The sequence below is a fragment of the Pleurodeles waltl genome, chromosome 3_1 (genome assembly GCF_031143425.1).
Source record: "Pleurodeles waltl isolate 20211129_DDA chromosome 3_1, aPleWal1.hap1.20221129, whole genome shotgun sequence".
Classification (NCBI taxonomy): domain Eukaryota; kingdom Metazoa; phylum Chordata; class Amphibia; order Caudata; family Salamandridae; genus Pleurodeles; species Pleurodeles waltl.
The window spans coordinates 545,053,097-545,197,275 of record NC_090440.1 but is presented as its reverse complement, the minus strand read 5'-3'; the positions used below and the strand labels follow the sequence as shown (position 1 = coordinate 545,197,275).

The following is a 144,179-nucleotide window of genomic DNA, read 5'->3' as shown; positions in this document are numbered from 1 at the left end:
GCCCTCTCAGGCGCGAGGGACCCCCGGGTCCATGCCCCTCACCGCACGTTTCAGTAGGGCTGCCTCCCACCCATCGATGAGTCTGGCACGTAGTCTCCGCTGCCTCTATTGTACTGTATTTCATATCCGGTGTGGTCACCACTCGCCGCTCAGCCCCTTTGCAGTCAGGTTCCATAGGTCTCTGTCCCTGAGGTTCCACCTCCCACACCGTATCCACGTGGCCTGGCCTCTCCACAGTCCGCCCCTGTGGCGTTCACCAGGCCAGGAGAGTGTGCTCAAAGCCCTTACTGCAAGCTCTGTGGGGCATGGGCTGCACCCTCAGACATTCGGAACCCCCTGATTGCAGCAGATGAGGCCAAAGGAGGAGGAGGAGGGGGGTGGGGTGTGTGTGTGTTAGGGGGTAGGTTCCGGAGTGGGGGAAGGTGTCCCGGGGCGACGATCTGTTGGAGCTCCGAGCAGAGATGTCTAATTAGTTGCCCATCTTGGCTCCACCCCTTTCTATAGCTTATGATTGTTTTTGACCATTAGGGGAGTTATGTTGAGATCCCAAGCTAGCTGTGGGGTTAGCGTTATGTTAAGCCCTAGATACTTTAAGCTACCAATGTGTACCTGGAGGTTGGGGTGACATCTCATCACTTCAGCTGCTTCACCCACTGGTACCAGGACTGCATAGAGCTTTACTATGTTTATAATGTGGACTCCATTCATTAGGGGGTCTGAGGGGTAACTGAGCAGGTGGAGATACAAGTCATCAGCGTACAATTAACTAAGATGTTCCCGTTGCTCAGTCAAATGAAAACCCTCCCAATGATCCATTCGCCGTAGACTCAATCGCTAGGGCAAAGAGGGCTCAGGCGAGGAAGCACCCCTGTATTGTGCTCTGCTCGATTCCAAAGGGGATAAACACTCCACCATTAACTTTAACTTGAGCCCAAGGTGACAACTTTAGCATCCTGATGTTTATCAGAAATGTGGGGCTAAATTACATTTTTTGAAGAACTCGGTAAAGAACACCTAAATCCAAAAGTGTGTGTGATCCGACTTTCATGTCTTCTCGCTAGTACCAATTGCAATTTCCTGAGGCAGTGTGAGACAGCATGAAATTGTTTGGGTTTCTGTTTATTAGGGAAGTTATCACCTTCACCAACCGGTTCGTCAATATTTGAGCAAGGATTTTTGTTTCTGTATTAATAAGAGATATTGGCCTGCATGACTAACAGATCTCTGGAGGTTTTCCTAGTTTTGGGATGAAGAGTAGTGTGGCCTCACGTAAGTCTTTTGGCAGTAGGCAGTTTTGAGTTTCTTTAAGCAGTGATTGGATTTAAATAATAGTTATTGCTAGGAATTCCACCTGAGCTATTGCAACCTATTGTTTTCCCAAACTGCATTCCTATGACCACTACTACAATTTCTTCTAAGGTTATGGGTGAGTATAGATCGTTGTGGTCTGAGATGTGTAGGGATCTAATTGGGAGATACTCAAACAGAGGACTGCTCATTTCAGCCTCAGGCATGGGCGTTTTGCATACAAGGACTTGTAATAAATCACAAAGGTATCAGATATACTTTTAGCATCATAAGTCAATTAACCCGCTTTCTCTTCAAAGCTAGGTATTATGTTGTTCTCCATCTCACTGGTGCTCAACTAGTATCTGAGTTTGCCCGATTTGTCCCCTGGCTCATATGTTCTGCTTTGTTGTGCCATCCATAAAAGCCTGCCATTAGTGGAGACATTGTTCTAGATTGCAGCATTTGGCGTAGAAGTTTCAATACCTTCACATCTAGGGTTGCTATACTGCCTTGTTCTTTTTTGTTAAACCAGATATGGAGCATGAGCCCCCGTCCCTAGTCACCTCTTAGGAAATGTAATTTAGCCAAGATAGGGAGTCAAAGTGTTATGAAATGGAAGGTAAAAGCTTATTCCTCTCTATGCCAAATATATGCTACCCATCACCCATGATCAGGGTGTTTGCCCAGTCTGCAAATCTGACAGACCAAAATGAGTTTGAAGACCTGAGCTGCAACATGTCATGATGTTTATTCACGACTGCATTTAAGTCTCAGCCTAATATGTGTTTGCTAGTAGGCAAATTAGTTAAAATGTCTGTGATGGTTTGTAATGTACTATGAAAAAGGGTTGGAAGGACATTAACAATCATTAGAGACCACTTTTGTCCACGTAGGGATTATGTTACCAAAACTATCTTCCTCGGTATTCTAATTTGATATGCTCTGTTATTATGGGAAAAGATGTAGGTCCTAGGCCCATACTTATACTTTTTTAGCGCCGCATTTGCGCCTCTTTTTGACGCAAAAACGGTGCAAACTTGCAAAATACAATTGGATTTTGCAAGATTGCGCCGTTTTTGCGTCAAAAAGCGGCGCAAATGCGGCGCTAAAAAAGTATAAATATGGGCCCTAGTGTCACTATTTATTTGGAACCTGGGCATAAACCAGCATGGCAGCCTGAGTTTTAGCTGCATTTTCCTAGGAATCTGCAGTTAGTGCGATAGGTTGTTTCTTTCAGGAATAGCCCCTCTTTCAATGTTGTTGTTTAGCTCACTGAATACCCAGAATAATAGGAGTCATTGCCTCAGTGTATTCAGCCATGCAGTGTTGTTCTCTATATGTTCTTTATGTTGTGTTTCCCGTCGCACCCATTAATATAACAAATTCTGAACATAAACGTCAGTTTCGGCCCACCATCACCCTTACTCTCTATACTTCCAACCCAGAAGAATTTGTTGCCAATATTTGAACCAGCTAAAGAGAGAACACAATGGGCCTGATTCATAAAGTAACTTACACTTTTGAGTAAGTTTACTACTTTTCACTTACTATTCACATACTCAGAGTGTACATTACTGCAAAAAACAGCAGGAAGTCTAGCATTAAACATGGCCAACCACTGGCACTGCAAAACCCTCCCATAGAAAATAATGGAGGTAGGAACTTAAACTAAAACCCCATAGGAAATAATATTAAATGTAATTATTTAAAATGGTTATACATATATATTAATATAAATTAATGTTACAAATAATTTATGTAAACGGTCCATATTTATTATTTAATTATAAAATATGTTAATAACCTTTTTTTTTTTTTTAAATGAAGTAACAACTTATTAAAATAATTAAATTAATTTGCATTAATTTTATTCATCCTTTCTAATAATTATCAATGCACATTAAAGTTTTTTTCTTTAGGTGGGAAACTGTTTTTTAATATAAATATCAGAAAAATAGTTTCAAAATAATGTAATAGTGCTATAGCATTTTTATATTTCTTCTAAATTTAAAGAAAATATATAAAATGACTTCACATAAAAATGTAACATCAAAATGTGTTTATATTTTTCAAGTGATTTTATTCTTCCCTATACTTTACCATACAGAGATTTCAGTCCCGACTGTAGAATCTCTCTTTCCATCCATCCATCCATCTTTTCTCTCTCCTCCCTCTAATCGCTTTCGCTTTATCTTCATCCTTCCTTTCTTTTACTTTCTGTTGATGCCTGCCATGCTTGCTGCAATTACCCTGGGGGAGCTGGAGAAGGAAGGACTTTCATTGTTAGTGTATCTATAGGGTCTAGTCTGGGAAGACCATAATTTAATTTGTATTTTTGGAGAAATGTACCCTCCACTCTTGCTGCTTATAAGATTAAGTCTTGGTCCATATAGTTGAGAATACTGATTATGAAGGGTCTGGGTGGGCAGGTTCAACATTGACATAATTCCTCTGCAGGAGCCCAAAATCTCGGCCGTATTCAGGGATCTCTTTAAGCCTTTCTGGATATGGTCTCAGGCCATGTCTGATATATAGATACCGAAAATTTGGAGTGTAATAGTTCAAACTCCTCCTTTATTTTGTCAAAGGTTTTTTTTTTAACGGTAGATGGGGTGGAAAAGATGCGGAAACATCTTCTCATACACAATGCCTTTGTATCGGTGACAACAGCCAAGTTCCCAGAACCCTTCTTGTGACCAGAAGCAATTTATCGGGTGTTTTTAATGTAGTATACGATATGTTAGGGGTAACAGCGCCATCTAGGGCACAGAGTTCAGCTTTGTATGTCGATAGGCACACTGCTCTACAGTACGAGATGAGATCTGCCAAAGTCACTGCTACTTACCTTTCTTCTTCCTATGAGACAAACCTAAGGTCATCTTCCTTTGTAGACATATTTCAGCCTATAAACCATTTACGCACCAGATAATGGAAAGTTTGTTAGCGTGCATCCAGAGATAACCCAGCAATCCAAGCACATTTATCATCTGCACAAATGACAAGTTATCCTGCTATCGAGGTCTTGTGCCATGTATTAGTTTAATCATGCCAAATGCGTAAACCATAATCATGTCACAATCATGTTGAAAATACATATCAAAGCCTTTCCCAACTCGTCAAGGCTTCAGACCATTTGAATGGTCTAGTCTGGAAAGAACGAGAGCAGTGGACGCCTCAAAGTACTGAGGAACACTAAGTAATGTGTCCTTTTCTACGTTTGGTGATGTATGTGGTATTGTATGTGTGCTTTTAGGAGGTACCATGAAAGGAGTCGGGCTTCTTATTTCATTTCTATAACCAGGCTTTGCGATGCATGGAATTTTTAGTGTGTTTTAAGGAGGTATGTGTGATCCGAGTTTGAGGAAGAACGTCATGGTGAAATGGATGGAATGGTTGTTGGTCAACTGGCAGAGGGGGAAGAGTATAGCAGTGCTGGTGGTAGAAGTTGCTACCATTAGGGACATGGACTTGGGACTGTGTGCTGCATGGGACAGACCGGTTTGTCCGAGTAACACCTTCGAAGCACCCCATTGAGCCGAAGGCGCGCCTAAGGCAAGCCCGTCTGCGCCCGTCCGCGCCTGGACCGCACCCAGCACCAGAACCCCTGGAACCCGCACCCCCCGCAACGCCAGACTGCAGTACGACGCAAGCACCCTCCACGCACTCAACACCAGACGAGACCACCCCTGCTACCGGGCCACCCCGAAACGCACCCAGGGGCCTTTCACCTGCCGGAACTGCAGATTCACCAGCATCCAACCCTCCACACCACCAGCCAGAGAACCCGACCACCTCCGCTGCATCCTCCTCAACACCCGCTCCGCTCGCAAGCACGCCATTGAACTTTGGGACCTCCTAGACTCCACTGCCCCTGACGTTGCCTTCCTGACGGAGACCTGGCTGAACGCCACCTCAGCACCAGACATTGCCATAGCCATCCCACAGGGCTACAAGATCTCCCGCAGAGACCGCACCAACGGAGTGGGAGGAGGAATCGCCATCATCCACAAATACTCCATCAAAATCTCAACGAACACCGATGACACCCTCACCACCGCCGAGCACATGCACTTCCGGATCCACACCGACCCCAACACCACCCTCAGAGGAACTCCCATCTACAGACCTCCCGGACCCCACCCACAGTTCAGTGACACCATCGCTGACCTCATCAGCACCCACGCCCTCGCTTCCACGGACTACATCCTCCTCGGGGACCTGAACTTCCACCTCGAGAACAACAACGACGCCAACTCCACCGCCCTGATCGACAACCTCGCCAACCTCGGACTCAAACAGCTAGTAACGACACCCACTCACGCCGCTGGCGACATCCGGACCCTGATGGACAAAGGAGAAACAGCTGCCCTCATCCTCCTGGACCTATCAGCAGCCTTTGACACGGTCTGCCACCGCACCCTATCAGCACGCCTCCATGACGCCGGTATCCAAGAGAAGGCCCTGGCCTGGACCACATCCTTCCTCTCCGGCAGAACCCAGAGCGTCCGCCTCCCACCCTTCTGCTCCAAAACCACTGAGATCATCTGCGGCGTCCCACAGGGATCCTCCCTCAGCCCGACACTGTTCAATATCTACATGGCCCCCCTCGCCCACGTCGCACGACAACACAACCTCAACATCATCTCCTACGCCGACGACACCCAGCTGATCATATCCCTCACCGAAGATCCCGACACCGCCAAAGCTAACCTCCACCGAGGAATGAAGGCCATAGCCGACTGGATGAAGGACAGCAGACTGAAGCTGAACTCAGACAAGACGGAGGTCCTCATTCTCGGACCCACCCCATCAGCCTGGGACGACTCTTGGTGGCCCACGTCACTAGGCACAGCCCCGGAACCCACGGACCACGCACGCAACCTGGGGGTCATCCTCGACTCCACTCTCTCCATGACCAGGCAAGTCAACGCCGTCTCCGCGTCCTGCTTCAACACCCTCCGTGTGCTCCGCGGGATCTTCAAATGGATCCCCCTTGACACGAGAAAAACCGTTACCCAGGCCCTCATCACCAACAGACTCGACTACGGGAACACCCTCTACTCAGGAACTACAAACAAGCTCCTGAGACAACTCCAACGCATCCAGAACGCCTCGGCCCGACTCATCCTCGATGTCCCCCGCCGCAGCCACATCACACTCCACCTGAGAGGCCTGCACTGGCTCCCCATCAACAAAAGGATCACCTTCAAGCTCCTGATCCACGCACACAAAGCACTGCACAACACCGGACCCACCTACCTCAACAACCGACTCAGCTTCCACACCCCCACCCGAAGCCTCCGCTCAGCCAACCTCGCCCTCGCCACAGTCCCCCGCATCAGAAAAACCACCGGCGGCGGCAGATCCTTCTCCTACCTCGCCGCCAAGACCTGGAACACTCTCCCCACCATCCTACGACAGACCCAGGACCTGCTGGCCTTCAGAAGACTCCTCAAGACCTGGCTCTTCGACCAGTAGCACCCCCCCTCCCCAGCGCCTTGAGACCCTTGCGGGTATGTAGCGCGCTTTACAAATGCAGTGATTGATTGATTGATTGATCTTTCTCGCTCCAAAACTGTGCTATTAAAGAAAAAGGTGGAAGCAAGCCCTCATAAACAGGAGCGTGGGTGAGCTTTCTGCCATGCCCACAGCAGGTCTGCTTACCACCTCTTCAGCGGGCCAACAAAAAAAAAAAAAACAGAAACCTAATTGACATCGATGTGCATGGCGGTGTAAGGATAACCAAGATATATTCCAGCTTCATTGAGAAAGTATTCTGTTTTTTAGCTTACACTGTTTTAACATTCACAACTTACACAATGCTGTCTTGAGCAATAGCCTACTCTTAAGAAACACTTCTAGGCAAACCTTGGTTGAAGACAGTGCTTAATTTGTAAATAAAAAGGTTCCGGTGCCCAAAGCCCTCCTCTTAAACACGCCGCTGCTACTGCTGCAATTAAATGTGCGAACACGGAATACTGAGGCGGCGTAATCCTAAAGCATCTCGGGCCTTTTTTAATCAATTTATAGCTACTTCCTGCCCCTTCAGATCACTCTGGCAGCTTTCTGCTTTCTCCCTTTTTTGTTTTTTTTCTATTCCTCCGTCTTTCCCATATGTGTCCTTTGCTCACAGAAAATGCTTGAGGCATAAAAATAAGCGCGGGCCCTCAAACAGAAGTGCCGGTGCTCTGCACCGGAAACAACGAGCACAAATTAAGCACTGTTTGAAGAGAATTATACCCCGTCTCCGTTTTTCTCAACATCTGAGAGTGCATTTTAGAACATGTTGATAACAATCAACATATCTTGATATGCCGAAAAAATGACAGATCAGCTTCCCATGGTGGGTTCTAGCCACCCCATGCTGATGCTCATGATTTGCATGCCATCACCGATGCCAGTCCTCTCTTCTTCATAGAGGCTTTGATGTACACCGTCCTCGTTTTCTTCCCCAGGTTATCTGGAAGAAGATTGGTATCATACAGCTGGACAATCATCAGCGTGGGCCGGATATTTTCACCATCTCTTGAGAGTCTGAGGCAGGTCTGGGAAGATAGAGGCCCAATGTCTGTCTTCAAAAGGAATTCTTAAAGACATTCTGAAACAAGAAATGTCTGGTTTGGATTAGGAAGATCTGTGCATTAAGAGATCAAGCAAATATGAATGAGCTCCGAAGTAGATCTCGGTATCTAGTCTGTGGATCAAATTTTATTGCATTCATTTATTGAGATCCACTTTGTATAACTACCACAGTCTGATCTCAATGAGGTCTGGGATCCAACTTCTGGAGGCAAAAGGACAGGCAGGTTTTTTTGGTTAGGTTGAATAATCATTGTTACTTATTTTATGCACTTATGTAGCAATTGGAAACCCAAAGAGAATACTAAAAGGTGTTAAGGGGGGAGGTTCCAGACAATCAAGGAGAGTATTTTTATGTTTGAAAGGTGAAGACATGCACTTAACTGGCACAAGTTTCAAATTTATATCCGACTTTCTTATTTGCCTACTGCTACTTCGTAGTATACAGTATAATAATTAATTTAGCCTTGAACTGCTTGCAATTCCCACATTTTAATTTTTAGTTCGTTTTCATGTATATCCTGATCATTTTTATTAACTAACAATGAACTGGAACCTGATCCTGTGGTTTGAGGCGCAATGGGGATTGCTCTCATGCCCGGTTCAAGTGACTTAAGGGGTTACTAGAGTACTTTGTATGGAGTTTCTGACGACCTCTTAATATGCTTTGTGCCATTTGAATCGTTCTGAATGCAGAGCGACCCATAATCCTGCTGTGAATCCCACTGTCTTTGGGGAAATGTGAGTGAGCAGGTGTCGTGGTTCTGAACCGAGGCTAAGTAAGTTCAATACAGGGAGCCTCAAGTTTCACAATCTGAAAAGCACTGTAAGCCGCAACAGTTATGTGCATCTCTTGGCAGGAATATGGTATGGCAGTCTAGAAACTAGACATTCTTTCATGAGCGTAGAAGATGTCAAGGATGCATGTTGGTGTCATAACCAGACAGTATCTCATGCTCGTGGACAAAATAGCCCATGTTAGTCTCTTTATCTTATCCCGCTTTCTAAACATTGTAGGGAGTTAGCTCAGAAATATATATATATATATTCACTGAAAAAACAAAGGTTGAAGTGATATAGTTAAGTGAGTATGTCAGTGACATTAAAGTGTTGAACTACAACAAACTACAGACATTCACCAGTTACAGTTAGCAGAGCTAACCCCTATGCGCCCCCCCCAACCAGGCACTGCTTATGATCTCACATATTACATCAAAGATGACATCTTCTATGACATCATTTATGACATCACTGGTAACATCTGGGCTTCTTTTTCTACACATTACTCTATAAACTAATATGGCATTAGAGGTCTGAAAGTAAGTATACAATAGCTTGGTTAAAATGAAGCGTCATTAATGCCATCACAGACAAAACACCCTTAGGTATAGCAAGCATGTGTTAAGTGCAACATCAAAAACATACCACCCACTGCACCGGCAGACTAGTTCACACTAATAATCAACCAAAGACATATGGGAAACCCTCGTTGCACACAGTGTTCAATCCCTATACAACTTTTCAGAGAAAGCAAAGTTCCTCAACATACTCAATCTTTTTCAAAATTATTGCCTTACTACAGATAGGTTTTATCTGTATCAAACTCCTCACAGTCGCCAAATGAAGAAGAGTCACTCTTTTTGGCATGGTTACCCTCACGTTTTGCCTGTTATCAGTGGCTTAGACTGTTTTCACTGGGACCCTGCTAACCAGGACCCCTGTGACTGTGCTCTCTCCTCTAAATTTGGTTGTCTTGGTACTCTTTACACCACACAATTAGCATACTGGTGTACCCCTGTAAGTCTCTAGTATATGTTACTTAGGTACCCAGGAGACTGATTACCCCAGAGGTCCCCCATGGGCTACAGCATGTATTATGCCACCCATACAAACTGTGCCCGTAGGCTTCCCATTTGCAGCCTGCGTGAAAAGGTGCATGCACCTTTTCACTGCTGGTCACTACACCAGGTCACTAAGTCACCCATATAGAAGGCCCTTCCAGCTCTAAGGGTAGGGTGCAGGTCCCGGTGTGTGTGGGCACGCAGGCAGGATCAGAGGTGCCCCCTACAAACTCCAGTTCCCATTCCCTGGACTTCGTAAGTGTGGGGAAGCCATTTTACCTATGTAATGGCCATAGGTCACTACCTATGGTCCAGCTACATAATGGTAACTCCGAACCCAGGCGTGTTTGGTATCAAACATGTCTGAGTCATACCCCAATACTGATACCATTTTGGCAGTATTGGTGGCATGATTCCATGCACTCTGGGGGCTCCTTAGAGGACACCCCCCCCCCCCAAGTATTGCTCCTATCAGACTTTCAGGGTCTGCGAGCAGCCCAGGCTGCTGCAGCTCTTCAGACAGGATTCTGCCCTCCTGCTGCTTGACCAGCTCAAGCAGGGGAAGGCAGAACAAAGGATTTCCTGTGGGAAAGAGGTGCAACCTCCTAGCCTCCCCACACCACTGGTTTGCTTTGAAGGGCACATTTGGTGTCCTCCTTGCATATTCTGGTTTGCACCAGTCCAGGGACCCCCTGTCCCTGCTCTGGCATGAAACTACACAAAGGAAAGGGGAGTGACAACTCCCCTGTCCACCACCACCCAAGGGGTGGTGCCCAAGTATCCTCCAGGTGGCCACTTGATTCTGCCATCTTGGAAATAAGATGTGCAGAGGCCCCTAGGCGCATCTAGTTGGTCAGGACCGGTAACTGACGTCAGTGACCCAGTCTGCTATGTGGTCACCCTGCAGAGTGACCCAGCCCACTTTTAGGGCTACTAGGGACTCCCTTGTGGGAGGGTCCCCAGATTCAGCATGCAAGACTACACCAGGACTCCTCTGCATTGACCTCTTCTGCTCCTGGCCCCCAGAACCACTGCTAGACTTTACAGGAGCCAAACAAGCCTGCAACACCTGAGATGACCTTACCTTACAACATTGTTTCTCTAGCTCCTTCCAGCAACTGCAACATTTCCACAGCTCAACATCCTCTCAGGTTGGCAAGACTTCAGTTGCACCAAAGAAGCAAGAAGGAATCTTCCTTGGAGTGAAGAAGTCACTCCCCTGCATCCACAGGCACCTAAGGCAACAACATCCGGCTGTTGGGATTTGCTCGCTGCTGGAACTGCGCATGTCCTCCAACACAGGTGGTGGTGATTCTGAGTGGTCCTTTTGGTCCCCTCTGCCTTCTGTCCCCCTGCAGGCCAGAATCACTGTGCCCTGCAACTCTTGCAGCAACTTACGATTGCTTCTTCTCTCTCTCATGACTGCCAAGGGTCAGCCCGGACTCCCCTCAAAAGGTCGAGTCCCCTGGACCTTGCTGGTCCTCTTCATCTCTGCAAATCTTCTTCTGCCTGGATTTGCATGTACTAATGCTTGTTGGTGGTCTACTGGCCCGTCTGCAATCAAAGTGGGATAGCTTTTGCATGACTTCAGGGACTCCTCTGCAGCTCCTGGGCTCCACAGTTGACAATCTTCCACTGTCTACCTAGATCTTTGAACACGTAAGGGCGGTGAGTGGCTCCTACCCCACCTGCACACTCCTGGTTGGACTGGACTCCGTCTCCTTCTTTTGTAGGTCCTCTTCATCCAAAATCCACTTTTGGGTTACACTGGACTAGTCCTGTTCTTACAAACGTCCTTTTCCAAGTCCGCTTGTTAACCTATGGGGAGACCAGGTAACTTACCTCTGCTCTCCTGGTTGCGGGGGTCAGCTAGCTACTCACCTCTTGGAGCGCCAAGTTCCCCTAACTCCTTACTAACTACTCCACATCCTGGGATGGGGGAACCTAACTTCGCATTCCACTATTGTGGTACATGGTTTGGCCTCCCTCTAGGGCCCTAGCTATTTTCTGCTATTTCTTACCAATGCTTGTTGTTTTTTTATGCTAATTCTGGATACTTACTTTGTACATATAGGGCCATATGTACGAAAGGTTTTTCCCATAGACACAGAAATACTTTCGTACATCTGGCCCATAGTGTATACTTACCTCCAGTTGGGGGTCTGCTTATAGTAATCTAGTTCAGTGTTACTGTAATAAAGTACCTTTATTTTTGCAACACTGTGTGGTTCCTTTCATGTGAGATAAGTTGCTGTGTGACTATTGTGGTATTGCAAGTGCTTTATACTCCTCCTAGATAAGACTTGGCTGCACACCACAGCTACCACTAGAGAACCCAGGCTTCTTCAACACTGCAACACTCACTAATAAGGGCTGACTGGACCTGGTATAAGGGGCCTACACCATAGGTCTCCACCACACACCAGGCCAGCCTCGTACATTGGTGGTGCAGCGGTGGGATATGACATTTGGAATTGCTTTACCACTCTCTCACTGGTATTTTTCCACAGGAAAGTGCACCACTAGTCTACAGGTTACACTACACTTGGAAGGATCACTAGGCTTCTAGTTTAGGAAAGATGGAGGTCTGGCATAATCCCTTCTCTTAACTTTTAGAAAGTATAGTTATTTAGTGTAGGTAGATGCACCCACACTACTCTAGGGAAAATGTCTTCAGTAGAAAACATAGCTCAGGCCCAAGACTTTCAGTGCCCAATTTATACTTTTTTAGCACCGCATTTGGGTAATTTGTTTTACACAAAAGTGGCGCAAAGTACAAAATATAATTGAATTTTGAAAGTTTGCGTCGTTTTTGTGTCAAAACATGACGCATATTCAGCACTAAAAAAGTATAAATCAGGCCCTCAGTATGAGGGCCTCACCTTTTAGGAATTGAGGGAGATGTGTGCTTCTAGGAAGCTGAAGACAGGGAGAAATCCCAACAAATCTCTACTCCTAGCATTGCTCCTCCAGGCTAATAGCCAGAGCCCTGCAGGCTATGAAGAGCAGGAGGTAGGGAATGACCATCCAGAATTAGATAGGGTAGACCTCCATTTCACTGGAGGGGGTCAGGAAGAAACTGGGAAACACACCAGTCATGTAGGGAGCACTCATGGCAGTTAGAAAGGGGGGGGGGGCACACCAGTAGGTCCACTTTTACTCCCAGGGGTTTGGTGCAAAGGGTCTCCAGGAGGAGCAGTATATCCTCCACATCTGTCCACACCCATGTCTCAGCAGGTCCGAGGGGGAGTCCCTAGATAGGGAATTCAGCAAACTGAGGCTAGAAGAGGCCAGACTGAGGCTGCAGCAGCAACAGTTGGCTCTAGATAGAGTCCTTTGCAGTGGAGAGGGAACAGCAGAATTTGGGGCAGCAACAGCTTTAGAGAAACTAGGGTCAGGGAGGACTCCTATGACTCCAGAAATCTCAGTAAAATTGTCCCACCTTACAAGGTTGGGGATGACATTCACAAGTGGTTCACTGCCTTGGGTAGGGCATGTAAGGTGCAGAGGGCCCCTCAAAGACAGTGGGCAGCCATCTTGTGGCTTTCCTTTTCTGACAAAGGCAGGGACAAACTCCTCATTGTCAGGGAGGAAGATGAAGACAATTATCAAGTACTTAAGAATGCACTCCTTGATAGATTTGGGTTGACCACAGAGGAATATAGGATCAAATTCAGGAGACTAGGAAGGGTCCTCCCAGGATTGGGTAGATTTTGTGGACAGCTCTATCAAGTACCTGGAAAGCTGGCTGCATGGCAGCAATGTGCCTGATTGTCAGGGCTTGAACAGTCTTCTGGTGAGAGAGCACATTCTTTATAATTGCTTCTCTGATAAGCTGCACCAGTACCTGGTGGACTCAGATCTGAACTCCCCTCAAGAATTAGGAAATATGGCAGACAAGTGGGTTCACACCAGGGTGGGCAGGAAAACTCCTACAGGGGGTGACCAAAAGAAGAAGAATTCTTCCAAGAATCAGGACAAAGGTGGGGATGAATCTAAAGACAAGAAAGAGTCTTCATCAGTCCCACAAATCTCTTCTGGGGGTGGTTCTAAATCCTCCTCCTCGTCCCACAAGAAACCTTGGTCCTGCAGCTGTAGACAGAAAGGCCACAGGGCAGGTGATAGCACCTGTGCTAAGAAGAGCACCAAGCCTGCTAAAACTACTACCACTTCTACCCCTAGCGCTCCCAACATTAGAATTGGTAGTAGTAGTCAGTCCAAGAGTGTAGCTGGGCTCACCCTTGGAACTGTAGTGGGATCTGGGTTAGTAAGAGAGACCACTGAGGCAGTTTTGGTCTCTGAGGGTGGCATTAACATTGCCACCCTAGCTGCTTGTCCCCTTAATATGGGTATGTACAGGCAGCATACTCTTATCAATGGTGTTGAGGCTGAGGCTTAAAGGGACACAGGTACCAGTGTCACAATGGGGACTGAAAGGCTAGTGTCTCCTAACAGCACCTCCTTGGTCACACATACTGAGCTACTGACACTCACAGCAACACTCAATGCCACCCTATGGCTTTTGTTGACATGGGATGGGGGTGGAGGGGTGGGGCGGGTGTTACTGGACAAAAGAAAGTTGTGGTATACACTGACATACCTGTAGAATGATTTGGAGACTTTAGCCTGGGCTGAAGTGGAGTTAGAAGCCCATGCAGGGTATCCCTGAGCACAGCTTTGCTTTAACAAGTGCACGGACCAAGAAACAGGGAGAGCAAGGAGCACTGGAGATTGGACAAATGACCCAGGGTGCTCCCAAAAAGAGAGACAGGCAGGGTAAACACTTACCTCCTGTTCAGACTTCTGATGAGGATCCCACTCCTGAGGGGGAGAATCCTACCCCTTGGGTGGAACCTACACCAGAGGAGCTTAGTGTCGGGACGGGGCCACTCACCTGAAAAGCAGGATGTCTGCAGGGGCGATGGTATGCCCCGACCTCCTGGAACACCTCTCGGCACTTCCTGGTGGACAAAGAAACCCCGGCAGGTGTCCCAAAAGGAAAGGGGGAGTGGAAGAGAAAGAGACAAAACACTGCCACGTGGTGCCAGTCCAGCCAGGCACCCTGTATCTTCGGGGCGCAGGTCGTTGTTGACAGAGTGATAGAGTTAGTGCACTCAACTTCCTTGAAACTGAATCTCTCTTTCTGATATGGGCACGGCAGCCGTAGAATAACACCGGGATGCTCCAGTGCTTTTCTTGGATAATAATAACTGTTGGCACAATTACTAACACCACATTACCAAAAACCCAAACTGAGTACCATAACCATAAGTATTGCGACACTAGTGCTGGCTTCACAGAGATTCACTGTTGCACACTACAATTAGAACTGTGGTTGCACTTATCATGCACAAGACAGACAAACAAGGGCATTAATTGTATCACATATAACTTTCCTGCATGCATGGGGTTAAACTAAAAGGAACAAAAACAGTCCAAGAAATACAAATGTCCACTCTGGGTTTAAACAGTTAGGGTGGCACAGTTTGGTTTGGTTTCAATGTGTGTGTGAAAAACCCTTTAAAAGCAAATTCCTCAAACCTGAAACACAGGCATGAATGACAATTTAATTCCAAGAGTTATGCTATTAGAGAAAGAAAAGTCACGTAAATGCTCTTTTAAAATTGCACTGTCACTTTTTGTAGTACTTGAGCCCAAGCAGATTTCCTGAAGCACATTTAGGCAAGTAACTACAATAATAATGTAGAATGTTCAGAAATGCATTTGTCTCTTCAAGATGAGCACTCTGCCAAAATACAAGGTCTGAAATACACCAGCTGTTCTAGGAAAGCGAGGTGCTCAAAGAACAAACTCCCTGGAGAATACTAGTCACTTAGCTGCAGTCTTTTCCGGAGTGCTGGAGGAATGCCTGGTGTCAGCTGGTACAGGAACGAAGAAAAGAATTGCCTCAAAAGTCCTGAATACGAGGATGACAGCAGGGGCAGGACTGCCAAATCAGATGCTGAGATCAGGAAGCAAAACAAAGCCAAGCAGGGAGGCATGCTTCACTCTGCTACTTATAGCCAATCACAAAAGCAGTTGAGTTTCCACATGTGGATGAGTTACCACACACAATTAGAAGCACATGTCTACAACACACCCAATTAGAAGCACCTGTCTACTCCTGCTCACATTAGCAAGCAAGCATTGGTAAAACAAGCATTGGTAAAAGCAATTGTGTAACACAGCACATTGTTTACTTAGAAACATGAAGGTTTAACCAAGAACAGAAATATGATTGAACCCTAATCCCTGGGGATGCTGACAGATAACGCAGGAGGCACCTTGGTGATTCCTGACACTTAGAGCTAATGCAGCTGAGCTCTTAGTTGCAGGAGGACCCACCAGGGAGGCACTTAGCCTAGAACCTAAGTCCTATCCTACCTAGGAAGTCTGAGGCAGCAAGCTGCAGCTCAGGAAGCAAGGGATGTCAGTGGGACCCCATAGTCTATTGAGACAATAACCTCCTTTATTCTGTAAGAGACCCCAAGCCTGATGCCACCAGGAGGTTGGTCGTTCCTCAAAACTTTAGGGAGTTTATCGACGTTGGCACATGATATTCCCCTTGCAGGCCATTTGGGGCTATGCAAGACTAGGGACAGACTTGTCCCTCACTTTCACTGGCCTCACATGTCTGATGATACAAAGGAGTTTTGTCGCTCCTGTTACCTGTCAAGCCAGTGGCAAGACAGGTGGCACTCCAAAGGCCCCCTAATTCTACTACCAGTGGTCGGAGTACCCTTTGAGAGGGTAGGGGTGGATATTGTTGCCTGCCTGGACCCTCCAACTGCATCTGGGAGCAGGTTTATTCTGATGGTGGTAGACCATACCACCAGGTACCCAGAGGCAATTCCCCTTAGGATCATTACAGCTCCTGCAGTGCCAAATGCCCTCCTAGGAATCTTTTCCAGAGTTGGTTTCCCTAAGGAGGTGGTATAAGACAGAGGTTCCAACTTCATGTCTGCATACCTCAAAACCATGTGGAAGGAGTGTGATGTAACATATAAATTCACCCCCTCTTATCATTCACAAACAAATTGGTTAGTTGAGAGATTCAACAAAACCCTCAAAGGCATGATCATGGTACTCTCAGAGAAACTCAGGAGGAGATGGGATGTTCCACTGCCTTACCTCCAGTTCGCCTACAGGGAAGTTCCACAGAAGGGAGTTGGCTATAGCCCCTTTGAGCTTTTGTTTGGACATCCTGCTAGGGGCCCACTTGTCATTGTGAGGGAGGGTTGGGAGCAACCTCTCAACCCCCTCAAACAGGATATAGCAGATTATGTACTATGCCTAAGATCCAGAATGGCTGAGTACATGGAGAGGGCATCTAAAAACCTTGAGGCCAGCCAAGAACGGCAAAAGCAGTGGCATGACCAAAAGGTCGTGCTGACTGTTTACCAGCCAGGACAAAAGGTCTTGGTCCTAGAGCCGGTGGCTCCCAGGGCATTCCAAGATAAGTGGAGTGGTACTCCCACTATTATGGAGAAGAAAGGTGAGGTCACCTATTTGGTTGACCTAGGCACTCCCAGAAGCCCCCACAGGGTGTTTCATGTGAATTGCCTGAAGCCTCACTACAACCGGGCTGACATGACTTTGCCCAAGGCAACTGATGAAGTTCAGGAAAAAGAAAGTGACCCTCTCCCTGATCTCTTCTCTCACAACCTAGTACATGGCTCAGTGGAGCGAATAGTTCTTGCTGTCTGCCTTCCTGACCAGCAAAAGGATGACTGTAAAAATCTCCTGGGTCAGTTCACTGAACTGTTTTCCTTGGTCAAACCACCTGGTGTGAACACACCATTGACACAGGTGACAGTCTGCCTGTAAAAAGTGAAATATATAGACAGCCTGACCATGTCAGAGAGTGCATCAAAGCAGAAGTGCAAAAGATGCTTGGCTTAGGAGTCATTGAGCCTCCAGACAGCCCTTGGGCTAGTCCTGTAGCATTGGTACCCAAGCCTCACTTTAAAAATTTTAAAAGAGAGATGAGGTTATGTGTTGACTACGGAGGCCTCAGTACAGTCACCAGGACAGATGCTAATCCAATCCCTAGGGCACATGAGCTGATAGATACTCTGGCTGCTGCCAAGTATCTCAGTACATTTGATTTAACTGCTGGATATTGGCATGTCAAATGATCAGATAATGCCAAACCTAAAACAGCATTCTCAAAACCGACAGGCATTATCACTTTACAGTGATACCCTTTGCTTCGAAAAATGCCCCTGCAACATTTCTAAAGTTGGTGAAGAAAATTCTCCAAGGCCTGGAAAGCTTTAGTGCAGCATATCCAGATGATATAGCTGTCTTTATCTCCACCTGGGAGGATTACCTGGTCCACCTTGGAAATGTACTTGAGGCCCTGAAAAAGGCAGGTCTCACTATCAAGGCAAAGGCATCAAAATGCCAGATAGGGCAAAGTGGTTTATTTGGGCCACCTAGTTGGTGTAGGCCAAATTCAGCCACTCCAGGGAAAAATCCAAACCATAATGTATTGGTTGGCCCTCCTATTCAAACCCAAGTCAGAGCCTTCTTAGGCCTGACTGGGTACTACAGGAGATTCATTAAAGGGTATGGCTCCATCGCAGCACCCTTAAATGACCTCACATCCAAAATGATGCCAAAGAAAGTCTTGTGGACAGCTTGCTGCCAGAAGCCTTTGATGACCTGAAACAGGCCATGTGCTCTGTACCAATTCTCAGGAGCCCTGACTACTTCGAAAACGTAATTGTCCAGACAGATGCTTCTGAAGTAGGGATAGGGGAAGTACTTTCATAACAAAGAGGGCCAGGATCAACTGTTGCTTTTATAAGTAGCAGGATGACCCCCCCCCAGAGAAAAGTGTTGATCAGCCATTGAGAGGGAAGCCTTTGCTGTGTCTGGTCCTTGAAGGAGGTGCGGCCATAACTGTTTGGCACTCACTTCCTTGTTCAAACAGACCACAAACCCATCCAATGGCCTAAGCAGATGAAAGGTGAAAACCCCAATTTGTTGAGGTGGTCCATCTCTCCACAGGGAACGGACTATACACTGGAACATAGACCTGGGAGTTACTGCAGATGGACTCTCCAGATAGGTCCACTTACATAATGAACACTCAACTGGGTAAGGTTAATCTTAATGTCTTTCACTTGGGGGGAGGGGGCTGTGTAGGAAAGTCACTCTTTTTGGCATGGTTACCCCCACTTTTTCTGTTATCAGTGTGCTTAGACTGTTATCACTGGGATCCTGCTAACCAGGACCCCAGTGACTGTGCTCTCTACTCTACATTTGGTTGCTTTGGTACTCTTTACACCCCATAATTGGCATACTGGTGTACCCCTTTAAGTCCCTAGTATATGATACTTAGGTACCCAGGGAATTGGTACACCAGGGGTCCCCCGTGGGCTGCAGCATGTATTATGCCAGCCATCGGAGCCCATGAAAACTGTGTTTGCAGGACTACCATTTGCAGCCTGACTGAAAAGGTGCATGCACCCTTTCACCGTTGGCCTCTACACCAGGTCACTGTAAGTCACCCCTATCGTGGGCCCTTCCAGCCCTAAGGGCAGGGTGCAGGTCCCTGTGTGTGTGGGCACCCCTACAGGAGCAGAGGTGCCCCTTCGCACTCCAGTTCCAATTCCCTGGACTTCGTAAGTGCGGGGAAGCCATTTTAGCTATGTACTGCCCATAGGTCACAACCTATGGTCCAGCTACATAATTCTAACTCCGAACCTAGGCACATTTGGTATCAAAAATGTCAGAATCAGACCCCAATACTGATGTTGAATGTGAACTAAATCTCAAGGTACTGAAACTTACCATCAGAGGCCCATCCCTGCAACCATTGTTGGGTGGCATAATTTAATTAGAGGTAAAATCCCCGTTTTATTCTTAGCGAGAGTAGGCCAATAATACTGATAATTCTATAGAGCAGGTACAGCTGTCTGGACTTTTGTGGTTAAAAAAAAAAAAAAAGAAAACAGAAACTTGGCTGTATATGCTGTTTGGAGTGCCTTAAAATGAAAGGATATGCTTGTGGCAGTAGGATAATTCTTGAATGCAGATAGAAAAACTAAATGAGGACAGCCTTGGCCAAAGAAGAAAAGACATATCAAATACGATGTAATTTACTCCATCTTCAGCTAAAAGCTGTGAATAAAGTACCATTACCATCACTATGTATAAATATTGGTCAACATCAACTTACTTTTTGTTGCATTGAGCAAAGGAAAGACCATGATAGTTTATCAAAGGCCACTAGGGAATCCATTTTATATGTCACAAAAAAGTTGATAGTTCTCGCTGACTATACTGTTTCTGAGGAAACCTGTTTGAGATGTTCATATTAGTTTTTGTATTAGTTTTTCCAGTCTCATCACTAGGATCTTGGAATAAATCTTGCAGTACGAATTTATTAAATGGATGGATCTGTAGTTTTTGGTTAGATGTGTGTCTTTACCTTCTTTTGAGGACTACAAAGTTGGCCTCAGATGCTCAGCCAAAGACTTCACCAGTGCTTACAAAGTAGTGAAATAGGGTTTCTAGAGAAATGTAATAGTTGAAACTGTATTTATAGAACAAAATGAGTAACTGTCCGTTCCTGGAGAACAGATTGAACTGTCTTATAGGTTTCTTAATTTTTGATTAATGAGTGTCTTTCTTAATCAGAAAGGGTGGGGAAATTACAATTTTCCAAGTTAGCTAAACATTTATTTTCTGCTACTGACGTATTTGGGGCAGAAGGTTTGGAGAAATGGTGGTGCTATGCTTGGTTCTGGATTTCCTCAGAAACTAGGATGGCTTCAACATGTGGTTTAGTCTATCTGAATTTTAGGTAGACTGAAAGGTCTTTGCCTTCCTTGCTGAGTCTGCAGTCTTTTAACTTGATGCACTTGGATCCAAGTAAGGGCTCTAATGCTGAGTCTTGTTCTTTTCACATTTTGTTTTTTCAGACATTTTTTAGATATGTTATACCCTTGATATGGTTGTCAATTTGTTTGATATCTTTGTCATAGGTAGCTTGTTTCACCACATCATTATTCCTATAACGACCCCCTCAATGTAACTTGAAGGTCTTCCTAGAGGGTCAGGTTGGATGAGCAATATGCTGCATTTTCCCTGAGATATGTAGCTAGTCATTAATTGTATTCAGAGCTGTCAGGTCTTCATCTGTTCGTCATTTATTCTCCAAATTTCTTGATTTGGATTAATATCAATAATCAGAGAAATAGAAGCATGGTCTAAAGCTACGTTCTTGAAGCAGGTGGATTAAACTTAAAGATAAATCATTATTGTGAGAACAGATCTGGAGTGCAATACATGCAGAATTCCTACTCTCAGTGTTGAAAACTATCTATGCATCTGAGATTTGGGGTGACGAACACAGACTGCTCCTCTGTGTGGTTTGGTGGTCTAAATTTACAGTGTGAATACCTGTGGGAGATGCCACTGATCGAAGACTGAAAGTCCCCCCCACCTATCCTTCCCAAATAAAATGGGGCTAATGCCCTATCTCAGTCCACAGAAGTAACAAGTTTAAAGTTTAATATTGGGAATGTTGTATTCCTTTAACAGTCAAACAAAAGACACAAGTACTCTGTGTTGTATTAACACAATAAACAGCATTAACTCAAGATTACAGTAGGGCATTAGTGATCTACTCAATCTAGTGCTTGGTTTAGAACGAACTTGAAGAGAACTGAGGTTATTATAAAATACTCAATAACTTGTGTTTACATTTAACTATAGTAGTGAGTACAAGAGCTGTAACAGCTTACATATGTTACTTTGACTGTGGAGTGCTAGGCATTTCTTGTGGCATATCACTGTGTCTTTGACATAGTTTTAAGTAATGCTGATCCTGAAACCATTCTTCATGTGTTACAATTTGGTCAGTATGCTGGTATCTTTCAAAGGTATGAACATCAGTTTTTGAGTTTTCGGATTTTTTTTTTTTTTTTAACAGGACCTTAATGGGGTGTTCAATCTTGGCATTTATTGCAAAGGTAATTCCTAGAGCTTTTGGTACACAGGTATTCAAAAACTCATTTAGTATGTGGAGCTTACTTTTTTGCCGTCAGGTAGCCCAGATATATAGAGTTTTCTTCTCCTTTTGCAGTCTTCAAGCTTTCTGATCTCCCTCTGGAGGATCAGAATAATTTTTTTAATTTGTCAGCTTAAAGTTGCAATGAAGAGCCCACAAGATGACTTATTCTGGATTTGGGTTTGAAAACAGATAGTTTGCTCTCTAAAGCCAATTCTGATGAAAGACATTATGGCTCGTATTTATACTTTTTTTGCGCCACATTTGCACCATTTATTTACACAAACGCGGTGCAACTTACAAAATACAATTATGTTTTGTAAGTTTGCGCCACTTTTGCGTCAAAAAATGGCACAACTGCGGTGCAAAAAAAGTATGAATATGGCATGCCAATCTGTCTTAGTGCTTTGCACCAGGCCATGTACTGCTGTTTTGATGATAAGGTCCAAGTGGAAACTGGAATCTTGTTTCTCTTTGACAGGGTAGTCTGGAATCTGGGTTTCAGCCTTATTGCGCTTCAGATCACTTTGTGAGTTTTTTCCCTCCTTCATTTCACAATTATACAACCTTATGATGAGATACAATGTTAGGGGAGTGCAATTATGGAATACAGTGCAGAACCACAACAGCGATGATGTTGGTAAATAAACACCCAAGAGCCAAACAACATGATGTGGCCTGTGGTTCTGGACCTTAGTTTCTCTTTGTTGTGGTTCACAGCCTCTACTTCACTGTTAGTTGTGTTCTTTTTAGAGCAGCCATTTAACTGGTTTGAACAGTAAAAGTATATGCTGCTGATTTCCATTGCTTGTTTATATACCTTCAAACTAGTTCACTGTGACATTTGGTATAGCAGGTTTCATCTACACTGCATAAGTGAGAAGTGGGTGGAAGTCAGTGCTAGTAAATGTGGTGATGAGTGGATCAATTGCTTGATTCCAAGCAGTCCGATGACGGTAACATTATTGGGAATGGATGCCAGTCACCATCATGAGCATGTATGCTAGGGCAGCACGTTGTTGGGTGAGCCATTTTCTTCAGTATTAAAAGGTGCTCCTTTGTTGCTCAATTTACACACAATATATTCAGATTGCATATGGTGCTGTTGGCAGAGATCCAGATAGTCACAACAAACATTTCATAAGAGATGACAGTATGGGGGGGGGAGACCCTAACCCTATACCCTCATCCTCCATTGGCTTAACTCATATACCCAAGACAGGCAACCCTTAATCTTATATCCTTAACAGTATTCCTTTTACTCTGTACCACTAAGCTTTAGACATATCTTCAGTCTCTAATGCCACAGCATTAAATCCTTTACCCCCAAATCATGTAGCCTTAGCTTTTTACCATAAACCATTAACTCCTATACCTCAAGACTAAATCCTATTCATCAGGTTCTTAACCCAATAACTTACACATACACCCTATCCTCCACATCCTTAACTCTATAACCTAAACCAAATATCCTAAACACTTGACCCTTCCACCATACCCCCCTTAATTTTCCATAAACATTTCCTCCTATACCCCAAAACATTTTTCCAACATCTAATGCTATACCCTTAACTTCCATATTTTTATCCCCATACCACAACTTAAATCTATACTCCAACCTAAGAACCCTCAATGTTAATTCTATATGCAAAAATGCTCAACCACATTCTCTTAATATCCATACGGCTAGCCCTTAATTTTGTACTCCTTATGATGTTCCTTTAATCCCAAAACCTTAATCTTATACTTTTAACTCCTAATCCTTTTCACACTGTCCTTACTTCAATATATTTTAGACTTCAATATATTTTGGGAACAAACACTTTGCAAAGCATTTCTTTTTCAAACTATGTATTTTTAGAACTAATAACGGAAGTCCTTTTTTTTTTTTTTAAAGAAATGTTACTTCTGAATCAATTCTGTTTTAGCATTTTAAGGCTTCATCTGTGCAGTTCAGCTAGACCTACATTTGGCTAATGTTAGTAAGCACAAAAACTAAAGCAAAAGGTAGAATTCACAACAAGCAAGACATATCTGCATCCCCTGTTCATACCCTCCCCAGCTCCCACACACCCACGATCCAGTACTGTAGGAGCCACAATGTCTTCCCAGGACATCACTTGCCACCACTTATTTCTAAGGAGACATTCCAGAAAATTCCACCATAAGCCTCAATGATGTTGACTACAAAATCTCGAGTAAGGCCCTCCCAAACTGGTTACTACTGCAGCTCCCAACTCTGATGCACCCTGACCAATGTGGGTTTATCCCCAACAGAGGCACTTCATTTAATATAGGTAAGCTCTGCCAGACCATGCGTGTGGTCGAGGGTTGTGAGGGGGTTCCCAGTGGTGGTATCCATGGACTTCAAGAAGGCCTTTGACACCCTTGGATGGCCGTATCGTACAGCTGTCCTGGAGGCCTTCATGATGGGCCCTGAGTTCCTGGGTTGGGTCCGACTGTTCTATACAACACGCCAAGGCAGGGTGCAGACGGGCACCAGCTATCCCATCAATTCCACTTAGGCAGGGGCACATATCAGGGCTGCTCATTCCCCGGTGATTTTTGCGCTAGCTATGGAGCCCTTGGCTGCTCTACTACGGGCAAAGGGCCCTAGGTGGGGTATAGTAATGGGCCCACATTGGCACGTAGTCTCACTCTACACAGATGACGTCAAAGCATACATGTGGCGTCCAGAAAGGAAGTTTCTGGCCCTCTTTGCTGCATTGGACGAGTTCGGTGACATGGCAGGCCTGCGGATGAACTGGGAGAATCTTGCTTTTATCTCATGCGGAAGCTGGAGCACACAGACACAGAACACATTCAGATGGACCGCCTGTCCTGGCAGCTTAACACATTTCGGTACCTTGGGGTGCCTATTTATCACACAGACCACGACTTTCTAGAAGGCAATCATGGCAGGGCTCTCGAGCCGGTGAGGTGGTCCCTGGGCTTCTGGACATGCATGTCCCTGTGTTGCACATCCATCGCGAAGATGCTGATACTCCCACAGCTCATTCTTCACAGCAGTGCCTGTGCTCCACACAAGGACTTATTTTAGAGACCTGTAAAGCTTGATTTCTGTCCTTATATGGGGAAGAGCATGTAAGTGAGTATCTATCTGTACACTGCAGTGGTCACTGCTGGAAGGTGGCCTGGGAGTGCCTGAACTAGAGGAGTGTTATTTTGCAGCAGCACAGCTGCAGTGCCCAATATATTGGTTGAGGGGTGGTGTGATGGGCAAGGTGCAGCAATAGCTGAAGAGTTGGGAAACATGAGATTGCTAGACAGATGGTGTCCCATGGTGGCCCGTCCAGAGGCCTGAACCAGCTGGCAAGGCCAATATTTGTTGGAAGAGATATATTCAGCTGTAGCATGTGATGCCACCATATGCTCCACAGCTCCTGATTTGGTGTATGCCAAGTCTGTGGACCCTGCTGGGGGACCCACGATCTAGGACAATGGCGAGAGGTGGAATTATTGATCTTAGGGGGACCTAAATAATGATAACACTCTGTGCTCCTTCCAGGACTTGCAGAATGTCAATAGTCTAAATTCTGGAATATTTTTAATGTACAATCCCCTAGTACTGAAACTCAGACGTATTTGGAGGGCAGGCCAGAAAGCCTGCAATGTGTGCTGACCCACAGATTGTCCCACAGAGCAGTCATGGTGCTCTATACAGCATTGCAGACCATGTACGTCACTCTCTCAATGTTGGGTAGACCCAGGTGGAAAGAAAGGCTAGGCACTGTCCTGTCTGATAAACAATGGGGGATGGCGTTCGAACAGGTCAAACGAGTGTCCTGTAACACGCAACTTAAATTTACCTAATTCAATTACTTAATACCTTACACCCCACCAACTACACAAGATGTTCCTGGGAGTGGCCACAATATATCCGTGACGTGGCCACCAGAATGTGACCTTCCTTCATATGGTGTGGGAGTGCCACCCATGGGCACAGAGCAGGGTGCAGGTCATGGAGCACATATTAGAGATATAGGAAATGCCTGTTCCTCCAGATCCTCTGTTTTATTTGCTAGGCATCACTAAACACTCAAAACGCACTAAATCTCCACTAACACTAGCTGATCTAGTAATGGCCCTTTTTAAGCAGCTGATAGCTACGTTATGGAAGGCGGGGCGCAACTGCCATTGATTGATTGATTTCTGGCTCCGGGTCGTGCTCCAATGGGTGACTGCTGAGACAGATGCCATGACGCGATATCCCAGAAGACTGTTCTAAAGTATTACTTGCAGTGGTAGCAGGCTTCATAGTACAGATGCATGCTTTAAAGGGGAAAATATTTAGCATCCCATTTATTAAACACGCATTGACAAAGCCAGTAGGTCTCACTTACGCAAGAGCTATTGGCTTTGCCAATGTGTTTTAGCGATGGTGTACATGGCTAAAAGTTAGTGGCACGGTGGAGTGTCAGAGTGGAGTGGTGAACAGTGGAGTAAAGTGTTGTGTATTGGAGTGGCATAGAGAGGACTGGTGTAGAGTGCTCTGGCGTAGAGTGATGCAGAGTGTAGTGGCACTGAATTCAGCGGCGTACAATGCAGCATTGTAGAATGCACTGGCCTGGATTAGAGTGGTGCATAGTAGAGTAGTGTGGCACAGAGGGCAAAACAGAATCAAGTGGCATAATAGAGTGCAGTCGTGTAGAGTGAAGCAGAGTAGAGTTGTGGAGAGTGCAATGTTGCAGAGTAGTGTTAAGAGTGCAGTGGTGCACAGTAGAATAGCGTACAGAGCAGTGGCATAGAGTACAGTGATGCAGAGTGCAGTTTCGTAGAGTGCAGCGACAGTGCAGTTGTGTATGGTGCATTAGCATAGAGGGCGTGGTTAGTAATAGAGTGCAGTGGAATTGCGCAAAGTGGAGTACAGTGGCATAGAGTAGATTATTTCAGAGTAAAGTTGCGTAGAGTGCAGTGGCACAGGGTAGAGTGCAGTTGCATAGGGTGCAATGGCAGAGTAAAGTGGTATAGGGTGCAGAGGTGCAGATTAGAGTGGCGTACAGTGGACTGGCGTAGAGTGCAAGGGCAGAGTTGCGTGTTGCAGAGTAAAGCGCATTGGTGTAGTGTGTTTTGAAATAGAGTGCAGTGTTACAGAATGGCATAGTGTACAATGGCGTACAGCGTAGTTGTGCAGAGTAGATTGGTGTGGCCAAGACAGGAGTAGTGTAGAGTGCAAAGAGTGCACTGCATAGAGTGGAGCGATACAGAGAAAAGAGGCATAGCGTGAAGTGGCATAGAATACAGTGGAGTAGTGCAGAGTGGTGCAGAGTAGAGTGCAGCAGTGTAGAGTGGTGCAGAGTAAAGTGGAGTGGCGTAGAATGGAGTATCTATGGTGTGGTAGCACACTGCCATTACGGGCAACATATTTTCGATTGAAATAACCATTACTTTTGCACAGACATACAGTTTTACTAATAAAACTATACAGTGCACAGAAGAAAATGTGTGGAAATTGCACCACGTAGTGTAATGATTTGTTTGATCATATCAACGTATTTGATTCCAAAACACTCAGAAATTAAAACAAAATGTGCTTCATTTGTGTTTCTAATTATATTTTCTGAATTACTTACAAAGTTCATTTAAATGTTGTTGTGTGCTAGAAAAAAACTTTCCTGTCACCATCCAGCACGAGTGTCACATAAATCCTCTCACTTTGAAATCAGAGGAAGAAAATTAAACAAGCCCTGGAAGACAATGCCTGACATTTGACCTCAGTCTTTGAATGCACAGCAAATGCGACAAGATAAGAACAATATTTACAGGCCTGTTTACAGAAAGGGAAGACTCAGCAGGATATTGTAATTAAAGTTTTGGCAGGGGAAGGTACGAACTGGAGCTGGACAGCCTAAAACAAATAAAGCCAGGAAATGCAAATCAAGAAAAGGTGAGTTCTAAACCACAAAACCAATGGCAAGCAATGGGCAGAATGCATTCCTAGGTCAACTTTCTGAATGTCCCCAAGATGTCGTTAGCAAACCAGACAGTGGGCTGCAACCTAAAAATGGGGCAGCACAGTGCTAAAAAAAAAATAAAGCAACAAAGTGCAATGATCGAAGTTTCTGTAGCAATGCACTAAGCACAGAGAGCACTGCAGAGCCACGTGTGTTAAGATGACGCAGCATTTCGCTTCCCCAGGGCTGGCACTCAAATAGGATGTCCAGTGCCATACACACACCTTGCATTATAGTGAAAAGGTGTGTGCTTCATGTCTGACATAGATTTTGAACTGGAAGGATACCTCTTCAGTAAAAACACAAACTTTAAAACTTTTCACACATTGGATGTGTGGTGTTCAGTGAAGCACACCTGCAAGTGAAAAACGTTACTACAAATAAAAACATTCTCCTTGCTAGCACCTGCCTAGGATGGTAGTGTAGGAACACCCATTTACCAACCAGGGGACGTCCCTTTGATGCAAACTAGGTCAAAGCAGCTGAACTATTTACGCTCCTGTTTTAGGGCTACTTTCCTGCACAAAAATATTTTGCACTTTAAAGAAAATACTTTATCGTCGACACAAAGTATTAATAAATCAGCCCCTTTGCATTTGTGTTAGGTTCAGTCAGCCCAATATAGATGTCGTTTCAGGAAATCCTGTCATAATTGTTGCACCTGTCAAATTCAGACGTCAACAATTCTTCGGTTTAAGTGCCCTTAGCAGGAATCTCAAGATACGTACATTTATCTGGTTAGCATTTGCTCCCCAGGAGTAGGTTGCTTCAGGAATTTGTGACGTTCTTTATCAGATGTTTCCATCAGTGCGGATAGATCCGCCTTCATTAAATCATGGTTTTAGAAACATTCGAAACCCTCTTTCAGACCATGGATTAGGCTTTGAAACGAACGCTGCCACTGAAGATATGTTCCTTCGGGTCACTGCTTCAACCAGGCAACGTGGGGAAATTCAAGTGTTCTTTATTACAATAAAAACAAACTGACCCTTGGTACAAACTAACGTTCCCTACCAAAAATACCAAAGGTATTCCATTCTCAATGGAAAGGCGCATGTGTCAGTGGTCTTTCCACACCCTTCCACTGCAGCATAAGTCTTTCCAATCCCTCGATAAGGGGCAAGACCATAAAAAGTTTGTCAGTCGAACCCGTTATTCGTTTCCTTAAGCAACAGTGGTTAATCCCTTTCGAAGTAAAGGATCGCAGCATACCTTATTTTATACCATGCCAAAATTTGCCTGACCTCTGCCTCAAAAAGTGGGCATTCCACCAGCGGCATGACCAGCACTTTTTTTTTTTTTTTAAACTGTTATATCTTTCACATACATTACCAAAACAGCAACTTGGCCCAACTCCTGAACGACAGCAGGTACTGCACAATATATTTTTAATTAGGATAAACAGCATAGCAATTATCAACAGCATTAGATGCCATCGTATTGCTTTTGCCGTTATAATTCAGTGTCCAGCTCATGTCACTCCTTACTTGTTCATAAAGGTGAACGGCTTTCATCAGCAATCCAGCCTGGATTGGAGTATGTTGTCTTCATCCAGGAGCCACGTAGATCAGAAAATACTTGGTTGATGGGGAATACCATCACACTGCACATATGCAAGTAAGTAGTGTCCACACGCAACATGTTGGACTACAACAAGAGGAGGAAACGAGCAGACACCTTTAGGGAGAAACTGAAGTTTTATCTCACTGAGCATGCTCAGGCAATTGAACACTATAAAAGGAAGGCACCTCCATCAACCCATGCTTCACAACTGTTCCTTCCAATATTTAAGTATGCCAGCTCATCTCTGCGCCCTTGATATTCCTCTTATTTGAAAGTGTGCCCCAGCCTTATCTTTAGCCTATAAATTCCCTCCCACCTGGTCCGGAAACAGACGTCTCAGTTTTGCCAGGTTCTTTCTCCAGCTGTCCACTCATTGCCTCCGACCTTTGCCTCCTAACTTCCCTATTCATCATTGATTGACAGTCATTCTAATCGTTGACTCTGTTTTTAACACTTCACTTCATCCTTTCTGGATTCTGTTTTCCTTACTGGCCAATTGTGCAGCCTTGCCCTGATCGACCACCATAGTGTCATGTCAGAAGTGGTATTCTTGAAAACTGATTCTGGACTTTTATCATTCCGAGAGTCAGTGCGGTCTCCTGTTAAAATCAGAGGTACTCTCACTCTTAAAGTGAGGGTCATCCTTCTCTGCCTACTCAGTTTCAAATTCATGCATATGAATCTATGAAAGACCAAATATTGGAGAAGTAATAGTTTTCTTATCCATAACAAGTTCTCAAGCTTGAGTATCTTTCACTTGAGTTCCTACCTCCCGCCACATTTGAAGCTTCAGGATCTTTACACTTGGTGTTTAAAAATCTAAGCTGCATGCAGTCTAATGCTCCACTCCCTCACCATGGACATTTGCCAATAGCAAGTTCCCATTGGAAACCCCAACAAAGGGAAATCCAGAACTCATCTAGGGAAGTTCCAAAGCCCCCATGAAGAGGTACAACAGGCAATCATCAGTGGACATAGCAGCACAAAGAGACAGTCAAGTAGCCCTTCCCCTTCATCTTGTTGGCAAAAGACCTTTGGGTCCGCCTACGTACTGAATCACAGGACCCACATGCACTACTGTAAAAGTCAAAACTGAGGGCAACATCAGCTGCTCTGCTCCCCTCAACTTGACAAGTGAAATGACGGAGTAGACCTCTAATCAATGAAGAAATGACTGGATCCTGTTGTGGACACATCAATGTGAGCTACTCTCTCAAGAGTGGACAGCAGGCACAGGGCTCTACAAAGCACGAGCTAGCTTCGGCACTTGGCCCTGCAGGAGTTCAGAAAAGCCAACACAATCCACTGGACTGCCACATAGCAGCCTGTTGGTGCGCAGTGTTAAAAAAAACAACAGAAGGTGCTATTCTGCAAAACACTGATAGCATCTACAAGAACTTCCCAATGCACATTTGGAAGAACACTTTAAGCAGCTTGGTGCAGGAGGGTGTCTGTAAATGGATGATAAGAGGCCCTGTACAGCAGTCTTGAAGCACATAGCCAGCTTTTGGTGAATGAAACAAAAGGCCTGAAAGAAATTCATCTAAAACACCCCGACCGAGGTTCCTTACAAGGCATGTCTGAACTAGAATCTGCCCAGCACAAAAATCATGGCAGTTGGAAGGGGCCAGAAAGGACCACTGATAAGCAATATGCTAGCAGTCACCTCACTGAAGGATATTATTTAAAAAAAAACAAAAAAAAACAGTAAAGATATCACAACTCAGTCACGAGACGACACCCTGAGAAGCCAGTGGCAACGACATGACAAATGCCATCTCTCATGAGTTACTGGATCAATTCTTGAGGGAGTTCAGGAAAAGGTGGGCACCATCCGGAACGATCTGAAGGCATGCCACCAAGACTTACTGAAAGGTGTGGCTGATCTGGGACACCAGGTTTAAGATCTAGAAACAATGGTTCATGAGCAATCCAAGGAATTACAACATGTTGACAACATAATCCTAATCCTAAAAGACCAATACGAAGAGCTGGTGCTGTGGCACAAGGACTGGGAAAAAAAGCTTGTGCTCCAATAATATTTGGGTAAGAGGCCTACCCCGGGAAGCGAAGATCAGGATGTGCAAAACACCCCCAATATCTCCACCACCACATCTGCAATTGCCCAGCAGACACTGATCCACCTAGAATAATCATATAGTGCCCAGCGCGCCCATGACAAAAAAAGAAAAGTAATCATGAGCCTTGTCCAAGAGATGGGATCAGTAACCTCTAAAGGACAAAAAAATTGTATTACACCACAACTTGGCCACCTTCACCCTGAAAAGGCAATGAAATTTCTGCTCATTGAAGACCCCGTATCAATGGCGACACCTGTTCATGCTAATCTTCATGGATATAACTAACCACTTTTGACTCACCCAATTGAACAAGGAACATGTCATTTGGGCCTGTCTGATGAGGCACAATAAAGATAGCCAGAGAGAGGAGCAACAAGGAACCAAAGCCAACTGATACGTAAGGTGGAAGGTCGACCAAGGCTGCTGTAGGATAACACCATCCCTGCCCAAGAATGAGACAGCCAAGTCTGGGGTACTCCAAGGTGTACAAAATCTAGAAGGAGTAGGTGTTAAAGACGTGCAAGACTGCTGTGTGGCTAGGAGTCTTTTGGAGACCGACACCTAGCATCACACCTGGAGCAAGGGACAAAAAAAAAAAAAAAACAGGTAGGCAGATAACTCATGTTACTTAACTCACAGCCCTTCGGCTAAATTGACAGGTTGAAAATAATTAGCTTTAAAGTGAAAGAGGACAATGAACCAGTAAAATGGCTAACAATCCCCAACTTCCTTCAGCAAAGCAGGGAGGATTGCTCTCATTCAAGAGACCCACCTACCTAAAAAAGACCAAATTGTTCTCGAGACCCTTCCCCACATACTTCTTCTCAGGCTCTGAAAACAGACCAGGGGTGGTGATAATCCGCAGCACCAACTTGCACATGTAACATAACTGCAATATATGCCCTCAGCACCAATCAGGAAACCTTTGAGTCTGCCATTGCTGAAATTTTCAGACACGCTGAAAAGGAAGTCATTGTGGGTGGAGACAGACTACTATGGTAGGCACTCAGGATCATTCACACAAGAGGTCTGGGGACAAGAAAATGGCATTCCAAAGAATCAGAAAGTGGCTGAACGAGGTAGGCCTTGTAGACATTTGGAGCATAATCCATGGGGAAGAATCAGACTACACCTAATGGCCTGGTTAAAGCCCCCGCCAACCATGCATCAATCACACTATCACTTACCACACCATAAGCACTCCAACTGGAGGATCAATTACTTCCTATGACATGGGCAGACAGTGCGAGTGAGGATTTCATGGCAGTAAGCAACATAAAAGGCGGCAAAATGGCCACACCCTAGGACTCACTTAAGGCAGTCATAAGAGGTCACTGTAGATCAGCTGCAGACCACCTTAAAATGAGAGCCAAAGCAATGGCTTGCCTAGAAGACCAGCTACGAGACCTAGAGGATGAACACACAAATGCATCCTCTGGAAGGTGTAGAGAAAAATCCTAGTGCTCTGAGACCAAGTATCAGCCTTGGTTCTCAACAAGGCTGAATGCTCGTACATTAGAACTAAACAAAAATACTACCCACCCATGAATTAAGAAGGCGAAGTACTGGCATCGCAACGGAGAGCCCAAGCTCACAGGTAATGGGTTTAGGAGAACCCTAACAGAAAATCAAGCAATCGATTGCCTTTAGAGACTTATACCAACCACTGTATACTCAACAGCCAGAATCGGCTAAAGATACAAAGGAAGACGTGCTGAGTACTAGCTCCAGGCTCTTGATGGGATAACCCCTGTGACCAGATGACTTCCCTAATTTACTCTACAAAACCTTCTGTGCTCACCAATCACCGCTAGTGAGACTTTGGGAATATGAATTGGGGACTGTCATTATGCAGAATGCAAGAGTGGTGATCCCTAAACAGGGTAAGGACCTATCCTGGTACGCCTCCTACAGGCCTGTCTCACTCACAGACATGAGCATAAAGCTGTTCACAGGCAACCTGGCTGCAAAGCTAAACCCCCTTCTTCCGCATACAGCTTTCATCACAACCTCTTGAAATAATTAAAAACTATTAGCCTCCTTTAAAACCAATGTCTTAAAGTCAGGCGTTGCCACTTCACCCTCTGTCTCACTAGAGGGAGGAGCGACAGAAGCTAATTCCAGTTGAATGGTACACAAAAAACTGGGCATTCATATAGCATGCTTAATGCCACAAATAACTGCTCTTACTTAACACCCCCGCTTCAGAAGGAACTCCTTCAGACTTTCAGAGGTGGCACAACTCCCACTTCTTATGGATTGGTGGAGTAGCTATAATTAAAATAGAATACCTACCTAGACCCATTTATCTTTTCCAAGCATTCCCCCTCTCCCTAGTGCCACTGTAATAGTTTCATCCAACAGGAGAAACAAATTATAGAGTTGAGTTGCTAGCAGACGCCTCTAGAAACTGGACTCACAAGGTAGTATGGCGCTTCCATTCGCCTCTGCTTCTAGGCAACACAACTCTGATTCCTAGAAGAGTGTGAGTCCAAACAATAGTGTTTTGTAGACCACGTGAGAGCAGTGGTCCCCTTTCATGGCTTTCAACAGCCCAAAGAGGTTGGGCCTCTATACTCCTCACCCAACACTAGAACAACAGTTGTGACCTGGGACAAACTAAGCAAATGCCTTGATCTCATCACCTAGCCATTCCCCATTTTCTCCCATTGGCTACAACTCAGGTTTCACTCCGGTTTATAACACAAATAACATCCACCACTGGAGCAAGGCCAGATACATGATTGCAGGCTTAATGTTTGCAAAGGTGGTGATCAAACCTTTTGAAGTAATTTAAAGCCCAGTAAAGTCTGCTTGAAACAGAACACTTTTGCTACATATGGTCCACACCCTGGGTTCTTCAAGTGGGATTTAGAATGAAGGCCACTTACATTCTTTGAGAAAAGGGAGAACCCAGCAATAGCCATAACGTGTAAGCTCTGTATAAACTACTACATGAGCAGGCCTCACTGGTTAAAAGCCCAGGACAGAAAAGGAACTTGGACTAGAACTCAGCGATAAGAAATAAACAGGCTTCAAGACATAACACATGTGTACACAACACAAATGGTAAAGAAACAACTACACAATATTCATCTACAGGTAATACACCAGAGAAACAGGTGTTGTGGGACCGAAGGAAAGGGAACTTGTACTGGAGGGGTTGCAGAGTTACAGGCACTATCTCTTCGAGAATTAGAGAAGGCATTTGCTGTACACACATACCAAGAGAGGTGGATGTGGTTGCACTGGGCATGTCATTTAGGGAGGAGTGGTCGTATAGGCCGCAAAATGGGAAGCAGTACAACATAGCTTGAATAACAGTGCTCAAAGCTAGTCTTGCCATGTGTAGAAAATAGGAAGTCCCAATCCTCAAGAATTGGGTAGATTAAATATGAGATACACCTGCCATAGAAAAATTACCTCTACCCTGGAACGCAGACTAATTGTTTGAGGGGGACTAAGCACCCCTCCTGAAGATCTTGTATAAAGACTCCAGAGAAATAACCTGCCCTTGCTACCTCTAAGTGCTATGGCTAATTTTTGAACTTCCTCTCTAACCATCGGTTATGAGGCAGCGTGCTGAACAAGCAGAGATGTCTTCTCTAAAATGAAGAGGCTGAAAGCATGAGGTGCACATAGAAAGTCTTAAGAAACTACAGGTCCTGGTCACTGGGGTGATTGGATGGGGGCAATGAAGATTTGGAGGCAGACGTTGATGCCATTAGTTTGTATAGCCGCTGCTTCTGAGCTAACAAAACCACAGTGGGAAGGTTAAGGGCCCCTTCATCTCATTGCCAGAGTCTTGGATACATAATGAGATGGAGAAACTGCATATAGTGCATGACTAAGGTAGCATTAAACAGACTATACGTCATCACTCCTGTTTAAATATCAACTACCAAAAACTCCCTGCCCGGTGACAAGGAACAATTCACGGATAAGGGATCCAGTGCTGAATAACTAGAAGTAAGGAGGTGGGGAAGATGTGCACTGAAAACAGCTATTGGGGTGAAAGCATGGTTTCCTCACATATAGGTAGGGGAAATAGCAGTTCTTCATCTTTCTATCCCATATCCCACACTCAGCTGCTAAAACAGTAATGCATATGTATAAAAGAGCATACTGCACTGCAGACAAAGATTACATAAGCTGCTTTTGGAGTCTCTTTTACTAAACTGGAATTTGCCTCGTGGCAAGTCAAAGAATTTGGCCTGGGGTTCACCTGGCAGTCTGGAAACCCTTCAAACCAGGCACCTTGCAATGACAGCACACACTTTCCTTACCAATACTGCCTTGCAAATGTCAAGCTAGAGTTTAAACCACCATCCAATCAAATGTATGTGCTGGAAACATTTGAAAACTGCTAGTAGCAAATAGTCTACCATCCTGCATATGCATCCTAATCCAAATAGAAACAGTGCCCAGAGTATGTGGATGTTCACATTTCATGCAACAAGAACAAGTAAAAGAAGCAAGCATGTAAGATCCATTTTGGAAGTGACTTCCCTTACAAGGGTTTTGTTTTTGCCCTGATCCCGTCAGGTACAATATGACCACACTCACAGGTGAGACTTTATATTGAGAGATGCGTTAGCAAGCAGGATGAGTGTACTTTCATGTGCTGAACAATTTGCAGCCAGCAGCTAATAGCTCAGTTTTTCTTACAGGTCATTCTGTGTTACACTCAAATGTATTGCCTTTGGAAATAAAGCATAAATAACAGGAGTTTAAGATAACTATATTCTGGAATGCAAGACTAACCTTGCACTTTCAATTCCTGAATGTTTAGAAATGATCATGTCATACCCTGATGTATTTGGGTGTACTCCAAAGAGAAACAAGTCCAAGGTTCAAGCCTTAACAGATAAACAGTGTAACACAGGCCTGGGAAGGCTATCTAATTCAACCAAATATCTTGGGATCATGAAAATGTAACATTCACCAAGACGTCTTTGTGTTTGGACTTCTGGACACCCACTTCTTTGTTGGTGGCGTCGAATGGAAACAAGTAAGATGACGGTCACACCAACGACCAATCCCTTCAAGTTCATTGACCAGATAATTTACAAATTTAAAAACGAAATCAAGAGTTTCATTTTCAGAACTTTATTATCATTCCATTGAGGCTCAGGAAGGATCTTGGCAGTATAAACTTTGACAAACGACCACTACCAGATAGCTTGTTTAGAAAAACAATGAGGACTATGGTTTCTCCCAAACTCAGGGATGCCACCTATGTGGCTAATAAATGAGATACCTGCTCACACCAAATCACATCAATCATCACAAATACTAAAAGCACAATTTTCACTTCCATGCCAGCCGGTAGCAGACTCCAGCATCCAAAGACCTTAGCGCAGGAGGAGGGGCCAGGAGGCTACTCAAGAGAAGAATCCCACTGCACAGGACGCAGATTTCACGGATTCCTGTCTGCAAGCATCCAACATCGAGAGACCTTCGCACAGGAAATGAGGCCAGGAGGCTCCATAGGAAGAGTAAAGCACTCCTGCTGCACAAGACGCGCCTCCAAGATGGGCCCGTCTGAGCCCATCAAAGGCCCCCTAGGCTCTTTGCTCTGGCATTTTAAACCATCCAACAACGAAGAGATCCAACCCCCATACCTGCTTTGAGACACACTACTGAATAGGTAAGCAGAAACTAAATCAGGCCGGGGGTGGGGGGTAAAACTATTAATGTTTCCATAATGAATTTCCTGATCAGAGCAATGGAAATACGGAAATAGAACTTGTAGAAGAAAAACTGACAGTGGTAGTTGGGGACTCTACCATTCTAAGTAACAGCCAAATAGAAACGGGGCAGCCAGCTGCTCGTACATTAGAGGCCAAGGGCCATGGGCAAGGATAACAAGGATGACTGGCTAAGGATAACATCTTCCTGCAACTGGACGCTGCCACTGCCAATTCTAATTTGGGTAAATAGCCCTGAATTTGCAGCTACTGGAGCTGTTCTGGAACGATTTGTCAAAGATCTGTAAGATCTATTACAAATAGGTATATTAGTTTTACATTAAACTTTACAGATCCACGGAACCAGACCAGTGCAGTAGGGTCGTCCAGGCAAATGCTGCCTTAAAACAAGGTATGGAAGCAATTGTCACACCAGAACACCGCCTAATACTAAAGGAAAGAGTTGGAGGGGCGGAACCAAATGAACTTTCAAAAGCTCAAATCTCACAGGGAGCTGAGAGTCCCGGGGAAGGAAATGGCCTTCACGCCACTTAAACCCAAAAGATATGGAAGTGTGTGCAGCTAGCGACGGAAAACAGGGTAACATGCAGTTGCCCCCGATGGCTAAGCTATATGTGGTAGTTTAAAAAAAATGTAATCCCCTTAAATCCCAGTCAAAGGGAGGGATGGCAACACCTGAAAAATAAGGTGACGCATTGGCTTTATGCCACCTTGGATCCAAACCATCTTAACTTACAACATTATCATTTTAGGAAGGGTGTCTTGATTGGGTCGGATGACTGGATGGATGAAGGTGGGAGACTGTGTGGTAATTAACTTTAAAGGTCCTGCAGCAGCAAGACCAATGCTCGGGAAGGAAAAATGTAAGATCAAAGTGATTCCACTTGGCTTATTGTACCGACCTGTGGATCATAAAGGGGGTAAACCATCACTCATTACCCGCTGCCCTAATAGGGGAACCTTAGGAGATAGGTACAACATCCGAATTGCAAATCATTTTGCCACACTATTAGATCTGGAAGCCACAGTTTCCTTATCAGAAGATCATATATGGACTTCCAGCACTGGGCTTCTTTAATGAAAAGTAGCAGGCCCGGTTAATAAGCTGGGAAACGTGGATTGGTATAATTTAATAAGGTCCCATAATCTAATATGACTCCAGCGGCCATGGGCAACCAAATCAGTATATTTGTATGGGTATTATGTTGATAAATGTTTATCACAATGTATTTGATACCTGCTGTTAAGTGGCATTGGCTAACAATGTGGATAACTGGGCGTGTAGCTTTTTCTTTTCTTTTTCCCTTAATGAATGTAATTTGAATTTGTATGAGCTCAATAAAAATATATGGAAAAAAAAAAAGGGATAACTGTTCTGCCTCAAAACATTCTCATGCAGCCTACATAATATGGGCAGATGACTAATGCCCAGGTGTGTAAAATTAACAACTGCTAGATTTTATTTTGATACCCCTTAGCCTAGCATGGCACACTTTTATTATAAGGTGTCACCGAATTGTATAAATGACCATAACACACTAATGTTCACAATAAATTTGGTTAAGAGAACTCCACCAACCCACCAATCTGAAAGTAATTTAGAGTTTGCAAAAATTAAAGAGGTTTTCAGAAAATAGCTAAGTGATGACCAGCCAACTCCCATATGCAAAATCTGTGATCCCTTTACTGGCCCTAGTTTGAGATTCCGCAAGGAAAAATTCAATATGCTAGGAATTCTTAGCTCCTTCCAATTCTTAGGGGGGATAGGCAGGTCTTTTCTAATTATTGCCCCTAAAGTAGCTCGAGATAGAACGCATAAATGGTTTTATCATTCAGGCACATAAGCCCTTTGAGAGTCCTTCAGAAGAGAGCCAAACTAACAATCAGAAATCAAGGCCTGCAAGAATGCCTTTACCTGCACTTTTGCGGCCATGGTGTTGTCAATCAGGGAAGAAGCCTGGGAGTAACCGCTATTAACAAGTGAGGTTAACAATCAACAGAGTTTCTGGAAGGTGATATATGCCCTTTAATTTTCAGTAGATTGCACACTAAAAATGGTAAACTCCTCACCTGTAACGAGGGTCAAATCACTAAGAATGTTTATTCAATAAACCTGCTGGCTGAAGTGCAAAACCCACATTTGGAGGAAGTGGGGGCGATGATGGATGACCAGAAAAGTCTCATCCAGATTTCTGAGATAGAAAAAAGCAATCAAAAGTAGCCTCAGTAATAAAGCATCTGGCCCTAATGGCATTCTGGCAGACATTTTCAAGGGGAACTTTGATCAGTGGGCATCATTACGAACAAGTGTCTTTCGGGCAGCTACCATATGCATATGTGGTTGCCAATTTCCTGGTCAAAGGCTGTTATTATTTTGACTTAAGAAAACAGCCAAGAATGACCTAACATGCTACAGATCAATTTCCCCCCTGGACTCCTCAGTAAAGATCTTGGGGAGAGTACTGTTAAATAGATTAGCGGTCATGGCCAAGGAGAAAGGAATACGGTCAGATACCCAATATGGTTTAAAACATGGGGCCGGAAAAGTAGAACAGTTGCTGCACCTTTATCTCATAGCCAGTAAATAAATCTTGGGTATATCTGGCTTTTCTGGAACGTAGTGCGGCATTTGAAAATGTTAACGGAGCAATACTGTGGGGATTAATGCTAGAGATGGGATTTGAGAGATCAGAGGTTAATCTACAGAGGGAGATGCATAGGGAAGTTTCAGTTAGGGTCCTCTACAGCTATAACAGGGAATTAACTGAAATCTTTTATATCAATTGAGGAGTTTGGCAAGGGTGTGTTTTGGGCCCCTTCTTATTCTCATTATACATAAATCAAGTAGAGAGTTTCTGACTGCAGCAAGCAGGTGATTTCCACCAGGCTGAACAAAGACACATTCATATACTCCTTTATGCAGATGATGCTGTACTGCTGGCCAGAACTCCAAACGGACTGCAAAAACTATTGGATTTGTTTAAATTGTTCATGTGTGATCTAGGGCTGGCAAAAATATATTCAAATCATATGTGATGAGTTGTGGGCCAAAAACAACGAAATCAAAGACATATCAAATCAGTGGTACTAAACTAAATGCACTCACCTGTAAATATTTTGGGACTTCTGCCAATACTGCAGCATAGGATAACACAATGTCTGAAACCCTTCCTTTAATAGAGCTGTTGAAGCAGATTTTAGGTTTGCTGAAAACTGGGTCAAAAAATGTCTACCCATTATGCTGCAATTGTGTATATGTAAGTGTATGTCAGTTGCGACTAATAGCGCAGGGGCATGAGGCGCCAATGACCCAGGTATAATTCAGAAGACCAAAAACTGCTTTTAAAAGGTTACCCCAAAGTCCTGTTTTTATATGTCATGATGAACGGAGTAGAAAGTACTATATATTTGGGAAGTTATAAAACTTAAACCTTTGCTTCTATGGCTGGCAATTTGGGTTAAACCAGAAGCCATTTTAAAACGGGCAATCTGAAGGATTTCCGGTCACTGGAAAAAGGCTTTGTCATTACATGGTTAAAGTTTTTAAGGAGTTCCTTTAATAATTTGTGATTGGAAGAATTCTTAACAAACCCAGAGTTACTACATCGATCATCCACAAATATTTGAAAAAACACGTTCAGAGCAGTGTGAGTTCACTGGTTAACGAGTCTAGGAAGTCGACAGGGATGACATACTCCATTATTTCGACTTCTTGTGTTATGGAACCTTATCTCACAAATGTGACGAATACTCAAGCAAGGTGTTACCTGTCCCCTTTCAGGTTTAACCTAGTTCATTTGTTGGTAACAGGCTATGCAGTTGCTTATGTGCACAATCCCGGCACCCTATGTGGTTGTGACAAAATCACACCTCAAAGCACAATACACTTTACTTTGTCGTTCTTATATGGCCGAGGAAATGATGCTACTTACCAATCCTCAGGGCAGTAACCGTCCCGTCTTGATCTTTTTTTTTTAACAAATGCTCCCCTCTCCATAGCATCCATTGACTTTTTTATACAGGATGTCATCAAGTTGTGGAAAACAATTAGCACGAAGTGCGATTTTATAGTTGATACTGTGCGTGGTTTTTAATTTGACAAGCAGGTCTTATTGAGGTTTTGCTAATAAAACGTGATTTATTATTAATTCGTTTCTGGAGTATGTTGATAATTTATTAGAAGAGTGGCCAACAGATTAAAATGTGTGAACAGCACACCTTTGATGTTAATTTGATTAATGAAGATTGTATTTCAGCATCTGGGATTTACGTGGTTGTGGTAATACCTATCTTATTTCTGCGCCAGAGATAAATATTTGAGGTTACCCTGTTTACTGCATATACATCCCAATTTATAAATTGTAGAAGTGACTTTTCAGCATAAATACCTTTTAGTAACTGATTGTAACTAATGGATGATTCATGCGTGTATCAAGTATGTTATTATGCCCGTTTTCTTTTATAGGCAGGAACGGACGAATAAAGATAACGTATCCTACTAGACGCCCTGGGGTCTGAATTCAACTAGACAAAGGAGTACAGTACAGAACAATTATTCATTCCCTACTTCCTGATTTCGAAACTGAAAGCCTCAATAACCCACTTAAGATGCCTCTCTCTACTGATATACCGCCAGCTTTCAGTGCCCAGAACAGTGTTCAATTTACATAGATATGTGAAATCGCAAAAAATCGAATACATCAAAAAACAATACAAAAAACCCTAACAAGAACTTTTATTAGATACCCTCCAGATCAGCCTTCTCCGACGGGTGGCTCTTCAGCTACCTGTAAATAGCTCTCCTGAGTGCAGCACAGTGAACTAAATTAGGAGCTTTAGTTCGGCTGAATTAATATATCGCTATCAAAGTGAAAAGTGTGTATTTGAGCCACAAATGTGAGTATTTTCAGAATAAACAAGCTGATGTTTGGAGAAAAATGGCTGAACTTCCAAAATATACCAGAAGGAGATATATGAGTGATAAAAATCAAACGGTGTTGAGAAGACTATTACTAATAATATTAACGTGGTGCTAGGGGCATTGCAACAGTGGCTATGTATTACCCAAATAGAGGCATTCCACAGTGACAAAGCAGTTTTTACATTACCGCTGGCAATCGTGCCGGATGCGCAGAGGCGATTGCCAATGGTAATCCTGCCTATGGTGGCCACTAATGTAATCTCATCTGATGTGGTTACTATTACATTTCTAATACTTTTAGCATCTCTGCAGGATTTTAATTTAATGGAAGTAGCTCCTATTACAGAAAAGCCTGGAGACACCTGCTCCAGAGCACTAGGTCCAGAAATGAAACTCTACATTTGTATCTAAAGTCTTGTTCACCTTGGCAAAAACCTAGACTTCTAAAACTCCACAGGATCTACTGCACTCCCAAGAGTACACAAAATAGGAATGCTACCTTAATCAAAGGGTGTCACTGCAAAGTAGTGGTAGATGCTTTATCACACACAACTATAAGCTGATCTGTCCACTCTGCCTTAGGTTATTAAAACCTATTAAGTGCTGCATGCCAACAATACACTGGACCTCACTGTGGCTTGTCTAGACGCCAACTCCATGCAAAATCTACAAAAATGGAAGAGGAGGTAATTTCCTACAAGACACACCGTTTTCACGGGACTAAAAACACTACTGAAACTGGAGACGTGCAAGACAGTAGATGCCTGGTGGGCCTAGATGCACAAACAACAAAACACTGCAATTTCATCAGTAGCAAAATCTATCCCTACTCAAACAGAAACGTAAAGTTGCAGGAGTTAGTGTAAACACTTATTTTGGGGAAGTATTGAGATTATCCACCAATGTTTGATACAATGCATGTTTAAGTTATGTCTCACCTACAGAGGCTTACTTTGTTCACACAATTTAACCACTGTAGGACAATTTGTTGTAGTAGTGTTTCTGTTATCTCACACATACTTCAGTAAAAATATTTGGAGGAAAGAAACGCATGCAGTGGTTTGTTCCACTATCACACAATGCTACAAGGCTACATTTGGACTTCAATAACTTTAAGTGCAAATAATCATAAAACTGTGGACAACCATGCATGATTTTCAGTAAGGTATGCAATGATTCTGCCACGAAAGTTACATTCATTTTGCATTAAAAAAAAGCTTCACCAGCTACATCCCATGCTGTGCCTGTTAGGTTACTATAGACAAGCTTGCGCTGCTGCTCCGGTTATATATGAAGGAAAGAAACGTGAACTGCTAACATTGTAGCAATGTTGTCTAGAAGCCGGCCAGTCCTAGCAGAAGTCACATTTCTCAAAGAAGCACAAGGACTACATTACAATGTGTCAAGATTCCATTGCAACGTCTTCTGTGTTGTCCATCTTGGGTCAGCACTCCCCTGGAGGTATATCGTTTTGATGGTTTATTTAACACACACACTGCAAATTACATTTTATCAGGCCTTGTTACCCAAATCAATATTATTCAATTCATGTTGCAATACTTTGCATTAGAAAAACAAGTTACTTACCTTTGGTAAAGATATTTCTGGTGGACTCTCAATCGAACTGCAGATTGCTCTCATTGCGAATAATAACCTGGCATCAGTATGGATCCGGAAAACCTTCAGAGTAGTTGTCCTGTCCTTCGCCAGGTGGCATCATACAGCTCCGCACCATTATTCCACTCTAAGTGATGAGTGAAAGTGCACATAAGCACTACTCATGCATGCTGATGCCAGTTGGTTTCTATGCTGTCCGTGTCCTCAGATGCAGAACCCATCGAGAAATTGGTGTAACCAATCAGCAGTATTCTAGATTGGGACCTTTTAAGATGGAAAAGAGTCCAGCTGACATATCAGGAGGTGGGAAGGTTGATGCGGAATCTGTGGTTAGACAGGGTATCCAACAGAAAGATCGTGAACAAAGGTAAGTAACTTGCTCTTCTGATGAATACTTCTAACTGCAGGTTCCCCACCCCATGAATAGACATCAAAGCAGTACCTCCCAAGGTGGTGGGTCTGAACTGGCTCAGATCAGACTATTCTGCATGATGTGAGTGGGCAAAATGCCCCCTCTCAATGGACCGGACTGTCAAGGTATTGGTGCTTTGTGGGTAGGTGTATGTGTGATTCCACCAACTGGTACACCACCAGACAAATCCTTTGATGGTCCAGCCACTTCCAGATGTGCGAGGCCTCCTTATACAGAGTCCAGGACCTCACCCGCCCTGCTAGTGGCAACTCTACATGGCAGTGGTGTTGTCCTTAAGCACCTGGACTTGACTTCCTTTGATGGTGAATATGAAGGCCTTAAACATCAAGCAAATCCCCTTACTACAAAAAAGTTGATCTGAAGTTCAGCCTCTAATCTCCAGCTCGCCAAGATGGCTTCTCCCAGATTGCTTCTTCAACCAGTAGCGATGCATCTGTGAGCACCACTAGCTCTGGGTTGGGTAAGTCACTGACCAAACTGCTGTCAGCAGCCACCATTGCAGATCTTCTGCAGTCTTCTCTGAAATTGGAATATGATCTGCCAGATTTCCCCAAAGTGCGCACTGAGATTTTAGGTCCCACTATAGCGCCTTCATGTGCCATCTGGTATGCATCACCAGCAGGATGTCATACACCAACAATCTCAGCAGCCTCAGTGGGATACACACTGAGATCCAGGTCAAGGCTAAAGCATAGGGGTCAGAGCCTTAATGTCCAGGAGCCTACACTCCAGTGGGAAAGGCAAGAAACTGTACCGTATCCAGAATTGCTCCAATAAAAGGGAGCATCTGCGACGAAGTAAGGTGTGACTTCGGTTCATTGATAGTGAAACCCTACAATGTTATGATGTTAGCCATTATCTGGAGGTTGTTGACAACTCACTTGGGCGAACACGCCTTTAACAGCCAGTCATCGAGGTAGGAGAAGACTGGGACCCTTAAACTCCATAGGTGTGCTGGGATCACCATTACCACTTTCATGAACACCCAAGGATAAATGGTGAGGCCAAGGGCGAGCACTGTGAAATGAAAATGCACCTGGACCACCATGAGCTGCAGGTAGTGCCTGTGGGGTTGAGGATGTGAAAAGAAGTGTGCTGCAGGTCCAACTCCACAATCTCGTCCTCAGGGTCCAGTGCATGCAGGGCCAGGGCAGGACATGTTGAGAGGATGATGATCCAAAATAGGAGTTCTTCGGCACAAGGAAGTAGCAGGAATAACACCCATGTCCTACCTCCAATGCCAGAATCCTCTATTAAGGCCTGAAACTCCTGCTGCAAGACAGACGGTACTTCATAATCTGCCCTGAAGGTGCGGTGGGGTAGAAATGAAGTGAAGTGCTTAGTCGTGGCATAAAACATTTGATGGCCTCGCTTGTCCGTTGCGATGGCCTAACACCCCCTGAAGGAAATATTGCATCTTGCCTACATCTGAGTGTCTGTGTGCCAGCAAGAACACACTAGAGATTTTGAGGTTTCGGCCACTGGAGGCAGGGGACTGAGACACAAGTTGTTCCTGCTGTTCTGGAGGAGGGGTCTGATGGAGAAGGAACCCTCTACTGAGCCATGAACAGGTCGAAATTGCTGGTGGAAGTGTGATGTGGAAGAGACAGACCCAGGTAACGTGAAGCAACTCTGCCCTCTTTAAAGTGCTGCTTTATCCCCATAAAGGTGAGCACTGACAAATGGCATGTCCATTAAAGATGCACTGACATACCCAGAGAAACTGGTCTCATCCAGACATGGCGGAAGGGAGTCACATTGGTGCACATAGAACATCCTACGTAATCAGTTGTGTCTAGAGCTGAGCGTGTCACAAACTTTACCACATTGCGGCAGTCCTAAATAGCCTGCAGCAGAGAAGGCCGAAGATCATCTGGAACAGCCAGTAAAATGTGAGTTACCATATCCTAAAAGGCTTAAGAATTATTGCCAAGGAGACAGCTGGCACTGACCGATCTTAGCACAAGGCTTGTGGTGGAAAATATTATTTTGTCAAAAGTCTCTATTTGTTTGGATCCAAGATCTGGAGGAATGGCAGGAAGGGCATTCAAATTGACTCTGCTGGTGGATGCTTGATACACCAGAGATGCCAGAGTGGGATGTTGTGTTAGGAAGGTATGGTCAACCAGGCACATGGAGATGGCAGCAGGCAACCTGCCGAGTGATTGGTGGCCCCACACAGGGCTTGCCCCAGGAGCCCAAAAGAGTATCAGTAAATGCATTTTAGAAAGGTAACAGTGGCTCAGTGGGTGCCTGGTCAGGTAAAAAAAAAAAATTCAGTCACTGGTTTTAACTTGCATGGTTTGCAAATCTAGGTGCCACAGGTCAGCTGTCCTTTGAATCACAACAGGAAAATAGGTTATTTCCTCTGTAGCAAGACCCGGGGAGACAGAAGGTGAGTATCAAGCAAAGTGCCAAGCCACTGGCATCCAGAAGCTCCTCATACCAGTTGTCCTCATCATATTGGGGAAACATAATCATCCCAATCATCTAAGCAGAGTTAAGAGTCAGTGCCAAAAAAGTTAGGTAAATCCTGAACCAGGTGGTAGAGATAAGGTTATCGAAGGGATTGCCAAGAGGCTGTGCATCGATCATCACCAGGCATTTCTTTGGTCGGGGCTGTGGATGATTTAGTTTAGAGTCTGATAGCACTATATGCTTTACCTCCTTATCCAGCATTGATGCGTGGGGACCGGCACCAAGGCAGGCACTAACGTCAGTTCTAAACCCAATGTCGCTCCAAGAGGCACACGCAGAGCAGAGTCTTGAACCGCTGGCAGATGTCAGACTGTAGTCCCCCGTGCTTCCTTGGGGCCCTAGAGCACATCAGAGGGAGGTGGTAAAGTGCAGAAGATCCACCCCCCCCTGGAGGCTTATACCTGCTGCAACATAGCCAACACACCTGAAAAGTCAGGGTGCATCAGGACCAGAGCCAGAATAGGCTGAGATGGAGATCAGGAGCGAGACAGAGAGGCACGTGGACTCCGTCACACCAACTCTGGAGTTCAAGAAGTGGCAGGAAGGGGCTGTTTCCTGCTTGGATTTCTTATGTTTCTTCTTTGACTTATCCAAAGACTTGGAACTGCTGTGGGAATGAGACCCCCTTTTTGACTTTGGATGTTCGTGGTGTTCGGTTCTGTTGCATCTGGCGTTGTAGAGTTTGCCTTTGCATTCCTGTACAGCTTTCAGGTTAATGTGCGTGCAGTCGTCACATGCCTTTGAGGCGTTGTCTGAACCCAGGCACAACAAAGAGACTTTGTGCAGGTCCATCACAGACATTTTTTTGCAATAGTCTCTGCACAGCTTAAACCCTGTGGCTTTAAGAGGTGATATTTTCCTTGCATAGTACACAAATTTAGACTAAAGAGTCTGTCCAAGGACCAATAAGAAGTTCTGGATCTGCATCTGAAGGCACAGAAAGAAAGGAACTAATGTCAGCACAAATGTATGGCATGTATATGCAGCTCTACTCGTAACCACCCACTCCCTGCTCTCTCCTTGGAGCACAACTACACTCGTGGGGAGCCATACAACGCCATCTGGCAGCACACAGAAGAACTGCTCTGAAAGGTTTCCAGATCCAGATTGACACATGGGATTATTCACAAAGTGAGAACTCTGCAGTTTGAAGTAGCCATCTGAAGTTCAAAAAGGCTGCCTCAACAGTGCTATAATTCAAATCTGTAACATGTAGGGCCTTGCATAGGTACTTATTCTCATTAAACTGTTAGATCATGCATCCATGCTACATTTACCCACTGTATTCCATCAACTGGCCTACATATGTACACAACACAGATCAGTTAATTAGATTATGAATTTTTCACCTAACATCTTGTTCATCATGTCTTCCACAAACATAGTTTAGGGAAGCCTAAAATATACACGCAATACAGCTCTCTCTCTGGATTGTACATGTCTGGTGCCATTCTGCTTTAAGAAAGCAGCCTCTTTCTGGCCATCTTCAAAGAGTCATACCTTTCCCCTTTTAAAGATTAATGTTATGATTTAAGAACATTTATTTAGCCATGCAATATTCGGAGCTATACCCATCACCATTAAAAAAACCACTTTTGTAATGGCAACTTTCAAACCTCTCACCAGCTCGCCTCCACTGCCTTAATAGTGCCATTCAATGGACCTCTAAAGAACTAGCCTTTTCCCTCACCAGTTTCAAACCGCAACTCCCCTGACAGAATCTCTTTTCTACCTTAAAGAGACTCCACTTCTCTGCTACTTTTAAACAATTTGTTACCTCCTAAAAGCAAGACCGCTTCTCGTTTCCAAGGCTCACCAAGAACCCTCTGCTGCCCAAGAGTAATAAATAACCTACTAAGTTTTGCAGCAGAATAGCACAAATTCTGTAATGCTTAGTGTGTGCTAATAAAATGTGCGTCTTTCCCAATTTGGGAGGAAGAGACAGTCCATACCTGTGGTGTAGAGGGCACTGTACCTACCGTTAGCTGACCTCTTGCTCGGTTCCCTCCTCTTTCTCACTCCTACAGAAAAGTACATGGGAGCACTCACATAAAGGAATCAAATCAACTACAAGCATGTGCTATGCATTTGTTTCACTCTACAGTACCGCTTTTAGGGATGGAATAGGATCTCCCTCCCCTTTATCCCACACATAACAAAGCAGCCAAAGAGGCCAGCTCTCACCTTCATAATTAGAAAAAGTATGGCATCTCACCCCAACTGTGTATCTCAGAACAGCGGTCCACTTGCTAGTCATTTGCAGATTAGAGTTTGAGAACACTACCCTGGCTAGAGTTTCCATTGTCCACTTAGCTTATAAGAAAACGCTCCTCCACACAGAAGTTTTGCTCCCTCACTCAGTCAAAGTTCAGCCATGTCACTCCCATTCTCTGGGACTTACATAGGCTCCTGATTACAGCATGAGTGCAATTCAAATTATGAAGGCCAGCTACAATAAAAACCCACCTTACCTTGCAGAATGTCTCACCCAATTGAAGGGGCTAAAACAGTCTGAGAATAAAACACAGATTTCTAATAGACGTACCACCATTTAATCCCTACTCAGGAGATGCTATATCCAATGGGAAAACTCTACCACCCCACTGAGGAAACTAAACATATTAGCCACTTTCAGCAAACATGCAATAGAATATCCCTACAAACAATTCCTCAGATAGCTCCATCCTCAACTCGATTCACCACTCCTCACAATGTCATCATTCACAATGACAGAGCTTTTTCTTATGCCTCTTCCTCACTTATTGTTTACAACTCAATTATAATTTAACCTGGAACCTGCTACATTTTCATTGTAGGGTACACTAACACTTTTGTATCATGTAGCACTATGTAAATCCGCAAATAAATACATAAACCTACAGAAAAGCTGATAATGTTTCAGGCTTTTTCATTACTAAAGTAGATGGGCAGTTTTGGTAAGCCTGTGGTGAAATCAATACAATGAAAACTTAAACTTGATTCTAAGGGATCATGGGATGGTAAAAGCTGTGGACTGCTTGGATGGCACAATGTAATCTACTGAATACCTAGTTGCACAACCCAGTATTAAGGCAGTGTGGCAAGGTTTACTGTCCATCAGCCATGGAGGGCTGAATGATCAAAAGCAGGAAAATGAATTAGGTTTTTAGAGACCCAATCTTTGTCCTCTTGAATGAAGAGCTAATAAGGATATAATGTAAAACAACAAAGACTCAATGTTAAGAACAGAGGCAAGATTCGGGTACAGTATAAATGGAAGCATAGACATTGTTATTAGGTACGTTGGTCCAATTAGATCAATAAAAATGAACCAAGTCTACAACTCACGGAAAACACTGATATGTAAAAGCAAAGTCCAGCAATGGAAAAGTGGTGTCCCGTGGACATGGAGCCATAGAACCATGTAGTCACCTTTAACAAATGGCCCAGGTTATATTGCCATGTGAACTTAAAACATTATTGCATGCTTTGATTAGCAATCAAAAACTGCTTTTGGTTTGAAATATGCAGCTGAGATTCATTGCCACCAGTGGCTATGAGCAGGTAGTATTTTTCCATAGCCTGCAGCTACAGACCAACGCAGCATATTCGCAAAGCAGATTAGCAGATACCACCATGATGTGTAATACTGCCTGGATTTCTTTCCAGCATGCAGTACACACCTGACCTTGTTCCAGTTCTGAAGTCAGAGCCCTGCGGCACTCAAATTATACCATCAACCTTATCTGCACTTCCCCAGAACTCACCCCATCCCCAAAGCAACTCTTTGAAAAATAATTTAACATGTCACTCATTCTTTAGGAAGAAAGAATAAGTTCCCAATAATGATAGTTTGTCCATTTAAGAATCTGACTCTTCCTCTTCCATTTCCTCCTCCTCCTCACTTTGGCGGAGACCTAATGTGCTCAACTGCAATTCCGTCTGATTGATCACAGCCTCGTTGTCCACCTGCACCATTGTCTGCCAAAAAAAAAAAAAAAACAGCAGAAAATCAGCATCAGTACTCCATACTACTCAGCACTCACTTTAGCATGAACCTTTTCTTAATTTGCTTTGTAATATCAGTACGACAGTTTGCTTATTTTTGTGTGCTCCAAATCAAAGCTGAACAGCCACACTTCAGTTTCAATCTCAATTCAGGAGGAAAAGACAAGCATTTGTTTAAGGCGCATACATTTACTATTCAATATTATCTTTCTGCTTGCATTCCAAAGGGGGGAAATAAAGACTTACTTTTGAAGGTGTTGTGTTTCAGATTACTGGCATGGGTTTGCAGCTCATTAATGAGAACATGTGGAGACGGGTATCAGTTTGGTCTCAGTTCTCGAAGTGCCAGGTGGGTGCGGTAGAGCCTTATATTTAAAGTCTGCCCTTGCGTCTTGGAAGAAATCAACAAAGGGAACACTGTAGGGTTGTTCACCCGACTAGTAGTTCATGCATTAAACTACAAAGGGCTTAGGTACTTTTTATTTATCAGGGTGTTAATATAGCATGGACTTGGCCCAAAGGCAGTAGAGAGCTTTACAAGAAAGCAGGAACTAAGTTCCAGTTAACATCATAAAACGACCTACTAGCAACAGTAAAACAAGGTAAAGGCAGACGATACCAACTGAGACATTACAGAGAAGAAAGTAGTTAGCTAACCATCATAGCTGTACAAGACCACAAGATCAGAGTAAACAAACGTTTCTTGACAGGAAAGACGGGTGTAGGAAGCTGGCTCTGTATATACTATTTCAAAGTAAGAAATAGTGCGCACAGGGACCAAGGCAAAATTAGATCATTATAATGCTCTACTTTATGGTAGTGTGGTCGAGTAGTAGGCTTATCAGAGGGTAGTGTTAAGCATTTGTTGTACACACACAGGCAAATAAATCAGGAACACACACTCAAAGACTTACTCCAGGCCAATAGGTTTTTATATAGAAAAATATATTTTCTTAGTTTATTTTAAGAATCACAAGTTCAAGATTTGAAGTAAATACATAAAATGCAAGGTACTCCACACAGGTGAGTTAGGAACTTTGAATAAAAGCAATATATCATATACAGTCTTAGTTAAAATGGCAATAAGCTATTTAAAAAGTGGACACAGTGCAAAAATCAACAGTTCCTGGGGGAGGTAAGTAATGGTTAGGTTGTGAGGTAAGTAAAACACTTACAAGTCTCAGTTCCTGGGCATAGGCAGCCCATCATTGGGGGTTTAAGGCAACCCCAAAGTTACTACACCAGCAGCTCAGGGCCGGTCAGGTGCAGAGGTCAAAGAGGTGCCCAAAACACATAGGCGCCTATGGAGAACAGGGGTGCTCCGGTTTCCAGTCTGCCAGCAGGTAAGTACCCCCATCCTCGGGGGGCAGACCAGGGAGTTTTGTAGAGCACTGGGGGGTGGGGGGGGGGGGGTGCAGGGGGGGAGACACAAGTAGGCACACAAAACACACCCTCAGCAGCACAGGGGCAGCTGGGTGCAGTGTGCAAAGCAGGCGTCGGGTTTCAGGTAGGAAACAATGGAGGGACCCGGGGGTCACTCTAGCGGTGTAGGGGGTCTTCTCGGGTCAGCCACCACCTGGGCTAGGCAGAGGGTGGCCTGGGGGTCACTCCTGCACTGAGGTTCGGTTCCTTCAGGTCCTGGGGGCTGCGGGTGCAGTGCTGGTTCCAGGCGTTGGGTCCCTTGTTACAGGCAGTCGCAGTCAGGGGAAGCCTCTGGATTCTCTCTGCAGGTGTCGCTGTGGGGGTCCAGGGAGGTCATCTCGGGCTACTCACGGGGTTGCAGTCGCCAGGGAGTCCTCCCTGTGGTGTTGGTTCTCTGGATCTCGAGCCGGGGGAGTCGGGTGCAGAGTGTGAAGTCTCATGCTTCGAGCGGGAAGAGTGAGTTCTTTGAAAGTTGCTTCTTTGTTGCAAAGATGTAGCTGTTGTTGAGCAGAGCCGCTGCTCACTGGAGTTTCTTGGTCCTGGGGGTCAGGGCAGTCCTCAGAGGCTTCAGAGGTCGCTGGTCCCTGTTGGATGCGTCGCTGGTTGCAGGTTTTTGACTCTGGAGACAGGCCGGTAGGGCTGGGGCCAAAGCAGTTGTCATCGTCCGTCGTCTCTGCAGGCTTGTAGGTCAGCAGTACTTCTTTAGTTCAGGTTGCAGGAATCTGATTTCCTGGGTTCTGGGGTGCCCCTAAAAACTAGATTTAGGGGTGTGATTAGGTCTGGGAGGGCAGTAGCCAATGGCTACTGACCTGGAGGGTGGCTACACCCTCTTTGTGCCTCCTCCCTGTTGGGAGGGGGGCACATCCCTAATCCTATTGGGGGAATCCTCAAAAACTAAGATGGAGGATTTCTGAAGGCAGGGGTCACCTCAGCTCAGGGCACCTTAGGGGCAGTCCTGACTGGTGGGTGACTCCTCCTTGTTTTTCTAATGATCTCCTCCAGCCTTGCCACCAAAAGTGGGGGCAGTGGCCGGAGGGGGCGAGCATCTCCATTAGTTGGGATGCCCTGGGGCACTGTACCAAAAGGGGTGAGCCTTTGAGGCTCACCGCCAGGTGTTACAGTTCCTGCAGGGGGAGGTGTGAAGCACCTCCACCCAGTACAGGCCTTGTTCTTGGCCACAGAGTGACAAAGGCACTCTCCCCATGTGGCCAGCAACATGTCTGGTGTGTGGCAGACTGCCAGAAACTGGTCAGCCTACACTAGAAGTCAGGTTGGTATTCAGGGGGCCTCTCTAAGATGCCCTCTGGGTGTATGTTACAATAAATTGCACACCGGCATCAGTGTGCATTTATTGTGCTGAGAAGTTTGATACCAAACTTCCCAGATTTCAGTGTAGCCATTATGGAACTGTGGAGTTCGTGTTTGACAAACTCCCAGACCATATACTCTTATGGCTAACCTGCACTTACAATGTCTAAGGTTTTGCTTAGGCACTGTAGGGGCATCATGCTCATACACATATGCCCTCACCTGTGGTATAGTGCACCCTGCCTTAGGGTTGTAAGGCCTGCTAGAGGGGTGACTTACCTATGCCACTGGCAGTGTGTGGTGGGCATGGCACTCTGAGGGGAGTGCCATGTCGACTTAGTCGTTTTCTCCCCACAAGCACACACAAGCTGTGAGGCAGTGTGCATATGCTGAGTGAGGGGTCCCCAGAGTGGCAGATGACATGCTGCAGCCCTTGGAGACCTTCCTTGGCATCAGGGCCCTTGGTACCAGGGTACCAGTTGCAAGGGCTGTGCCAATTGTGGAAGCAAAGGTACAGTTTAGGGGAAGAACACTGGTGCTGGGGCCTGGTAAGCAGGGTCCCAGCACACTTTCAATCAAAACTTAGCATCCGCAAAGGCAAAAAGTTAGGGGGTAACCATGCCAAGGAGGCATTTCCTTACACAACCCCTCCCACCCCCCCCAAACGAAAGAGGATGAGACTAACCTTTCCCAAGCGAGTATTCATTTTCTAAGTGGAAGAACCTGGAAAGGCCATCAGCATTGGCATGGGCAGTCCCAGGTCTGTGTTCCACTACAAAGTCCATTACCTGTAGAGATATAGACCACCTCAACAGTTTAGGGTTTTCTCCTTTCATTTGCATTAGCCATCTGAGAGGTCTATGGTCAATTTGAACAATGAAGTGAGTACCAAAAAGGTATGGTCTCAACTTCTTCAGGGACCAAACCACAGCAAAGGCCTTCCTCTCAATGGCACTCCAACGCTGCTCCCTGGGAGTAACCTCCTGCTAATAAAAGCAACAGGCTGGTCAAGGCCATCATCATTTGTTTGGGACAGGACTGCTCCTATCCCATGTTCAGAGGCATCTGTCTGCACAATGAACTGCTTAGAGTAATCTGGAGCTTTCAAAACTGGTGCTGTACACATATCTTTGTCAGGGTGTCGAAGGCATTTTCACAGTCCACGGTCCAGTTCACTTTCATGGGCATTTTCTTGGAGGTAAGTTCTGTGACGAGTGTCACTATTGATCCATAATCTTTCACAAACCTCCTATAGTAAACAGTCTAGCCAAGGAATGCCCTGACTTGAGACTCGGTTTTTGGAGCTACCCAGTCCAGAACAGTCTGGATCTTGGCCTCCACCTACAAGGTGACCCAAGTAAACCACAGTACCATGCCCTATCTGACATTTAGATGCCTTGATAGAGAGGCCTGCTGCTTGCAGGGCACACAAAACCTTCTTCAGGTGGACCAGGTGATCCTGCCAGCTGGAACTAGACAGCAATATTATTGAGATAAGCTGCACTAAAGGACTCCAAGCCAGCAAGAACTTGATTCACCAACCTTTGGAAGGTGGCAGGGGCATTCTTTAAGCCAAAGGGCATCACAGTAAACTGGTAGTGCCCATCAGGTGTAGCAAATGCTGTTTTCTCTTCTGCTCCAGGTGCCATTCTTATTTGTCAGTACCCTGCAGTTAAGTCAAAGGTACTTAAGTCTTTGGCAGCACCTAATTTGTCTATTAGATCATCTGCTCTTGGAATGGGGTGAGCATCTGTCTTGGTGACAGAGTTAAGCCCTCTGTAGTTCACACAAAACCTCATCTCTCTCTTGCCATCTTTTGTGTGAGGTTTGGGGACCAAGACCACCGGGCTAGCCCAGGGACTGTCAGAGTGCTCAATCACTCCCAACTCCAGCATCTTGTGGACTTCCACTTTGCTTTCCTTAACTTGATGAGACTGTCTGAATATTTTGTTTTTTACAGGCATGCTGTCCCCTGTGTCCACATCATGGGTACACAGGTGTGTCTGACTAGGGGTTAGGGAAAAGAGCTCAGCAAACTGCTGGAGGACTTGCCTGCAGTCAGCCTGCTGTTGGCCAGAGAGGGTGTCTGAATAGATCACTCCATCTACTGTGCCATCCTTAGGGTCAGTGGAGAGGAGATCAGGGAGAGGTTCACTCTCTGCTTCCTGGTCCTCATCTGTAACCATTAACATGTTTACATCTGCCCTATCATGGAAGAGATTGAGGCGGTTAACATGGATCACCCTCTTGGGGGACCTGCTAGTGCCTAGGTCCACCAGGTAGGTGACCTGACTCTTCTTTCCTAGCACTGGGTAAGGGCCACTCCATTTGTCCTGAAGCGCCTTGGGAGCCACAGGCTCCAGAACCCAGACTTTCTGCCCTGGCTGAAACTCAACCATAGCAGCCTTTTGGTCATACCCCATCTCCTGGAGTTGTTGGCTAGCCTCAAGGTTTTTGCTTGCCTTTTCCATGTACTCTGCTATCCTTGAACGTAGGCCTAGTACATAGTACACCACATCTTGTTTAGGCTCATGGAGAGGTCTCTCCCAGCCTTCTTTTACAAAGGCTAGTGGGCCCCTAACAGGATGGCCAAACAGAAGTTCAAAGGGGGAAAACCCTACTCCCTTCTGAGGCACCTCTCTGTAGGTGAAAAGGAGGCAGGGCAGGAGGACATCCCATCTCCTTTTGAGTTTTTCAGGGAGCCCCATGATCATGTCCTTCAATGTATTGTTAAATCTCTCACAAAGACCATTGGTTTGTGGATGGTTGGTGTGGTGAATTTATAAGTCACCCACATTCATTCCACATATGTTTCAGGTAAGCTCACATGAAGTTGGTACCTCTGTCAGAAACCACCTCCTTAGGAAATCCCACTCTGGTAGAGATACCAAGGAGTGCCTTGGCTACTGTAGGGGCAGTAGTGGACCTAAGGGGAATTGCTTCAGGGTACCTAGTAGCACGATCCACTACTACTAGGATATACTGATTCCCTGATGCTGTGGGAGGTTCAAGTGGACCCACTATATCCACTCCCACTCTTTCAAAGGGGACCCCCACCACTGGAAGTGGAATGAGGGGGGCCTTTGGATGGCCACCTGTCTTACCACTGGCTTGACAGGTGACACAGGAGGTACAAAACTCCTTTACCTTCTGGGACATATTGGGCCAATAGAAATGGTTGACTAACCTCTCCCATGTCTTGGTTTGTCCCAAATGCCCAGCAAGGGGAATGCCATAGGCTAAGGTAGGAATGAACTCCCTAAACTGCTGAGGCACTACCATTCTCCTAGTGGCACCAGGTTTGGCATCTCTTACCTCAGTGTAAAGGAGTCCATCTTCCCAATAGACCCTGTGTGTTCCACTGACATTTCCTTTTTCTTGTTCAGCTGCTTGCTGTCTTAGGCCTTCAAGAGAGGGACAAGTTTCTTGCCCCTTGCACAGCTGTTCCCTCGAGGGTCCCCCTGGGCCCAAGAGCTCAACCTGGTAAGGTTCTAGCTCCATGGACTCAGTTCCCTCAGGGGACAGAACTTCTTCCTGAGAAGAGAGGTTCTGTTTCTTTTTCTGTGCTGAAGCTGGTTCCCCAGTCTTCTTTCCTTTCCTCTTGGAAGGTTGGGCCCTTATTCCAGACTCCAACACTTCTTTTTCACCCTGAGCCCTGCACTGTGCCTTGTCTTGACACACACCAGTTCAGGGATACCCAGCATGGCTGCATGGGTTTTGAGTTCTACCTCAGCCCATGCTGAGGACTTCAGATCATTTCCAAGCAGACATTCTACTGGTATAGCAGAAAAGACTACCACCTGTTTCAGGCCAGTGCCCCCCCCCCCCCCCCATTCTAAAGTTACCATTACCATGGGATGGACTTTAGTCTGATTGTCAGCATTGGTGACTGGATAAGTTTGTCCAGCCAGGTATTGTCCTGGGGAAACCAGTTTGTCTGTCACCATAGTGACACTGGCACCTGTATCCCTCAGGGATTCTACTCTAGTCCAATTAATTAAGAGCTGCTGCCTGTATTTTTGCATGTTAGGCAGCCAAGCAGCAAGTGTGGCTAGGTCCACCCCACCCTCTGAGAATAATGTAGCTTCAGTGTGAACCCTGATTTGCACTGGGCACACTGTTGATCCCACTTAGAGACTGGCTATTCCAGTGCTAACTGGAGTAGTAGTTGTCGTGGAACCTTTGTTGGGGCAGGCCTTGTTTCCAGTTTGGTGTCCATGCTGATTACAGCTGCGACACCAGGCCTTTTTGGGATCAAAGTTTTTACCCTTCTACCCAAATGAGGACTGTGAAGAGGCTTTGGACCCACGCTCCTGAGCAGGTTTTTGGGGCACTGTAGAAGACTCTTTACTTTTTCCCTTGGATGTCTCAACACTCTTCCCCTGGGGAGGCTTTGTGACCCCTTTCCTTTGGTCACCCCCTGTGGAAGTCTTGGTCATCCTTGTCTTGATCCAGTGGTCTGCCTTCTTTCCCAATTCTTGGGGAGAAATTGGACCTAGGTCTACCAGATGCTGATGCAGCTTATCATTGAAACAATTACTTAAAATATGTTCTTTCATAAACAGGAGGTTATACAGCCCATCATAATCATTTACACCACTGCCATTAATCCAACCATCTAGTGTTTTGACTGAGAAGTCAACCCAGGTCTGGCTCGAGGATTTTTGAGCCCCCCTGAACCTAATTCTGTACTCCTCAGTTGAGAATCCAAAGCCCTCAATCAGGGTAGCCTTCATGAGGTCATAGGATGCTGCATCCTTACCGGAGAGTGTGAAGAGTCTATCGCTACACTTTCCAGTGAACATTTCCCAAAGGAGAGCACCCCAGTGAGATGTGTTTACTTTTCTGGTTGCACAAGCCCTCTCAAAAGCTGTGAACCATTTGGTGATATCCTCACCATCTTCATATTTTGTTACAATCCCTTTGGGGATTTTTAGCATGTCAGTACTTTCTCTAACCCTATTTATGTTGCTGCCACCATTGATGGGAGCTAAACCCATCTCTTGTCTTTCCCTCTCTATGGCTAGGAGCTGTCTCTCCAAAGCCAATCTTTTGGCCACCCTGGCTAACAGGAGGTCATCTTCATTGAGGCTGCCCTCAATGCTTCCAGAGTTACTGGTCTCCCCTGTGGAAGAACCAGTATCTCTGACTATCACTTGCAGAGTCAGGGTTTGAGGGACCATGACCTCCCTAACTAGGACAGGAGGGAGGGAATCATCCTCCTGGTCACTAGCTTCTCCCTCTGTAGGATTATCCTCAGAGGGCTGGTCCTTTGCAAACTCTACCAAAAGCTCCTGGAGCTTACCTTTGTTAGGGTTGGACCCAGTCTTTATATTTTTTAGCTTACAGAGAGTCCTTAACTCTGACATCTCTAGATGCAGGTAAGGGGTGAGGTTGAGTTCCACCACCATCTCTTCTGTGCTAGACATTATTTCTCTAAAAGTTGGGATAATTTTTTAAGAATCTAAAAACTATTTCTAGAACTTAAATTCAAACTTTTACAAACTTTTTAACTCTAAAAGAAATGCTAACAGGGACCTACACAAGGCCCTAGCAGGACTTTTAAAAATTCAGAAAAATAGCTCAAATTTTAAAAATCAGTTTCTAATGACAGTTTTTGGAATTTAGTCATGTGATCAGGTATTGGCTGAGTAGTCCAGCAAATGCAAAGTCTTAGATCCCACCGCTGCCACCAATGTAGGAAGTTGGCTACTATTCAAAGTAAGAAATAGTGTGCACTGGGTCCAAGGGTTCCCCTTAGAGGTTAAGATAGTGGCAAAATTAGATAACTCTAATGCTCTATTTTATGGTAGTGTGGTCGAGCAGTAGGCTTATCAGAGGGTAGTATTAAGCATTTGTTGTACACACACAGGCAATAAGTGAGGAACACGCACTCAAAGACTTACTTCAGGCCAATAGGTTTTTATATAGAAAAATATATTTTCTTAGTTTATTTTAAGAACCACAAGTTCAAGATTTGAAGTAAATACATAAGTAAATACGTAAGTTAGAAACTTTGAAAAAAGCAATATCATATAGAGTCTTAGTTAAAATGGCAATAAGCTATTTCAAAAGTGGACACAGTGCAAAAATCAACAGTTCCTGGGGAAGGTAAGTAATGGTTAGGTTGCGAGGTAAGTAAAAAAAACTTACAAGTCTCAGTTCCTGGGCACAGGCAGCCCACCGTTGGGGGTTCAAGGCAACCCCAAAGTTACTACACCAGTAGCTCGGGGCCGGTCAGGTGCAGAGGTCAAAGAGGTGCCCAAAACACATAGGCACCTATGGAGAACAGGGGTGCTCCGGTTCCAGTCTGCCAGCAGGTAAGTACACGCGTCCTCGGGGGGCAGACCAGGGGGGTTTTGTAGAGCACTTGGGGGGGGGGGGGTAGGGGGGTGGGACGGACACAAGTAGGCACACAAAACACACCCTCAGCGGCACACGGGCGGCCGGGTGCAATGTGCAAAGCAGGCGTCGGGTTTCAGGTAGGAAACGATGGAGGGACCGGGGGGGGGTCGCTCTAGCGGTGCAGGCAGGTACAGGGGTGGCTTCTCGGGTCAGCCACCACCTGGGCTAGGCAGAGGGTCGCCTGGGGGTCACTCCTGCACTGAAGTTCGGTTCTTTCAGGTCCTGGGGGCTGCGGGTGCAGTGCTGGTTCCAGGCATCGGGTCCCTTGTTACAGGCAGTCGCGGTCAGGGGGACCCTCTCGATTCTCTCTGCAGGCGTTGCTGAGGGGGTCCAGGGAGGTCGTCTCTGGCTACTCACGGGGTCGCAGTCGCCGCGGAGTCCTCCCTGTGGTGTTGGTTCTCTGGATCTCGAGCCAGGGGCATCGGGTGCAGAGTGTGAAGTCTCATGATTCCGGGGGGAAGAGTGAGTTCTTTGAAAGTTGCTTCTTTGTTGCAAAGATGTAGCTGTTGTTGAGCAGAGCAGCTGCTCACTGGAGTTTCTTGGTCCTGGGGGTCAGGGCAGTCCTCGGAGGCTTCAGAGGTCACTGGTCCCTGTTGGATGCGTCGCTGGTTGCAGGTTTTTGACTCTGGAGACAGGCTGGTAGGGCTGGGGCCAAAGCAGTTGTCGTCGTCCGTCGTCTCTGCAGGCTTGTAGGTCAGCAGTCCATCTTTAGTTCAGGTTGCAGGAATCTGATTTCCTGGGTGCCCCTAAATACTAGATTTAGGGGTGTGATTAGGTCTGGGAGGGCTGTAGCCAATGGCTACTGTCCTGGAGGGTGGCTACACCCTCTTTATGCCTCCTCCCTGTAGGGAGGTTGCCGCCAATAATCCTATTGGGGGAATCCTCCAAAACTAAGATGCAGGATTTCTAAAGGCAGGGGTCACCTCAGCTCAGGGCACCTTAGGGGCAGTCCTGACTGGTGGGTGACTCCTCCTTGTTTTTCTAATTATCTCCTCCAGCCTTGCCGCCAAAAGTGGGGACAGTGGCCGAAGGGGGCGGGCATCTCCACTAGTTGGAGCCTTTGAGGCTCACCACCAGGTGTTAAAGTTCCTGTAGGAGGAGGTGTGAAGCACCGCCAGTACAGGCTTTGTTCTTGGCCACAGAGTGACAAAGGCACTCTCCCCATGTGGCCAGCAACATGTCTGGTGTGTGGCAGGCTGGCAGAAACTGGTCAGCCTACACTAGAAGTCGGGTTGGTATTCAGGGGGCATCTCTAAGATGCCCTCTGGGTGTATGTTACAATTATTACACACTGGCATCCGTGTGCATTTATTGTGCTGAGAAGTTTGATACCAAACTGCCCAGATTTCAGTGTAGCCATTATGGAACTGTGGAGTTCGTTTTTGACAAACTCCCAGACCATATACTCTTATGGCTACCCTGCACTTACAATGCCTAAGGTTTTGCTTAGGCACTGTATGGGCATAGTGCTCATGCACATATGCCCTCAACTGGTAGAGTGCACCCTGCCTTAGGGCTGTAAGCCCTGCTAGAGGGGTGAGATACCTATGCCACAGGCAGTGTGAGGTGGGCATGGCACTCTGAGGGGAGTGCCATGTCGACTTAGTCATTTTCTCCCCACCAGCACACACAAACTGTGAGGCAGTGTGCATGTGCTGAGTGAGGGGTCCCCATGGTGGCATAAGACATGCTGCAGCCCTTGGAGACCTCCTTGGCATCAGGGCCCTTGGTACCAGGGGGTACCAGTTACAAGGGACTTATCTGAGCGCCAGAGCTGTGCCAATTGTGAAAGCAAAGGTACAGTTTAGGGGAAGAACACTGGTGCTGGGGCCTGGTTAGCAGGGTCCCAGCACACTTTCAATCAAAACTTAGCATCCGCAAAGGCAAAAAGTTAGTGGGTAACCATGCCAAGGAGGCATTTCCTTACAAGTCAATATTGTAGATGCACAGTGATCCCTCTTTAAACCAAAGTCTCTCTCATATAGGAGGATTTGAGTTCCCTTTTTCAATGTGAGCAGACAAGAGATTGTGCTAAGGGAGTGAGTTTCAAAGCCTTGTTGAAGTACCAGAGAATATGTCTCATGTAGCGTTTGTGCTGAAAAGTCTTATAAACACCTTTTGTCACGGAGGGGGGCAGCAGCTGCACTTAGCCCACATTTTCATACCTGTTGCAGACTTCCCATCCTGGTGAGCAGCATCCAAGAAGCAGATTTGGGGAACTTGTGCTTTTGTTTTCAGGGTTCGGTTGTAGCTCGGCTGCACGTTTACATGCGAGTTTGCCTCGACACTTGTGGCAAGGATAGATTGGTGATGGTGTGTTTGCCTTTCAAGAGCGACTACTTTGATTGCTGGACCTGCTTCTTCCCGGATGCCTGGGATGGAGTTCCAGGCTCATGAAGGATTTGTGTTCTTCGGTATGCTGTGGTGGGCAATTCATGCTCCAGAGTAATGGGTCGTGGTCCGTTGTAGGGCAGATGATCACCCTACAGACTCCAATATTCTCATGTATGTATTCATCACGCCTAAGACGCCCAGGCGCTGGAAGCAGGGATTTGAGGGGTGCTACAGCACCTTCAAAATAGGACTACAAGATCTTAGTTGCAACCTTGAAAAAAAAGTGGCAAATTTTTACGTACCTGGCTATATTTACTTGCTTAAAAAATGGGAGTGCATTTCATCTCACCACCTGCCCGCCTCACGCTGTACAACATATCTTTAAAAAAAAAAAAAAAGACAAAGCCAATATATTTTGCATAGGTGAAACCTATTGGCTTTGACAATGCTTGTTGAACCATGCCAAGGGTGGAGCAGAGAACACGATGTCTTCAGGGGATGAAATCTTTAGGTAGATCTGGGTAACATCCACGTACTGATGGTAAAAGAGTTCAGATTTTCTCAAAGTCTCTCCAAGTGGTTCAAGATACACATTAAACTTGGCCACATAAAAATCTCATCACTGTTGTACTACTCCTGTACTGATCATAGAAATCATTGCATTGCATAGCTTTTCTGAGTGAATTTTAATCATGCATACAATGAAAGTGATGCATAGGAATTTTGTGTCTGCATGGTGGATCTGTTCTCTAAGGCTTATTGAACTCACGGGTAGCTGAGTAATCCTTATAGGAACAACTAGGGGTTCTCTATTACTGTGAGATCATGGAATGCCAAAGGCCTCTATTTCAGATGGGCTCTCAATTGCATAGGAGAGAAGTCAACACTTACTTTTGAAGGGTGGAAAGGGGTATAGTTCGTGCATAGTTAGTACCGGAATTACATAAAGACGCGGGTGGACGGTGTCTCCACCACTATTTTGAGAGGGGGGCTTCTTTGTACAGGAGGCTGAAGGTGTCGCATCCTTCCGCTGGACTGCAGCTGCTTCAATTTACAGACACGGTGTATGTGCAACCCCCACCTCAGGATGTTTTGAAGCTGCCTTCCCACTGATACCATCCCCTTTATTTGTAAGAGTGGCCCAGTAGGGTGCTTTCTTTTAATGTCTCATCTGAAAAGTGACTTCATATTATAAAACCTTCTGTTACGAAAAGAACTCCAAATGTGAAGTGATTTTGTGCTTTAAGATGAACGAAAAACGGCAAAAAGCAAATATGCATAAATACCAAATGTGACTGTAAAAAAAAAAAAAAAAAAAAAAATAACACCATGCGCAATTTGTTCACTCACTAAACACACTTTAAAAAGGTAATCCCGAATTCCACATGTTTATTTCAAAATAATGTCCCTTTTCCGACATTTTTTACGTGAATTACACACTGATGTGTACAACTTACTTTTTATAAAACCTAAAACACGTCCATTTTTACAGGAATTTTTACAAGATTATATTAACCTACTGCTTTTGTAAAATAGGCATGTTCCACAATATTATAAGTGAGGAATGTTATGACGCTATGACATTACTTATTCCGATGTAATTTTCTGGGACGCCATTATAATTTACATATGATAGCACCCACCTCCCCGCCATTAAATTTATTACGGTTTGTGCCATGTACACAGGACAAATATAGTGCCATAGCAGCGTTAAAAAGCTATTACCAAATATATAAATTTACAATTAAAGGTTCAACAGTGTAATAAAATGACTTTTCTTAGCCAGACAACATAACACATTCACATCAAGATGACAAGCTGGCTTTTCGGTGACTCCTACGTGAATTCACCCTATCTATGGGTGCAGATGTAGGCATGATAGTGGTACCTGGCTGGCAAGGGAGAGTCGGAAGTTTATTGTGAATGGACTGTATACATTTTAATTTCTTATTGATGGATACTCTTCTCCGTGAGCTGTTTAATTTCACGTAGTTAGAGTACTCTGTCTGCAACAGCTGGGCTGGTCCCGTGAGGGAGCGATCACGCTGCTGGCAGGAGTGTGCAGATTTGTTTGACTCGCACGCAGCCACTGTCCCTAGTGCTTGAGGTATGCTGTAGCTGGTGCAACTTCGCAAAAAGGGGAAGGCGCACTCTGATCTCTAACTGATGGTATGGCAGAGGCATGCACCCATGGGGGCTCAAGCTGAAGGCGCATTAAACGGCACCAAGGCCTGGCAACGGGTTGTCCCGAGGGTCGAGGGACAATGGAACGGCGGAAGTGACTCCCCCAATCCCCTGTTTGGTGAAGGTGAGGGGTGATGGGCAGGGGCGCTAAGTGGCCAACAAAGTGGCAGGGACGACCGGCCAATGGGAGGCAGAGCATTTTTTTGAATTGTGCACCACGCCCATATTAAGAGGGGCAAATTCAGGGTCCAGCAACTACTTAGGGCAGGGACGGTGCTGCTGGACAGCAAGACACACTCATCCACACCCAACAAACAAAAGATTGTTGCAGCATCAAGGGGTGGAAAAAGAGGCAGCTAAAGGAGCTTAAGGAGTATGAAAGGCAACCTCAGGGTGGCAGACCTGATTCTTACCTTGGGATGCCGCACAGCAGGGTAAGGCGGTCCAAGAGGGGAAAGGGCGCTCAACACAGCACTCATAGCCTGGACCGCATGCTGTCGGGTCACACCCGATAATCCAAGGTAGGGAGTTGTGCCTAATGAAAAAAGAAGGTGGAATACCCCCCTGCACAAACAGTGACGCTCCAGCTCAAGGACCCCAGTCATCAGCAATAAACGCGGGACTACGAGAGGCAATAAGTTGACTATTAATCACCACTAAAGTGCTGGGTCAGGTGATTTATAACTTAATGAACTACTGGATTGCTTTATGACAAGATTTATGAGTTGCACCAATACGGCAGTTGAATTATGACTTTGTGGACCTGCTTAAATGATTTATGGCTTGAATTTGTGATTTATGGATCAGTTCTATTTATTAAATCCAGAACAAGTCTGACATATACACAGCTGGTCGCCTACATCCAAGGGGGCCGGCAGCATCTTAAAAGCAGTCAGATTGGATAATAAACACAGCTGTCTGTCTACAATCCTGGGGCCGGCAGCATTGGGAATGGAATTATCTTAAACCGTTCAGTTCACACGAAACATATCCCGAAACTAAAGAAAAACAAACATACCTCCCTCCCCTCTTCCTAGAAGCATAGTTAATCTGCGGGCTTCAGTAAATATGTTGGGCAAAAGGCTAGTGGGGAAAATGGATATTCAGGTGTGGTGTGTAGGTGAGCGTGTTGATTGCTGGTCCAGTGCAGGGATCAGATGCAGTAGTTTGAGATAGGAAGGGCAAGTTAGTTCGTTGAACCCGGTCAACAGGATGTGTATGTGAAGAGCCCAGCCTGTGGTGTAGTCCTCAAGTCGCTGGTCCAAGGCAAGTGAAAGGCGCTCCATGCCTAGTATATGCCACAATTTGTGGAACCAGGTGGTGTATTGAGGGGTTCTGTCTGTGCTCAAGAGGATGTATCACCTGATGTGCCCATCCAAGTCATAGGGCCATTTGCGTGCCTCAACAGGAGCATAATGGAAACGTCAAGGGGTTGGGTAGCCCTAAGATCGGGTAGGTTGGGAACCGTGGAATGGAGGTGGTAAAGGCCACATCAATGTTATCCAGTACATGGGACCAAAAGCGTGAGAGCTTAGGGCAGTGCCATAGTAGGTGAAGGAGGGTGCCCGTACCTCTGCATCCCCACCAGCATTCTTTGTAATACTCGGGATTCCAGGCTTCGAGCCGGGTTGGGATTAGGTACCAGCATAATATCTTATATGCTGTCTCTGAACTGAAGGTGTTATGGGCAGAAATTAGAGCTCTGTAATAGATGTCGGCCCAGTCATCGTCAGAACCCCACCTAGCTCTGCCTCCCACCATTTGTCTTGGTGTGGGAGTTGAACCCCTTTCTGTGGATTAGCCATTTCCTGAAGGGAGTCTGAGCCCTTTCTGCATGGTGTCTCATGGAAGGGTGGAGCACCCAATGGCCCTACCTGTTTCCTCCAAACCGTATTCCTTCCTGAGTTGGTCAGAGGGGATAATCCCCTGGGGATCGAACAGGCAACCATTGCGTTTGCAACTTCCCTCATGTCACCTCACAAACTGGTCTGCCTCTAACCCCAGGGTGAACTCTGGGTTGCCCTGAATTGGTGTCATTGGGGAGGGGAAGGTCATCCCCTCCTACAGGATGTCAGGGCAACCTGGCCAGAGTCGTTGGTTTGCAGGTAGTTAGTGATTCCCTTCTGAACTGCGGTCATGGTCATGGTGTGCTGAAGCAGAAGTCTCTTAGCTGCCAATGGGAAGGGGCAGCTCATAAGTGGCTTAGATGCAAGGTAAGACTAAGAGGTGCATGGTCTGAGAGTGATCTGGGCTCAATAGTAGAATCACTATTGAGTTGTTAAAAAACAGGGGTCTGTAAAAAGTAGTTATGTTTTATGTTCCGCGGAGTAGTGTGTTTATAGTCCTTTGTTATGGGGTGGAGCATACACCAGATGACTGAGACAGCAGTCTGCGAGCTAACGATCTCCCTGTGGGGATAAGGCTCCTATTTGGTCTGAGTGATGGGCTAATCGGTCAGAAGCGTTATCCATCACTAGGTTGCAAGTCCCCACCTATTAAGATTGCCGCATCCGGCGAGTGGAGGAGGAGCGCATGCACATTCGGAATGAATGGGTCCTTTTATCTCAGAATTTTTTTGAAGACGACATCACCCTTGAACCAGGAGAGAATAGTATAGCCACCCCTTCCTTCTTAGAAGAACTTGAGGACCAGAGGAGCTGCCTGGGAACCAGGAGGAGTGCATGCGGGGGTGTCCCTGGCTAGCAGGTGTGTTTTCTGGAGGAGACATATGTCGCCACCTGATCGTTTCAACTGGGATAGGATAGCCCGTCGCTTTACTGGATTATTAAGACCTCTGATGTTGAGGCAAACGATTTTAAGGTCTTAAGGTATGGCTCGTTGGGACTGGTAAGGGTGTGCCTGAGTCTGATCTAAGGAGGAGGGGGGGGGAGGATCTAAAGAGATATGCCCAACCTGCTGACGCATTTCCCACCCAGCCCAGGAATTGAAGGCATTCCCAATGTAAGGTGGAGGAATAACACCCTTAAAACATTGAACAGCAAATAACATCAAACCTAGTGTTACACACTGAAGGAGTCTATCAAGTATGGTTGTCGTCGGGTTTGGTCAAGCTGATGGTAGAGAGGCAACAAATATGCAAGAGCAGAGACCAGAGGGCATGTCCTTACCTAGTACACAAGACCCCCATCCCCGCCCACTCTGTGCCCCATTGCCCATCAGAGCGGTAGAGCCCAAAGGGCTAGTCATCTGCTGTGTGGGACCCTTGGTCATTCCGCATCTGCCGCCAAAGACTGAAGCATGATTGCCGTTCATTATCTATGGTAGCGGGTTCCGGTTTGGTGCGGACTAGGGCCCCACCCTCCACGACCTTGCGCCAATGTGCAGGCTTGTGCTTCTTGCTGGCCTTAGGCCCTTCCGGCCTGTAGTTCAGTGCAGTGCCGTTTATACCCAATAGACTGCAGGCCTCTGTAAGTGATCGTAGTTGGAGTAATTTGCAATTTTGGCCCCCCCAAAAAAAAAGAGTGACGGAATGGCCCCAGGAGTAAGAGAATCCTGCATGGCGGAGGTGGGGCTGTGATGGGGCAAAACTCCAGTCGCTTTTGGTGTGTTATAGTTGCTAGATCTTGATACAGCACAGGAGAGTGGCCCCTGAACTGTAGCAGATGAGCTTCCCTGGCTTTGAGGAGGCTGGTTTCTTTCAGTTGAAAGCCATGCACACAAGTTAGGAAGTTGGCGGGTGGGGAATTGTCCAGTCTGGCGGGGCCTACTCGATGCACACAGTCCAGCTGGATATCTGTGTCCTCCGGAGTTCCCAGGATGTGGTGAAACAGGGCTCCTATATATTCTCTAAGGTCCATTCCCTCTGCGAGTGATGGAACTACTCTGATTCTCACACTGTTCCGCCTTGAGGGGTTCTCTAGGTTCCCCGTATGGGCCTGAAGTTCAACATGTTGTTCCTTCAGGCAGAGGACTTCTTGGTGCAGCCCTTCCACCTCCTACTTGCGTCCGGTTTCGCATTCCTCCATGGAGGATACCCTGTTGCAGATTTCTTCCAGGTTCCGCTACACTTGTCTCCAGTCCGCTGATAGGTCTTTCTTCACCAACTGTATGTTGTTGTGGAGGGAGGTGAAGAGGGTCTCCATTAAAGACCTGGTCACTGGTCTCTCCTGGTCTTCGTCAGCTGAAGGGAGGTTGGAGCATCGGGGAAGAGGCTTGCCATCATCCGCGGGTCCTGTGGGTTTTGTTAGCATGTCCTTGAATAAGCTATCCTTTTCGGCCCTAGCGGCAGACATATCTAGGAGCCTCAGGGAACAGTGTTCCTTTATATAGCAAGGCACACGGGTGAGGCCGCATCTTTGGGGTTAGACCAGGTGTGCAGGTGGCTGGGACTCAGAAGTAAAGGGGGGGCAGGCTCGCGAAGCCCGTGGTCTGGGGCTGCAAGTCTTGTTTTCGGGCCCCACCAGGTGTGGGAGTTCAGAGGGATCAGGGGACCAGTCAGATGGGGGCGGCACCGGCATGCCTGATTCCTGTTGAAGCCTGAAGCCTTGTGGCCCAGTCAATGCCAGCCAGTGGAGATCTGAGCAGGCCCTCGCCAATCTGTGCTCAGGGAATGGCAGCCCTTGCTCTGCTGGCACTGCAGGTCGTGGCCCAAGCGGGTTAGGGAGGAGGAGGGGGGAGAGGACCGTGCACCTTCTTACACCCCCTCGAGTTAATCGGCAACTCTCCTGGGTGCACGGCCTGCTTGCTATGGTGCAGGGATGCAGAAGGTAGTGGCATTGAAGACCGGGCCATTCAATTGCCACCCTGGGTAGGGTAATGTTGATTGGGTGAGACCGCTCCAGAGCCCAAGGTGGCCACCGGCCCCACCATTGACTGAGGCGGCACGGGGGAGACTCAAAAAGGGGGCAAGTGTCGCAGTCCAATGCGGGGTTGTGTGGACCGCCTCAGAATGTTGTGCCCGCAATGTTGGATGTCAGCACAGCCAGGTAGAGTTCTTGGTACAGCCGAAGGCTTCCGCTGGGGGCTGTGTTGGGTGAGCAGGAGTCACAAGTGTGGAGGCAAGCCACCAGGGGCAAAGGCATTTGTCAACCAGTTGTGTCTTGAGCTCTTACTTTGCACTGCTGCCAGCAGCCACAAATGGGGTCTCTACTTCGATTCTTGAGCATAAATCAGCACAAGCTCTGTGGTCAGCAACATCAGTCATGGGATTGGCCTGGGCGTAGCTTCGCGCGTCTACAATTTATGGCAATAGTCCACAATGTATGAGGGCGGCTGGAGACTAGCCACTCTGATGGTGCGCCAATCTGTTTCAAGTGCAGTTTGCTCAAAGTCCGATCCCTCAGAATCGAACTCCCCTTAATGTTGTGAGAGCTCTTACCATATGGTGATGCCAAATAGTCCAAAACATTACAGACGCAGACAACCCATCAGATACTAGTTGCAAGGCATCAGTCCTCTGACCACCAGCATTCAGAACCCTTCTTTTCTTCAGGTTTTGGCAACCAGGTCATTGGCTTCTATTTGTGAAGATGATGGCCTCTCCCAGACCACAGGCTGATCATCCTAAGCTGTTCCAAACCTATGGGATCTGTACGTGAACAGATTAGAGGTTTGCAAATCAGAACCAGATACAACAGAGTACAACAGCCTGAGCAGGGAGAGGAATGCGCAGGATAGGAACAGAAGACCACTATATCAATAGCTATGTTGTCTGTCATAGCAACGCAATATCTTGGGACTACATATTTACTGCCCGCCTCCCTTCCACACCTGGGGGACCTCAGCACTTCAAGTTCATCTCAATTCACTCTCAAGTGAGATATCCGGTCGTGGTAGCAGACTGCATGGATTTACCACAGCCAGCAGGCATCCTCCCCAAACTACCAGTAACCTCACAGCTATACTATCAGACTGCCTACTGTTACTCCTATCATAGCCTGGGCACTGGGCCTGTAGCCAACCACCTTAATAAGAGCACCACCCATCTCTAAGAGATTCCATTACTCTGCAGTAACTTGCCAAACCCATGGAAAGCACCTGCCAGGAAGATCACAATAGGATCCTCCTGTGCAAGAAACATACCTCGTACATCAGAAATGTGGTCCAAACCACATTGAAGCTTTGTAAAGTACTGCCCTATACCAGCGTGGAGGAGGAAGTGAACACAAACCCACGGCCGTGCTCACATTTGGAACTGATACTCCTGAGTGCTACGTGACCGGAGAAATAAGCATGGTGACTGCAATGGGGAAATCATGCCCACTGAAAGAGGGGCTATCAGAACCCAAAGTGGAGATCAATAAAGAGGGCCACACGCAGTAGAAAGAAAAACACACGGCATTAGCCTCTCACACAGCAGCTATCCCGGAGGCCATTAAGGCATGAAGACGTCTTTGGAGACACAGATCGCAGCAGTAGTGAGTTGGGTCTACAAAGACGATAATAAAAGGCTGTCTGAAAGAGTTAAGGAGAGGGAAGACCAACTGAGCATCACCCTACAGCACGTAAAAGAACGTTCAACAAAATGTGCAGACATGGAGCGACAGGTTAAACTACTGGCACACAGACTGGAAGATGTGGAAGGTAGATCTCTCTGCCACAATGTCTGACTCGTTGGAGTACTAGAGAGGCAGGAGGGTCCAAACACAGAACTATCTGTGGAAGAATGGTTGGAAAAAACTGTGTTTGCTGGAGAAGCCCTCCAGTTTTTTCTCTGTGGATGGAATGGGCACATAGATCCCTGGTATATCTGGTCCCCACCAAGGGCCCCTCCACCTCCATTTATAGCGAGACTGATGAACTTTCAAGATTGAGATGTTATTTTACAAGCGGCAAGGAACATGGACCCTGGGTGATGAGTGGCCAGGAGGTGAACCTCTACCCCGAACTACACCAATTTGGTACAACGACAACAGGAGGGCATACGTTCTAGGTGCTTCACCAGCTGGAACTTAAATATTTCGGGCAAAGCTCAGGATAACATATAAATGAAAGACCCACCTCATGACATCAGCGCAGGAGGAATGGATGAGGCTAGAGAAACAGGGTCTCTGGTTGGACCCACGAAAAGATGAGAGGATAGAAGGGGACTGGCACCAGCAAAGCAACACCAGAACAAGAAAGCAGCTTCCTTCCTTCAAAGTAATGGCGGCTCAGGAAATTACACTCAAGGAAAGTAAGCAATACAGTGACATCCTGGACAGTAACAGGTGGCGCCCACTGGTGTCTGAGGGCGAGAGCAGTGGTTCCGAAATGACTGAGATGGAACAAGACATGGAAGAGGAGAACTTGCCCCACGTCACACGTAGGACATCTGAAATTTTGGTTAAGAATTGTCCTAACTGAATGAGTTTGTTGGTAAGGTGTCCAGCTCCGGTGCCGTAAGGACTCCTGTATCTCAATGAGGCTGCTGGATTTGGGGCGGCAGCACCTCTGCTTGTAGGTGACTGAGTCACTCCCACACCAGTTGGCAGCTGTCGACCCAACTCTCCCGGTTCTCTAGCAGCACCTCACCCAAACGATGAAGACGATTTGTGACAGCCTAGCGCATGGAACTCTGAAGACCCCTCAAGGAAGTTGGGGTGAACAAGCCTTACTCTTTACAAAATCAGGATTGTGAAGATCAGAGCTGTAAAGATGAACAACCCCAACATATTGCAATAAACACCATAATTCCTACATAAAGCCTATTCCCTAGCGAGATGGATGTTATTTCGATACTTATGCAATTGCATTTACTATGCATATCTCAAAGCAGAGAAACAGAACACTGTTCATGATGTTTACTCACATTAACATTATAAGAAGGGAATCTAGAGCATGCATACGAGCAGTACGCCAGTATGCAATGATTCATGGTGCAAGGGAGCTGGATTCGCACCGCTACAGCAGGCACAAGGCTAACAGAATATTAACAGCGGACAGTGTTCCTTAAAAATGGTGCATATCCTGTTTCATCCTGAAGGTGAGGAACTTCTACTCAGTGTAAAGTAAGAATGGAGTTGCAATATGCCTTTTGTTTCAAACGGATAAGCATCTAGGAGCAGATTTCAGAAAATGGGTGTGTTTTTGCTACAACTGGCAGTACATGAATGTGCAGTGCTGGGATAGGTTGTCGTCATTCGGTCACTGACTAATTGTACACCCTACTTTTCTCAGGCCAGTGTGCCACCAGGCCAGAAACTGGCTGTGCAGAATGCCAGAGTCAGAAGCTAAGCTGTGGAAACCCAGTGTGGTATGGTCAGCACAGCATCCATATCTGAACCCCGCACAACAGTTCAATCAAGCATGCTGACCAGTCAGCCTCCAGATGCTGCCAAACTGGGTACACTGCCATGCAGCAACCACCAGGAGTTCTGTCAGCCAGAGTCAAGGGTACTGCAAGTGGTAACTGTGCTTATTTTAAAGCTTCATGTGGGAGCCCGGGGTGACGTACCCTCTTTTTTGCTGAAGGAGCAAGGTTGAGAACTAAGATACACAACTCTCTCAGGGTTTTAACTATGGATGGGTGTAACTCGCATAATCCAATGTAGCATAATCACACGGAATTACCCAAAATTTACACAAAAAGTGTAATTCTGCATTTAGTGCTAAATTTTTAGCATAACTAGGCCCACATGTCTAAAACTGACATGGATTCTGCTGTAAGAAATAGCACTATATGCAACAGAGCACAATAGTAAGCTTGAGGGGGGAAGTGGCCAGCCAGGCCACATGGAGGGCACACACTTCTACCGCTCCGCTCTGGCCTACAGAATTATCCTGTTTATAACAATATATTGGGTGGGGGCATCTGACCTGTATTTCATTGTACATAGAGGTGCTGCACTGGACCGAACTGCAAGGCATTATCAGGGAGTGCAAAGATGGACTTAAGAGGCAGGTCGGACCGGGCTGTGGCTGCCGTCGCACCGCTCTGAGCACTGAGATGCCACTCCCTGCGCAGCCACAGAGACCTCCACTAAGTAAGCAGGACCCATCGGAGGCTACCTGGGACAGGTTTGGAGCACTGGGGCCGAGACGGTGTGGCCGGACCGCATAGCGATCAGGGCTTCAGCTGGCCCTACCTGGGTTAGGCCTTGGGGCAGCAAAGGACAAGAGCGCCCGTCCTGTGGAGAGACCCGCTCGAGGAGGACCCAAGCCCTTCCTGAAGCTGGGTTTCATGCTACAGAGCAGCGCGGAGGAGGCGAGCGGCCCCAGGACACACAGTGAGATGGTGGGTGTGAAAGACAAGCCAGGAGAAGGCCCGGTGTAGCAGGCTCTGGCGGAAGTGAGAGAGCCGAGGACAGGTATTGGAGGGGCAGCTATGGACCGCTCTGTCAAGAGGTCACAGACATGAGTGAAGGGAGACTACTGACCCTAGACTCTGCCAGGGACAATCCCACCTTTCACGTAGTGGGATTAATGACTGAGAAATCTGGCCAATCAAAGACTTTGAGACACTTCCCAACATGCTCAGGTACTCATGGCCCTCCCTGCAGCGGTCATATATTTTCCTGCATTGCTCAAATTGTCAAGTAACTGCATGGGGAGGGGGCAGTCCATCAGAAATAGCCCAAACCAGCAGGATGAAAAAACCCTACGCACAGAGGGATCTTGCAACCCACTGATCTAAGTGAAATAGATGGAATGAACCTGTCTCACACACGGATTGTGGGCTATTGTCCATGCCTACATTAAACCCTGAGGCGCAAAGAGCGTGAATCCTCCACCCTGAAGGCTGGGGTGGAAACCTCCCTGACTTTAACTAAGGGTCCACTGGCGATAAGGTCCCTCCGTTCCAGGAGCGCGTTTGGGGGATACCAGCATGCTCGGACACTCTAAATCAGAGGAGCTTGTGGACGCAAACACCACCCCGAATTGAATCGGTCCGTTGGCAGTAGCTCTGCAATTATACTGTGACCTGACACACACTTCTGGGGAACCTTTGGAGGGGGGTTTGAGGGGTGTTCACCCCTGGGGACCGTGCTCAGGTGTCTCCCATTTAAGAAGCAACACAGGAGGTAGAGACACAAGCCAGGCATTAGAACCCCAAAATATGTCCCTCCTCAATGAGTTGTAAGCTGAGAGACCATAATTACTGTCTGCGACAGGAACCTGCCCACAACATACACTGCCTGATAGACCCCTAGAGAACCGAAGCAAAGGTCTTGTCTACGGAACGTCCAAAACCTAGCTGTTGCTGTTGTTGAGCCCACAGCTTCTGTGATTAGGTGCAGCACCTCCCCCAGGGAGCTGTGCACTAGTGATTAGGAAATTTAAAACAAAACAGGTAATGGCCACGGGGATGGAGGGTGGTCCGGACTGAGCAGAGAGACACTGGAGGCCCAGATAACTCAACCCAGTCCTTGCAGCTACAGTTTGATAGGCTATTGCCTGCCATTGCTGATACAAAGGCTACACTTCAACAAGACATCAAAGCGGTCTTGGTGGGGGTGGGCTTCCTAAGGTCAGAACACCATAAACTGGCAGAGTGAAAGCAGTGGATAAGGGGCTGGGACAGGTGCAGCCGGTGCAGTTGGAGCTGACCAAACAAGTAGCAGCACTAATGGACAAAGTGCGCACCTGAGAACATAGGGCTGAAGATGCAGAAGGGCGCAATAATATCCACGTGGTAGGATTACCGGAGGGGATGGAAGGAACAAATATGGTGGCCTATCTCGAGAAGTTGTTACAGACAGACGTGGCCCTGAACCTTCTGACCCGGTTCTTTGCCCTTGAGCGGATACACAGGGTCCCCCGCCAACCACCAGCCCCTGGTCACTCGCACCGCCCAGTGGCAGCAAAGCTCCTCCATTTGCGGGATAGCGACACTCTCCTTAGTACAGCGCATGAAAATGTTCACTACTCAATCAGGATCAGTACAGTCACGCTGTACCTGGACTACACAGTAATGGTCCAGTCCAGACGAGCCTCATATGCAGAAGTCAAAAGGGCACTCAGGGAAGAGGGACTCCAGTATTCTCTGATGTTTCCGGCTAAATGGAAGATCGTCCTTGATTGCACAACCCTCTTTTGCGATGACCCTTAAGCTGTTTGAGAATGGCTGGATGCGTACAAGCGAGGAACAACCCTGACAGACTCTTAGACTGAGAGGAGACAGACTACTCGTTCAATACGGAAGATAGCCTGGAACACGGGTACATCCACTAAGAAACCAACCAGATCAGAGGCAGAAAAAGAGCAAGCAGCTGCTCTGCTGGCAGCGGAACTTTCGGCGCAGGGTGGCTTGGAGTCAGTCTGTTGGAATGCAAGGTCCGATCTATCAATGAAGTCTGAATCCGAAGGGTCAACCCTGGCACACAAAGACATGCCGACAGTGACCATACAGTCGGCAGAGGACCTGCTCTAACACTGACGGACTAACTGCTTGGGAGCTGTGCAAGAGGCTGACCTGTCTAACTAATTACTGTAAATACAATTATGTGGGGGTGCTGCATCCCTCTGGTGCTGATGCTGCAGGATGTGGAGATGATTGAAAAGGATGGGGAGGAGAACGGACTCTGCTGTGCAGCCAACATTGCGATCGAGCTGAAAGGAGGTCTGGATTGGCCCCTGCTAACCCAGACATACGCAGGCTGACACGGACTCAGCGATCATGGTTTACCCCTCACTACAATACCACTTGCATGCCCTTGAGGGTTACTTGGAAGCTGATCTCTAACTTTGTTACCTTGTTTGCTACTATAAGTTTGGGCAGCTGGCCGTTGCCATGTGGCCATGGGAAAGGGGAGTTTATGGTTGGGACTGGTTTTATTTTCGGTCTCTGGGGTACTGCTATGAGTGAGGAATGTATTGACCCTTGAGGACGGAATGGGGGAGAGCACATGTGACACATTATGACCACAGCAGATGCGGGCCTGAAGTGTAAGTCTTGGAATGTGAGGGGAACGGGGGCTGCAGCCAAGAGGCATAATATTAACAGGTATTCAAGGTTTATGAGGGCACAGATTGATATGCTCCAGCAGATCCCACTTAGCGTGGGTTGACGTGGATCCTCTTCGCTGTAGATGGAGGGGACAACTGTTTACTACTTCATACTCCGTATTTGCACCAGGAGTGTTAATTTGGGTAAGAGTTTGAACGCCCTTCGACCCTCTGCGGACTATTGTAGATGCGGAGAAATTGCGGTGTCACGACTAAAACATACATAGAAAAAGCCCACAATAAGGAAGGCAAATCGGGAAGGCTGCTGGCATGGCTGATTCACCCCGAGACAAGAGGGACACCCATAACTCACCCTACATCAGACTTTGGGACACACCTCTATTCCCCTGGGGACATAAATTAAGAATTTCAGCAGTACTACGAGTCTTTATATGATGACCCAGCACCCACCCCAGGTGGCCTACTAGGAGTTCTTGGACTGCCTCCCACTCCCGACACTGACCTGTTATGCCCGGGATAGTCTAGAGGGGCCAAGTGATTGAACAAAAGATTAAATAAGCCACGCGGGAAGTGGCCATGGGGCAAGACCCCTAGCCCTGATGACCTGCGAACTGAATTCTATGCGACATATGCGGATATACTAGCTCCTCAGCTACCTCTCCAGAGACAACACAGAGCAAGACTGTCATTCCCATCCCTAAGACTGACTGCCCTGGGCTGCCAGTCATAGCTTTCCACCCATTATAAATGCTCAACCTGGACTTTAGGTACTGAGTAAAACACTCGCGATCAGGCTGCTCCCCCATGTTGTATAACTGGTCCATGTAGACCAAAATGGTTTTGTCCCGCTTCGCAGCACCTCCCTCAACCTGAGACGTCTGACTGCATCACCTCCTATACCACCCTGGGGTCTGGAATCTCCTGAGGACGCTACTTATGTCAGTGGACCTTGAAAAGGCCATTGACTCGGTGAGATGGAACTACCCCATGGAGGTGATGCGCTAGATGGGCATGGATGAGACCTGGATCCGATGGGTGACCTTGTTGTATGTGAGACCAATGGCATGAGTCAAGACGGGCATAACCACCTCCGCCTCCTGTGCAGTTTGCCAAAGCACCAGACAGGGCTGCCCATTGTCACCCCTCCTCTTTGCGCTAGCCACTGAGCCCCTAGCTAAATGCTTTAGAAGGGAGGGACAAAGAAGCGGTATAGTGAGAGACAGGTATGAACATATTATATCCCTTTACGTGGATGATCTTCTCTCGTATATGTCGGAGGGCTCACAGGGTGGGTGAAGCGATCCGGGGCTTAGATAGATTCTTGGAGATATCGGGAATGCAGGTTTATAGACGGAAAACATGCCTATTCCCTTGAGACCAACTCTCCATGCAGCCCACCCACCTCCCACAAGGGCTCACCTGGTCAAACGCAGCATTTAAATACTTGGATATCCAAGTGTACTACCAACTGGATGACATGAAAGAGGAGAACTTGGATAAAGTAGTTTGATCTTTGTGATCCAGTGTAGCTTTCTGGAGATCTCTGCACCGGTCACTAATTGCTAGAGTGTCTGTTTCTAAGATGGTAATACTACTGTGCCTACTCTGCTGTGTTAACCTTCCAGTATGGATTCCCGGGGCATGGTTCAGACAGCTGCAGGGACTACTTAGGGAGCAGATATGGGACAGGGTTAGGCACAGAGCATCCCTTGAGGTGTTACAGGGTCCATCGGACCTGGGGGTGGGGGTCTGAGTGCCCCAGACTTTGAATTATACTATATAGCAGTGCAGTTGCAATGGGTGGCTAGATGGCTGGACGATGCCCACTGGTCCCCTCTGACCACATTGGAACTGGTCCCACACAGAAGTCTCCTACTTGCCAAATTGCTGAGATCTGAGATTCACATATCCAACGCAAGCGTGCTATTACAGACAGCTCTGCATTGTTGGAGCCGAGTTTTATGTGGACAGGAAGGGTCCCGCTGTAGGTGCCGGCCATACCACTGGTCAGACTACCTCATGGGATGCCGATCTGACACTTTACGGCAGCCCGACTCCGAGCCTGGACCTCGGCTGGTGTGATCACAGTGGAGGACTGTTGTGATGCGAATACCTTCATGTCCAGAGAGGAGATCCAGGAGCGATTTCATCTGTCCAGTGGCCAGTTTCTCAATTATAAGGCACAGATGTGAACATCTGAGGAGCTCTGATAACCGGGCAGGAAAGAGCCACCTCACCACTCAGTTTTGCAGTTAATGCTGTCCCTTGGCTCAGCAAGTCGACAAGTGACATGGCAGATGGTCAGCTATCTTGGAATTTGAAATAACAGACAAGGAATTGGACTGGATGCTGGCTACCCCTAAGTAGTTTCACATAATTCTTGGTTAAAATATATACAGTTCATCTCCTACACATGACAATCTCACCCCGCATAGATAGCAACTTCTATACGGAGGGGAGGTATGGAGGGGCCGGTTACTGGAAGCACATTTTTGCCCCATGATATGGGGCTGTCCAGTGTTGTAGACCTTTTGGATTGTGGTCCTGGTAAGACTCTGTGTAACCATTGGACGAACCCTGTTGAACACCATGGGAGTCTGCTTGCTGGAGGAGGGGGGATTCACTATACCCCCGGCATGTAAAATAGGAAACAGAGTTTTAGATTTGGCTCTGGCGTTGGCCCAGCGTAGAATTGCGCCGATGTGAAATCACAGACGGCCCCAACTACTGAGACATGGGAGCAGGATGCTACTACCTGGACCAGGGAAGAGGAAACCATACTTCGTAGGGAAGATGCCAGAGAGATCTGGAGGTGCCCTGTGGCCCAGCTGTGGACTGAGGTGCTGGGGAGCTGGGAACACCCAGACCGAGACTCAGACCCGAACCTGGCAGATGTGAAAGAGGGGGATGGAGACGGGGACATGATTGCTACAGAACCGTAGAAGAGGTCTGAGGGACACTGTGGACTGACAACTACCCGCTTACACTGAACACGTTATACAAGCTTCAGCCGAAAGGCGCCTCGATACCACAGTTGGAACGCTTTCTCCCGCCATGTAGACCTGCTATGTACGGAAGTGTGCTGACACAGAGGTGGCTAGATTGTCTTTTTTAGGGACAAGCCAGACTGTGAGGACTAAGACCTTAGCCCCAGAGACCATTAAGTTGTTTGAGCTCTTAAAGTTAATTATTACTTATCTTATGGTACCCTTTCCAGGGTGGACTCAACGCTTGACACACGTTTAGAATACTCTGAATATGCCATACACACTCACCCAGTCAAGCCTGATTTGATAAACAAAGTGTAACTTTTGAGAACAGTATTTAGTCTCATAAATATATGCGTCCGTCCACTCTATAAGCCTCTTCCACATCAAGCCAAGAATTTGACATAACTGAAATTATAGAGTGGGAGTAACATACAGATATGGAGATTAGGTATACCTGGGCACATTATACAGAGGGCTAGCACAGAAATGTATAGGAATTGCATGAGAAAATGTATATGTGGCACGAGCCTTCAATAATGTTTACTATCTGAGTAAACCAATAAAGGTAGGTTTTCAAAAAATAAATAATAGTAAGAACGAGCTGCCACCCACAATCACTAAATATGCAATTGCGAGTATGATGCTCCCCTACCCCCCAACTTACTCCCAGCATTTAGCACTAATTTCTAAGCCAAAATGCATCATTGGGTCCAAAATGGGTGCAAGAATGCATTTGTGCTAACAAAACATCGCTAAAAGCAACAGAACAAACATCAGCGTGAGCAGGCACTGTAGCTCGCTAAATGTGCTTTTGTGGTATGATTCTTCCCCCACCAATTATTCTTAACTACATGAGGGGATGTAGTTTTGTTGTTGTTGGTAGCTCGACATCAAAGAGTAAAGCTGAATTACTTTGATTATTCCAGCATAATTGAATTGAAATTCCAGGGTGTGGGATTTGGGAATCAGGCCTTTCAGCGGAGCCAGCAACTGATTTTCAGGCAATGCCACCACAGTGCTCACAGCAATAGCACTGCTTGTGTTTAAGCAGGAGGTAACTAGTTTTTAGCCCTATTTAAGTAACTTCTTTAATGATGAAAACTGACTCCCAGTTCCCACAAATGAGTGCCAGTGGGGCCCACAGGCTCAAATTAACAACTACTGTCATCTAGGTTTCCAGTTCCTGGTGCTGTTCTTTATTACCCAGGTAGATTCTCAGTACCAACACTAACTACAAATGCATGGGAACCATACAGAGCTCCCCGGCCTATTTAATAACATGAATCAAGAGAATAAAAAAAAAATCTTTAAAAAAATAAAATTATACCAAACTGCCTGAGACAGACATTTTAAAGAGTATGAAGGAGACCTGTATTTGCTTTAATGGCTCCAACAATGAAATACTGATAACTGATAGATTTTTAAGCCCACAATATCTCTACGGCCTCAGAAACTGGAAGATCTACCTGCCTATACCAAAACAATGGTGTAGTTCAACCAACAGCACTCCTTTGCAAATTAGACACAGGGGCCCCTAAAAACACCACCTAAACCTTATGTTCCTGAGAAGAATCCTTAAGCTCTTACCTTAGACCCACCACATTGAACTAACCAAAAACGTGGTGCTAACCATACCAAATTCATGTACTTTATCATAATTCAGGTGGGAATGCCCAAAATTCCAAATTTAAGATTCAGAAACCAAGCAGCCATTGTTTGAAACCTGGGGTGATGTGGCCTTTTTTGCTGTTTCAAAGTGTGGTTCAAATAAATACTTAAGTTTTCAGAGCATTTTGGTCTTGCGGATCAAAATATTTTCTTTTAATTCCAAAGGAAATTAAAAATGTAACACCCCACTAAGCCCTTGACCATAAATCTGTTTATTGAGTTTGTCAAATGCTTTACAATAATATAAACATAGAAGCAAATTATTATTCAGAGTCATCTTACACCAAGACATCTCTTCTGTCATCATGATGCAACAACAGATCTCTCGTTCAACATTCAAAAGAAAAAGAACAATGAAACGCCATTTAATCTGAAAAAAATAGTTGCATGCCGGAGGTTCAGGCTCTTGTCTTGAGTGTATGAGGGGGGAGAGAGGAGGAAGAAGGGGGGGGAGGGGCGGGAAGGATGAGGGGTAGGGACTGCACATCGTGAGAAGACCATAGTGAGAAGGGGGAGGTGGAATGAGAGCATACATAATAATGAGATAGTTTCAGTTCAAGGAGGCCAGGTGTCATCCTTGTGTTCCAGCTGTTCTATGAAGGAGTCCCATATGTCCGCCACCTTGATCACCACCCCACTGTCGCGTAGTGTATGTAGTACCTGTGCCTCTGCCCTAGCCCAATGCAGTAACTCCAATGACCAGCGGTGCGTGTCTGGGGCACTGGGTGATTGCCACTGGATCGCTATTAGGCGCTTGAGTAGTCCGCGCATCAATGTCTCTGCTTATCTTTCCTACGTTGTGTGCGCACCCCCAACAGGCAGGATTCCGGAGTTGGGAGTAAGGGTAATCCCGACCAGACAGCCGTCTGTGCCGTTACCTCTTGCCATACACGGAATACCGATGGGCAACTCCATGTCATATGAAGAAAGTCAGCCTCCAGGATCCCACACCTCGGGCAATCTGGGGTAGAATGTGGGAACATATGCTTTATCCTGGTTGGGTGAGATATGTCTGGTGTAGATTATTAAATTGAGTGGATCGAAAACTGGCATTTCGCAACACCTCTCGAGTGATTGTGAGCGCGGTGTTCCAAGTTTGCGTGGGCAGAGGTGCGAGCAAGGCCGCCTCCCATCTGGACTTTGCATGTGTCTGGGCCTCCTCCGGGTAGTCCTGTAACATCTAATATATCCAGGATATATTGGATTGCGCGCCCGCGCCCAGCAGCAGCTCATGAAGAACCGCTGACGTGTGCAGTTCATTATTGCCGTTCCCCCATGTGTTGCGCACCACCTGTGTCAGCGCTCCGTGTGCAAGAAATTCACCCCGGCCCAGATCGAACGTTCACGCCAGTGTCTCGTATGGTAAAAGTTGTCCCTCCCCAAAAATATCTCTGATAGTGTGTATACCTTTTGCGACCCAGGCGGTTAATTTGAACTGCCCTTTTATTCTGTTTATTCGGGGGTAGCGAGCAATGGGTTCCTGGGCAAATACGGCGGGGACTGCCCCTTCACCATCACGTTTTGGCGCCACACCCATTCCGCCACTCCTGTCAGAATATTACTGTGGGGCGACAGGTCTTCTCGGCCGATGAACCATCTTAATACGTCCGCATGTCCCAACGAGTTATGCACCCCTTGTTCCTCTGAGTCGTGGAGGTTACACATCCAGTTCATTATCCAGTGTATTTGTGCCGCTGCATAATACAGCTCAAACTGCGGCGCACCAATCCCCCCACCCTGTCTAGCGGCAAGTAGGTCTTTGCTAGGGCCACTTGACGACGTCCCCCGCCCAAATCAGGTCTGTCAGCAGGCTGGATAGGGGTGCAAAGAAGTTCTTGGGAAGCTTTAGCAGCAAAGCTGAGAAATAATACAAGACTCGAGGAAGTATGATCATTTTAGCTATTGCTACTCTCCACAAGGGTGAGAGTGGAAGTGAACACCCGAAGGGTATCGAGCCTCTTATGGACCTAATCGTCCGATCTGGGTTCCCCTCCCTGAGATCCAGTTCGTCGTGGTACATTTGCACCCCTAAATATTTTAAAGTGGTGTGACACCACTGTAAGCTGTGCGCAGTGAGTGCTTCTCTTTGTGGGCCCGGGAACGGTCGCATTGGGAACAGACATGATTTCGACCAATTTACTCGCAGACCAGATAGGTCCCCGAATGCCTCTAGTAGTCGTAGTAGGTCCGATATAGATTCAGAGTGATTGCATAAATATATTAGTGCATCATCCGCATACAGGGAGATAATTCTGTATTCACTACCATCAAGAATACCCCATTGCGGAGCCGCAGATCGCAGTCACGCTGCAAGTGGTTCATTTGCCAGTGCGAACAGGAGTGGTGATAGGGGGCAGCCCTGTCTAGTGCCTTGCCTATCGCGAACCCCTCTGTTATAATCCCTCCTGTCTTCACTCTTGCTTTCGGGTCTGCATATAGAGTTGCTACCTATCGCATAAATGCATTGCCAAATCCCATGTTTATCAGTGCCTCAATCAGGAATGGCCAGCCCAACGTGTCAAATGCTTTTTCTACATCTAAAGAGACCGCCGTTCGTGTTTGGTCTAATTCTGGGGTCTCAGCCATAAGCCTTAAGAGGCACCTGATATTCGTAAAGGTGCTGCGGCCGGGTATAAAACCAGATTGATCCGGGTGGACTAAATTTGGCATCAATGGAAGGAGGCGATTTGCTAGCACCTTCCCCAACAGTTTGCAGTCGGAATTTAACAGTGACAGGGGCCAGTAGGACCGAACATCTAAGGGGTCTCAACCTTTTTGTGGAGGACTACTATTACTGCTTCCCGTTGTGACTCTGGGAGACGACCCTGTTCGTACGCCTCCTGTATCATTTCCAGGTAAGGCGTTAACGTCTGCGCTGAGAAAATTTTATAATACTCAGCTGGAAGATCATCCCCCCAGGGGCTTTATTATGGGCCATTTGCCTCAAAGCTTGCTGGATCTCGTCCAGTTCGATGGGTTTCTCCAAATCGAGTAATTGTGATTCCGTCAAGCAAGTTAATAAAGATGCCTGGAAAAATATCTGTGAAGCCCCTGTTAAGTGAGTTGTTTTTAAAAAGGTGCTACTATAACTGCAACCCTCAAGAATGCTAATTTGTTTATACCTCCTCCTCACCACAGACTTGGCTTCTGGACTCTTGCTTCAATCCATAAGAACGAAATGGTTACTTACCAGTAGTAGCTTTGCAGCCTGAAGAGTTTTATAGATTCATGGATTTATGGATTCACATGCTGTGCATTACTCCACCATCTAGTGGTTGGGTCTGGAATTGTTTTTCTTTCCTTTTTTGTTATTGTTGTGGGTGTCATCGACCACCATTTGGTGGTATGTCTGTCCCCTGTGTGACAAGACGGTGCCCCAGATGTTCCTGTGCATAGTGGCCATCTTAAGATTAATTTTTCTGGTTTGGAGTTTACTGCTTGGTGATTTTTGGTTTGTATTTTCCCTTCCTACCTGAGTGCATTGTTTTTCATATCTGGGAAGCTGGGTGGATCTTATGTGAATCCAGAAAACTCATTAGGCTGCAAAACTACTCCTATTGGTAAGTAACCATTTTGTTTTGCAGCATGAATCATTTTCTGGATTCTCATGCTGTGCATTAGATTATGTAGCAGTATCCCCTACTTTTGGGTTGGTTGGGATGAAATGAGGAAGAACTTGCAAACAGGTGCTGTCATAGTTTTTGTCCCACATGCGCTTATCTGTTAATTTGTATGTCCACACAGTAATGCTTAGCAAATGTGTGAGGAGAGGCCCATGTTGCTGCTGTGCAGATTGAGTCAATGGGCACATTAGCTAGAAATGCTAGAGTGGAGTCGTTCTTCCTTGTTGAGTGAGCTTTGTGACATGATGGAAGTGTCTGCCCTGTAGTTGTGGAGCAGATTTGTATTGCTTTTACAATCCATTGGGCCATTGTTCCCTTTGTTACTGGAGAACCCTTGGTTGATTTTGCGTAGGAGACTAACAATTGGTTTCCCTTGTAAAACTGTTACGTGTAAACAGTATATCAAAGCTCTCCCTACTTCCAAGGTGTGTAGGGCTCTTTCCATTCGTGTTTGCGGTTCTTTAAAGAATACTGGTAGTTGAACGCTTTGGTTGACGTGAACGTTGATAACTACTTTGGGTAGGAATTGTGGGTTTGTCCTTAGAAGCACCTTGTCTTTGTGTATTTGCATGTATGGTTCCTGTACTGTAAAGGCTGAAGTTTGCTCACTCTCTGTAGTGATGCGATAGCAATCAAGAATGCAGTTTTTAGTGTTGTAGATTGGAAATTTGTCTTGTGCATAAATTCAAAGGCTTTAGTCATCAATTGTGTAAGCACTGTGTTCAAGTTCCACGTAAGTGCTGGTGGGGTGGGGGTGGTTACATTCTCTTTGAACCCTCTAGGAACCTTTTCACCACTGGTAAGGTGAAGAATATGACATGCCTCTGGTGTATGCTACTATGGTTGATAGATGTACCTTAAGTGTTGAATAGGTTATCCCGCTGTGAGTGAGGCATGTTAGTACCATTTCCTGTTTTGTTCTTACTTCCACTGTTTTGTTTCTTGTGCACCAGTGATGATACCTTTTCCACTTTGCTGAGTAGCATTGTCTTGTGGAAGGCTTTCTTGCGTTTTTTATTTTTATAGTTCTAGGTGGTAGTTGTAGGTGTCTGAATTCTATGTATTCTGGTGCCTGGCTGCTAGGTTGAGTGATGCTGGCTTCGGGTGGCACACCTTCCCCTCTTCCATTGTAAGGAGGTCACGCTCTGCACTGATTTTGATAATTTGTCCCCTGGACCCGGATGTTCTTCTGCGTAGCGGGCATCTTCAGGTTATTTTTTCTGCCATGTCTGGAAATAACAGAGGAGCCCCAAAAATGTTTTGGAAAAACCCAGATCCGAAGAAAAAACACTGTCATCGAACTAGGTAAAGGAGAAGACGACAAGAGAGAAAGAGATCCTTAAGTCTCCCCTACAATGGGGACCCCACTGGGATCAGCACGTGGTCAAAGAGTGAGGTAAGGTAACTGCAATCCTCAAGAATGTACATATGTTTATACCTTCTACTCACCACAGACTTAGCTTCTGGCCTCTTGCTTCAATCCATCAGAATGCAATGTTTACCATTCTTGCTTACGGAACTACAACACAGCACAGGTCCTCCACTTTCTCCTGAGCTTTGGTTCTTGCTGCCACTTGCTCAAGAAGAGGGAATCTGTGGGTACCCATCTTTCTATATTTCTTGCAATACTTCTCTGTTGTCCGTCTGGCTGTACTCATCTCTACTACTTCGGTTCCTGTGCCCTGAATTACTTTGACCACCACAGATCCACAGGCTGCAACACCTATGCCCATCTTCCTCAACCAAATCTGAAATGAATGTAATATTCTCCTCTGCTCTGGACTACATCCAGAGAGTTAAGTTCTCAATCAAGTCATATTAACTCTGCTTTATCTTACAGGGAAGATGCAGGGATTCACCTCTTTACCAGAGAGCCTTGATTTAGAGAGAGGACTAAATTTCATGAGGGTCATTGCTATCTCTTAACTTCATAGAAGACCAAAGACTACTGTGTTTGTTAGCTTCTCAAGATGATTAGACCAGATTCCAGCCACACACTTATCAATGTGTGGATTCCCTCTATAAAGCGAACCTCCAATGAACTGCCAACTCCACTATCATGATATCTAAAGTTTGCCCCCAGCACATAGTCCTCCATCATCTCACAATACCAGATTACAGGTGTCTATCTATGTGCATCACATGCCACTGACCTTTTCCACTCCACCCGTTTCTCCACTCCTGCCTGTGAAAAGGGCACATTAATATACTTCTGCCCACTTCAACCAGCTAGGGCATTACCATTGCTCACCTGGCTCAGAAAATTCCATTTGAATGTTGAAATCTGTGAGATCAGAGTGAGGTCATCCCTAGGTTCAGACCCCCGCAGACTCTGAAAACTAGTTCAAACTAAGATGTCAGGAACTCCTTAATATCATACTGCTTCGGCCAGGTTTCTTTAGTGCCTGAAGGCAGCAATAGGGTCCAGAAGGAATGTAACCCACTGCAGAGCCCACATGGCTCTGCAGCATGCAGCTTGACATTTACAAATTAAAATGTCACCCAATTACTTTAACTGCTTTTAGCTGTTTGCCAGAATCCCTGAAGAAGATACCATTATATATATGCAAATCTAATCTGAACCTGGGCCAGACTTGAATCAAAAGTGGCCTGGCAACAATGTTCAAACCAGCCCTGCTCCATTCCTTCCATCTTTCTTTCCATCTATTCATTCTCTGTCTTTCCATCACACTGACTCTGTCTGACTCTGTCCATCTCTTGTTTGCCTTTTCCTCACTCATGCTCTACATCTCTGCTTCACTTGCTCTCTCTCTCTATACTCCTGCTGTGCCGCTATAATGAACCCTGAAAGGTTGGAGTGAGTGACAGAGGTTCAGCAGCCATGGGCCATCAAAACCATGTTCCAGTGGCTGCAACCCCTCAGGAAAATGCACAATGACACAAATGGCCAGTCCAGCCCGATCTAAAGTGGGCTCTGAACGTGTGATGTATCTGAAAGATGGGATTTTCTAAGGTTAATAAGGTTTCACCCCACTCTCGAAATATTAAAGCAATAAACAGTAAACTTCTGCAGCTTGTAGTACTCTATTTTTGTGGTAGGGTCTTTCAGTCACTGGTCCACTGCTATGGAGCGCTCCATCCTTGGCCTTCCTTGAGGAAGCCTTCAACACCAGCTCCTGTTAACTCCTGGCAAGGATGGGTTCATGGACATACCAGTTACAAAATACATCCCACTGCTCTCCACTATTTTCACCCACACATTCCTGTAAGCACTACATTGTTTCGGTGGATCAATCTAAACCAGTATTCTAAAAGATTAATGGGGGAAACAATCTCCCCTTATGACTGTGAGCAGACTCACCTGCTGCTTATCTGTGTCCTCTCTTGGTGAAACCTCTTCTCTAGAGCGGATCATGGATTGTAGAGCCAACTCTTCAACCTAGAGCACAAGACAGTGGGTCAGAAAATGCACTGGCCGTTTGACTAAAGAAAAAAACTCAGCAAAACAAACATGATTCAAGTTAGTAGGAACGTCTGAGAAATTACATTTGTCAACTCTATACGGCACAAAGTACAAACCGTGCGCCTCATGGGGCAAATCTACTTATGTTAAATTTCATAACATCAGCAATGACCACCTCAAAACGACTGGATATTTGTATGTTGAAGAAAATCCCTATTTTGCACCTTTCTATCCACAAGTGTTAAACATTACTCCACACTGTATGTCTTCGTATTGTGTTTTTATTAGAATGGCAGGAATTGCTGTAGTAATCGAGTCAGGACAGCTTAAATTAGGTTCTTTATTTACAGCCCCAGACACGTAATACCTCTGGATCCACTCTGCATCTTCTCCTTAACTGTCAAAACCCAGAATCCTCAATTGCTTTTTTTTTTTTTTTTTATTAAAAAGGGACAGCCTTCAGATTTACACTGATTGGTAAGGCCTTCAAATGATAGTGGAATTATTTAAATGTATAGACGCAGCTCTGCTTGGTTTAAACCATTAACTCCTTTTGTTACTCTCTCACTCTCCTGCCCTCCCCCCACAAATAAAGGATTGGTGGGTTCTGCATTTCAAGAGGAACTGAGATTTTGAGATTTTAGCTTCATTTTATAGCACATTTTACTATAATATATTGTTCCTGTTTTATTGATTTACACTACAATGTTTTCTTTTCCAACTGGATTGAGATTTAATTATTGCACAGTTTTAAGTAATACTCCAATAAATTACTTACTACGTATTTTCAAGCAAAAATGGGTGTAATGACGAAACGGAGCATGCTCAGTGTAGGAAAAAGTAAACTAGCCATAAAGAGTTGAATCAGTTTTGAAACCGGTGGAAATTAGAAACATGGGCAGCTGAAATATTCATTTTAATGAGCTTGCACTGCACACACCGACTTATGGTTTAGTGTTATTCAATAAACATGCTCACGGTAAGCTATGAAGCAGGCTGATAGACTGTGCACTCAGTTTTGTTCAGTTTATTTGAATACTTGATTTTGTGTGTTATGCACCACATATTTTGTTTTCCTTGTATGAGATACGTGAGTGGCACCCATCTTTATTTGCTTTTATAACTTGCTTTTCCACTGAGGTTTTGCCTCTTATTTAATACCTTTGCGCTTTATGTTTTATATTTAGTTTCGTTTATTATATTAGTCATTAATGTGCTTTGCCAGTTGCTCTTATCTACTCCCTCGTCCTCATTGTTTTGTTTATAGTCTCCTCCATTTGGGTGAAGACGTGAGTAATTACTGGTTTACTCACTCAACCCTTCTGCTTCCTATTTGAGGATATTGGCAGGATATCTGTAGAGCAGACAACGTTTCTGGGACCACCAAGTGGCTTACCAGGCATCTTGTAATCTTTTAATTCAACATGTTTGATTCTCATTGTAGAATTAAGGCTTGAACCAGATGAACAATAGTTGGTTCTGACCTATTTTATTTGAATATATTTGGACTCCATGGTAAGCCCCAGGATTATGACCAGTGCATGTTATGAAATTAAAGATATTTTGGGATTGCATGAGGGATACATACAAACCTGGTGGCTTTCTTGTCTCTATTGTAACATCGCTCTACATTTTTTATGCACTTATGGGAGAAAGACGTCATGGATAAATTCCTATCACTATATGGGTCACTACATGGTGTTTGGGCCTCTGCGATATGAAGGATAATTGATTAATGGTCCTCTAGGTTACCTATATAGAAATATACTTCCTAAAGACTGTGGATGTCGAGGAAAGTATCTATTTTTATCAGTGTGGATGTTTTGAACTGGCATTTATGGAGGTGAGTGACTGTGGATTGATTTAATAGTTGGTCCTTTTATTTTATATTAAGAGAGACTTTTTTAAAAAGATTTTTTTTTAATGAACATTGGGTATATTCTGGGAGGAAAGTAATTCTGTATATATATATATATATATATATATATACACACATATATTGTATTATTGTGTATCTAAATAGATGTGTATATATTTGTGTGTTAATTAAATTCTATTCATGGTCTGATTTGGAAGGGGGGCAATAAAATCTCTATTTATGATGATAAATATTAAAGGAATCTGGGTGGAATTTGGATAATGAATTAGTCCCATTGGGTGGATGAATGTTTAATATGGGGGCTTCAGAAATGTGAAAGTATATATATATTTAGTCTTTTGTGTTGTTGTATGTAGGTTTGATTGAACATCCTTGGGGAGTATATTATTTAGTCCTGAAGAAGGTGGTGAAAAAGGTTTGGAAGCCCACCGAAACGCGTCAACGCTTTACTCTCACTGGACCTATAGGAGGAGGCTCTGATCAAATAAGGATTGCTGATAATTATCGATAGGCCCATACCTACCATAATTTGGACAGTCTCATTTTATAGACCATTGTATATGTCTTCTGTTTGTCTCCCCTTCATTGAATCTTATTTGAATTTTATTTGGTTTTATTGATGTTTTAGTATTGATTTGTTTGTCTTGTTACTGTATGATCTGGGTTTTATTTGGAATTATATTAAATACTCAACCTTGATTCCTTTGTTTTTAGGCTGATCAATAGAGGGATTCATTGTTTGAGTGAGTGTTTAGTGACTGGTTTGGTTTTCCCGTGGGGGATTCTTATGATTTCACTGTGTTACCAGGCGCAGGACACAGACTAGTGCTAGAGTGCATGGAGAGGCATGTTTGCTTGGGATGATCTCCCTCAACAGCTCTACACGATCGAAAATTAATAAGTATGGTAAGGACATTGAGCTCATTGATAAAGACACTCCTGGTGACACATTAAAGTCCAATGTTTCAAGCCACATAAAGCTATAGAGAGTTAACATGAAATTTAGCTCCAATGATTCCCTCCCCTAAGTTAACACCTATGCTTAAGATAGGGCAGCCTTGGTTCTTGAAATCCTTCCTTTTAAAAATACACTTATTAAAGCACACAGACAGGTTTTTTTTAACTACTGTCAGACTGATTTGAATATTTTTATCATAACAGTTTACTTCGGGAAGACACTTGCCCAAGGGGGTTGCAGCTCTTTCGAGAAAGTTACAAAAGTTTTAATCCGACGCACCTATTTTACCTAAGGAGACAGCACAGAAGTCATTATTAAAGATTTTCTTGCCACCCATGTGGTTACAAGTCTTTCCAGCAGCAAAGCAGAAGTCTAGGTTGCAAAAATAACTGTTACTCCTAGTGCTATTGTTAACAGTAGTTCAATTACATAATTTCTGTCTGGCTTTATATCTCATTCAGCCCTTAACTCATGTCAGAATTTCATACTGGGCAGCTTTACCCTTTGGGTCAAGGCACCTATCGACCCAAACAAAGACTCTAATAATCTTATGGCTTGACTGGAATTAGCACAACTGGTGTCTGGCCATACCAACTTGTCCTCACCCTTTTGGGCTTCATTTCTATGGTATCAGTTATCCCCATTGTCTGGTTGGATTATTCAGGTGTGTCTTTTAAATTCTTATTCAGGGATTGTAATCATTGTTTCGTCTAATAATTTGTCCACGACTGATTGAGCAGCCTCCAATCTGCTTTGGAGCTTATAATATTCTATTTTGAACAATACTTCAAAGGGTGAGGAAGCTGCTTTTAGAATATTTCCTCAGTCGCCAGACTTGATCCAGACATTTTCCCCTGCAGTACTCCTGTGTGCTACTAGGTGGTCCTGTACTGCTTCATACTGACTTTGTTTCACTGTAGAAGTTACAGACCAGAGAAGCCTATAAGCTTCTCCCCTGCACATCGACGTCTGTTCCTTCCTGTAGCTCTGCACCTTTCAACATGGAAAAGGACTTCTGCTCCCTTTTTCATCTGTTGATGAATTCTTTCAAATTATTTTCCAGTGTTTAAGGGAACGATGTCTACACCGAAGACTACTGGGCTCAAACTGTGGCATTGCCGTCAGAAACAGAGGTAGGTGATGGATCCATCTGTGTGCAGTCTGAACCCTTAGAGAGCTTAGATTAACACATAATAAATTAAATAATTAAAAGCTGTGCTTTGTATCAAAAGCCTGCACCTATTTTTTAGTTAGTCTAATACTTGTGAAGGACGGACCGGGGTGCTATCTCAATATTTAATGAATATTGTGTTTTAGGATGCTTCATGATTGATTATTACTTAATTACCAATATAAAAATGAGCTTATATTCATACAGCTGTTTAAACATTAAGAGACTTCCATGGACACATACTTTAGGTTGTAGGATAGCACTTGATTTAAGTAAATACTGATTTGTGTTGGACTTATTTAAAATAACCATTAGAAATAAAGCGGATATACAAGAAATAAGCATATACTTTTGATACTAAGCGCAGATTTTGGTTATTTAATTTCTTATGTGTTAATCTAAAATTACGATTGGAAATTATTGCTGTATTGTACCACAAGCACAATAATTACATTTCGGTACACTTTCCCTTTGATAAAAGGCCTCCTAGGCCTGAAATGCACTGGGGATCGCAGGAGCACAACATTGTAAAGTCATCTCTGAATGATGAAAATTAATGAATGAAGTGGTTACACACCTTGAACTTGGTCATACTGTGGAAACTAAACACTAATAAAATGAATGATTCATGACAAACTGAACTTTTTGGTTATTAAGACAGATGTAATGTAATTATAATAATGTTGATTAAGAGTGTACAGTACATGTAGTAGTACTTAAGGGGACGCGTGTACTTTTCCATACATGCATAAAGGTGGTCATTATGATCCTGGCGGTCTCCTAACCGCCAGGGCAAAGGTGGCAGTTTCACCACCAACAGGCTGGCTGTGAAGATTGCCACATTATGAGTGTGGCGGGTTGGCCTCCCCCAACCCGCCACATCTCCACTCATACCACCATGGTGGTCAAACTCGCTGAGCCGGAGATGAGCATCTCCGACCCGGCGGTCCTCAAAAGACCGCCAGTAGTATTTGGAACCACCTTTTCACCAGGGTTTCCATGGCTGTAGCACCGCCACGAAAACCCTGGCGGAAAGGCTACCGGTGACAGGGAATTTCCTTCTTTCAAGGAAGAACGCCAAAGTCATAATGAGAGCCATAGTGTTCCAAGGATCATGTAATGGCTGGGGGATGGAGGTTGCATGCCCCTCCCCAAATACAAAGACATATAAATAAAGCAGTGAATGTTAAATGAAAAGAATGCACTTTTAAGGATTTTGACAGGTAGTACAGGAGTCCCCTGCCAATACATATACAGATATAATATATATATATGGAAAATGTCACTTACCCAGTGTACATCTGTTTGTGGCATTAGTCGCTGCAGATTCACATGCTGTGCACATCCCGCCATCTGGTGTTGGGCTCGGAGTGTTACAAGTTGTTTTTCTTCGAAGAAGTCTTTTCGAGTCACGAGACCGAGGGACTCCTCCCATTTCGACTCCATTGCGCATGGGCGTCGACTCCATCTTAGATTGTTTTCCCCGCAGAGGGTGAGGTAGGAGTTGTGTATGCTAATAATAGTGCCCATGCAATGGAGTGAATGCGTATGTACATAATGAAGTTTAAAGTAATATATTTACAAATGTACAAATGTTTAAGATCTACTTCTAAACGGCTACAGCCTCCCGGGGAGGCGGGTGGGCGCATGTGAATCTGCAGCGACTAATGCCACGAACAGATGTACACTGGGTAAGTGACATTTTCCGTTCGATGGCATGTGTAGCTGCAGATACACATGCTGTGCATAGACTAGTAAGCAGTTATCTCCCCAAAAGCGGTGGTTCAGCCTGTAGGAGTTGAAGTAGTTTGAAATAATGTTCTTAGTACAGCTTGACCTACTGTTGCCCGTTGTGCAGTTAACACATCTACACAGTAGTGCTTGGTAAATGTATGAGGCGTAGACCATGTTGCTGCCTTACATATTTCGTTCATTGGAATATTTCCTAGAAAGGCCATGGTAGCACCTTTCTTTCTGGTTGAGTGTGCCTTTGGTGTAATAGGCAGTTCTCTTTTAGCTTTAAGATAGCAGGTTTGAATGCACTTAACTATCCATCTAGCAATGCCTTGTTTTGAAATTGGATTTCCTGTATGAGGTTTTTGAAAGGCAATAAATAGTTGTTTTGTCTTTCGAATTAGTTTTGTTCTGTCAATGTAGTACATTAGTGCTCTTTTGATGTCTAATGTATGTAGTGCTCTTCCAGCTACAGAATCTGGCTGTGGGAAGAACACTGGTAATTCTACCGTTTGATTCAAGTGGAACGGTGAGATTACTTTTGGTAAAAATTTAGGATTTGTCTGTAGAACAACTTTATTTTTGTGTATTTGAATAAATGGTTCTTGAATGGTAAATGCTTGAATTTCACTCACTCTTCTTAGAGATGTGATGGCAATTAAAAATTCAACTTTCCACGTTAAGTATTGCATTTCACAAGAGTGCATGGGCTCAAAAGGTGGACCCATGAGTCGTGTTAAGACAATGTTGAGGTTCCATGAAGGAACTGGTGGTGTTCTTGGTGGTATAATTCTCTTTAGGCCTTCCATAAACGCTTTTATGACTGGTATCCTAAATAATGAAGTTGAGTGCGTAATTTGCAGGTAAGCTGAAATTGCAGTAAGATGTATTTTAATGGGACAACCAATAGCTCAGGACGGAGAGCAAGATGGCGGCCGCGTAACGCAGCCGCGAAGCGTCTGCTCCGACCAAGGAAACCTCCCAGTGTTGCGGCAGCTCTCCCGCGGGTCGGAGCTTCCTTCGGCAGTCGCGCTTAGAGGAAAACAATGTAGCGGCATTTTAGCAACATTGTGCTGACTCGCGTTGCTTCACCTGCTCCCTCTTTTTTTGGGGATGACTGTCCCAGGACTCTCAGGAGGGGCGGCACAGGGGAAATATTGCGGGTGACATTGCTTTTTGAAGGACTGCTTCTCATGTGAGGATTGTTCTAGGCTACTTGGCTCTTGGTTTCTGCGGGGCCTTTTTTTTTCCCCTGGGAGAAGTAAAACTACGTGGATTTGCTGACGGAGGCTAAAAGGATTGCAAAGTGTTTTCCCGGGATGCGGTCTGGACTGCTCCTCCTCCTACCTGAAGACAACTACAGGTCTGTGCTCACGGGTCCCAATTGGGGGCAATTTTCGACGTGGACTCAAAAAACGGTCAGAGTTTCTTTATTTTATTACAAGTATTTGACACTGGGCGTATATTATAATAACGCATTTTGCATTAAAAAGCAAAAAAAAAAAGGTAAAAATGCCACCTAAAGGAGTGAAAAATGTGACTCTGTCTGGATGAGGCAAGCCGGTAAGAGTAAGCCTGTCGGCACGGCGGGGGGGGGTACGGATATAAAACAAGGCTTAGGTGAGAAGGTTGTCTCCAAAAACAAGAGTGCTTCACTGGACAGGTATTTTGAGAAAGGGAAGGACATACTGGTGGGGGGGCATAGATACCCCCCCCGCCGCCGTAGAGGAGGCTGATCCTCTAGTAAACGAAGAGATGACGGCTATAGATGTGCCCCCCCGCATGAAGGTGGGCAGAGTGATGCTGAAGATGTGGCAACTTTACAAAAACAAGCTACCGGGAGTCAGATGGAGCAGAGGGAGCAGAGGGAGGGCGCACAAGGCGCTAGGTCATTATTACAGGTGGAGCGGAGGCCAGTGGAATTACGCGATAACGAGACAATACAAGGAGACAAGTTTTTCTCACTATCAGATCATTCAAGTTGGTCAAGCAACGAGCAGCTGGATTTGGAGGCGGATAAAACTTCTTCTGAATTCGAATCTGCGGTGTCCTCTTTGGCACTGGGAAAGGTATTACAGGAGAGTGGCAGGAGTGCCACTGTTAGGAAAAAACAGAGGAAGAGAAGTGAGCAAGTAGGACCTAATAAGCACTCCACTAACCCATTGGACACTAAGGGTCTTCAGGGGCTTCAGTGGGAGTATTCCAAGGATGATTTAACTCTATTTGATAATGGTGAAAAACAGCCTAATCCTGTGTCACTGGAAACCATATATCAAAGCATTATGGAACATCGAGAGGAATCTAAATTAGAGAGCCGTAGGACTCAAATGGCTTGCCGCAAGATGCAAATCCAAATTCGTCGAGTAGCTAAGACATGTTCAGAGTTTACTACACGGATGGAAGAAGCAGAGCCCCGGATCTCGCGTCTGGAGGATGAGGCTGGAGCTCGCCAGTCATCTCGAGAAATGATGGAGAAACAACTTGAGGACACTCAGTGGAAATTGACAGATTTAGAGGACAGAATGAGGAGGAATAATCTGCGCGTCCTGGGTGTACCAGAAGGACTTGAAGGATCAGATATACATAGCTTTATGGTCGCACTTCTTAAGGAAGCTTTTCCGGACTTACACCAGTGGGACTGGGACAAAGAGGTTCAAAGAGCCCATCGATTTCCTTTTAGTAAAATAGGACCAAACTCAGAAGGAGGAAGTGGTAGACCTAGAGCAATATTAATCTCTTTGCTTAATTATCAGGCAAGGCAGGCTATATACGACCGAGCTCGACCCAATGCTAGAAGTAAGGCTAAGGGATGTGAGTTTTTTGTGAGACCAGACTATTGCCATATTACTGTTGAAAAAAGGTGGAGGCTTCGGCAGTTAATTCAGCCACTTCAAAGTAAGGGGGCACAGGTTTTTTTATTAAATCCGGCTAAACTGAAAGTAGTAATGGATAATAGGACTTACTTCTTCACGACAGAGGAGAAAGCAAAGGCTTTTTTGGGTGGACTTAACGGTCCGGTTCCCTAAGATAGATTTTCTGGATTGGGACATAGGGGTGGGGGTAAAGTAGAGAGGGTTAGGAGTTAAGCCCTGAGAAGTCGAGCCGGGGGTAAGATATTGTTTTGGCTGAAACAGGGTTAGATAGAGAGAGATAAAGACAAAGAAAGGGAGAAAAGGTAAAAGAAAAAAAGAAAAAGAAAATCATGCACTGGGTAGGGACGGTCGGAGCGGAAGCTTTACCATCATTAGGGACAGTGAGATCCCATACTCTCCATAAATTGGGTGTAAGGGTAGGGGTAAGGGGTGTAGGGGGGTGGGGGGGTGGTTGGTAGCAGGGTTGGGGTACAAGGGGTGGGAGGATGGGAGAGGGGGGAGAGAGGTGGTGGGGAGTGGGGGGGCACTAATATAGGTAGAAATGTTCAGAACAATTTAATGAAGACATATCAAAAGAAGAGGATGTATAGGATTCAATATCAACAAGTTGGTTTCTTTAAGGGAGAAAGTATTGACGTGAGTTTGGTACATCAAACTGAGTGATATGGCAAATAGATTAAGGATTTGTACACTGAATATTTGCGGTCTAAATAGCCCCCAGAAAAGGAAAAGAGTGGCAGCTGGTCTTAAACTAATTAAATCAGATTTATATTGCTTGCAGGAAACACACATTGCATGGAGTAAGCGAGAGCTCATACGAGAGCTTGGGTTGACGCCTCTTGTTTGTACCAGACAGGAGGTTTCGACACGTGGGGTGACGATACTTGCCAGAAATAACAATGTACAAGTTTGTAGATCTCGAGCAAGTAACGATGGGCGGTGGGCTCTCTTAGAATTATCCGTGAATACATTTAAATTTACCCTCTGCACTATATATGGATCAGTTTTGGACGAGGCTGAGCCTCTGGATACGTTGAATATGGAACTAGTTGGATGGCCCTTACCAATAATTATTTGTGGCGACTTAAATATTCATTTAGAGGTAGGTAGCAGGAGCATGGACACCCAGAGTTTATATCAGGGACGAAAGCCTAAAGTATGGAAAGCTCTAAGGAGGTTAGTAAGGGAACATGGGTTGAGAGATGTCTGGGAAAATATTAAAACTGTAGATCCATGGTATACCTATTACTCGTTCCCACATGCTAAATTGGTAAGGTTGGATTATTTTTTCGTATCACAAAACTTAATCCATGGGGCTGAAATAGAATGCAAACCCAGATTCTTATCAGATCATAATCCATTAATATTGTCCATAACAATTAAGGGACCATCTAATCCGCGTTGTGTATGGACATTTGATAGGAAATTGTTGGTTGACCCAGGATATATATCCCATATGAAAGAGTGGATTCACCACTTTTTTGATATCAATAGGAATACGGCAGATCCGGGGATGGTATGGGATTCATTTAAAGCTGCAGTGAGAGGTGAAACTCTTAGCTATAGTTTGGGAATACAGAAAATTAGGGGGAAGGAAATTGTAGAACTTCAAGAAAGATTAATAACAAAAGAGAGGGAATTAGCTAGTAAAATTACTAGTAGAGAAGACATTACTCTCACTCAGACCCAAATGGTGATTCTTAAGGCTAAAATAAATGCTTACTTGAATAAAACAGTGGCAGCCGTCTATCAAAGTCACCGATTGGAGTGTTATGAATATGGTGAATCCACAGGAAAAGTCTTAGCTAGACGGGTCAGACAAAAGGCAGTTAAACAGAATGTTTTGAATATAATTGATGGTAATGGGCGGAAACATACAGAGTTAGAAGGAATTCTAGAGGTTTTTAAGGGTTACTATCAGGAGCTGTATAGTGAAGATATAGTGTATTCTGAACAGCTACAAAAAAAGGTTAGTGAATTTCTGGGGGGATTAAAGAGTACAAGGCTCTCTTCTGAGGAACAAATTACATTAGATGCACCAATTCGTATTGATGAGATAATTGAGGCAGTAAGCTCCCTGGCAACAGGGAAAGCTGCTGGACCGGATGCAATACCACTTGAATTTTACAAGACCTTCCTGATAGACATTAAAAAGGATATGCATAGCATTTTTTGTATAGCGCAGGCAGGTCAGGCACCCTTATCGTGGGAACGTGCAAGTATTATAGTGCTAAAAAAAAAGGATAAATCAACAGAGTTCCCCAGTTCATACAGACCCATATCTTTGTTAAACGTAGATGGAAAGATTTATGCAAAGATTTTGGCCAGTAGATTGGCAAATGTGATAGTCAGGCTGGTTAGAAAACAACAACATGGGTTTATTCCGGGTAGAGATACAATAGATCATATAAGAAGAATAATAGCCATGTTTGATCTTGCAGAACTATATCAAACAAATTTAGGATTATTACTTTTGGATGCCGAGAAGGCATTTGATCGTGTATCGTGGAAGTTTCTATGGGAAGTCATGCGCTGGAAAGGTATAGGGAGTGGATATATTACAGCTATAAAAACTTTATATGTAGCCCCAAAAGCTAGAATTTGCATTGCTGGTTTGGAATCAGATACTATCTTAATCTCTAGGGGGACTAGACAAGGGTGTCCATGTTCCCCCTTGCTCTTTGCTCTATATATTGATTCTTTCTTGCTGAGATTGGAAGAATGCAAAAATATTCAACCTCTATTATATCATGGAGAAACATATAAGGTGTTTGCATATGCTGTAGCTATAGTGACAAGCAACACGGAGGAAGCTATTAAGGCAATAGAAATAGAGGCAAGAGAGTTCGGAAAATACTCCGGATATAAGCTGAACTCAGATAAAACACAAATAGTATGTTCTGGGCACGTTTCACTAGTAGATAGACGATTGGTATCTGAAGCAGTGTATTTGGGGGTGAAGATTACATCAGTGGTTAATCGGTTGGTGGAAATTAATTTTATCCCATTATTAAATAGAATAAAGAGGGATTTAGACCGAATGCATAATTTGCACTTATCGCTAGAGGGTCGCTGCAATGTATTGAAAATGATGGTTCTGCCCAAAATCCTATATTTATTTCGGGCTATTCCCCTTGAGGTTGATAAAAAATGGCTTAAAAGATTGGAAAAGATGGGGAATAATTTTTTATGGGGGTATGCTAAAACGAGAAGGGCAATGAAGTATATGACACTTGCCAAAGATCGAGGCGGGTGGTCAGTCCCTAATTTTACACTGTATTACTACGCCTGTTGCCTTCAACATATGGATGAACTTATAAGGGGAAGTTTTAAGGGTAATGAAGTAAAATCAACCCCTATTTATACTATGATGGCGGGTGGGGAGGCAAGTGGTTGGTTATCAAAATTTGAGGAACCAAGTTACTTTAAAAAAGTAAGATTTAAGCCTTTTTTGTCCGCCTTCAAGGTTTGGGCTCAGATAAAACGGAGTATGGGACTGGGAAAGATTACGGCTTATACACCAGTGAAATTTTCAGCTATCCCAAATCATATCTTTAGGGATCCCATACTAGATTTTTGGCATTCTAGGGGAATAAATAAAGTCGGAGACTTGTATTGTAAATCCGGTTATAAATCATTTACGGATCTGCAGTCTCAATTTGGCTTACCTAAGACCCATTTTTTTTTAATTTTTGCAAATACGAAATTTTTTACAGTCTCAGAAGTGCGTTACAGTACAGTTGTCGGAGATCCCGGTAGTTGAGGCTGTTAAAAATGGGGCAAAGATTGGCAAGTTATATAAGTTACTAACAGAGCTACAAGTAGATGATATGGCACAACAGAATGAGAGATGGATTGCACGATTTGGGGTGGCTGGAGAGTGGGTGGACCAATCCTTAGCCATGGCTGAGACAACATTTCTATCAGCTAATTTGAAAACCCAGCATTACAAAACACTGATGGACTTATATTATACTCCAGCAAAACTGAAAAAGTGGGGGATATCCTCTGGAAGCTGCAATCGATGTGGGGAAGTTGAAGCTGAGATAATGCATATGTTCTTTGTATGCCCAATGTTGCAGGGAATATTAAATGAGATAGAGGTATTCCTTAAGAAGATCACGCATTGCAATATTCAGGTTACTGTTATGCTGGTAGTATTGGGAGTCGTGGACTCACCTGAAAGTACGGAATCTGCACTGTATAAAATAAGGCGATTTTTATTTTTGTCCATGGCAATATAACGCTTATGTATTGCTACAGATTGGCTCAAAAAAGAACCCCCCACGTTTGAGAATTGGCGCTCTAGATTACTTACCATCTATAATACTGAATTAAGTCTTTATAAGTTAAAGGGTCATAAGAAGAGACATAGAGGAGAACGAATGTGGGCACCACTGACTAGATGGTTGGAATATCAAGACACAGTTTAAACAAAAAAAAATGCTAATTGTTTCGATATGTGATATATATAACTGAGGTTTTTTTAAAGGTCTTCTTTCTCCCGTTGTTTTGTTTACTTTACTTTCTTCGCACGGATATATTATGTCGTCTTCTTTTTTTTCTCATGTAACCCCCTCCCTCCGACATATTAAAATAAAATAAAATAAAAAAATAAAAAATAAAAAAAAAGATGTATTTTAATGGAAGAGAAAGCTAGTTTTGATTTTTGCAAATGTAGTAAGTATCCTACTATATCTTTTGCAGATGCGTGTAAAGGTTGAATTTGATTATTATGGCAGTAATAAACAAATCTTTTCCACTTATTTGCATAGCAGTGTCTAGTGGTAGGTTTTCTAGCTTGTTTTATGACCTCCATACATTCCTGTGTGAGGTCTAAGTGCCCGAATTCTAGGATTTCAGGAGCCAAATTGCTAGATTCAGCGATGCTGGATTTGTATGTCTGATCTGTTGTTTGTGTTGTGTTAACAGATCTGGTCTGTTTGGTAGTTTGACATGAGGTACTACTGAAAGGACTAGTAGTGTTGTGTACCAAGGTTTCCTTGCCCATGTTGGTGCTATTAGTATGAGTTTGAGTTTGTTTTGACTCAACTTGTTTACTAGATATGGAAGAAGTGGGAGAGGGGGAAAAGCATACGCAAATATTCCTGACCAGTTCATCCATAGTGCATTGCCCTGAGACTGATGTTGTGGGTACCTGGATGCGAAGTTTTGGCATTTTGAGTTTTCTTTTGTTGCAAATATATCTATTTGTGGCGTTCCCCAAATTCGGAAGTAAGTGTTCAGTATTTGGGGGTGAATTTCCCATTCGTGGATCTGTTGGTAATCCCGAGAGGGATTGTCTGCTAACTGATTCTGAATCCCTGGAATAAATTGTGCTATTAGGCGAATGTGGTTGTGAATCGCCCAATGCCATATTTTTTGTGTCAGGAGACACAACTGTGTCGAGTGTGTTCCTCCCTGTTTGTTTAGGTAATACATTGTTGTCATGTTGTCTGTCTTGACAAGAGTGTATTTGTGGGTTATTATGGGTTGAAATGCTTTCAGCGCTAGAAACACCACTAACAGTTCTAAGTGATTTATATGAAACTGTCTTTGCTGAATGTCCCATTGTCCTTGGATGCTGTGCTGATTGAGGTGTGATCCCCACCCTGTCATGGATGCATCTGTCGTTATTACGTATTGTGGCACTGGGACTTGAAAAGGCCGCCCTTGGTTTAAATTTATACTGTTCCACCATTGAAGCGAGATGTATGTTTGGCCGTCTATCAACACCAGATCTAGAAGTTGACCCTGTGCTTGTGACCATTGTGATGCTAGGCACTGTTATAAGGGCCGCATGTGCAGCCTTGCGTTTGGGACAATGGCTATGCATGAAGACATCATGCCTAGCAGTTTCATTACCAATTTGACCTGTATCTTTTGGTTTGGATACATGGCTTGTATTACATTGTGAAATGTTTGGACTCTTTGTGGACTTGGAGTGGCAATTCCTTTTACTGTGTTGATTGTTGCCCCTAGGTATTGCTGTGTTTGACACGGCAGAAGGTGTGACTTTGAGTAATTGATTGAGAAACCTAGTTTGTGTAGGGTTTCTATGACATAATTTGTGTGTTGTGAACACTGTATTTGCGTGTTGGTTTTGATTAACCAATCGTCTAGGTACGGGAACACATGTATTTGCTGCCTTCTGATATGTGCAGCTACTACTGCTAGACATTTTGTAAAAACTCTTGACGCAGTTGTTATTCCGAATGGCAACACTTTGAATTGGTAATGTATCCCTTGGAATACAAACCTTAGGTACTTTCTGTGTGAAGGATGTATTGGTATATGGAAATATGCATCCTTTAGATCCAGTGTTGTCATGTAGTCTTGTTGTTTGAGCAGTGGGATTACTTCTTGTAATGTAACCATGTGAAAGTGGTCTGATTTGATGTATGTATTTAATATTCTGAGATCTAGTATAGGTCTTAGACTTTTGTCTTTTTTGGATATCAGAAAGTACAGTGAGTAAACTCCTGTGTTTAGTTCTTGTTTTGGTACTAATTCTATTGCCTCTTTTTGGAGCAATGCTTGAACTTCTAATCCTAGAAGATTTATATGTTGTTTTGACATACTGTGTGTTTTCGGTGGGACTGTTGGAGGGAATTCGAGAAATTCTATGCAATAACCATGCTGGATAATTGCTAGTACCCAAGTATCTGTTGTTATCTCCTCCCAATGTTTGTAAAATTGGCTTAGTCTTCCCCCAACAGGTGTTAAGTGATGGGGATGTGTGACTTGTAAGTCACTGCTTATTTTGAGGAGTTTTGGGGCTTTGGAATTTTCCTCTATTTTTTGGAATTGTCCCCCTCTATATTGCCCCCGAAAACTTCCCCGCTGATAATGGCTTTGGTAAGTGGGCCTTGTTTGTGATGTTGTGGTTTCTGTAGGTTGTCCTCGAAACCCTCCCCTAAAAGGTGTTTTGCGAAATGTGCCTCTGCTCTGCGGGGAGTAGAGTGCGCCCATGGCTTTTGCTGTATCAGTGTCTTTCTTGAGTTTATCAATAGCAGTGTCGACTTCCGGCCCAAACAACTGCTGTTCATTAAATGGCATATTTAGCACGGCTTGTTGAATTTCCGGCTTGAACCCTGACGTGCGCAGCCATGCGTGCCTTCTTATTGTTATTGCAGTATTTACTGTCCTTGCAGCCGTATCTGCTGCATCCATTGAAGACTGTATCTGATTATTTGTCCTTCTTCCACCACTTGTGCTCTTTTTTGGAACTCCTTGGGTAAGTGTTCTATCAAATGTTGCATCTCATCCCAGTGAGCTCTATCATATCTTGCCAAAAGTGCTTGTGAATTGGCAATGCGCCATTGGTTTGCTGCTTGTGCTGCAACCCTTTTGCCCGCAGCATCAAATTTGCGACTCTCTTTGTCTGGAGGTGGTGCGTCCCCCGAGGTATGAGAGTTTGCTCTCTTACGAGCTGCCCCGACAACTACTGAGTCTGGTGTTAACTGCGTTGTAATATAAACTGGATCTGTTGGCGGTGGCTTGTACTTTTTCTCCACCCTTGGAGTTATGGCTCGGCCTTTAACAGGATCCTGAAAGATTTGTTTTGAATGTTTTAGCATTCCTGGGAGCATAGGTAGTCTTTGGTATTGGCTATGAGTGGAGGATAGCGTGTTAAACAAAAAGTCATCCTCAATTGGTTCAGAATGCAAGGTGACGTCATGGAAGGCAGCTGCCCTTGCGATCACCTGTGTGTAAGATGTACTGTCCTCAGGTGGGGACGGCCTGGCAGGGTACGAGTCTGGGCTGTTGTCCGATACTGGAGCATCGTAAAGGTCCCATGCATCGGGATCATCTTGACTCATGGTAGTATGAGTCGGGGAGTGCATCAGTGGAGGAGTTGCTACTGGTGATGTGTGCACTGATGGTGGTGGAGACGGTGGTGGAGTTGTTTTCCTTGCCACCTTTGCCTGTGGCTCCTTGTCCTTTTCTTGAAAGGCAAGTTTTCTTTTTATTTTAATTGGGGGAAGAGTGGTTATCTTCCCTGTGTCTTGTTGAATGTGGAGCCTCCTTTGAGTATAGTCTGGCTCTACTGCTTGAAGTTCCTCTCCGAATCTATGTTTTTGCATTTGGGAGGACAATCCTTGTTCCTCTGTATAGGAACCTGTTTTCGGCTCCGAGGCTGGATGTTTCGGAACCGAAACTTTTTTGGACGTCTTTTTAGGCTCCGAAAAAACCTTTGTAATTTTCAGCGTGGTGGTGTCTCAGTGCGGAATTTGTTCGGTGCCGCTGTCACGGTGCCGAAATTTCTCTGAGCCGATGTCTCGGGTCCGAGATTGCTGTGTGGCGGTATCTCGACCGGAGTCGGATGACTTCGACACCAGTGTGCCCTTTTTCGGTGCCTTGGATCGGTCACCTATTTTTTGGGTTAAGCCATGGCCTGTTGGCGGTGGCGTCCCCTGGGCTTTTGTTGACTTCTCGTGAGTCTTATGTTTCGACGTCTTACTCACGGTTTTCGGCATTTCTTCGGCCTCGAGCTCTTCCGAGTCCGACTCGTGGATAGAGAAAGCTTCCTCTTCCTCCTCGAAACGCTCTTGTCCTGTCGGCGTTGACGCCATCTGCAGTCTTCTGGCTCTTCGGTCTCTTAACGTCTTTCTCGACCGAAACGCTCGACAAGCCTCACAAGTATCTTCCTTGTGCTCTGGGGACAAGCACAAGTTACAGACCAGATGCTGATCCGTATACGGATACTTGTTATGGCATTTTGGACAGAAGCAGAATGGGGTCCGTTCCATCAGCCTTGAAGTCACACGTGGCCGGGCCGACCAGGCCCCGACGGGGGATCGAAAAAAACCCGAAGTGCCACCGGAGCTCTTCAAAATTCGGTGTTGATCTGTTGTAACTAACCCGATACCGAACGCAAACAATACCGACGTTTTTTCCGAGATTCTAACTAACTTTCCGACCCGAAACACGGAGCGAAAAGGAACACGTCCGAACCCGATGGCGGAAAAAAAACAATCTAAGATGGAGTCGACGCCCATGCGCAATGGAGTCGAAATGGGAGGAGTCCCTCGGTCTCGTGACTCGAAAAGACATCTTCGAAGAAAAACAACTTGTAACACTCCGAGCCCAACACCAGATGGCGGGATGTGCACAGCATGTGTATCTGCAGCTACACATGCCATCGAACATATATATATATATATATATATATATATATATATATATATATATATATTTTTAAAAAACTCAGTAAGTCTCCTGGGTCATTGAATCCATTACCCCAGGAGCCCTTACAATTATTTGCAAAGTACTCCAAGCTGGAGTTGTATGCTCTTTGGCTAGAGTGCAGGCACCCCTTCGTTGATGGTTCTATAGATGCACTCTGTGGTCTAAAAACTAAATGTTAAAACAAGACTGAAAGACATGTTAATAGTTTTTTTTTAACGATTTATTGAAATAAATTTATGACAATCACTATTATTAAAGCCTGCAATATGTATATTTATAAAATATACATTTGATTATCGTTATTGGAAACCTTCTGACAGTCTTGAGGTCTAATTTATATGTTTGTGTGATGACCAACTGAAAAAGTCAATAGGTCTGCAAGCCCATGCCGTGCAAAGCGACGAACATCTTACTTTACATGTAAAAACAAAAAAAATACAAATTCACTGAAAATAAACAAAGGTTATAGTGAAGTTATAGTTAAGTGAAAATGTCAGTTAAAACAATGTTTTAAAGAAAGGAAACCACTGAAATTCACCAGTTATGGTAGAAATTATAACTTGTGCCTTCGCCATGCACTGCTAATTATCTCACATAGTACATCACTCATGGCATGTTCTAGGCCATCACTGATAATATTACTGCAACATCTGAAATGAGATCACTAATGACAACACTGTGCATTGCAAGGGTGGGGAGGAGGAGAGTTACAATTACTTAAGATAGTTATTTGAGATAACTATAACTGATGAATTTCACTGGTTTTGTTAGTGTAAAACTATGAAACTGACATTTTCACCCAATTATGTCTCTAACCTTGGGGTTTAGGAGAGGGAGAAGGAGAGAGAGAAAAGAGGGAGGAGAGAGAGAGGGGGAGGGAAGAGACAAGGGTGGGGGAAAGGAGAAAGGGAGGCAACCATCACAGTGTACTACATGGGACTATGGTTCAGTCCACATCATTCATTGGTTTTCTTGCCCTATGAACAATGCCTTTTTTTTTTTTTTTTTTTTTTTTTTTTTTAAATCACATGCGTCCATCCACCTTAAAATGGTTGCTCTTCAGTGTCAGGGCTAGTTGGCCAGCCCTTTAGTTTTCAATTTTCGTCTTTTAGAATTCCCTTTTCCACTTTGCTTCTCCCGTTTATTTTTTAACATTTCTTAAGAGGATATTAAAGCTCTCCAGGCAGTGCTAATGGGTTGTTTTCTTGCAGCTCATGTAATCTGCAATGAATTTCACCCCCATGTTGCCACTTCCTGTAAACCAAGAGACTATTACGGAATGCTTCTGTCAATTGTCTGTCATTGGTATTCCATTTCAAGATGGCCAATACGTCGGTTCTAAATGTGGTGCTTATGCTTGAAAAACAATATGATAACCATATGCCCACATTGTTCAGAAAGCAGAGTGTTTTCTTTTTTTCTACTTGTATTCTTTTAATTTAACTGTCATATGTTGTTGAGTTGGTGTGCATTTGTATCAGAGGATGAATGCAAAAATGAGTCAGTGGATGAATGGATGAACAAGTGCAAGAATGAGTGTCAGAGTGCACGTATGATGATTTATTGTGTGCTTTAACCCATCAATGACACAAAATGCTCTTTCATTATTCAGCCAGATCTATTAGCATTGCCAATGCATTTACTTGGTCACTGCAAGCCTGATTGTCTTGGTACTGATAAGATACTCATGAGAAAAACACACTTGATATTTCAGAATGTGAGTTCATTGTTGCGAAGATTTCTGGAATTGACTAATCTGCTTTCTCTGCAAATATCATCATGCAGCCTACATGTGCCGCCACTGTGTGCCTGAATTCAATGGGATCTCCTTAATGTTTGTATCAGATCTTACTGATTGGTTTGAAAGAGCAAATGGGGAAGAGACACCCCTCTCTGGCTCCCTCGGATAGTGAGAATTGTTCTGATGTCTCCATTTACACTTACTGGGGGTAGTAGGTTGTGCGTATAGCTCCAAAAACATAAGTATGAACTCCCTATCAATACCAATGTAGCTCTGAATTTAGGAAGGTCCAATATACTTTAGCAAAGTCCTTCTAGCATCCAGTGCTACTGCCACAGATAAGTGTCCAGAAGGATAGCCTTTTCCATAATGCATCCAAACAGCTTAATGTAATACTGGCAAGCCAAGTTTTTAGAAACCCAGTTTGGGGTTGGTGAATCAATGTATCTAAAACTGTTTTAAGTCTCACTGATAGTATTGTAGCATAAATTTTACAACCTATATTAATTAGTAAGATGCATTGGTAGTTGTTTTTGTTTCCAGAGGATCTTTTCCCATCTTTACAAACTACCAGTGTGGCTGTGTTTGATGCTGTTCCTTTGATGACATCAGTTTCAGTAAGCTGTTGGAACAGGTTTTCTATATGGTGTAAAGGGTGGAGGGGAGGCTGGCATTCCTGGTACAATCTTGCTAGGAAGCAGCCTGGGCAAGAGGCTTTCTTTCCGGAGTTTGTGTGTTTATTGCCTTGATTTCCCCATGATTTTGTCTAGGCTATGTCAGTGTTCAGTACTTAAAGAAAGCAGTGGTATGCTTTTTACATATGCTTTGCACATCTCCACAGTTAACAGTGAATTTGAGTTGCGCAGAGATGAATAAAATTCATGGAAGCTATCAAGAATAGCTTTCGTGGTTGTCTTCGTTGATCCTTTCTAGTTTTTAATTGATGTTATTTATTGTATTCCTTACATATGATTTGAGGTAACGGGCTAGAGTTTTATCTACTTAATTTCTTTCACAGTTTCCTAGCTTTGCTGTGCCTCTTGCTCACAATTCTATTACAACCATAGTTCAAGTTCTTTAGTTCACTTAATGCACCAGAACACTTTTGTGGGCTAATGTGTGTTACTGGGCAAGAATTTATTTTTTCTAGAGTGTCAAATTTATGACTATGCGTTTTATTTTCAGAGGACGTCATATTGATCTTTACACCATTAATTACTGCTTTCTCAGAGTTCCAGAAGTGCTTTGGCAGAGGGGAAAAAAACAGTAATTCTTCAGGTTTGATCCCTACCCTACTCTAACCCAACTATTAGAACAAGGTCAATTAAGTGGGTGAAAAAAGGAAAAGTACATATGTAATTTCATGGGGCAATGACTAGTCAACTGACAAGTCAGTAGCTAGGGTTAAATCAAATTCAGCATACCAAACGTTTGCAGGCCTCGCGATTGTACAAAAGTTGGTGTACAGAGGGATTTCACAGTCACTACGTGGCACCAAGTCTGTTAACCCTTATATCTGGTAGGCAGGAGGACCTGAATTATCTCAAGTGCTCTTCAAATGTCATCTAGAATGTAAACCATGAGGGAGTTTTCTCTTCCAATGTTATTAGCTACAAGATAATTAAGGTGTGGGAGGTTAGAGAGACAGCTGCTTAAGGCTGGGACATATAATTGGCTCCAGTTCACGTATTTTAGTTAGCTCAGAGACTGGGCTGGCTCATCCCAAGGCCAGAAGACAAAATGGAATGGCATAATGGTCAGACCATAATAATGTAACATCATCTTTGACAATAAGCAGGTGAATGGACTAAACTAGCATTGACAATGCCAATAGATATCACCTGTAAAACCCACTGGAATGACAACGCTTGTTTTATCATTTCACAGACGCTTGTTTTATCATTTCACAGAAGGATGGTGTGTCTGCACACCTTTGCAGCAGCCACATTTGAGTGGATTTGTTTTTTTTGTGAATTCTCTTTATTGATTTTATTTGGATATACAGCGCTTTGAGTACCAGATCATATAATAAAAAATGTATGACTAAGAGATAGTTTACCAGCAAAGGAAAAAACAATCTTCTGGCCAAACTCCCCATCAACCGCTCCAAACAGGTACTAGAGCTATTCAAGACTGAGCGAGGTGAATGCAAGTCCCATATCACTCTCTCACCATCAGGCTTCCCTCCGTCTAAGGGTTTGTACAGAGCCATTTATTACCCTTTGCATGTCATGTGTGGAAAAAGCACATGGCTTCTGGAACCCGCTGTCCTAAATTAGGTTTGTAAGATAAACAAGCATTGACAAAACCATCATCTTTTAGCTTTGTTATTCTTTTATATTATAATTTTTTAGCAGACCATGCTGCTATCTAACTGGCTAGTTTTGACCGTGTCATATTGTTTTTATTTACTTTAAGCCATGGTCCACAGAAGCTTAACTTTGTCAAAATAGACAAAACTAATAGATTTAGCATGGGCAAAACTAACTGACTTTGTGTCGGAAAATACCCTGTTTCTTGGCATGGTGCCCCCATTTTCTGCCTGTTGTCAGTGTGTTTGACTGTGTCCACTGGGATCCTGCTTACCAGGACCCCAGGGGTTATTCCCTCTCCCTTAAAACTTGGTAACTGTACCCTTTTCTCCCCTCATTTGGCATACTGGTCCCCCCATTTATGTCCCTAGTATATGGTACCCAGGTAACCAGGACTTTAGGGTACCAAGGGATCACCATGGGCTGCAGCATGTATTATGCCACCCATGGGGAGCCCATACAAAGTGTTCTGCAGGCCTGCCATTGCAGCCTGCGTGAAAGGGTGCATGCACACGTTTTTCACTGCAGGTCAATGCACCAGGTCACTGTAAGTCACCCCTATGTCAGGCCCTCTCAGCCCAGAGGGCAGGGTGCAGGTACCTGTGTGTGAGGGCACCCCTGCACTAGAAAAGGTGCTCCCACAAACTCCAGCTCCATTTTCCTGGACTTTGTGAGTGCACGGTTGCCATTTTACATGTGTACTGGACATAGGTCACTACCTATGTCCATCTACATAATGGTAACTCCGAACCTGGGCATGTTTGGTATCAGACATGTCGGAATCATACCCCAATACTTTTACAAGTATTGGAAGTATCAATCCATGCACTCTGAGGGCTCTTAGAGGACCTCCAGCATTGCTACAACTAGTCTTCTAGGGTTTTCTGGGCAGCCCAAGCTGCTGCCACCCCTCAGACAGGTTTCTGACCTCCTGCTGCTTGATCTGATCAAGCTCAGGAAGGTGGAACAAAGGATTTCAGTTGGGAGAGGGAGGTAACACCCTCTTCCTTTGGAAATAGGTGTGACTGGCTTGCGAGGGGTAGCCTCTCCAAGCCACTGGAATGCTTTGAAGGAACATTTGGTGCCCTCTGTGCATACACCAGTCCATACCCGCTCAAGGACTCCCAGTCCCTGCTCTGGCATGAAACTGGACAATGGAAAGGGGAGTAACCACTCCATTGTCTATCACCACCCTAGGAGTGGTGCTGAGAGCTCCTGCAGAGGGTCCCTGGGTTCTGCCATCTTGATTCCAAGGGTGGCAGGGAACGCTGGGAGCACCTGAGTGGCCAGGCCAAGCAGGTGGCATCAGAGCCCCCTCCTGATAGGTTTTCACCTGACTAGGTGACCAATCCCCCTTTCAGGGCTATTTAGGGTCTCTCTCGAGTGGGTCCTCAGATTAGGCTTGCAAGGTTCCAGCAGGAATCCTCTGCAACCTTACTTCAACTTCTAGCCACTGGAACCGCGACTGGACCCTCCAGGAACTGACAATCTGCATACACAAAGATTTCTTGCAACATTGTTTCTACAGTTCCTTCCAGCTTCTGCAACCTATCCATGGATGGGCATCCTCTGAGGGTGGCAAGCCTTCAGCCTGCACGAGAAGGAAGACGGAATCTCCCTTGGTGTGAAAGAGTCACTCCCCTGCATCCGCAGGCACCTACTGAACGACGACAGGCTGCGTGGATCTCCTCTCATCCTCAGCTGCATGGACCCTGCATCACGGGTGGTAGGCCGAAGTAGTTCTCTTGGTCCTCTCTGCCAGCTGTCCAACTTTGGTGGAGGTAAGCCCTTGCTTTCCCAAGCAGGACAGTACCCCTGTGCACCGCAGCTCTTGCTGCTGCCAAGGCCTGTTTGCATTTCCTCCAAGGGAACTTCAGGCTACATGCAGCTACAGCCCCCAGAACTCCTTCCTGCAACATTTAGCCCTCTGTGTGGTTCTCCTGAGGTGTGGGATCCCTTCCTGTAGTGCTGCGTAGGCTCCTTCTGCACCTTCTGTGTTCCCGTCCTGTGGTATTCCTGTGGGTGCTGCCTCTGCTCCTGTGACTCCCCCTCCTTGGTTGAGCCCTCCTGGGCCATGCTTTTCCCCGGCAGCACCACTTTTTCGCCAAATGCAAGCTTGCCTTTGCCAAGGCTTGTTGAAGGAAATCCTGCACCAACACCAGTCTGCAATCTTCACTCCAGCGTAGGACATCTTCTACATTCCTCAGTAACTCTCCTCCAGCTCCGAAGTGCCGACCTGATCTTAATCACCATCTACCAACTCCTCCAAGTACAGCAGGGTGGGTAGTAGCTCCTACTCCCACTTGACTCCACTGACAATTTTGGACTTGGTCCCCTCTGTCCACGTCTTCCTTTCCAGGAATCCACCACTGTTTTTTTGCAGTCTTGTCTGGGTGTCTTCTTTTCCTTCCGGAAGCAGACAAACCGTAAAGCATAAAAATGATTATGCAGAAGATTGGTATTTTTGCCAAGACTGGAGCAGCTTCTGCTCACACGCATAATGAGGATCCCCCCTCCCTCCCTGTCACCTGCACACATACAGACCCTAGTCTTCAAACTAGGCTCCATTCTCAGTGGGACAACATACTGTGATTGTCGGCAAATGACTCAATCTCTCTGTGCCTAAAAATGAATGTGTCCATGTTATGTAACTGGCTCCTCATTTAAAGCGTTCCGATACCTATGTCGAGTTTGAGCTATATTAAAGTGCAAAATAAAAATTAATTTAAAAATTTAAAAAAGAGGAGACTGATTTTAAACACATGCACTCGTATGAAGTGTGCGGGGACAAAGTTAAGATATGTGGCGTAACGGCTGGTCGTCTTTGAAGCTGGGGAACCGGGTTAAAGTCACATATATCCCTAGCAGTACTGTTACTAGATAACAGCATCTCTTATTCCTGTGCAGTCTTTCATTCTTTAAAACAATCTAGAACTTTGGTCTAATTAGGACGACTACAACTACCAGAATGCAACCATTTCTTAAATATAAGCCCATAACCCAACAGTGTTGCTAAAAAGATAGAGATAATGGGCTTCCATACACTGTTGAATGGCACGTCCAAGACTTCATTGTGCCAAAAACGTGCAAACCGCAGCCACATAAGTAAATTTAATCATGTTGAGTCCTTCCACTTTCTCTTACAAAGAATCCCATTACTGGCTTTGCTCAGTATGTTGACATACTAGAGCAGATACGAACCTGGCATGCAAGACAAGGATTTGGTTTAACAACATTAGTTCCAGCAGACGCCAACTCCTCACCCTCCCACCAGCAGGTCCAAACGAACCTTTGACTGCTCCCCTAATTACGCAACGCGATTGGAGCAGAAAACAAAGTCATAATTATTCAAATTGAAATAGCAATTTATTTCCTTGCAGAACATGGTATTCTGCTCTTTCACTTGGTGTCACAATAACGTTATCTGGAGCTACAAGAAGGCTAACCCTGAGATCAGCTTTTTTCACTAACTCATGCTTTCAAATCAAGGCTGAGTGAAAAAAACAAAAGCTGAAACCGTAAACGTGCCTTAGCACAGCCTCTGAATTAAACCCATCCCAGATGCTAGAGAGCATTGGGTGGGTGGTTGTTTTCAGGGTGATAACGAGGGGAAAAGAGGACGCGGCAGTAATTCGCTTTAGGGAGATGTAGTATTCGATTAAACTGTCCACTGAGTATAAACACATTCACTTGTACCGAGTGGGGACTAAGGTAAAGGATGTGGCTTAACAGCTGAAGCGGTCATCTTTGAAGCTGGGAAAACCAGGTTTGAGTCTCAGTGGGAGGTTCAACATACACAAAAACAAGTAAAGCACTGTAATACCTTTGGTCGTGATTGCGCCAGAAAGTTGCAGAAAGACGACAGAAACATGGAGTGGCTGTTCAAAATTGTTAAAACACAAAAACCCTGGGGAGTGAGTAGTCAGTGGAAGGACACTGCCAGCAGCCAATGTCAGTGACCGGAAGGAAGGAGTACTTGCTCCAAGCAACGGCAAAAGCAGAGCTGAAAGAGCAGGAAGTGAATGCAAACAGCATACTGGCCAATGAGAAGCAAGTAAATTAGAGCGACAATGGAATGGACGAATGATAAATTCAGGTAAGTATTGGGTGGGTTTTAAGCCCTTTTAAGATTACTTTTTTTCTCAAACATAAAAGGCTTCGTAAGCACAGTGTGCAAGCATGTGCTGTGCAGGCTAAACCTAAAACTTGCAGGGCTCTTAACTCTGGAGGTTAGAAGCACAGGTATTCTAGTTTGGTGAACCATCATGCCTTACATTTGCACTCAATCTGTTCTAAATTGTGTGTAGTAACCGAAAACAATGGGGTCATTCATGAATACTTCAATTACTTATAAAAATAAACATTACCTAGAAAAGTAACGGCATTCATCACAGAAAGGTGGGATCAGTAAATGTTAGTCCACAATTTGTCTTCAAAAGCAAATAAACACATGGTTATGATCAGCAAAAGTAAATTTATGTAATTATCATCAATGAAAACATCTGATGCCCCAAGTGACAGAAAGGCACAGTACACAATCATGACAGTGCTATGATATAGAACAAATAAACAAAAAAAGCAACGAATGGCTAGGTCAGGGAATTCCTTCTTTTTGTTTTTTACAACGGTGTAAATAGGTGTATTCTACCCCCAGCATCTGGAGAGGCCAGAACCAGTCATGCAAGCGTATCCCCTTTAATAAGTGATGACAGAAATATAAAATTGCAGTTGGCGGGTGTACAGGGATGTGGAATCCCAGGACACTTGAAAGATAGCATAGAATACACTCTGAGTACATTTAACGGAACAGGACCAAATATGAAGTAGGGTCCCCATTTCTGCTCAACACTGCCAGAACATCTCCAGTGTGAATGGGAAGATAAGAAGCATGTCTATTGGGGGCAGGTATCAAAAACAACATCATTTTATAAACAGATTGATTATTTGGAATGCTCCAGCATGCTTTGAATGGGGCAGACCAGCCGATCTGCCATGCCTTACCCATGACCTCTCTCCCACCTCTGCCGGTTTGAACACTTCTGCAATTGGCTGCTTTCACGGAGTTTTGGCGTATGTTGGAAATGAGGCCTTTCCACCATGAATAAAGTCTTAGTATGCTTCACAAAGGGGATGGGCACCTTGGGAGCTACTTTATCACTAAATGGGCGGGGAGGTAGAGGGCCCAGTTCCAGAATGGGCAGCACTGAATCCTGTCCTTCTTCCATACAGTGTAGCTTAAATTACACTGAGTAAAAGATTTCATATGCCCCTGGTGGAATAAGTTTGCCATGGTTTTGCTTTCTCCTTTTTCCTCTTCACCGAAAATTATCACCTGCCGGGGTGCGATGAAATCTGGGTTATGGTGGACAGGAGTGTATGGTTAAGAGAAGAAGGTCAAACCAATTCACGCAGCCCCTAGGTTTCACAATTTCGTTACTGTTTTCATAGGAGTTACTATATAGGCACTCAGTGGACGATGTGCTTACCTTTACCAGGCTTAAGTCTGGGGGGAGTACCCAACTAATGCCTGTTCCAAAAGGAGAATTTTTTTCCATGCTCTTTGTAGTCTTAGGATAGACAAAGAGGTGCTATGAGGAGTACTGCGGGAGGATGCCCCACTGAAAAATCCATCCTCTTACTCAAAGCCCAAATAAGCACCATCAACTACTTCTGTGAAGCCAAAAAGCCAGTACACAGACCAGTGCTGCCTGTTAGACATAGAAGAGCCTTGTATGTTTGTTTGTTTATTTTGATCATATTTGTATGTTCCAGCCACACCATCCACCATCTCGGGTTATTCACAGATCCAATTTTGCAGAACCTGTCAATTAGCAACCTCTTAGTCCTCCAACCTGTTATAGTCAACCTCAATGACCGTACTGACACTGCCTCCCACTGGTATGATGGAAGTGGTTGCAGGTCAGCCACTTAATCGGAGTGAACCATTAAGTTTAAGATCACTGATTTTGCTTATTACCTTTGAGGAACTAGAACTGTTTTAGATAGTTTTTTTCTTCAAACACCTGCAGCCTGGAGTGGACTAGATCTGTTAAGGTTAGTAGGATTTCATTTGCAAAGAGGCATAATTTGTGCTCATCACTGGGAAATTAAATTACCTTGATCAATGTCTGAGCCCTAATCCTCTCAGCTAGTGAACCCACCGCCAGGGCGAAAAGAAGGGATGAGAAGACGCTGCACTTTCACTCAGATAGTAGCCATTGGTACAGCCTACAGTTTCTTTTGGCCAAACTTTTCAATGAGTTGGGTCAGTCACGTGATGTTATCACTTCCCTGCCTTTGTTTAATGAAGCCCACTTGATCTGGATCCATCAATCTCGGCATCAGATTCCCTAGTCTAGAGGTAAAAATGTTAGTGGTAGTTTTGTATCACTGTTGAGGAGTGCAGTGGGCATGGAGGATGCGCATACATCTGGTATTTTCACAACGTTATGTGTGGATGCGGCCCCGGAAGCATATCAATGTATTGAAGAGGGCTGCCAGTGGCTTACTCAGCTGGGAGCAAAGACTCTCTAACACACTAATGAGAGGTCACTGAGTTGTGTAGCTTTCCTGGGGTGAATGGCCTTCAAACTTCACAAATTAATTTGTGTTATTCCAAGGATACCCAGTTTTCCTCTGGAAGTCGGCAAGGCACATTCAGCCAGGCAGGCCCTAATTTCCTCTTGTCCTTCCATTCCTATAAAAGGGCTCTGAAATTTTTGTTTAAATGATTTCTAGATGTCCTATTTGGAAAGCGCTCAGGTGCATGCTTTCCAATGTGTGCTTCTGCTTTTTCAAACACAGTCTCTGGGCCAGCAAGGTTGCAGATTTTGATCCCCCTTTCCAAAAAAGAATGATTTAGAATACAGATGGGTAGTCAACAACCTTTTAGACCTGAGGAATCTCATGGGACCACCTATTGTTGCCAAGTTGCTCACAATGTTTCCGATTGTGTAGCACTACCAGAGCTCTTTGCTTTGCTGTGAGTTTACTTTTAACTATTTGCCTTTCCATTGCTATGCCACTGTTTGAACAGAATTTTGTTGCGAGTTAAAAAAATGCATTTAAAGATGGCTAATATGGATACATGCGCACGTGCAGGGGGTTATCTTGGAATGGCTGGCAGCATTCAAAGCACAACCGGGCTGGGGGACGTTGAGTTTTAATGAAGAGAACGAAGAAAGAGAAAGGAAAGAAATATATGCATTGCAAGGTCTGAAGTCGATAGTGGAAAGATACATGCCATCCAGTTAAAACACAGGGAAACCAAAATGCTTCTTGGGCAGGGCACATAAAAATAGAAAGGAAAGCTATCGAGCCAGAAGTAGGGAAGTGAGACAGACAAGAAATCCATACAATCATGAGTAAGGGGCTGACCCAGTCAGTGTACTATATGTGGGGCCACTGGAATTATGTAGCAGGTGAGGGCCAAATTATGCGGCAGGAAAAATATGCGGAATAACGCAGCACATTTTGTAATAGTATTACTTCGTAATTTTTAACCTTGGTAACACTGTATGGACATTAGTTGCACCTCATTCATACCAGTTTAACCCCCAAATATGGCAATAAGCAACAGAAAGGTGACCAGTCCAGCTTTGCAAAGGGCGGCAATACGTGTTGATTCATTTATAGTAATTTTTGTACCGTTGAGCTACAAGCAAGATGTTTTTCATTGAAATTAGCAAAATATGCAGCAGATAATGGATTATGTGGCAAATGCGCCAAATCTACAAACACGCGAAAATTGCCATGCAATCCCATAATTTCAATGGCCAGATTATATGGTACACAACAGGTTTTAGACAACAGCTAAAATAGTTTTTAGGCTAAACTTAATTACCCCTTTTGATATTCAATGGAAGCAGATATTGTTATGCTCACGGAGAGCACAGACGGAAACGTTTACTATGAGCACAATTCTACTGTTTGCGCTGTGAGGGTTGGAATAGAGATGGACAGTGCCCATGTGCTCTGGAAAGGTATGTATTTGAATGCCTTATTGTAGGGTCCAGGGATGATACACTTCTGAGGCTAGATTTTGTAATTTCTTGGTGCAGAGGCATGCCATCAAATGATGCATTTGAAGTTATTCACTGATGGAGATATTTAACACAAGTGATATGGACTCTAATTATAGCAAAATCAGTTTTCAAGATTAGCAAACTGATTGACACTTGGCTAAAAAAGCAAATCCTAATAACTTGCTCCTTAGTACTATCCTTAAAAACGCATATGGCCACTACTGGGTCTACAAAAGGAACACATGCAAACTACAATGTCATAATCTCTCTAAAGGCACACATTTTCAATGACAGCAGGTTAGACTTGCCCAATACTGCCCACCTTTATCTTTGCTGTATTGGGGGAAAATACATTGAAGCACTGGGTATCTATTTCCCAGGAGTAGAAAATACTCTGCCTGTAGAATAAACGTATGCTGGCGCTAGTAGTTGTTTCAAGGCAGAGTGACAGCATATTCTCTTCACCAATATATGCACCATATTTATTTTCTGGCAAATGAATACAGTATTTATTTTAACACACTGCTTTAACTGAAAAATGACCAGATTTCAACAGAGTCCATTTTAGGGATGAAAATCAACACCTACTCTGCAAATCTTTTCACTTCAAAGAACCCCACAATGTAAGCATTCAAAAGGGTATATCTGACAGGGCTGTGCACCTGTGCCTGTGAAGGAGAAGTGGAGCAGATGGAACGGTGCGGGAAAAAGGTAAGTTTTATTTTTATTAATTTTTTTCCCATCTACCCAACCGCCCTGCCACTCGCCACCCCGCCCCCTTTCCCTCCTGCAAGCTGCGCCTGGTCATATCTGCTTGGTAGTGCAGAATATTAAGTACAATGCAGTGGTGTGTGGAGCAACAGACAGATGACAAGTTCAGAGGTGGCCCAGGAACAGAACAGAACTGACTCATATAGACAAAATGGCAGTGACGTAGTCAGACATTAACTGAATGGCACTGTACAATCAGTAGAAACACAGAGGTGACCATGGAGGCAGAAAAGTGGGAAGCATCAAATTCACCAGCATCGCGTGGAGGTACAGAGGTGCACATTTTCCTTAGGGAAGCAAATATATCTAGAAAACAAATGAAAGGTGGGCAGTCATGACAGAGGTTCAGCATGCATACAGGAGAAATGTGCTGAATGGCACAGTAAAGGATGCAGGGCCTGGTATGAATGATAGTGACCATGCTTCAGATCAAAGTGCAGCAGACAGGGACACATCGCTGCACAGTAAAAAGTAGCATTCCTGGAGCAGGAATGCAGCTGTACGTGTGGGGGAGTAACAGTGGGAATCAGAATGTAATGTAATGGATTGCAGTGTAATGGATTGCAAATGAAGGAAGAAGATGGTCAGAATCAGTTAGGAAAGTCTGAATGGCCATATGCTGCACTGAGACCATAGCAGTAGAGTGTTGGCCCAGATGGCAACATCTATTTTTTCATAGTGAGGAAGAATATCAGCATTAAATTAACATATTATTTAACTTCCATAACTATTCAAAGGTCCCCCAAGGAAAGAACGGTTAATGCTGTAAAGAAGAATGGAAATATGTATGGGCAGGCAGGAAGGAAGCCTAAAGTCTCAGAAACAATTACTAATGAAATATAAAGCCATAACAGGGTGGCTTGCCAAAATATTTTACATTAATAGGATGCATCCCAGTTTCATAACCTGCGTGGCTCAGGTGAAAGCAACACTGCAAAGAAAGGAGTCTAAATAGATAAGGCAGTAGTGGGAGGGTGCTATGGAGATCCACTTAGACTACCAATGCAAACCAGACCAGTGAATCTATACACAAGTACACACGATTGCAGAGGAATAAAGTAAAGAAAGGACTAAAAGAAATATATATTAAGTGAAAGAACCATAATTTAACTTGAAAACTGCATGATAAAGTAAGATGAAAGACTTAAAGAAAAAAAACAGTGAAATTCAATATGTAGAGAAGGGAATAATTAATGGAAAACTAAATAAGGTAATAAAATAGAATACATCGTTTACTGGGCATTTATGTAACAAAATAACACACAGACTGTATTAACATGGGATTAGGTCCTTGCTCCAAGTTACAAATGAAGTAGTCTTACTGTTATGGATTGTCTCAAATAAACTATTTTAATCGAGATGTTGAAAAATCTGAAATAAGAGACAATACTTTCTTTAACATCTCACATGATAAAAGGAACCACACTGTCAACAACTGACACAAAGGGGATCATTAAAACCCTGGGGGACAGTGTTAAAGCTGCGGTAATACCGCAAACAGGCCGGCGGACAAAAAAAGGGAATCATGACCCTGGCGGAAACCGCCAACAAAGACAGCCACTTTAACACACCACCCGCCGCGGCGGTACAGACAAGCAGCGCGGCGGTCACCGCCAACAGACCGGCGGAAGACAAAGTACTGCCCACAGTATTACAACAGGCCAATCCGCCACCTTTTCCGGGGCGGATTCACCGTGGATAAAAACATGGCGGAAACAGTTACTGCAAATGGAAAACGCTCACCTGAACACATCCCACGAGGAACGAGGACTCCATGGAGCCCAAATTACACATTCTACCGGCCCTTGTATTCCTATTCATCTATGAAGACCTACACCGGCGTGGCCGAAGACAACGGTGAGTACTGCACCTACGACATGGGGGAGGCAAAAGTTAGGGGGACACACACGAAACACCCCCACCCTCGCATATTACAACATACACACCAATGCATCCACAAAAATCACAGTAACAACCCACAACTCCCCCGGAAGAATGCAAAGACAAAACGAAATCAGTTCAAACATTGTAATGTAGTAATATACATGTCTCGAAAATATACAAATATAGTAGAAAATCATTCAAAAGTATATACAGTACGAGAAGTAGTGCAAATATGCACATCTCAATGTCCGTGCTCCACTAGTCCAAAAATGCATGGGCGAGGCCCACAGTAGATACCTGTCCACAATCGGAGAGAACACTGCATCAGATAGAAATACTACAGGCACCTCAGGGGGAAGGGAAGGGGGGGCACCTCAGCCGGATGACTGCAAAGCCAGATCCACAACGGGGCTCCATGCCCATTGATATATCCTGGGGAGTGCAAAGCCACAGTCTCTCAAGTCTCTACACTGGGTGGGTTGCCCACTGTTCCATCCTGGGGAGTGCAAAGCCACAGTCTCTCAAGTCTCTACAGTGGGTGGGTTGCCCACTGTTACATTCTGGGGAGTGCAAAGCCACAATTTCGCATGTAGATAACAGCTGCCACTGGCTCTGGAGGGGGACTGGTGCCCAGACTGGATTAGTCTCCCCGTTAAAGTTCCTGTCCCGTCGCTGTCCCAGCTGCACATGGGTTAACGATGCTTGATGTGGCAGTCTTTTCATTCTTACCCGGTGCATGCCCTGTTCAGCGGTGCTTTGCCATGGCGGTCTCTGGACTGTTCAGCGGTGCTTTGCCATGGCGGTCTCGGGACTGTTCAGCGGCGCTTTGCCATGGCGGTCTCGGGACTGTTCAGCGGCGCTTTGCCATGGCGGTCTCGGGACTGTTCAGCGGCGCTTTTCCATTGCGGTCTCAGGACTGTTCAGCGGCGCTTTGCCATGGCGGTCTCGGGACTGTTCAGCGGCGCTTTGCCATGGCGGTCTCGGGACTGTTCAGCGGCGCTTTGCCATGGCGGTCTCGGGACTGTTCAGCGGCGCTTTGCCATGGCGGTCTCGGGACTGTTCAGCGGCGCTTTGCCATGGCGGTCTCGGGACTGTTCAGCGGCGCTTTGCCATGGCGGTCTCGGGACTGTTCAGCGGCGCTTTGCCATGGCGGTCTCGGGACTGTTCAGCGGCGCTTTGCCATGGCGGGCTCTGGACTGTTCAGCGGCGCTTTGCCATGGCGGGATCTGGACTGTTCAGCGGCGCTTTGCCATGGCGGGCTCTGGACTGTTCAGCGGCGCTTTGCCAATGGCGGTCTCTGGACTGTTCAGCGGCGCTTTGCCAATGGCGGTCTCTGGACTGTTCAGCGGTGCATGCCCTGTTCAGCGGTGCTTTGCCATGGCGGGCTCTGGACTGTTCAGCGGTGCTTTGCCATGGCGGGCTCTGGACTGTTCAGCGGTGCTTTGCCATGGCGGTCTCTAGACTGTTCAGTGGTGCTTTGCCATGGCGGTCTCTAGACTGTTCAGCGGTGCTTTGCCATGGCGGTTTGGGAACAGCCATTGGTGTGTGGCATGACGTTCCCTGGACTGGGCATTGGTGTGTGGCATGACGTTCCCTAGACTGGGCATTGGTGTGTGGCATGACGTTCCCTCATAGGCCACCTGGGCTGTGGCAGCCGGGGCCCTCATGGGCACTGACTCCGGCGATGGTCTCCTGACCAGTGACGATACTTGGGCCCTCCTGGGCACTGACTCTGGCGGTGGTCTCCTGACCAGTGACGATACTTGGGCCCTCCTGGGCACTGACTCTGGTGGTGGCGGCGGTCTCTTGACCAGTGACGATACTTGGGCCCTCCTGGGCACTGACTCTGGCGGTGGTCTCCTGACCAGTGACGATACTTGGGCCCTCCTGGGCAATGCCTATGGCGGTGGTCTCCTGACCAGTGACAATACTTGGGCCCTCCTGGGCACTGACTCTGGCGGCAGTCTCCTGACCAGTGACGATACTTGGGCCCTCCTGGGCACTGACTCTGGCGGTGGTCAACCGGACCAGTGACGATACTTGAGCCCTCCTGGGCAATGACTCTGGCGGTGGTCTCCTGACCAGTGACGATACTTGGGCCCTCCTGGGCACTGACTCTGGCGGTGGTCTCCGGACCAGTGACGACGGTGCTGGCGGTGGCGTCTTGACCGCCGTGAATGATGACGCCCTTCTCCGCCGTGATACTCGCAACAGGCTGGGCAGACTTCCTCTGGCTCTTCCCCACCTTTGGTAGCGTCAAAGCTGACTCTCCAATCCCCTTGGAAACCCTGTGAGTTGTTTTCCCTCCAGGAGTCTTCACACGGTCCCGTTGTCCACTTTCCAATTTCAGAGCCTTTACAGGGGGTGGGCTGCCAGTGCCTTGGCTCCGGGTCATACTGCCTGCCCTGGTGGCCGGTGCACTCCACACACCTTGAACAGGCACCACTGGTATTGGAGGCTTTTTGGATGAGGCGCTACGACGGGACTGATGAATTGGAGGGGGGGGGGCAAAAATGTCAACTTTACACAGGGACAGTTTATGACGAACACTGGGATGGGTAGTTGGAGGGGGCCTGGGAGTGGAGGGAGAGGAGGTGGTTGTAGGAGGTGTCACTTTAGGTGTTTTGGGTGCAGGTGCAAGTACTGGAGGCTGTCGTGAGGTGGATGGATGTTGGGTGTGTGGGTGCCCGCGTTTGTGTACTTTGGGAGGGGGCGTCACAGACACAGTGGGAGAGGACACAGGGGACGTGTAAATGGCAGTGGGGGTGGTGAGTGCAGGTGAGCGGGAAGTGGTGCTGGGTGTTCTGGTGCGACTCCTGGTGCCTGTAGATGTAGTGCATGCATGTGTGTGTAGACGAGACTGGGAGGGAGGAGGGAGAAGAGGAGGAGGGGGACACAGTGGAGGCAGTGGATGTTGCTGTGTCTGTATGTGGGTGAGGCTTGCGTGAGTGCCTGTGGGTTGTGTGGTGCCTATGTTTGCTTGAGCTACTTGTGTGTGTTGACTTGTGTGCATGCTGGTCTGTAGGTGTGCTTGGGATAGGCTGGGGTACAGGGGATTTGGTCTGGGTGGAGGAGGTTGGAGGGGGAGGCTAGACACAGGGACAATGGCTGCCATCAGTGCTGAGGCCAGAGATTGCAGGGTTTGCTGAAGGACAGCCTGACCAGAATGAATGCCCTCCAGGAATGCATTACCGTGTTGCAACTCTCTTTCTACACCCTGGATGGCATTCACGATGGTAGACTGCCCAACAGTGAGTGACCTGAGGAGGTCAATGGCCTCCTCACTGAGGGCAGCAGGGGTGACTGGGGCAGGGCCTGAGGTGCCTGGGGCGAAGGTGATGCCCACCCTCCTGGGTGAGCGGGCACGGGACGAACCCTGAGGGGCTGCTGGGAGGGCAGTGCTGGTAGGGGAGGTGGCGGCTGTACCTGTAGAAGTGGGGCGCACAGATGGTGCCTCCACCACAAGGGAGCTCCCATCGGAGGACGAGTCTGTGTCGCTGGTTGGTGATCCGGTGGCCGACGTGAAGCTCCCCTCACCCTCCGTCCCACTGGTGCATTCTGAGTCCGTGGTGTGGCCCTCCATGGCCATGTGGGATGCAGTTCCCTCGTGCTCCGGTGCCACTGTACCTCCGCCTGATGATGCTGATGCACAAAAGAACAGGGAGAGCACAAAAGGGGGAGGGGGAGACAGAAGAAGAACAGGTTGAGTGCATGGCATACCGCTACCGTTGGCGGACAAGACAGACACAGCAGCCCCCTGCACTACGCCGTGCTCCTGGCCTCTGCATATGCTATTCCTGGGATATGGCCTACATGGCTATGGTGGACATCTGCACACATCGATGCCACAGGGGCATATATACCTGTACTTGGCACTCTACTGCGGTGGTGTAGAGTGCCACATGGGCTGCATTACAGAGGGGCCTAAGCTACGTTTTTCTGGCTGGCCTAGGTACACCCACAGGCCTCCTCCCCCACCCAGACCCCTCTACTGCGCGCAAAGTCTGCAGAATGAGGTTGTACTCACCCCCTTGTGTCTGCTGTGATGCCCTCATGCACCCATCCAACTCAGGGTAGGCCACCGCCAGGATCCGGAACATCAGGGGGGTCATTGTGCGACGGGCACCCCTCCCACGTTGGGAGGACATCCCCAGCTGAGCCTCCGCCGTCTTCTTGCTGCAGCGGTGAATGTCCTCCCATCTTTTCCGGCAGTGGGTGCCCAGTCTCTGGTGGGCCCCCAGGGTCCGGACGTCCTTGGCGATGGCACGCCAAATGTCCCTCTTCTGGTCGGCGCTGACCTACATGACATGCACAAGGGAAGACGAAAAGTAATTACCAACTGCACCGTCGATGTGAGTGGCCCCCTCCCTACTCTAGCCATGTGGCCCATTCATTCACATGCATTAATGTTCCCTGAACTCTGCCCCCTTCCCTCTTACAACCAGCCCTCTCCACCCAGGCCTAGCCCATACAACGTGCTCCCTGTGTACTAACCTGTTGGTCTGGAGGACCGTAGAGTAGCGTGTACTGGGGGAGGTCCCCGTCTACCAGTTTCTCCAACTCCTGAGCAGTGAAGGCAGGGGCCCTTTCCCCAGACGCAGCAGCCATCGTCGCTTCCAGACCGAGGTCACAGCAGCACTTGCAGTGTAGGTCCTCTCCTGTCGAAGGTCAGGTATCTAGTGATTGAACAGATAGAAAATGGCAGTGACGTCCGCGGTGGTGCGTATCATCACCGCCGGCGCACCTGTTCATTGGCTCCTGGGACCCATAGGGTCCTAGGTTAACCAATGCAGCATTGCGCCGCTGTCTACGACCGCCTACCGCGACGGTGTGCAACGCCAACGCAGTTACCCCACAATCCCATTGTCCCAGTTTAGAGGTCAGGCAGCCGCCATTTCAGGGGCCCACATGGCTTCATTTACTTCTGCGTCACACATAGCTAGGCCTACACTCAACACACATACAGGAAGGGTTTTGTGTTTGGTGTAGTCTTCTGTGTAACTGTGGGTACATACCTGGTGGAAAATTTACTTTATCGTCGCTGTTGTCCTTCGTAGGCGCCGTCAGCTGGGACATGTGAGAAGATGACGGAATCCTCTGGTGTACCGACCGCTGGTGGACCGGTTGACAATGGAAGAGCGACATGTAAACGTCACCTACAGGTTTGACCGTGCCACAATCCAGGAACTATGTACACAGTTGGAGCCAGACCTGATGTCACCAATCCGCCATCCCACTGGAATCCACCCTGACGTGCAGGTGCTATCAGTGCTCCATTTCCTTGCTAGTGGGTCTTTTCAGACAACTGTGGCCATGGCATCAGGGATGTCCCAGCCTATGTTTTCCAACGTCTTGTCCAGAGTGTTGTCTGCCCTGCTGAAACACGTAAGGAGATACATCATTTTACCTGAGGTGGAAGATTTGCCTACAGTGAAAGGTGACTTCTATGCCCTTGGACATATCCCCAACGTCATAGGTGCCATTGATGGGACCCATGTAGCTCTGGTCCCCCCCCCACAGGAGTGAACAGGTGTACAGGAACCGGAAGAGTTATAATTCCATGAATGTACAGATGGTCTGTTTGGCAGACCAGTACATCTCCCAGGTTAATGCTATGTTCCCTGGCTCAGTGCATGATGCCTACATCCTGCGGAATAGCAGCATCCCTGATATGATGGGTCAACTCCAGAGGCACCGTGTATGGCTATTAGGGGACTCCGGTTACCCCAACCTTTCCTGGCTATTGACCCCAGTGAGGAATCCCAGGACCAGGGCAGAGGAACGCTACAATGAGGCCCATGGGCGGATTAGGAGGGTGATCGAGCGGACCTTCGGCCTCCTGAAGGCCAGGTTCAGGTGCATCCATCTGACAGGTGGTTCCCTATTCTACTCACCGAAGAAGTTGTGCCAGATCATCATCGCCTGCTCGATGCTTCATAATTTGGCTTTGCGACGCCAGGTGCCTTTTCTGCAGGAGGATGGTCCAGATGACGGTGTTGTGGCAGCTGTGGAGCCTGTGGACAGTGATGAGGAGGAAGCCGAGGACGAAGACAACGACAACAGGGAGTCTGTCATACAGCAATATTTCCAGTGACACACAGGTGAGAACATTTTCATTTTTACCATTACATTCACTGTCACGCGTCTTCCTCTATCCTGTGTGTAATTTTTTTTGATTATTTGGTAATTGAGTTGTTTCTTTACATTACGGTTTCACAGGTGTGGTTACCAACGTGTGTCATCTACTTGCATCCTTCAAGGACTTTTGATGTGTGACATTGGTATGTTGCCTTTACATCTCACAAAGCATTTTGACACTGTCATAGATATTACATTTTAACAAATCATAGACTGACTCCAGATTGTTTTGTGTTTCAAGGGTGTTAATTGAAGTGCTCAGAAATGGGAGGGGGTTGTAAAATAAGGATGGGTGATGGCGGAGGAATGTCCATGGCAGAGTCCAGTCTATTAGTCTCACAGGTGCATTGACCATCTGGGCATAGGAAGTGGAGCAGGGGCAGTTCAAGTATGGACAGGGTAACAAATAGGGACAGTGGGGGGACAATCAGGGTGGTTTCATTTCCTAGGCGGGGTCTTGCCATCTTGCTCTGTCCTGTTCCTGGCTCTCAGGGACCGCTTGCGTGGTGGTTGTCCGTCTGCAGGGGGTGGGGTGCTGGTGTGGTGGTCCTGTGGCGGGGCATCCTGTCCACTAGCGGAGGTGGTGGGCAGTTCATCGTCCTGGCTAGTGTCAGGGGCCCCTTGGAGTGCCACGGTGTCCCTCAGGGTCTGCTGTATGTCCTTCAGCACCCCTACGATGGTGCCCAAGGCAGAGCTTATGGTCCTGAGCTCCTCCCTGAACCCCAAATACTGTTCCTCCTGCAGGCGCTGGGTCTCCTGAAACTTGACCAGGACCGTCGCCATCGTCTCCTGGGAGTGGTGGTATGCTCCCATGATGGAGGTGAGGGCCTCGTGGAGAGTGGGTTCCCTTGGCCTGTCCGGCCCCTGTCGCACAGCAGCCCTCCCAGTTCCCCTGTGATCCTGTGCCTCCGTCCCCTGGACCGTGTGCCCACTGCCACTGCCCCCAGGTCCCTGTTGTAGTTGGGGTGGTGGGTTATCCTGGGTTCCCTGTAGTGGTGGACACACCGCTGACTGACCTGTCCTGGGTACAGAGGTATGGTCCCGCTGGGTGGGTGCTGTGCTGGTGTTACCAGAGGGTGGAAGGTCAATGTTGGGCTGTGCCTGTGCAAGGGGAACCGACTGTCCCGAGGCCCAAGATGGTCCGGGCTGGTCATCAGGCTCCAGTAGGGCAGAGCTGCTATCGTCACTGTGGGCCTCTTCTGGGGGTGGAGTGGTGTTGTCTGCAACCTCTGGTGTGGTGACGGTCCTTCGTGTTCCTGCAGGAGCATAAGAGCATGATTATTGCATGTGTGTGTGTGATGGTGTGCAATGAGTGGGTGTGCGTGTACCCCAGTGCAAGCATTCCTGTGTGGGGGCTTGTGTGATGATAGTTAGGGGGTTGTTCTGGGTATGTGCAGTGGGCATGCTTAGCTGATAGGTGTCCATGCTTAGTTGTGTCATGCAGGGCTTGGTGTTGGGATGTGTAGTTTGTGTTATGAATACATAAGTGAGGATTTGGGGTGATAGGGGAGGGTGTGAGGGTGGGGGTGTGTGATAGCATGCAGGTAGGGTGGGGGATATGATAGTTACAATTTGACTTACCAGTGTCCCATCCTCCACCGACTCCTCCGAGGCCCTCTGGATGCATGATGGTCAAGACTTGCTCCTCCCATGTTGTTAGTTGTGGGGAGGAGGTGGGGGTCCGCCGCCAGTCCGCTGAACCGCTATGTTGTGCCTGGAGACCGTTAAACGCACCTTCCCCCGTAGGTCGTTCCACCTCTTCCTGATGTCCTCCCGATTTCTTGGATGCTGTCCCACAGCGTTGACCCTGTCGACTATTCTGTGCCATAGCTCCATCTTCCTGGCTATAGATGTGTGCTGCACCTGTGAGCCAAATAGCTGTGGCTCTACCCGGACAATTTCTTCCACCATGACCCGGAGCTCCTCCTCGGAAAAGTGGGGGTGTCTTTGCCGTGACATGGGGTGGTGTGTGTGATGTGTGGGGCGGTGTGCGTGTTGATGTGTGTGGTGCTGTGTAGTGGTGTGTAGTGTTTTGTGCGTGGATGTTGTGCGGGTGATGGTGTTGTGTGCCTCTGTGTAATGAGGTTGTCTATGCTGTGCAGTCTCTCTGGCCTTCGTCCGTGAATTGTGGTCGTAGGGGTTTGTGGGTGATGTGGGTGTGTGTTTTATATAGTGTTGGGTGTGTGGGAGTGGTGTGTGTATGTGTATCAGGTGTGTGTATTTGGAATTGTCCAATGTGGCGGTGTTTTGGAGATGTGTGTGTATTTTGAGCGCGGCGGTGTGTACCGCCAATGGAATACCGTGGTTGAAAGACCGCTGCGTGGATTCGTGGGTCGTAATAGCATGGGCGTGTTTCTGTTGGCGTGGAGGTGGAGGATTTGTTTTCGCCAGTTTATCACTGACCTTTGGTGTGGCGGAATTGTGTGGGTGTCTGAATTTCGGCGGATTCCGAGATGTGTGTCATAATAGCTGTGGCGGAATTCCGCGGCCGAGGCGGTGTATTGGCGGTCTTCTGCACGGCGGTAAGCGCCTTTTACCGCCAATGTTGTAATGACCCCCAATATGTCTATAACTATCCAAGCTGTACCAATGGTGATATGTAATGCAAGCTAATTGTGGCGTGCCAAATGATTGTAATTGTGGATGAGATTTTAAAATAGCGCAGTAAGATGAATCATGGTGGCCACATATAACAATCAAGCAGAAATAACGAATGGGATTTGCCTGTGTATAATGTCCTGAGTAAGACCATATTTTGCATGTAGAAGAGCTGAAATGTGGTATCAAAGTAAGGCAAGATTGATGTAGGTAGGGGAAAATTTTGATATACATTCATGAATTGTGTATTCATCGAACAATTATAAACTTGAGGAAAGTATGAGTTGAATGAACTCAAAAGCAAATCTAACTAAGTGTGAATGGGAATAAATCCTGGAGGAGTTGGAACTCACTAGGCATGATGGCGCCACTTTAAAAATCTTTATATTAGACCATTTTTTTAAACCCCCTTTGATTTTGTGAGTTTAAAATCAATTGTCAATATCAAATTTCAAACATTAGTAGATGACAAAAAAAACAATGAGCATAATAAAGAAACCAAACCATTATATGGATTCTCTCAAGGATAAAGGGATATATATGTGGGATTTACAGCAAAATAGCTCAGATGCTTGCCTTCCCCCATAGCCCCTATATATTTACCCAAACTAGCACTCCAAGAAGATTCCTTCACTAATTGGAAGTGCTTATCAATTGAAGAATACAAGGAGGCAAAAGTCAGATTGTTGAATCGGTGCAAGAAAATGGTTCAGCTTTAAGAAACAGACAAGATAGGAAACCTGCAAATGCACTACTGGGTGAAGTATACATAAAATAAGGCTGTAGCAAACAAAGACCAGGTGCTGTTTGAAAGTTTAGTAAAAACATTTGCAGGCTCCAGACATTTAATAAACAACAACATTGAGCTCCAAGAATATTAGGGAAAAAAGGAAGAAATATAGAACGGAAAACTGCACCAGAAGACTAAGGGGGAAACACTGGGAAAAGTAATTGCCAGGCGCACCAGTTACATAAGGCACCTGGGAAGCCACATAAAGGAAATGTAACTCGTATGACACCACATAACATCAGAAAAAGGTTTTCAAACATCAGACTTGTACTGGAAGAACTGTGGTGTGATAAGATGTACTATGTAAATCTGGTAGGTGTGCACCAAGAAATAAATCTTCTAGAAAGTAGCACTGAGTTAAAAAATAAAATTGAATATTCCATAGAAAGCATTCCTGGGACCAAGAGCCAAACACACAGAAAGCATGTTAAGGTATAACAGCCTACAGTTTAGGCATAGCTAAAATAAATAAATAAAATCAAGCTAAATGTAAGAAGTACAATCACATGGCCCTTGGCCCCACCGTTGTGAGGTGTTGTAACAATGGAGAAACTGATGCATAATGTGAGCTATAAACATTGCCATATGGACACATGGCAAACATTTATGAGCTGTATGGTTAAAAAATATTTTTTTAAAAATCACATTCAGCTGACATACCTGCAGAGGCTTTGGAGCTTCATTGTGTGAAGTGGAAATACTAATGTGTTAAGTGTGATTAAATGGTATTACAAGACCTGGGTTGTAAATTACCATTTCGACATACATTCTAAATGAAGATTACTACACTCTGAATGGGGCTTGGTTTAAGTGAAGGAGTTGGATGTTTCTGGATGCAGGACTGTCTACTGATATATATCATTTATTCTATAAAATAAAAAATAAAAATAAACTACAATCCTATGGTAAACCATTATATGTCTTTATAAGGATATTGTAAGCCATTGTGGCATTTTTTTGATCCTACAGAAGAATCGGACCAAAGGTAAGAAGTAAAAAAAAAAAAACACTATCAGAGACAGCTTGCAATAGCTTTGGAACGTACGATAAGGGGTATTTAATTCTTTAAAATTCATGGTCCCGTTATAACACTTCCAAAAAAAAAAGTTAACATCTTTGTTCCTACATTTAAAAGGAGTATGGGTGCAAATATGTAGACTAAACACACAGGTCCTTATTATGACCCTGGCGGTCCATGGACCACCAGGGCCCGCTGTGGCGGTCTCACCGCCGCAAGACCGGCGGTGCAGACCGTCATATTACAACAGCAGCGATGTGGCCACTGCCAAACCTCAGCGTCCCCACCCGTCCTGACGGGCTGGAGGTTTCCACCTGCAGCCCGGCGGTAGTCGGATGATCGCCAAGGTCATTCCAACTTGGGACACCGCCAGCATTTTCCTGGCGGTCTCATCACCACAAAATGCTGGCTGTAAGGTATCCCGACGACAGGAACTTGCGTTCCTGTTGCCAGGATACCCACCCAAACATACGCACGCATTAACACACACACAATCACACACAGACACACCCCTACGCACAACATTCACCCCCCACAGACACGCATACGTACCCATACACATCACACACGCACAAACTCTCCATCCCCCACCCCCTCCCTTCAACTACAAACATGCATACACGCACCGGCACGCACTCTCTCCCCACTTACACATTCACCCATGCACACACCACCGTCCACATGCATACACACATGCATCACCATCGCCACATTTACACACGGGCACACACGCATGCACAGACACTCCCCCACCCTTCCCCCATTCATGACACGCATACACACACCCATTGATACACCCCCTCCCCTTGCAGATGGCACTTAGCTCATATGACGAGGTGCTCCTCCGTTAGGGGACGGGACCGGTGCTCCCACCGCTGGCACCGCCCCACCACCAGAAGACCGCCACACAGAATTACTGGTTGTAAGGTGGTCTTCTTCTGGCGTGGCAGTGCCGGTGGTGGAATCGCCTAAGTGCGGCAGACCGCTGTGATGAATGCCGCCGGATATCCGACAACTGGCGGTGCGGATATCAGGTGGCATTCATAATATGGCGGTCAGAAGACTTCCAGCACTGGCGGTCTTTCTGCGTCCGCGGTCTTGGCAGAAGACTGCCGCAGTCATAATGAGGGCCACAATCTCAACTGAAAAATTAAACACATTAAAATGCAGCTGGAACTCTGTAGCAAAACCGATTACAAGCCAGTTAATGCAACTGACTTCTAAGAACAACTGTAGTTCATAATGTGTGGTAACATGCAGAGATTCACACTTTCATACAGTGATTGGCTATAGATGGAAACAAATTATGAAAAAAACAAGGTCTCCTTTCTGCTGATGAGAATTTCAGGGAAACCAATCACAAGAAATAAAAAGCTAACTCTTTGATGCTCAGCAGCCAGATAGGTGCAATTTTCTTGAGGTCTCATTATAATTGAACAAATATGCAGGTGCCCACAAATTTCAATATGCATTGGTGATGGTGTGTACGTTTTTGGCTGATTGAGACCTATGCTACAATTTTTTTAATGCACAGACAGTGCTAAGTGTCTACTGAAGGAACTGATCCCAAGATTCAGGGTCCCACGCAAGATTTCGTCACATAACAGTCCACACCTTGTGAATAAAGTGGTGAAGTGGGTATGTAAGGCCCTGGCAATAAAGCAAGGTCCACTGTGTTTATCATCTGCAGGCAGAGCAAAGATTGAGAAGATTTGTGCAGAGACTGCAGTGACTTGGGTAGATGCATTGCCCATAGCACTTCTAAGTATGTGCAGTAGTCCGAATGCCACAGTTGAATTAAGCCCTCATGAGACTGGCAGACTGATGGCAATATGGGCGCGGCAATAGGAAATGTTATTGTGCACACTGGTGATGGTGCACGGAGAGACTATTGCATTGCCCTGACCATAAGACTGAGGGCCTTATTTAGAATTCAGCGGACGGGTTACTCCTTCTCAACGGTGACAGATATCCTGTCTGCCGAAATATAAACCCCAGAGGACATAACAGGATTTATATTTCAGCACACGAGATATCAGTCACAGTTGTGACAGAGTAACCCAACCGCCAAAATCTAAATCCGACCTGGAATCTTTTGTACAATCAGGTGAAAGCTGCACTGCCTGCATCATCCACGACTGAAGGGCACGGCCTCCAGTCCGGAGACTGGGTGTTATAAGAATTTACAGTGCAACACCTGTCTTCAGCAGAGATGGAGTGGCCCCACCGCTGTTCTGCTGATTACAAACACAGCTGTGAAATGCCAGGGACATAAAAACTGGATATATGCCAACCATGTGAAGAGAGCATCTACGCCGACATGTCAAGCACAGACAGAGCACACATCGGATCTACTGCAAGCAGTGCATACTGACAAGCCCAGATATAACTTGCAACTGAACCTATAAGCCAATCTTTTGAGTCCAACCAATAGTCCTGAAACACTGGACTCAGAGCCTCACACATGTGCTAGTGACCTCTGGAAGCCTTGTGACTGTGAAGTGTGGTGACCATAGATAAAAGTCCAAAACCAAGTGGGTTGCCAAAACGTAAACAGTATAAATACATGGATATGCAATTATGGAGAGAAATACAAGGGATCTCAAAAAGAGACTATTTATTTTCCGTTCTCTTGTTATTGTTTTACTCTGTTTAGCTCTTTTCCTTGCATTTTTGTGATACATAAAATAATGGCCCCTACTGATAAACATGAAGTTCAATTTGTAACAACTGTCGCCCTGGCAATAAATGTGCACCAGTATCATCAGGTGGAGTATAGGGACAATGTTGCAATATAAATAATGATTACATACCATAACACTATTTATGTTTCAAACTGCTGGATATGTATGCAGATGCCTGCTGGGGTGAAAAAGGATTTGCTTTTCTTCCATATGCCTCTACCACTTAACGCATCACGCTATGCATTCTGGTCTTTTAGATCCTTACTTTTGGGACAGAGCAGAAAAGAATTAGAACCTCTATGAGACATTATCAGAATATAATAGACATGTTACTATATCTTTTGCTTGTATAGAATAGGCTGTGTCAGGAAAAACAAGAACCCTTAATAAGAAATACAAGACATAGTAGATTTCTGGATTTAATATAGAATGGTACAGCCCATCCAGTCCAGGGACCTTTGGGATTCAGACAGAAATTAAAGGGAAACAGCTGTTTAGAGGACAGAGGAATGGTAGAAGTAGGAGACCGTGAATTTGAGTAGTACTTTAACATAAGCAACACCTTGTCATTAGGCTATCCCATGTACCTGGGAAAACAAGTGCATTTTGTAGGTGGGGAAAGGGCATACACCAGGTTTCCAAAAGATTGGGGAGGTTCCCATTACAAAGGATGGATATTGCTTACAGTATGACACCAACCAAGTCAGGTCAAAATAAACTTTATTCGATTTCATTTAAAATAATAAAAACAAGTAGATAAAATAAAAAAAATCATCCTGTATAGAATCATAAAACCCTATACTTGCAATAGGATTGCAAACAACAAATGCTCATAAAAATTACAGATGAGCATAATACTATTCAACATATACAAATTTGTTAACTTTTAGGGACTTTCTACAGTTAATCACGGCCCATAAAAACCTTGAGAAGATACACAGCTATACAAAGACAGAAGAGTTCGTAAAAACAAATATGCAGGCAGACATTGGACAAAATTATAGGACCTCAATAGTGATTTAATTAACCGCCTCCTCTAGTCAATGTATAATTTACAAAAGAAAACAATATGCATAATGCTTTTTGTCGACACACTGTCGCAGAGGCAGTTTGCCAGAGGTGAAGACCAGTCCTTTATGTTGGGAAAGCTGGACAAAGGATTAAATGTGCCCACCGTAAAGCGAGTTAAAACAAACCTATGTCTATCCTTATGTACAAATTCAATACAGTGTTGCTTATCAAACATGACCAGTATCATATGGGTTTTCAGTGGATTTTGCTTCAACAGTTCAGTGGACAGCCTATATCCTCGAGCAGTGACCTACATACCACCTTAAATTCCTTTCGGCTAGTACATACCAAGAATTCAGGCTGATCAAAGTACTCTGGGAGCCCCAAATCTCCGGAAAGATTTTTTTATATATATTTCAACCAAGGGATTTGAAGGGCAAGAGGAGATTTTAGTCCCTAATAATATCCCGGTTAAGTTTAGTATGGTCAGATGTCCAGATCTTGTGCCACAGCATAACTGGTTGAACCTCAACCATATCTGTTAAGAAGGGTACCCCCATTCAGCATGACATATGACTGTAGAGCTGCAACTAGAGACTGACAGGAAATGTCTTTGAAAGAAAAAGCATTTTCCAACAGTTGCAGGGGATAACAAATTGTATACCCCCATATTCCCACCCCATAAAGGGCAGTAGGCAAAAACCTCGCTTTTTAAATAGTTAACAGGAGGCACCAACCAAAAACACACTTATGAAAACATACATTGGTAAACCCCCAATTCCATACTTGGAGGAAAGGGAAGAATAGCCAGACCAGACAAATACAGCAGCCCAAGAAGCAAGGGACCTATGAAAAGGGATAATACCTATGCTGGGAGTATCCCTTAATTCCAGATAAATAAGACAACTGGGTAGGTTACTGGAGGCAGCTATAAATGAAACCTCAGCAGCATTGGGAAACCTAACAGTAGAAATTGTTGCTATGAGGACCGTGGTTCTACGAAGCCAGTTGGTTTTAGACATGAAATTAGCTGAGAAGGGTGGAGTCAGTAGGATGATTAAAATAGATTGTTGCATTTACATATCAGATACTTCACCAGGTGTGGCTAAGGCATTGCAAAATCTGCACAATACAGGGCATCAAGTGCAAGAAGCAACCAAAAGAACTTTCAGTGACAGTTTGGGGGTCCTTATATGGGACCATAGTTTTAGAAAGAACTATTTATTTGCTTAGCAATATTGTTAACAGTATGTATTCTCATTAATATATTACATGCATGCATCTCAGCATGTATTCCTAAGCCTTGTGTTACTGCAATTAAAGCTATGGTGTCCCACATAAACCGCAATCAGCATGAAATTATACAGATGACGCAGATAGAATTAGAGTGAAAGCAAGTGTAAAAAGGGCATTCCTAGGGAGGATTGAGAGACACTGTCCATTTTAATTTTGCTTTTTTTGCTTTTCTTTATCCTTTATGTAAACTTTTTCTCAGGATAAACATGTTTATCTAGTTCAGCCGAGTGCAGCTGGGTTCATGGAAAGATCCACTGAATCACGTTCCTAAGGAAAGAGGTCAACTGAATGAACAGAATGTTTTCTTTCCCATTCAAAGATCACTGAAGGAAAGTGTTTATCTCTCATTTAGTCTTGTAAATGGTTACCAGGACCTTAGAGCTGGTAAGGAAGTGGACGCTGCACAGAGGTTTTTGTAAGATTAGTTATGCATACTACAAGCCCCCGATTGTGTTGTCAAGGTCATTGAACAATGGTTTCTTTAAAGTGTAATCAGACATTGTCAGAAAGGAAGGAAACCAATCAACTGTTGTTAATGACAAATGGAAAGCTGTTTGAAATCTGCCTGCTACAGCTGCATTTCTCAGAGACTCCACTTCTACAGCGGAAGCAGAATACATGATATTGGAATTTCCCTGACTGACTCCTCCGTTATTTGAATACACCTTCATTTCAGCTTTAACAGAGATATAGTGTCGAAAAAGCTACACCTCAGGGGAATTCACCCGCATTCAGAATAAGGATTATCGCAGAGCGTATATCATCTGGGAGTATGCTGGATTTAAACGCCTCTAGGAAGCATGCATGGAGTGCAACAGCAGTCCGTCTGTTTAATTTTTGGAGGAATTCCACCAGAAACAGTCTGGGTCCCAGACCTCCCTCCGACTGCATGTGTCCCATTGCCAAGGACTCCTCCTCCACAAATATGTCTGCCTCCAAGTCTGCCCTATGTTGTGGGTCAAGCAGGCTCATGGGCATTCATTTATGAAGTCCAAGAATTCCTGATCGGCGACTCTCAGTTGATATTCATAGAAATCCCCAAGTTGCTTTGTTATTTCTTCCACTATTTCCTAACTTGCAAGCATTATCTCCCCAGAGGTCGCTCTCAACTCCAACACCACCAAAGGCGAATGTTCACTAATTCCCCAAGCTAAACATTCTGCTTCCCGGAATCCAGGGAGGACATTGTTGGTCATAAAGAAATAGTTCAGTCTTGAATGGACATCATGGGAGTCAGAGTAAATAAAGTACTCCCTTTCGTTTCCATGCTGAGCCCTCCAAACATCACACTTACCCAGCACCCTTGTAAAGCCTTCCAGCTTTGCCCTTGTCACACTCCCTCGTAACCCCGTAGGCCAGTCTATCCAGCTACTAAATTAAACAAGAGATCACCCACTTTCTGAAGCATCACTCCCTGAAGTCCAGGGTGAGGGTGCATTAACATTAACCAGTAGCAAGGACTCACCTTCATATTCTCCCAGCAAAGCTAAGTAAAACCCCTGCGGATCAACCCAAGTGTGAAGCATATGGAGAGGGAGCAATCGGCAGGCAAGAATCCCCTCCCGGATCCAGACATATATTACACATGTCCCATCAAGATATATTTGCCCCTCCCCATACTTCAGTGTTGTGTATCTATCAGGTGTGTCTCCAGCAGATAGATTATGTCTGGTTGGTGTCTGTGAATGGCCTTGTGGGCCAAACCCCATTTTAGGGTTGAGCGCAAAGCACTCAGTCCCTGCTGTAATCTCTTTATGGGCTTGTAACCACACGCCCATGAGCTTGGTTGGTTCGTGGGCTTGCCTTTTAAAATTAGCTTGATGTAATTAGTGAAAGGCATGCACACGTCATGCCTTTTCCGGTGTTTAGACCTCCTTGCGCGCACCAGCCAACTACTGAAAACATATGAGGTTCCCTGTTTTCCGTATGGTTTCTGGACTACTTTTTTCTTTTTATTTCCTACGCAGCGCAATCTCGCTAGGCAGTAGTCAAGCGCTTTCCATCACATCGACCCTGTTACGTGGATAATTGCATTTTTGCCGATAATACGTTTGACTGCGAGCAAACTTCTGTTTTACTTTTTATTTTCAATTTATGAGGCAAGAAATGTCCCGTTCAGAATTTACAACGCAAATAGCTCTTGCAAACGCAAAACCCACTGCACTGCAAATGTTTGTTAATCTTGTTTCCCAGTCGGTTTACATTCCGCGTTAAGAACAACAACTGTCTTGTCTGTATCCTATCAGGTGTGGCTTGTATCTTCCCTTTTCCCGCACTTCCCATACCTGATGAGCGACTATCCTACAGCTAACAATGAACTGTGGTATGCTAAATTACAAAACTCTGCCCTATAACCAGGGTCACTGTAATTATGCAGCAGGAGAGAGACAAATGATGTGGCAGGGTTGAGTAAATTATGCAACAAGAAAAGGCAAATTATGCGGCATGATGCAGCACATTTTGTAATAGCATGGCTTAGTTATTTCGTTATTTTCAAACCTGGTAACACTCTCTGAGCATTAGTACTAATTTAGCACTCAAATATAGCAGTAAGCATCAGAAAGTTGACCAGTCCAGACCTGCAATGGTCCTACCATGGCCCAGCAACACTTGTTGCATTTTTAGTAACTTTTGAAACCTAGGTGTGACATGGTCCCCGAGGTGCAGCCCGCTGTCTCCTTCTTCTTTCTTTCTTCCAACTGTCTGTGTATTCACTTATAACTCCAAAGTTTTGTAGACCTACGGCGAGGCCCTTGACCCACTGGGATTTCATCCCAGAGCTTAGAGCGCTAGTGTCTGGGTTGTGTTCCTTACGGCCCCGCCTTAGCCCAGCTGGTCCAACACCATGGGTGTTACGATCGGCAGCACATCATCTTTCAACCCATATCCCAAACCTCGTGCCTCCAGGCAGGACCAAGCTTCCTAAGGGGTGCCCATAAAGTGAGTCTTTCCATTGTGAACAACTCATACCTTTGCTGGTCAGAGGTCCAATTGGCGCAGAACTCTCTTCACTGGGACATATGCTCCTCTAGGCTTTTGAACCATGTTAGCGTAGTCAGGATATAAATTGACCTTCAATCGTCCACAGCCCATGTTTCCTTGCTGACTGAAGGATCACGTCTTTGTCTCTAATGTTCATGAGGCAAACAATTTTTGGGCGCAGATTTGTCCCTGGAGGCAGTGGGGTTGCCGGAAACCTATGCACCATTTCCTAAGAGAAGAAACAAAAGGGTTTACCCTGCAAGACTGTGCCCAACAGATATCCCTCTATATAAAGTTTCAGGGATGGGCCCTCCTCCCACCCCGGCACTCCCACCAGTCAGACGTTATGACGATGGTACTGGCTGCATCTTCAAGTCTAATTGTCAATCAACTGATGCACTTCTTTCTCCATGGTTGAGACTTTCTGAGCAAGATCGTTCACTTGTTGCACTTTCTTTCCCAGTGTCTCCTCGGTTTCCTTAACTCGGTCTGCCAACTTTCTTCGATCCTCTCGCAGGAGAGCGCCACCTCTCATGCCACTGCTGCAATTTACATCTCCAGGGACACTTTAGTTTATTTTATAACCTCTAAGATTGCAGCTTTGGGCACAGCAAGTGTTGCGGGCCTATCATCCCAGTCTTGACTAGTGTCTCCGCCCGGGGCCCACCTTGACTGCGCTCAGTTTAACCATGGTAACGTTCGAAACACTGTTTTCTTGATGCTAATGTCTGTTATATTCACACTGGCTGCCCTGCTATTGGTGGTCTTGATTTGTTTGGTCACTAAGGGACATATAGGCCCTCAATACAACCCTGGAGGTTGGGGATATAGTAGGGGTAATACCGCCAACAGCCCAGCGGTAATAAATATGAAATTATGACCCCGGCGGACACCGCTCAGACAGACAGCCAGCCACTTTAACACACTGACCACCAGGGAGAAATCACCAAGCGCCACGGCGGTAACAGCCTACAGTCAGGCGGAAGACAATGTTCCGCCCATCGTATTATGATAGTCCAATCCGCCACCTTTTCCGGGGCGGTACCAACGACATCAAAAGCCTGGCGGAAACACTGCACAGAAGAGAAAAGACTCACCTCTGGAGACTCAAGGGTGAACCATGCCGCCATGGAGCCCGAGTTGCATGTGTTCCCCATGCTCTTCTACGTTCAGCTCCACTAAGAACACCAACTCCGGTGAAGACGACCACAGTGAGTACTGCCGCTTAGCACACGGGGGGAAGAGTGACACACACACGCAATACTCCCAACACCATACACACAAGCAGATGCAGTAACATTACATATTCACCCCGTACTCCTCAGGAATAATGCAAGGACAAAAGGAACTGATTAAAGTGAGTGCCAAATCAACAAGTATATACATATTTAAAAATGTAGGGACACTGCCCAGTCTTCAATGTCCATGGGCCACAGGGCCACATCACAAAGTCCAAGGCCCCACCTCACTCCTGCAACAACATGAAGAGAACACTGCAGGGGCATCAGGTCAAAATTAGGCAGGAACCTTAGGGGGACGGAGAACTTGAGGTGCTCTGATACCCTACACAGGTAAGTGAGGCATAATAAAGCAAATTGAATACATGTGAGAGAGGGGCTATGGAGAAAGGAGAGGCACGGTTAGAAGGTGATGGTGAGGTAATCATCGAAGAAGCCCCAATAAAGCTTGCTGTACTCCAGCGCACTATGTCATCATTTACTATGCTTTAAAAACGAATACAATTGAATACATAATTAAAAATGTCATAGAATGATGTACCGTTCCTGTCATTTTTTCTCAAGTTTTTAATGGGCAGGAGGGCTACTGTACACCCCCACCTAACCTCATAGTAGTGGTCAGGCTCCCTTGCTAGGCACCCCATGGGGACTGGTCTAACAAAATTTGCCACGACTCCTTTGGGTTCCCAGGCTTGCCCTGTGCACAAGGTTAGAAACTGAGAACATGAAACAGACTAACTCACAAACACAAGACAAAAAAACGTAAGTAGAGGTTTCTTAAGAGAACTGTACCTGTCACACATGCAATCACAGAAGCCTGTCTTCTCAAGGTAAAGGGCGTTTTGTTGCGCGAGTTTGTTTTCGCCCACCACTCGCGTACATAATTTACAAAGGGACTTATTTATTAGGCGTGATACAATGTCAGTGCCTTAGGTTGGCAGATAACGGAGAAACACATACCTTTAAGCGATTTAGCTGATCGTGCAATGCTGCTTTGATCTTGAGAAGCGTTTCTTCCTCTCGCTTTAGCTCCTGGAGGCGGCTCAGCATCCTCTTACCCTCCCCTCACCCTCGGGCTTCAGTGGCCCACCACCTCTCGTCCGGTCAAGAATCCCAGCCACCTCCCGGTAAACACCATCCTTTGGGTAGGCACGTGACTTACGCGTCACCGGCCCAAAGACAGAGAAAAAAGACGTAATTCGCGAGTGTCGCAAACAAGCTTTTCGCCTCCCCAGCTATCCACCGCGAGCGAAAGAAAGTCCAGTAAGGTGGTGCACAGTTTCACTTCTGTGCTAGTTGCAGGCCAGCAACGTGTGTTTCTACGGTTGCTGTCATGGATGAGCACCAATTCAAAAGACAGCGTCAGTCGTGTTTCAGTGCTCTGCTGCTAGAGACGGGCCAGGGAAACGAACTTCCATTATCACATCGTAGGACACATTGCGCGCGCGGAGGCACCAAAATACCTTTTTGGGGAGAAGGGAGAACTATGAATTTATTGTAAGCATTTTCTGTCAGGTAAAAATAATTAGTAATGAATGTCATTAGTGCTGGAAGTACCATGCAATAAGGACCATGAGAAACGCAGCCCCGATACACAGTGACGATGTGCATAAGGATAAATCCGCTCCTCCAATACCCCAACATTTTACACAACTATTATATACAGAATTTCTACATTCTATCACGTAATAAAACCTACTACCATGTATACGCAATTTTTTTTTGTATAAAAAAAAAAACAAAGGAAAATGAAATGAACACAACAGAATTAATACATAACAACATTTGAAAAATTTCCAGGAGATCTTACGCTTCTTCCTCTACTCGAAAAGTTTTCATTAGAGACACCTTGAGGATGCAAATTACCACTGTCCTTTTGTTGATTATTTAAATCATCTTGGACAGGAATGTCAAAATCACTTGAAGATAATTTGTAGTATTTTCTGACCCATCAAATACATTTAGATCATTCATATTATCATCATCCAGTCTTCGATTCAACTTGTTGCTGCAGGTTAAATCATAAAATAAATTTCCATCAAAATATGTTTTTTCTTTATCACCAAACAAATTTTCTTGACCAGGTTTTAGTAAGACAACTGTACTTTTGTTCCTCCACCCTTTATCCTTTCTAGGCACCATCTGACACTTTCAGTACTTGCACAGGTGAAGAAAAAACGGATTCTCCTTTGCACTTTTACAGGTTTTTAATAAAAACCCAATCTTCAACCTTGGAAGATTTAGATTTAGTTTTATGAATCTGAACATGATACGTTTGTACACATTTACGGACAGATGTATGACCTTTTGTTTTGCGACTCGCAATTTGCCATCTATTTGGGAATCACAAATTGTGAGTCGCAAAACTAAATGTACAACAGTGTTTAGTACACTGTTTGTGACTCCTAGTGGGGTCGCAAATGACCTACATCATCAATACTCAGGAGGTAGGTTGCAATTTGCGACCCCATTGGGAATGGCCACACTCACAGGGATAGTGGCCTGCTGAAGACAGCAGACCACCATGTCTGACTACTTTTTAAATAACATTACAAAAAGGCTCAACCCAAAGGAGCTTCCAGAGGGTGGAAAAAAGGGATTTTTTTGTGTGAAAACCCCTCACCCACCAGGGTTACCCCTTGGTGGCATGCTTCATCATTGGGTTTCCTCCCGTTCCGCTGCAGAACGGGGCGTGAAACGACCGACAGAATATGTGGGAGCACTGTTGTAGTTTCCTCAATGTGAATACTGAGAGGGATAGGAGTGGTGGGGTCTTAGGTGAGTTAAAAATACCTGCCTCTGAATGGTATTACTAATTTAATATGTCTCACAGGGGCGGTATGGTTAAAAAAGGAGTGTTGGAGGTGGGGTATATTATTTACCCTACCTCCTAATCGGTCTACATGTTTCGGAGTCTACCCTTAGACTCCTCTTCAGGACCAAGGTGGACTTCCTAGTGTCACTCCTTGATTAATTACCACTTGTGAAAGCACTAACATTAAAGGCTCTGTGGTATGGTGTGGTACATACAACTAAAGTAAAGTAATACCCAATGGTAACAATGTCCTTCTGGAATACTTTTTAGTGTCTACACTTTCGTATCATAGATCCTCCGGGAGGGGTGTGTGCTTGTAGTCACATATTCATCAAAACGACACTCCCACTTTCTGCCTAATGCTCAACTCCCCGGGGTCCGGAAAAAAACTTTATTCCAGAAGGACACCTAAGACCCCACCACTCCATCCCTCTCATTAGTCACATTGATGAAACTACAACAGTGCTCCCACATATTCTTTCGGTTGTAGCACGCCCCATTCCGCAGCGGAACGGGAGGAAACCCAATGATGAAGCATGCCACCAAGGCGTAACCCTGGTGGGTGAGGGTTTTTCACAAAAAAAAAATCCATTTTTTCCACTCTGTGGAAGTTCCTTCGGGCTGGGCCTTTTTGTAATGTGATGTAGGCGATAAGGAGGACAGACTCTCCCTCTTTGTTAGTATACTTTTTAAACAAAACAGTTTTTTTTGTAATGCAGCTGGTTTTTCTTAAAGGAAAACGGGATGCATTTCAAAAAGAATAATGGGAATTTTTCTTTTCATTTTTTCAGAGTAGACAGTTGTCCGTGAGACCACTGCCTGCTCTGAAAAGTCATTTTCGCTACCACTCACATAGGGGAAGGGTACCCCTTCCAGTTTGCGAATGGGTTAGAATCAATTTGAAATTGGTGTTAACTGCAATTCTTTTTTGCGACCACATTCATTGTCGCAAAACAATCATACATACCATTCAGATTCGGTATTTGGAAGGGCAGCCCTGAACACGCCCCTTCCTAGTACCGAATCGCAAAACCCAAATTGCGATTCGGTAGCAAGTTACCGAATTGCAATTTAGGCTTTGTACATCCCCCCAAAAAAATTTCTAGTCGCAAACGGGCCAATTCGCTGAATCGGCCCATTTGCAACTACAAAAATGTTTTGTTCATGTGACTGTTGTTTCTTTACAATATTCTCTTTAACTGGCAATTTGACATCATCAAATATTTTCAACCATGCTCAATGTTTTCTTTTTGCTATTAAGTCACAAAAGAGAGTACGGGGTTTTTTGGAAATATAAATGGATTGGAAGTGTGCTAATTGCGTCACCATGCCAGTCCTAAATCTCAACTAGAGATACAACGCGG

The 144,179-nt window shown here is 45.3% G+C and overlaps 1 protein-coding gene across 1 annotated transcript; it reads right to left on the bottom strand.

The window, feature by feature from the left end:
- Positions 1-43,444: 43,444 nt before the first annotated feature.
- Positions 43,445-141,154, bottom strand: SNAPC5 (small nuclear RNA activating complex polypeptide 5). The gene is made up of 3 exons (XM_069222885.1): positions 140,961-141,154; positions 87,605-87,682; positions 43,445-50,474 (listed from the first exon to the last, which is right to left on the bottom strand). Exons 1-3 carry the CDS (start codon positions 141,048-141,050, stop codon positions 50,355-50,357), a joined length of 288 nt encoding a protein of 95 aa, XP_069078986.1. The 5' UTR covers positions 141,051-141,154; the 3' UTR covers positions 43,445-50,354.
- Between the last annotated feature and the right edge of the window lie 3,025 nt (positions 141,155-144,179).

What these genes read in the sequence shown, in the direction of transcription:
- SNAPC5 (XM_069222885.1), bottom strand. Translation starts at nt 141,050, where the DNA reads ATGCTGAGCCGCCTCCAGGAGCTAAAGCGAGAGGAAGAAACGCTTCTC. An exon ending in ATCAGCTAAATCGCTTAAAG is followed by an intron (nt 87,683 to 140,960) that starts GTATGTGTTTCT and finishes CTTGTGCTCTAG; the next exon opens with GTTGAAGAGTTGGCTCTACA. An exon ending in AGGACACAGATAAGCAGCAG is followed by an intron (nt 50,475 to 87,604) that starts GTGAGTCTGCTC and finishes TTTTTTTGGCAG; the next exon opens with ACAATGGTGCAGGTGGACAA.